The 132,434-nt window shown below is 52.2% G+C and overlaps 3 protein-coding genes across 13 annotated transcripts; 2 read left to right on the top strand and 1 right to left on the bottom strand.

Moving 5' to 3' along the window:
* Positions 1–13,194: 13,194 nt before the first annotated feature.
* On the top strand, positions 13,195–84,694 carry KIAA1549 (KIAA1549 ortholog). Of its 6 annotated transcripts, none has more exons than XM_072144837.1 (20): positions 13,195–13,404; positions 38,943–41,936; positions 42,188–42,276; positions 45,019–45,196; positions 45,284–45,414; positions 53,358–53,541; positions 54,336–54,395; positions 76,148–76,293; positions 77,619–77,796; positions 77,866–78,044; positions 78,185–78,351; positions 78,438–78,559; positions 78,628–78,857; positions 78,951–79,174; positions 80,568–80,712; positions 80,789–81,097; positions 81,235–81,287; positions 83,159–83,304; positions 83,392–83,561; positions 83,656–84,694. In XM_072144837.1, the coding sequence occupies exons 1-20, from the start codon at positions 13,323–13,325 to the stop codon at positions 83,881–83,883; spliced, it is 6,015 nt and encodes a 2,004-aa protein (XP_072000938.1). In that variant the 5' UTR covers positions 13,195–13,322; the 3' UTR covers positions 83,884–84,694. The 6 variants fall into 6 exon arrangements, with proteins under 6 accessions (XP_072000938.1, XP_072000935.1, XP_072000934.1 ...); XM_072144834.1 differs by having other exon boundaries at positions 78,143–78,351; positions 78,652–78,857; XM_072144833.1 differs by having other exon boundaries at positions 78,143–78,351; positions 78,628–78,845.
* A 1,541-nt stretch (positions 84,695–86,235) lies between these two features.
* Positions 86,236–93,649, bottom strand: TMEM213 (transmembrane protein 213). Its single transcript, XM_072144845.1, has 3 exons — positions 93,544–93,649; positions 92,873–92,911; positions 86,236–87,496 (listed from the first exon to the last, which is right to left on the bottom strand). Exons 1-3 carry the CDS (start codon positions 93,605–93,607, stop codon positions 87,324–87,326), a joined length of 276 nt encoding a protein of 91 aa, XP_072000946.1. The 5' UTR covers positions 93,608–93,649; the 3' UTR covers positions 86,236–87,323.
* Positions 87,277–129,176, top strand: ATP6V0A4 (ATPase H+ transporting V0 subunit a4). 6 transcript variants are annotated; one of them, XM_072144841.1, is made up of 22 exons: positions 87,277–87,512; positions 92,857–92,943; positions 101,270–101,394; positions 102,559–102,637; positions 105,129–105,226; positions 106,767–106,892; positions 106,987–107,084; positions 113,963–114,089; positions 115,672–115,754; positions 116,184–116,277; positions 119,336–119,548; positions 119,638–119,788; positions 120,194–120,333; positions 120,416–120,573; positions 120,660–120,753; positions 120,829–120,947; positions 121,598–121,814; positions 123,998–124,105; positions 124,863–124,994; positions 127,083–127,200; positions 128,696–128,867; positions 129,006–129,176. In XM_072144841.1, exons 3-22 carry the CDS (start codon positions 101,278–101,280, stop codon positions 129,097–129,099), a joined length of 2,538 nt encoding a protein of 845 aa, XP_072000942.1. In that variant the 5' UTR covers positions 87,277–87,512; positions 92,857–92,943; positions 101,270–101,277; the 3' UTR covers positions 129,100–129,176. The 6 variants fall into 6 exon arrangements, with proteins under 6 accessions (XP_072000942.1, XP_072000941.1, XP_072000939.1 ...); XM_072144840.1 differs by having other exon boundaries at positions 92,857–92,955; XM_072144838.1 differs by lacking the exons at positions 87,277–87,512; positions 92,857–92,943 and adding an exon at positions 100,030–100,186.
* The last annotated feature ends 3,258 nt before the right edge of the window (positions 129,177–132,434 follow it).

The raw sequence follows: 132,434 nt of genomic DNA, 5'->3' as shown, positions 1-132,434 counted from the left end.
ATATATGTGGTATACATGATCCTGCTATTCTGTGTCTCCGCCCCCGTGGCCCCGCAGCAGACCTCCAGCAGGGGCCCCGTCCGCACAGATTTCAGGGTCGGTTTGCTGCTTCGGACGTGATCTGAATTTTAATGTTTTTTTTTCCTTTGAGCGAAGAGAAGAATCGTCCTGCAGATCATCCATCATCTGTAACCGGCGGAGACCGCAGAACAGCGCAGCCGCGGGGAGCCGACCAATCGCATCACACCGATACACTGTAACAAACCCCCTGCTGCAAAGAGTTTCTATCTCAGGTGCATGGCAGTGAATGGAAGCAAAAAGCGAAATTCTGCCCTGTTCCATCGCTAGCAGCTGTACTCCGCTCCCTGATACACTGTAACGAGCACTGCACCTGTGTAAGCTCCTGTATAAATAATGGATGGTCACGGCTGAGATGAATGACCCGGGTCTCACATTCCTCCAGCCCAGAGATCATTAATAATTCAGACCGCGGTAACATAATATCACCGTATAATGAAACATTAACCGGGGAGGGGGAGGAGCCACCACCACTACAACCGGGGAGGGGGAGGGGAGGAGCCACCACCTGATGACTACTACAACCGGGGAGGGGAGGTGCCACCACCTGATGTCACTACAACCGGGGAGGGGAGGAGCCACCACCTGATGTCACTACAACCGGGGAGGGGGAGGAGCCACCACCTGATGTCACTACAACCGGGGAGGGGGAGGAGCCACCACCTGATGTCACTACAACCGGGGAGGGGGAGGAGCCACCACCTGATGTCACTACAACCGGGGAGGGGGAGGGGAGGTGCCACCACCTGATGACCACTACAACCGGGGAAGGGGGTCAACCTACTTTATGAGTAATAAGCCTGATGTGTAGCGCAGCACAGGAAAAAAATAATACTTACTCTAATGAAGTTACAACACCAGCACCAAGCTTACACCATAAATACAGCACCAAAACCAAGCTTACACCATAAATACAGAACCAGGTCCAGTACATAAATACAGCACCAAAACCCAGCTCAGTAAAGTAATACAGCACCAGAACCAATCTTAGTACTTGAATACAGAAACAGAACCAAGATCAATACTTAAGAAAGCATCAGAACCGAGCTCAGCAAATCCAAACTGCAATAAAACCAAGATAATGGCAGCACCAGTAACAAATACACACTGCACAAAAATACAGCAATGAACCTTAGTTCTCGACATATATGCAGCGCTGAAACCAATACCACTATACATACAGTACCAGAACCAGCCATGTATGGCTGTGTACTGCTGCTGTAGCACCATGTATGGCTGTGTACTGCTCCTGTAGCTCCATGTAAGGCTGTGTACTGTGGCTGTAGCACCTTGTATGGCTGTGTACTGCTCCTGTAGCTCCATGTATGGCTGTGTACTGCTCCTGTAGCTCCATGTAAGGCTGTGTACTGTGGCTGTAGCTCCATGTATGGCTGTGTACTGCTCCTGTAGCTCCATGTATGGCTGTGTACTGCTCCTGTAGCTCCATGTATGGCTGTGTACTGTGGCTGTAGCTCCATGTATGGCTGTGTACTGCTCCTGTAGCTCCATGTATGGCTGTGTACTGCTCCTGTAGCTCCATGTATGGCTGTGTACTGCTCCTGTAGCTCCATGTAAGGCTGTGTACTGTGGCTGTAGCACCTTGTATGGCTGTGTACTGCTCCTGTAGCTCCATGTATGGCTGTGTACTGCTCCTGTAGCTCCATGTAAGGCTGTGTACTGTGGCTGTAGCTCCATGTATGGCTGTGTACTGCTCCTGTAGCTCCATGTAAGGCTGTGTACTGTGGCTGTAGCTCCATGTATGGCTGTGTACTGCTCCTGTAGCTCCATGTATGGCTGTGTACTGCTCCTGTAGCTCCATGTAAGGCTGTGTACTGTGGCTGTAGCTCCATGTATGGCTGTGTACTGTGGCTGTAGCTCCATGTATGGCTGTGTACTGTGGCTGTAGCTCCATGTATGGCTGTATACTGTGGCTGTAGCTCCATGTATGGCTGTGTACTGCGGCTGTAGCTCCATGTATGGCTGTGTACTGCGGCTGTAGCTCCATGTATGGCTGTGTACTGTGGCTGTAGCTCCATGTACGGCTGTGTACTGTGGCTGTAGCTCCATGTATGGCTGTATACTGTGGCTGTAGCTCCATGTATGGCTGTGTACTGCTCATGTAGCTCCATGTATGGCTGTGTACTGTGGCTGTAGCTCCATGTATTGCTGTGTACTGTGGCTGTAGCTCCATGTATGTTTGTGTACTGTGGCTGTAGCTCCATGTATGGCTGTGTACTGCTCCTGTAGCTCCATGTATGGCTGTGTACTGTGGCTGTAGCTCCATGTATGGCTCTGTACTGTGGCTGTAGCTCCATGTATGGCTGTGTACTGTGGCTGTAGCTCCATGTATGGCTGCGTATTGCGGCTGTAGCTCCATGTATGGCTGTGTACTGCTCATGTAGCTCCATGTATTGCTGTGTACTGTGGCTGTAGCTCCATGTATGGCTGTGTACTGTGGCTGTAGCTCTATGTATGGCTGTGTACTGCGACTCTAGCTCCATGTATGGCTGTGTACTGCGACTGTAGCTCCATGTATGGCTGCGTACTGCTCCTGTAGCTCCATGTATGGCTGTGTACTGCGGCTGTAGCTCCATGTATGGCTGTGTACTGCGGCTGTACCTCCATGTATGGCTGTGTACTGCTCCTGTAGCTATGTGTATGGCTGTGTACTGTGGCTGTAGCTCCATGTATGGCTGTGTACTGTGGCTGTAGCTCCATGTATGGCTGTATACTGTGGCTGTAGCTCCATGTATGGCTGTGTACTGTGGCTGTAGCACCTTGTATGGCTGTGTACTGCTCCTGTAGCTCCATGTATGGCTGCGTACTGCTCCTGTAGCTCCAGGTATGGCTGTGTACTGCTCCTGTAGCTCCATGTATGGCTGTGTACTGCTCCTGTAACTCCATGTATGGCTGTGCACTGTGGCTGTAGCTCCATGTATGGCTGTGTGCTGCTCCTGTGGCTCCATGTATGGCTGTGTACTGTGGCTGTAGCACCTTGTATGGCTGTGTACTGCTCCTGTAGCTCCATGTATGGCTGCGTACTGCTCCTGTAGCTCCATGTATGGCTGCGTACTGCTCCTGTAGCTCCAGGTATGGCTGTGTACTGCTCCTGTAGCTCCATGTATGGCTGTGTACTGCTCCTGTAACTCCATGTATGGCTGTGTACTGTGGCTGTAGCTCCATGTATGGCTGTGTGCTGCTCCTGTGGCTCCATGTATGGCTGTGCACTGTGGCTGTAGCTCCATGTATGGCTGTGTACTGTGGCTGTAGCTCCATGTATGGCTGTGTACTGTGGCTGTAGCTCTATGTATGGCTGTGTACTGCGACTCTAGCTCCATGTATGGCTTTGTACTGCTCCTGTAGCTCCATGTATGGCTGTGTACTGTGGCTGTAGCTCCATGTATGGCTGTATACTGTGGCTGTAGCTCCATGTATGGCTGTGTACTGCTCATGTAGCTCCATGTATGGCTGTGTACTGTGGCTGTAGCTCCATGTATGGCTGTATACTGTGGCTGTAGCTCCATGTATGGCTGTGTACTGTGGCTGTAGCTCTATGTATGGCTGTGTACTGCGACTCTAGCTCCATGTATGGCTGTGTACTGCGACTGTAGCTCCATGTACGGCTGTGTACTGTGGCTGTAGCTCCATGTATGGCTGTGCACTGTGGATGTAGCTCCATGTATGGCTGTGTACTGCGGCTGTAGCTCCATGTATGGCTGTGTACTGTGGCTGTAGCTCCATGTATAGCTGTGTACTGTGGCTGTAGCTCCATGTATGGCTGTGTACTGTGGTTGTAGCTCCATGTATGGCTGTGTACTGCGGCTGTAGCTCCATGTATGGCTGTGTACTGTGGCTGTAGCTCCATGTATGGCTGTGTACTGCTCCTGTAGCTATGTGTATGGCTGTGTACTGTGGCTGTAGCTCCATGTATGGCTGCGTACTGCTCCTGTAGCTCCATGTATGGCTGCGTACTGCTCCTGTAGCTCCAGGTATGGCTGTGTACTGTGGCTGTAGCTCCATGTATGGCTGTGTACTGTGGCTGTAGTTCCATGTATGGCTGTGTACTGCTCCTGTAGCTCCATGTATGGCTGTGTACTGCGGCTGTAGCTCCATGTTTGGCTGTGTACTGCGGCTGTAGCTCCATGTATGGCTGCGTATTGCGGCTGTAGCTCCATGTATGGCTGTGTACTGTGGCTGTAGCTCCATGTATGGCTGTGTACTGCGGCTGTAGCTCCATGTATGACTGTGTACTGTGGCTGTAGCTTTATGTATGGCTGTATACTGTGGCTGTAACTTTATGTATGGCTGTATACTGTGGCTGTAGCTTTATGTATGGCTGTGTACTGTGGCTGTAGCTCCATGTATGGTTGTATACTGCTCCTGTAGCTCCATGTATGGCTGTGTACTGTGGCTGTAGCTCCATGTACGGCTGTATACTGTGGCTGTAGCTTTATGTATGGCTGTGTACTGCGGCTGTAGCTCCATGTATGGCTGTGTACTGCTCCTGTAGCTCCATGTATGGCTGTGTACTGTGGCTGTAGCTCCATGTATGGCTGTGTACTGTGGCTGTAGCTCCATGTATGGCTGTGTACTGTGGCTGTAGCTCCATGTATGGCTGTGTACTGCTCCTGTAGCTCCATGTATGGCTGTGTACTGTGGCTGTAGCTCCATGTATGGCTGTGTACTGCTCCTGTAGCTCCATGTATGGCTGTGTACTGTGGCTGTAGCTCCATGTATGGCTGTGTACTGCTCCTGTAGCTCCATGTATGGCTGTGTACTGTGGCTGTAGCTCCATGTATAGCTGTGTACTGTGGCTGTAGCTCCATGTATGGCTGTGTACTGTGGTTGTAGCTCCATGTATGGCTGCGTACTGCTCCTGTAGCTCCATGTATGGCTGTGTACTGCGGCTGTAGCTCCATGTATGGCTGTGTACTGCGGCTGTACCTCCATGTATGGCTGTGTACTGCTCCTGTAGCTATGTGTATGGCTGCGTACTGCTCCTGTAGCTCCAGGTATGGCTGTGTACTGTGGCTGTAGCTCCATGTATGGCTGTGTACTGTGGCTGTAGTTCCATGTATGGCTGTGTACTGCTCCTGTAGCTCCATGTATGGCTGTGTACTGCGGCTGTAGCTCCATGTTTGGCTGTGTACTGCTCCTGTAGCTCCATGTATGGCTGTGTACTGCGGCTGTAGCTCCATGTTTGGCTGTGTACTGTGGCTGTAGCTCCATGTATGGCTGTGTACTGTGGCTGTAGCTCCATGTATGGCTGCGTATTGCGGCTGTAGCTCCATGTATGGCTGTGTACTGTGGCTGTAGCTCCATGTATGGCTGTGTACTGTGGCTGTAGCTCCATGTATGGCTGTGTACTGCGGCTGTAGCTCCATGTATGACTGTGTACTGTGGCTGTAGCTTTATGTATGGCTGTATACTGTGGCTGTAACTTTATGTATGGCTGTATACTGTGGCTGTAGCTTTATGTATGGCTGTGTACTGTGGCTGTAGCTCCATGTATGGTTGTATACTGCTCCTGTAGCTCCATGTATGGCTGTGTACTGTGGCTGTAGCTCCATGTACGGCTGTATACTGTGGCTGTAGCTTTATGTATGGCTGTGTACTGCGGCTGTAGCTCCATGTATGGCTGTGTACTGCTCCTGTAGCTCCATGTATGGCTGTGTACTGTGGCTGTAGCTCCATGTATGGCTGTGTACTGTGGCTGTAGCTCCATGTATGGCTGTGTACTGTGGCTGTAGCTCCATGTATGGCTGTGTACTGTGGATGTAGCTCCATGTATGGCTGTGTACTGCTGTAGCTACATGTATGGGTGTGTACTGTGGCTGTAGCTCCATGTATGGCTGTGTACTGTGGCTGTAGCTCCATGTATGGCTGTGTACTGTGACTGTAGCTCCATGTATGGCTGTGTACTGTGGATGTAGCTCCATGTATGGCTGTGTACTGTGGCTGTAGCTCCATGTATGGCTGTCTGTGGCTGTAGCTCCATGTATGGCTGTATACTGCTGCTGTAGCTCCATGTATGGCTGTAGCTCCAGTACAGGGATAATATACACAGTGATGTCACAGTGCAGGGATAATACACACAGGGATGTCACAGTACAGGGATAATACACACAGTGATGTCACAGTACAGGATAATACACACAGTGATGTCACAGTACAGGGATAATACACACAGTGATGTCACAGTACAGAGATAATACACACAGTGATGTCACAGTACAGGATAATACACACAGTGATGTCACAGTACAGAGATAATACACACAGTGATGTCACAGTACAGAGATAATACACACAGTGATGTCACAGTACAGGGATAATACACACAGTGATGTCACAGTACAGAGATAATACACATAGTGATGTCACAGTACAGGGATAATACACGCAGTGATGTCACAGTACAGGGATAATACACACAGTGATGTCACAGTACAGAGATAATACACACAGTGATGTCACAGTACAGAGATAATACACACAGTGATGTCACAGTACAGGGATAATACACGCAGTGATGTCACAGTACAGGGATAATACACACAGTGATGTCACAGTACAAGGATAATACACACAGCGACGTCACAGTACAGAGATAATACATACAGTGATGTCACAGTACAGGGATAATACACACAGTGATGTCACAGTACAGGGATAATACACACAGTGATGTCACAGTACAGGGATAATACACACAGTGATGCCACAGTACAGGGAGAATACACACAGTGATGTTACAGTACAGGGATAATACACACAGTGATGTCACAGTACAGGGGATAATACACACAGTGATGTCACAGTACAGAGATAATACACACAGTGATGTCACAATACAGGGATAATACACACAGTGATGTCACAGTACAGGGATAATACACACAGTGATGTCACAGATATAATACACACAGTGATGTCACAGTACAGGAATAATACACACAGTGATGTCACAGTACAGGGATAATACACACAGTGATGTCACAGTACAGGGATAATACACACAGTGATGTCACAGTACAGGATAATACACACAGCGATGTCACAGTACAGGGATAATACACACAGTGATGCCACAGTACAGGGAGAATACACACAGTGATGTTACAGTACAGGGATAATACACACAGTGATGTCACAGTACAGGGATAATACACACAGCGATGTCACAGTACAGGGATAATACACACAGCGATGTCACTGTACAGGGATAATACACACAGTGATGTCACAGTACAGGGATAATACACACAGTGATGTCACAGATATAATACACACAGTGATGTCACAGTACAGGAATAATACACACAGTGATGTCACAGTACAGGGATAATACACACAGTGATGTCACAGTACAGGGATAATACACACAGTGATGTCACAGTACAGGGATAATACACACAGTGATGTCACAGTACAGGGATAATACACACAGTGATGTCACAGTACAGGGATAATACACGCAGTGATGTCACAGTACAGGGGATAATACACACAGTGATGTCACAGTACAGGGATAATACACACAGTGATGTCACAGTACAGGGATAATACACACAGTGATGTCACAGTACAGGGGTAATACACACAGCGATGTCACAGTACAGGGATAATACACACAGTGATGTCACAGTACAGGGATAATACACACAGTGATGTCACAGTACAGGGATAATACACACAGCGATGTCACAGTACAGGGATAATACACACAGTGATGTCACAGTACAGGATAATACACACAGTGATGTCACAGTACAGAGATAATACACACAGCGATGTCACAGTGCAGAGATAATACACAGTGATGTCACAGTACAGGGATAATACACAGTGATGTCACAGTACAGGGGATAATACACACAGTGATGTCACAGTACAGGATAATACACACAGCGATGTCACAGTACAGGGATAATACACACAGTGATGTCACAGTACAGGGGATAATACACACAGTGATGTCACAGTACAGGGATAATACACACAGCGATGTCACAGTACAGAGATAATACACACAGTGATGTCACAGTACAGGGAGAATACACACAGTGATGTCACAGTACAGGGATAATACACACAGTGATGTCACAGTACAAGATAATACACACAGTGATGTCACAGTACAGAGATAATACACACAGTGATGTCACAGTACAGGGATAATACACACAGCGATGTCACAGTGCAGGGATAATACACACAGCGATGTCACAGTGCAGGGATAATACACACAGCGATGTCACAGTACAGGGATAATACACACAGCGATGTCACAGTACAGGGATAATACACACAGTGATGTCACAGTACAGGGAGAATACACACAGCGATGTCACAGTACAGGGATAATACACACAGTGATATCACAGTACAGGGATAATACACACAGTGATGTCACAGTACAGGGATAATACACACAGTGATGTCACAGTACAGGGAGAATACACACAGCGATGTCACAGTATAGGGATAATACACACAGTGATGTCACAGTACAGGGATAATACACACAGTGATGTCACAGTACAGGGATAATACACACAGTGATGTCACAGTACAGGGATAATACACACAGTGATGTCACAGTACAGAGATAATACACACAGTGATGTCACAGTACAGGGAGAATACACACAGTGATGTCACAGTACAGGGATAATACACACAGCGATGTCACAGTACAGGGATAATACACACAGCGATGTCACAGTACAGAGATAATACACACAGCGATGTCACAGTACAGAGATAATACACACAGCGATGTCACAGTACAGAGATAACACACACAGCGATGTCACAGTACAGAGATAATACACACAGCGATGTCACAGTACAGGATAATACACACAGTGATGTCACAGTATAGGGGTAATACACACAGTGATGTCACAGTACAGGGATAGTACACAGTGATGTCACAGTACAGGATAATACACACAGTGATGTCACAGTACAGGGGTAATACACACAGTGATGTCACAGTACAGGGGATAATACACACAGTGATGTCACAGTACAGGGATAATACACACAGTGATGTCACAGTACAGGGGATAATACACACAGTGATGTCACAGTACAGGGATAATACACACAGTGATGTCACAGTACAGGGGTAATACACACAGTGATGTCACAGTACAGAGATAATACACACAGTGATGTCACAGTACAGGGGTAATACACACAGTGATGTCACAGTACAGGGATAATACACACAGTGATGTCACAGTACAGAGATAATACACACAGTGATGTCACAGTACAGGGATAATACACACAGCGATGTCACAGTACAGGGATAATACACACAGTGATGTCACAGTACAGGGATAATACACACAGCGATGTCACAGTACAGGGATAATACACACAGCGATGTCACAGTACAGGGATAATACACACAGCGATGTCACAGTACAGGGATAATACACACAGTGATGTCACAGTACAGGGATAATACACACAGCGATGTCACAGTACAGGGATAATACACACAGCGATGTCACAGTACAGGGGATAATACACACAGTGATGTCACAGTACAGGGATAATACACACAGTGATGTCACAGTACAGGGATAATACACACAGCGATGTCACAGTACAGAGATAATACACACAGTGATGTCACAGTACAGGTATAATACACACAGCGATGTCACAGTACAGGATAATACACACAGTGATGTCACAGTACAGGGGTAATACACACAGTGATGTCACAGTACAGGGATAGTACACAGTGATGTCACAGTACAGGATAATACACACAGTGATGTCACAGTACAGGGGTAATACACACAGTGATGTCACAGTACAGGGGATAATACACACAGTGATGTCACAGTACAGGGGTAATACACACAGTGATGTCACAGTACAGGATAATACACACAGTGATGTCACAGTACAGGGGTAATACACACAGTGATGTCACAGTACAGGGGTAATACACACAGTGATGTCACAGTACAGGGATAATACACACAGTGATGTCACAGTACAGGTATAATACACACAGCGATGTCACAGTACAGGATAATACACACAGTGATGTCACAGTACAGGGGTAATACACACAGTGATGTCACAGTACAGGGATAGTACACAGTGATGTCACAGTACAGGATAATACACACAGTGATGTCACAGTACAGGGGTAATACACACAGTGATGTCACAGTACAGGGGATAATACACACAGTGATGTCACAGTACAGGGATAATACACACAGTGATGTCACAGTACAGGGGATAATACACACAGTGATGTCACAGTACAGGGATAATACACACAGTGATGTCACAGTACAGGGGTAATACACACAGTGATGTCACAGTACAGAGATAATACACACAGTGATGTCACAGTACAGAGATAATACACACAGTGATGTCACAGTACAGGGATAATGCACACAGTGATGTCACAGTACAGGGATAATACACACAGTGATGTCACAGTACAGAGATAATACACACACTGATGTCACAGTACAGGGATAATACACACAGTGATGTCACAGTACAGGGGTAATACACACAGTGATGTCACAGTACAGGGATAATACACACAGCGATGTCACAGTACAGGGATAATACACACAGTGATGTCACAGTACAGGGATAATACACACAGCGATGTCACAGTACAGGGATAATACACACAGCGATGTCACAGTACAGGGATAATACACACAGTGATGTCACAGTACAGGGATAATACACACAGCGATGTCACAGTACAGAGATAATACACACAGTGATGTCACAGTACAGGATAATACACACAGTGATGTCACAGTACAGGGATAATACACACAGCGATGTCACAGTACAGGGATAATACACACAGTGATGTCACAGTACAGGGATAATACACACAGCGATGTCACAGTACAGAGATAATACACACAGTGATGTCACAGTACAGAGAGAATACACACAGCGATGTCACAGTACAGGGGATACTACACACAGCGATGTCACAGTACAGGGATAATACACACAGCGATGTCACAGTACAGGGATAATACACACAGCGATGTCACAGTACAGGGATAATACACACAGTGATGTCACAGTACAGGGATAATACACACAGCGATGTCACAGTACAGGGATAATACACACAGTGATGTCACAGTACAGGGATAATACACACAGTGATGTCACAGTACAAGATAATACACACAGTGATGTCACAGTACAGAGATAATACACACAGCGATGTCACAGTACAGGGATAATACACACAGTGATGTCACAGTACAGGGATAATACACACAGCGATGTCACAGTACAGGGATAATACACACAGTGATGTCACAGTACAGGGGATACTACACACAGTGATGTCACAGTACAGGGATAATACACACAGTGATGTCACAGTACAGGGATAATACACACAGTGATGTCACAGTACAGGGATAATACACACAGCGATGTCACAGTACAGGGATAATACACACAGTGATGTCACAGTACAGGGGATACTACACACAGTGATGTCACAGTACAGGGATAATACACACAGTGATGTCACAGTACAGGGGATACTACACACAGTGATGTCACAGTACAGGGATAATACACACAGCGATGTCACAGTACAGGGATAATACACACAGTGATGTCACAGTACAGGGATAATACACACAGCGATGTCACAGTACAGGGATAATACACACAGTGATGTCACAGTACAGGGGATACTACACACAGTGATGTCACAGTACAGGGATAATACACACAGCGATGTCACAGTACAGGGATAATACACACAGTGATGTCACAGCACAGGGATAATACACACAGTGATGTCACAGTACAGGGATAATACACACAGTGATGTCACAGTACAGGGATAATACACACAGTGATGTCACAGTACAGGGATAATACACACAGCGATGTCACAGTACAGGGATAATACACACAGCGATGTCACAGTACAGGGATAATACACACAGTGATGTCACAGTACAGGGGATACTACACACAGTGATGTCACAGTACAGGGATAATACACACAGCGATGTCACAGTACAGGGATAATACACACAGCGATGTCACAGTACAGGGATAATACACACAGCGATGTCACAGTACAGAGATAATACACACAGTGATGTCACAGTACAGGGATAATACACACAGTGATGTCACAGTACAGGGATAATACACACAGCGATGTCACAGTACAGGGATAATACACACAGTGATGTCACAGTACAGGGGATACTACACACAGTGATGTCACAGTACAGGGATAATACACACAGCGATGTCACAGTACAGGGATAATACACACAGCGATGTCACAGTACAGGATAATACCCACAGCGATGTCACAGTACAGAGATAATACACACAGTGATGTCACAGTACAAGATAATACACACAGTGATGTCACAGTACAGGGATAATACACACAGTGATGTCACAGTACAGGGATAATACACACAGTGATGTCACAGTACAAGATAATACACACAGTGATGTCACAGTACAGGGATAATACACACAGTGGTGTCACAGTACAGGGATAATACACACAGTGATGTCACAGTACAGGGATAGTACACAGCGATGTCACAGTACAGGATAATACACACAGTGATGTCACAGTACAGGGGTAATACACACAGTGGTGTCACAGTACAGGGATAATACACACAGTGATGTCACAGTACAGGGATAGTACACAGTGATGTCACAGTACAGGATAATACACACAGTGATGTCACAGTACAGGATAATACACACAGTGATGTCACAGTACAGGGATAATACACACAGCGATGTCACAGTACAGAGATAATACACACAGTGATGTCACAGTACAGATATAATACACACAGTGATGTATAATGTATGGGGGCCGCTCTGCTCACGGTCTCTCCCCTCTCTATGATAGATATATATTTGGATCCGGATCCTCCTGCAGATGTCGTTCCCTTCCTGACCACTAGGTGTCCCCCGTCCTCCTCTCTGAGCTGTCATACCTGTGTTGGCCGCTGGGTGTCCCCTGTGTCCCGGCTTTGTCTCCTCCCCCTGTGCTGCAGTACCGCAGGCGGCCGCCAGGTGTCCTCCTCTGCCCCCGGGCGCTGAGCAGCGGATTGCGGCGGCGGCTCGGGGTGTGCGGTACCGGCAGCGGCAGGAGGAGCAGGGCCCCGGGAGGATGCCGCCCGCTCCGCCCCGGTAACACAGGGGACATGGACCGGAGAGGAGCCCCGGCCGCCTGCACCATCCTCATCCTGGGGATCGGGCTGCAGCTGCACCGGGGGGTGGCGGAAGGTGAGTGCAGGGTGATGGGGGACCCCGATGTCTGCTGAGAGTGGTGTGCCCCTCATACTGCCTGCCTGTACCCCAACACTGCCCCTTTATACCCTAATGCTGCCCCTCATACTGCCCGGCTGTACCCCAATACTGCCCCCTTATACCCCAATACTGCCCCTTACACTGCCCGCCTGTACCCCAATACTGCCCCTCATACTGCCCGCCTGTACCCCAACACTGCCCCCTTATACCCCAATACTGCCCCTTACACTGCCCGCCTGTACCCCAATACTGCCCCTTATGCTGCCCGCCTGTACCCCAATACTGCCCCCTTATACCTCCAACACTGCCCCCTTATACCCCAATACTGCCCCTTATACCCCAATACTGCCCCTCATACTGCCCGCCTGTACCCCAATACTGCCCCTTTATACCCTAATGCTGCCCCTCATACTGCCCGCCTGTACCCCAACACTGCCCCTCATACTGCCCGCCAGTACCCCAACACTGCCCCTCATACTGCCCGCCAGTACCCCAACACTGCCCCTCATACTGCCCACCTGTACCCCAACACTGCCCCTCATACTGCCCGCCTGTACCCCAATACTGCCTGCATGTACTCCTACACTGCCCCTTATACTGCCCCCTATACCCCAATACTGCCCCTCATACTGCCAGCCTGTACCCCAATACTGCCCCTTTATACCCTAATGCTGCCCCTTACACTGCCCACCTGTACCCCAATACTGCCCGCATGTACTCCTACACTGCCCCTATACCCCAATACTGCCCCTATACTGCCCGCATGTACCCCAATACTGCCCCTTTATACCCTAATGCTGCCCTTCATACTGCCCGCCTGTACCCCAACACTGCCCCCTATACCCCAATACTGCCCCTCATACTGCCCCTCATACTGCCCGCCTGTACCCCAACATTGCCCCCTATACCCCAATACTGCCCCTCATACTGCCCGCCTGTACCCCAATACTGCCCCTTATACTGCCCGCCTGTACCCCAATACTGCCCCTTATACTGCCCGCCTGCACCCCAATACTGCCCCTTATACTGCCCGCCTGCACCCCAATACTGCCCCTTATACTGCCCGCCTGTACCCCAATACTGCCCCTTATACTGCCCGCCTGTACCCCAATACTGCCCCTTATACTGCCTGCACCCCAATACTGCCCTTCATACTGCCCACCTGTACCCCAATACTGCCCCCATATACCCCCAGTACTGCCCCTCATACTGCCCCCTTATACTCCCAATACTTCCCCTTATACTGCCCGTCTGTACCCCAATACTGCCCCATATACCCCCAATACTGCCCCTCATACTGCCTGCCTGTACCCCAATCCCGCCTCTTATACTGCCCGCCTGTACCCCAATACTGCCCCTTATACTGCCTGCACCCCAATACTGCCCTTCATACTGCCCACCTGTACCCCAATACTGCCCCCATATACCCCCAGTACTGCCCCTCATACTGCCCCCTTATACTCCCAATACTTCCCCTTATACTGCCCGTCTGTACCCCAATACTGCCCCATATACCCCCAATACTGCCCCTCATACTGCCCGCCTGTACCCCAATACTGCCTGCATGTACCCCAACACTGCCCCTTATACTGCCCCCTTATACCTCAACACTGCCCCTTATACTGCCCGCCTTTACCCCAATACTGCCCCTTATGCTGCCCGCCTGTACCCCAACACTGCTTATACCTCCAACACTGCCTCCTTGTACCCATAATACTGCATTCTCCTGATTCCCTCTCATACCCACAATACTAGGCCCTGACATCCATTATACCCCCCATACTGCCCCTTATACCTCCAATACTTCCCCTGTTACCCCCTATATTGCCCCTCATGCCTATTGTATCCCATGACGTATGTGGCTCCTCCTCAGATTGTGCTGTGCTGTGGCGCATCGGTACAAATTGGTAAAGATGGCCGCCGGTCACATGACTGAGACAGCACCTCCTCCCTTTTGTGTCATGGCCGCCGGTATGATGGTGGGGGGCAGTTCCAGGCCTCATCATGGCTGCTGATATATGGAGAATCACAGACAGAACGGAGAAATTGCTGCAGAAACACAGGGCCTGACTGCCCTATAGGAGCCTGTGTTTATAGATGAGACATGACCCTGCCCTAGAGGAGCTGTGTGTATGGATGAGACCTGACCCTGCCCTAGAGGAGCCTGTGTGTATAGATGAGACCTGACCCTGCCCTAGAGGAGCCTGTGTGTATAGATGAGACTTGACCCTGCCCTAGAGGAGCCTGTGTGTATGGATGAGACCTGACCCTGCCCTAGAGGAGCCTGTGTGTATAGATGAGACCTGACCCTGCCCTAGAGGAGCCTGTGTGTATAGATGAGACCTGACCCTGCCCTAGAGGAGCCTGTGTGTATAGATGAGACCTGACCCTGCCCTAGAGGAGCCTGTGTGTATAGATGAGACCTGACCCTGCCCTAGAGCAGCCTGTGTGTATGGATGAGGCCTGACCCTGTCCTAGAGGAGCCTGTGTGTATAGATGAGACCTGACCCTGCCCTAGAGGAGCCTGTGTGTATGGATGAGGCCTGACCCTGCCCTAGAGGAGCCTGTGTATATACATGAGACCTGGCCCTGCCCTAGAGGAGCCTGTGTGTATAGATGAGACCGGTCCCTGCCCTAGAGGAGCCTGTGTGTATAGATGAGACCGGTCCCTGCCCTAGAGCAGCCTGTGTTTATAGATAAGGCCTGACCCTGCCCTAGAGGAGCATGTGTTTATAGATGAGGCCTGACCCTGCCCTAGAGGAGCCTGTGTGTATAGATGAGACCTGACCCTGCCCTAGAGGAGCCTGTGTGTATAGATGAGACCTGACCCTGCCCTAGAGGAGCCTGTGTGTATAGATGAGACCTGACCCTGCCCTAGAGGAGCCTGTGTGTATAGATGAGACCTGACTCTGCCCTAGAGGAGCCTGTGTGTATAGATGAGACCTGACCCTGCCCTAAAGCAGCCTGTGTGTATAGATGAGACCTGACCCTGCCCTAGAGGAGCCTGTGTGTATCGATGAGACCTGACCCTGCCCTAGAGGAGCCTGTGTGTATAGATGAGACCTGACCCTGTCCTAGAGGAGCCTGTGTGTATAGATGAGACCTGACCCTGTCCTAGAGGAGCCTGTGTGTATAGATGAGACCTGACCCTGCCCTAGAGGAGCCTGTGTGTATGGATGAGGCCTGACCCTGCCCTAGAGGAGCCTGTGTATATACATGAGACCTGGCCCTGCCCTAGAGGAGCCTGTGTGTATAGATGAGACCGGTCCCTGCCCTAGAGGAGCCTGTGTGTATAGATGAGACCGGTCCCTGCCCTAGAGCAGCCTGTGTTTATAGATGAGGCCTGACCCTGCCCTAGAGGAGCATGTGTTTATAGATGAGGCCTGACCCTGCCCTAGAGGAGCCTGTGTGTATAGATGAGACCTGACCCTGCCCTAGAGGAGCCTGTGTGTATAGATGAGACCTGGCCCTGCCCTAGAGGAGCCTGTGTGTATAGATGAGTCCTGACCCTGTCCTAGAGGAGCCTGTGTGTATAGATGAGACCTGACCCTGTCCTAGAGGAGCCTGTGTCTATAGATGAAACCTGACCCTGCCCTAGAGGAGCCCGTGTGTATAGATGAGACCTGACCCTGCCCCAGAGGAGCCTGTGTGTATAGATGAGACCTGACCCTGCCCTAGAGGAGCCTGTGTGTATAGATGAGACCTGACCCTGCCCTAGAGGAGCCTGTGTGTATGGATGAGACTTGACCCTGCCCTAGAGGAGCCTGTGTGTATAGATGAGACTTGACCCTGCCCTAGAGGAGCCTGTGTGTATAGATGAGACTTGACCCTGCCCTAGAGGAGCCTGTGTGTATCGATGAGACTTGACCCTGCCCTAGAGGAGCCTGTGTGTATAGATGAGACCTGACCCTGCCCTAGAGGAGCCTGTGTTTATAGATGAGACCGGAGCCTGTGTGTATAGATGAGACCTGACCCTGCCCTAGAGGAGCCTGTGTGTATCAATGAGACCTGACCCTGCCCTAGAGGAGCCTGTGTGTATCGATGAGACTTGACCCTGCCCTAGAGGAGCCTGTGTGTATCGATGAGACCTGACCCTGCCCTAGAGGAGCCTGTGTGTATCGATGAGACTTGACCCTGCCCTAGAGGAGCCTGTGTGTATAGATGAGACCTGACCCTGTCCTAGAGGAGCCTGTGTGTATAGATGAGACCTGACCCTGTCCTAGAGGAGCCTGTGTGTATGGATGAGACCTGACCCTGCCCTAGAGGAGCCTGTGTGTATAGATGAGACCTGACCCTGCCCTAGAGGAGCCTGTGTGTATAGATGAGACCTGACCCTGCCCTAGAGGAGCCTGTGTGTATAGATGAGACCTGACCCTGCCCTAGAGGAGCCTGTGTGTATAGATAAGACCTGACCCTGCCCTAGAGGAGCCTGTGTGTATAGATGAGACCTGACCCTGCTCTAGAGGAGCCTGTGTGTATAGATGAGACCTGACCCTGCTCTAGAGGAGCCTGTGTGTATAGATGAGACCTGACCCTGCCCTAGAGGAGCCTGTATGTATAGATGAGACCTGACCCTGCCCTAGAGGAGCCTGTGTGTATAGATGAGACCTGACCCTGCCCTAGAGGAGCCTGTGTGTATAGATGAGACCTGACCCTGCCCTAGAGGAGCCTGTGTGTATCAATGAGACCTGACCCTGCCCTAGAGGAGCCTGTGTGTATCAATGAGACCTGACCCTGCCCTAGAGAAGCCTGTGTGTATGGATGAGACCTGACCCTGCTCTAGAGAAGCCTGTGTGTATGGATGAGACCTGACCCTGCCCTAGAGGAGCCTGTGTGTATAGATGAGACCTGACCCTGCCCTATAGGAGCCTGTGTGTATAGATGAGACCGGTCCCTGCCCTAGAGGAGCCTGTGTGTATAGATGAGACCTGACCCTGCCCTATAGGAGCCTGTGTGTATAGCTGAGACCTGACCCTGCCCTAGAGGAGCCTGTGTGTATAGATGAGACCTGACCCTGCCCTAGAGGAGCCTGTGTGTATTGATGAGACCTGACCCTGTAGTAGAGGAGCCTGTGTGTATCGATGAGACCTGACCCTGCCCTAGAGGAGCCTGTGTGTATAGATGAGACCTGACCTTCCCCTAGAGGTGCCTGTGTGTATAGATGAGACCTGACCCTGCCCTAGAGGAGCCTGTGTGTATAGATGAGTCCTGACCCTTCCCTAGAGGAGCCTGTGTGTATACATGAGACCTGACCCTGCCCTAGAGGAGCCTGTGTGTATAGATGAGACCTGACCCTGCCCTAGAGGAGCCTGTGTGTATAGATGAGGCCTGACCCTGCCCTAGAGAAGCCTGTGTGTATAGATGAGACCTGACCCTGCCCTAGAGGAGCCTGTGTGTATAGATGAGACCTGACCCTGCCCTAGAGGAGCCTGTGTGTATAGATGAGACCTGACCCTGCCCTAGAGGAGCCTGTGTGTATAGATGAGACCTGACCCTGCCCTAGAGGAGCCTGTGTGTATAGATGAGACCTGACGCTGCCCTAGAGGAGCCTGTGTGTATAGATGAGACCGGTCCCTGCCCTAGAGGAGCCTGTGTGTATAGATGAGACCGGTCCCTGCCCTAGAGGAGCCTGTGTGTATAGATGAGACCTGACCCTGCCCTAGAGGAGCCTGTGTGTATAGATGAGACCTGAGCCTGCCCTAGAGGAGCCTGTGTGTATAGATGAGACCTGAGCCTGCCCTAGAGGAGCCTGTGTGTATAGATGAGACCTGACCCTGCCCTAGAGGAGCCTGTGTGTATAGATGAGACCTGACCCTGCCCTAGAGGAGCCTGTGTGTATCGATGAGACCTGACCCTGCCCTAGAGGAGCCTGTGTGTATAGATGAGACCTGACCCTGCCCTAGAGGAGCCTGTGTGTATAGATGAGACCTGACCCTGCCCTAGAGGAGCTGTGTGTATAGATGAGACCTGACCCTGCCCTAGAGGAGCCTGTGTGTATGGATGAGGCCTGACCCTGCCCTAGAGGAGCCTGTGTGTATACATGAGACCTGGCCCTGCCCTAGAGGAGCCTGTGTGTATAGATGAGACCGGTCCCTGCCCTAGAGGATCCTGTGTGTATAGATGAGACCTGACCCTTCCCTAGAGGAGCCTGTGGGTATACATGAGACCTGACCCTGCCCTAGAGGAGCCTGTGTGTATAGATGAGACCTGACCCTGCCCTAGAGGAGCCTGTGTGTATAGATGAGGCCTGACCCTGCCCTAGAGGAGCCTGTGTGTATAGGTGAGACCTGACCCTGCCCTAGAGGAGCCTGTGTGTATAGATGAGACCTGACTCTGCCCTAGATGACCCTGTGTGTATCTATGAGACCTGACCCTGCCCTAGAGCAGCCTGTGTGTATAGATGAGACCTGACCCTGCCCTAGAGGAGCCTGTGTGTATAGATGAGGCCTGACTCTGCCCTAGAGGAGCCTGTGTGTATAGATGAGACCTGACCCTGCCCTAGAGGAGCCTGTGTGTATAGATGAGGCCTGACCCTGCCCTAGAGGAGCCTGTGTGTATAGATGAGACCTGACCCTGCCCTAGAGGAGCCTGTGTGTATAGATAAGACCTGACCCTGCCCTAGAGGAGCCTGTGTGTATAGATGAAACCTGACCCTGCCCTAGAGGAGCCTGTTTGTATGGATGAGGCCTGACCCTGCCCTAGAGGAGCCTGTGTGTATAGATGAGACCTGACCCTGCCCTAGAGGAGCCTGTGTGTATAGATGAGACCTGACCCTGCCCTAGAGGTGCCTGTGTGTATAGATGAGACCTGACCCTGCCCTAGAGGAGCCTGTGTGTATAGATGAGTCCTGACCCTGCCCTAGAGGAGCCTGTGTGTATAGATGAGTCCTGACCCTTCCCTAGAGGAGCCTGTGTGTATACATGAGACCTGACCCTGCCCTAGAGGAGCCTGTGTGTATAGATGAGACCTGACCCTGCCCTAGAGGAGCCTGTGTGTATAGATGAGGCCTGACCCTGCCCTAGAGGAGCCTGTGTGTATAGATGAGACCTGACCCTGCCCTAGAGGAGCCTGTGTGTATAGATGAGACCTGACCCTGCCCTAGAGGAGCCTGTGTGTATAGATGAGACCTGACCCTGCCCTAGAGGAGCCTGTGTGTATAGATGAGACCTGACGCTGCCCTAGAGGAGCCTGTGTGTATAGATGAGACCTGACCCTGCCCTAGAGGAGCCTGTGTGTATAGATGAGACCTGACCCTGCCCTAGAGGAGCCTGTGTGTATAGATGAGACCTGACCCTGCCCTAGAGGAGCCTGTGTGTATAGATGAGACCTGACCCTGCCCTAGAGGAGCCTGTGTGTATCGATGAGACCTGACCCTGCTCTAGAGGAGCCTGTGTGTATAGATGAGACCTGACCCTGCCCTAGAGGAGCTGTGTGTATAGATGAGACCTGACCCTGCCCTAGAGGAGCCTGTGTGTATAGATGAGACCTGACCCTGCCCTAGAGGAGCTGTGTGTATAGATGAGACCTGACCCTGCCCTAGAGGAGCCTGTGTGTATGGATGAGGCCTGACCCTACCCTCGAGGAGCCTGTGTGTATACATGAGACCTGGCCCTGCCCTAGAGGAGCCTGTGTGTATAGATGAGACCGGTCCCTGCCCTAGAGCAGCCTGTGTTTATAGATGAGACTTGGCCCTGCCCTAGAGGAGCCTGTGTGTATAGATGAGACCTGACCCTGCCCTAGATGACCCTGTGTGTATCTATGAGACCTGACCCTGCCCTAGAGCAGCCTGTGTGTATAGATGAGACCTGACCCTGCCCTAGAGCAGCCTGTGTTTATAGATGAGGCCTGACCCTGCCCTAGAGGAGCCTGTGTGTATAGATGAGACCTGGCCCTGCCCTAGAGGAGCCTGTGTGTATAGATGAGACCTGACCCTGCCCTAGATGACCCTGTGTGTATCTATGAGACCTGACCCTGCCCTAGAGCAGCCTGTGTGTATAGATGAGACCTGACCCTGCCCTAGAGGAGCCTGTGTGTATAGATGAGACCTGACCCTGCCCTAGAGGAGCTGTGTGTATAGATGAGACCTGACCCTGCCCTAGAGGAGCCTGTGTGTATGGATGAGGCCTGAGCCTGTGTGTATGGATGAGGCCTGACCCTGCCCTAGAGGAGCCTGTGTGTATACATGAGACCTGGCCCTGCCCTAGAGGAGCCTGTGTGTATAGATGAGACCTGACCTTGCCCTAGAGGAGCCTGTGTGTATAGATGAGGCCTGACCCTGCCCTAGAGGAGCCTGTGTGTATAGATGAGACCTGACCCTGCCCTAGAGGAGCCTGTGTGTATAGATGAGACCTGACCCTGCCCTAGAGGAGCCTGTGTGTATAGATGAGGCCTGACCCTGCCCTAGAGGAGCCTGTGTGTATAGATGAGACCTGACCCTGCCCTAGAGGAGCCTGTTTGTATGGATGAGGCCTGACCCTGCCCTAGAGGAGCCTGTGTGTATAGATGAGACCTGACCCTGCCCTAGAGGAGCCTGTGTGTATAGATGAGACCTGACCCTGCCCTAGAGCAGCCTGTGTGTATAGATGAGACCTGACCCTGCCCTAGAGGAGCCTGTGTGTATAGATGAGACCTGACCCTGCCCTAGAGGAGCCTGTGTGTATAGATGAGACCTGACCCTGCCCTAGAGGAGCCTGTGTGTATCAATGAGACCTGACCCTGCCCTAGAGGAGCCTGTGTGTATCAATGAGACCTGACCCTGCCCTAGAGAAGCCTGTGTGTATGGATGAGACCTGACCCTGCCCTAGAGGAGCCTGTATGTATAGATGAGACCTGACCCTGCCCTAGAGGAGCCTGTGTGTATAGATGAGACCTGACCCTGCCCTATAGGAGCCTGTGTGTATAGATGAGACCGGTCCCTGCCCTAGAGGAGCCTGTGTGTATACATGAGACCTGGCCCTGCCCTAGAGGAGCCTGTGTGTATAGATGAGACCGGTCCCTGCCCTAGAGCAGCCTGTGTTTATAGATGAGGCCTGACCCTGCCCTAGAGGAGCCTGTGTGTATAGATGAGACCTGACCCTGCCCTAGAGGAGCCTGTGTGTATAGATGAGACCTGGCCCTGCCCTAGAGGAGCCTGTGTGTATAGATGAGACCTGACCCTGCCCTAGAGGAGCCTGTGTGTATAGATGAGACCTGACCTTCCCCTAGAGGTGCCTGTGTGTATAGATGAGACCTGACCCTGCCCTTGAGGAGCCTGTGTGTATAGATGAGTCCTGACCCTGCCCTAGAGGAGCCTGTGTGTATAGATGAGTCCTGACCCTTCCCTAGAGGAGCCTGTGTGTATACATGAGACCTGACCCTGCCCTAGAGGAGCCTGTGTGTATAGATGAGACCTGACCCTGCCCTAGAGGAGCCTGTGTGTATAGATGAGACCTGACCCTGCCCTAGAGGAGCCTGTGTGTATAGATGAGACCTGACCCTGCCCTAGAGGAGCCTGTGTGTATAAATGAGACCTGACCCTGCCCTAGAGGAGCCTGTGTGTATAGCTGAGACCTGACCCTGCCCTAGAGGAGCCTGTGTGTATAGATGAGACCTGACCCTGCCCTAGAGGAGCCTGTGTGTATAGATGAGACCTGACGCTGCCCTAGAGGAGCCTGTGTGTATAGATGAGACCGGTCCCTGCCCTAGAGGAGCCTGTGTGTATAGATGAGACCTGAGCCTGCCCTAGAGGAGCCTGTGTGTATAGATGAGACCTGAGCCTGCCCTAGAGGAGCCTGTGTGTATAGATGAGACCTGACCCTGCCCTAGAGGAGCCTGTGTGTATAGATGAGACCTGACCCTGCCCTAGAGGAGCCTGTGTGTATCGATGAGACCTGACCCTGCTCTAGAGGAGCCTGTGTTTATAGATGAGGCCTGACCCTGCCCTAGAGGAGCCTGTGTGTATAGATGAGACCTGACCCTGCCCTAGAGGAGCCTGTGTGTATAGATGAGACCTGGCCCTGCCCTAGAGGAGCCTGTGTGTATAGATGAGACCTGACCCTGCCCTAGATGACCCTGTGTGTATCTATGAGACCTGACCCTGCCCTAGAGCAGCCTGTGTGTATAGATGAGACCTGGCCCTGCCCTAGAGGAGCCTGTGTGTATAGATGAGACCTGACCCTGCCCTAGATGACCCTGTGTGTATCTATGAGACCTGACCCTGCCCTAGAGCAGCCTGTGTGTATAGATGAGACCTGACCCTGCCCTAGAGGAGCCTGAGTGTATAGATGAGACCTGACCCTGCCCTAGAGGAGCTGTGTGTATAGATGAGACCTGACCCTGCCCTAGAGGAGCCTGTGTGTATGGATGAGGCCTGAGCCTGTGTGTATGGATGAGGCCTGACCCTGCCCTAGAGGAGCCTGTGTGTATACATGAGACCTGGCCCTGCCCTAGAGGAGCCTGTGTGTATAGATGAGACCTGACCCTGCCCTAGAGGAGCCTGTGTGTATAGATGAGGCCTGACCCTGCCCTAGAGGAGCCTGTGTGTATAGATGAGACCTGACCCTGCCCTAGAGGAGCCTGTGTGTATAGATGAGAACTGACCCTGCCCTAGAGGAGCCTGTGTGTATAGATGAAACCTGACCCTGCCCTAGAGGAGCCTGTTTGTATGGATGAGGCCTGACCCTGCCCTAGAGGAGCCTGTGTGTATAGATGAGACCTGACCCTGCCCTAGAGCAGCCTGTGTGTATAGATGAGACCTGACCCTGCCCTAGAGCAGCCTGTGTGTATAGATGAGACCTGACCCTGCCCTAGAGGAGCCTGTGTGTATAGATGAGACCTGACCCTGCCCTAGAGGAGCCTGTGTGTATAGATGAGACCTGACCCTGCCCTAGAGGAGCCTGTGTGTATAGATGAGACCTGACCCTGCCCTAGAGGAGCCTGTGTGTATAGATGAGACATTACCCTGCCCTAGAGGAGCCTGTGTGTATCGATGAGACCTGACCCTGCTCTAGAGGAGCCTGTGTGTATAGATGAGTCCTGACCCTGCCCTAGAGGAGCTGTGTGTATAGATGAGACCTGACCCTGCCCTAGAGGAGCCTGTGTGTATAGATGAGACCGGTCCCTGCCCTAGAGCAGCCTGTGTTTATAGATGAGGCCTGACCCTGCCCTAGAGGAGCCTGTATGTATAGATGAGGCCTGACCCTGCCCTAGAGGAGCCTGTGTGTATAGATGAGACCTGACCCTGCCCTAGAGCAGCCTGTGTGTATAGATGAGACCTGACCCTGCCCTAGAGCAGCCTGTGTGTATAGATGAGACCTGACCCTGCCCTAGAGGAGCCTGTGTGTATAGATGAGACCTGACCCTGCCCTAGAGGAGCCTGTGTGTATAGATGAGACCTGACCCTGCCCTAGAGGAGCCTGTGTGTATAGATGAGACCTGACCCTGCCCTAGAGGAGCCTGTGTGTATAGATGAGACATTACCCTGCCCTAGAGGAGCCTGTGTGTATCGATGAGACCTGACCCTGCTCTAGAGGAGCCTGTGTGTATAGATGAGTCCTGACCCTGCCCTAGAGGAGCTGTGTGTATAGATGAGACCTGACCCTGCCCTAGAGGAGCCTGTGTGTATAGATGAGACCGGTCCCTGCCCTAGAGCAGCCTGTGTTTATAGATGAGGCCTGACCCTGCCCTAGAGGAGCCTGTATGTATAGATGAGACCTGACCCTGCCCTAGAGGAGCCTGTGTGTATAGATGAGACCTGGCCCTGCCCTAGAGGAGCCTGTGTGTATAGATGAGACCTGACCCTGCCCTAGATGACCCTGTGTGTATCTATGAGACGTGACCCTGCCCTAGAGCAGCCTGTGTGTATAGATGAGACCTGACCCTGCCCTAGAGGAGCCTGTGTGTATAGATGAGACCTGACCCTGCCCTAGAGGAGCTGTGTGTATAGATGAGACCTGACCCTGCCCTAGAGGAGCCTGTGTGTATGGATGAGGCCTGAGCCTGTGTGTATGGATGAGGCCTGACCCTGCCCTAGAGGAGCCTGTGTGTATACATGAGACCTGACCCTGCCCTAGAGGAGCCTGTTTGTATGGATGAGGCCTGACCCTGCCCTAGAGGAGCCTGTGTGTATAGATGAGACCTGACCCTGCCGTAGAGGAGCCTGTGTGTATCGATGAGACCTGACCCTGCCCTAGAGGAGCCTGTGTGTATAGATGAGACCTGACCCTGCCCTAGAGCAGCCTGTGTGTATAGATGAGACCTGACCCTGCCCTAGAGCAGCCTGTGTGTATAGATGAGACCTGACCCTGCCCTAGAGGAGCTGTGTGTATAGATGAGACCTGACCCTGTCCTAGAGGAGCCTGTGTGTATAGATGAGACCTGACCCTGCCGTAGAGGAGCCTGTGTGTATCGATGAGACCTGACCCTGCCGTAGAGGAGCCTGTGTGTATCGATGAGACCTGACCCTGCCCTAGAGGAGCCTGTGTGTATAGATGAGACTTGACCCTGCCCTAGAGGAGCCTGTGTGTATAGATGAGACCTGACCCTGCCCTAGAGGAGCCTGTGTGTATAGATGAGACCTGACCCTGCCCTAGAGGAGCCTGTGTGTATAGATGAGACCTGGCCCTGCCCTAGAGGAGCCTGTGTGTATAGATGAGACCTGACCCTGCCCTAGATGACCCTGTGTGTATCTATGAGACCTGACCCTGCCCTAGATGACCCTGTGTGTATCTATGAGACCTGACCCTGCCCTAGAGGAGCCTGTGTGTATCGATGAGACCTGACCCTGCCCTAGAGGAGCCTGTGTGTATAGATGAGACCTGACCCTGCCCTAGAGGAGCCTGTGTGTATAGATGAGACCTGACCCTGCCCTAGAGGAGCCTGTGTGTATAGATGAGACCTGACCCTGCCCTAGAGGAGCCTGTGTGTATAGATGAGACCTGACCCTGCCCTAGAGGAGCCTGTGTGTATAGATGAGACCTGACCCTGCCCTAGATGACCCTGTGTGCATCGATGAGACCTGACCCTGCCCTAGAGGATCCTGTGTGTATGGATGAGACCTGACCCTGCCCTATAGGAGCCTGTGTGTATAGATGAGACCTGACCCTGCCATAGAGGAGCTGGTGTGTATCAATGAGACCTGACTCTGCCCTAGAGGATCCTGTGTGTATAGATGAGACCGGTCCCTGCCCTAGAGGAGCCTGTGTGTATAGATGAGACCTGACCCTGCCCTAGAGGAGCCTGTGTGTATAGATGAGACCTGACCCTGCCATAGAGGAGCTGGTGTGTATCAATGAGACCTGACTCTGCCCTAGAGGATCCTGTGTGTATAGATGAGACCGGTCCCTGCCCTAGAGGAGCCTGTGTGTATAGATGAGACCTGACCCTGCTCTAGAGGAGCCTGTGTGTATAGATGAGACCTGACCCTGCCCTAGAGGAGCCTGTGTGTATAGATGAGACCTGACCCTGCCCTAGAGGAGCCTGTGTGTATAGATGAGACCTGACCCTGCCCTAGAGGAGCCTGTGTGTATAGATGAGACCTGACCCTGCCCTAGAGGAGCCTGTGTGTATAGATGAGACCTGACCCTGCCCTAGAGGATTCTGTGTGTATAGATGAGGCCTGACCCTGCCCTAGAGGAGCCTGTGTGTATAGATGAGACCTGACCCTGCCCTAGAGGAGCCTGTGTGTATAGATGAGACCTGACCCTGCCCTAGAGGAGCCTGTGTGTATAGATGAGACCTGACCCTGCCCTAGAGGAGCCTGTGTGTATAGATGAGACCTGACCCTGCCCTAGAGGAGCCTGTGTGTATAGATGAGACCTGACCCTGCCCTAGAGGAGCCTGTGTGTATAGATGAGACCTGACCCTGCCCTAGAGGAGCCTGTGTGTATGGATGAGACCTGACCCTGCCCTAGAGGAGCCTGTGTGTATGGATGAGACCTGACCCTGCCCTAGAGGAGCCTGTGTGTATGGATGAGACCTGACCCCGCCCTAGAGGAGCTTAGGTAATATATAAGACCTGACCCCAGTGTAGCCCTCACAGTGGATCCCTTATTGTGTGTCGGTGGTAACTGTTGTGGTGTCATTGTATTCTGGGCCAGAGGTTCTGGAGGCTCCATGTTACTGTGCGCTATTATTATCTGCTGTCAGTTTTCTCAATCCTATAACTTTACTTGGTGGAACATGTGAGGGTGTGATGCTCTGCAGGCTGCCCTCAATGCCCCATTCGTGACTGCAGAGCGTTGCTCCTCTTTCACTGTCTCTTGTGTGTGAAGTGATGTGCAGCCGCTCGCAGAGCGATGTCCCCGGGGGCCGGAGGCTATTACTGGCTATTTACCAACACGACGCTGACGATGCTTCGTAATTAGTGTTCTATGTGCTGCGCCAGGGGAGCCCCGGGGTGAGGAGCCGCAACATGGGGCCCCGGGGTCAGGAACCGCAACATACACCCCCAAATACCGCCTCCTGTGTGTAACTAGTGCTGTGACATCTACAGACCTCTGCCATTTACTGCCATGAACAGCCCCGCCCCCTGCCTGTGTATCCTGTGTGAGAGGTAGTCACAGCCCCGCCCCCTGCCTGTGTATCCTGTGTGAGAGGTAGTCACAGCCCCGCCCCCTGCCTGTATATCCTGTGTGAGAGGTAGTCACAGCCCCGCCCCCTGCCTGTATATCCTGTGTGAGAGGAAGTCACAGCCCCGCCCCCTGCCTGTATATCCTGTGTGAGAGGTAGTCACAGCCCCGCCCCCTGCCTGTATATCCTGTGTGAGAGGTAGTCACAGCCCCGCCCCCTGCCTGTGTATCCTGTGTGAGGTGGTCACAGCCCCGCCCCCTGCCTGTATATCCTGTGTGAGAGGTAGTCACAGCCCCGCCCCCTGCCTGTATATCCTGTGTGATAGTAGTCACAGCCCCGCCCCCCGCCTGTATATCCTGTATGAGAGGTAGTCACAGCCCCGCCCCCTGCCTGTATATCCTGTGTGATGCCCCGCCCCCTGCCTGTATATCCTGTGTTTTGTCCCGCCCCCTGCCTGTATATCCTGTGTGATGCCCCGCCCCCTGCCTGTATATCCTGTGTGATGCCCCGCCCCCTGCCTGTATATCCTGTGTGATGCCCCGCCACCTGCCTGTATATCCTGTGTGAGAGGTAGTCACAGCCCCGCCCCCTGCCTGTATATCCTGTGTGAGGGGTAGTCACAGCCCCGCCCCCTGCCTGTATATCCTGTGTGAGAGGTAGTCACAGCCCCGCCCCCTGCCTGTATATCCTGTGTGAGAGGTAGTCACAGCCCCGCCCCCTGCCTGTATATCCTGTGTGAGAGGTAGTCACAGCCCCGCCCCCTGCCTGTATATCCTGTGTGAGGGGTAGTCACAGCCCCGCCCCCTGCCTGTATATCCTGTGTGAGAGGTAGTCACAGCCCCGCCCCCTGCCTGTATATCCTGTGTGAGAGGTAGTCACAGCCCCGCCCCCTGCCTGTATATCCTGTGTGAGAGGTAGTCACAGCCCCGCCCCCTGCGGATGACATCACACATACTTCTACCCTTATTTGTTCTGTAATCTGTGTTACATGCAGCGGCCGCTCTCTGGTTACTATTCACTGCTGTGTCTGCTCCGAGTGATTTATTGTATGATACTGCAGAGCTGCACTCACTGTTCTGCTGGAGGAGGCCTCTCACAGGCTTTGCTTTCTATCTGGTACATAGAGGTGAATCCACTGCTGCTCTATAACATCCCAGAGCATCTAGAAATAAGAGAATGAACTGTCATGAGTGTCATAGCACAGGCCCCGCACACAACCGCCATACCACTGACTACCACTATGTGGCAGTATAGCAATATAATACCATGAAATGGCTGATAACAGAGAGTACTGTCCTACTGTTATATGTGAAATAGGAGAAGTAGTACTGTGCACTGTATATATATACAGGAGAAGTAGTACTGTGCACTGTATATACAGGAGAAGTAGTACTGTGCACTGCCCATATATACAGGAGAAGTAGTACTGTGCACTGTATATATATACAGGAGAAGTAGTACTGTGCACTGTATATATATACAGGAGAAGTAGTACTGTGCACTGCCCATATATACAGGAGAAGTAGTACTGTGCACTGTATATATATACAGGAGAAGTAGTACTGTGCACTGTATATATATACAGGAGAAGTAGTACTGTGCACTGTATATACAGGAGAAGTAGTACTGTGCACTGCCCATATATACAGGAGAAGTAGTACTGTGCACTGTATATATACAGGAGAAGTAGTACTGTGCACTGTATATATACAGGAGAAGTAGTACTGTGCACTGTATATATACAGGAGAAGTAGTACTGTGCACTGTATATATACAGGAGAAGTAGTACTGTGCACTGTATATATACAGGAGAAGTAGTACTGTGCACTGTATATATACAGGAGAAGTAGTACTGTGCACTGTATATATACAGGAGAAGTAGTACTGTGCACTGTATATATACAGGAGAAGTAGTACTGTGCACTGTATATATATACAGGAGAAGTAGTACTGTGCACTGTATATATATACAGGAGAAGTAGTACTGTGCACTGTATATATATACAGGAGAAGTAGTACTGTGCACTGTATATATATACAGGAGAAGTAGTACTGTGCACTGTATATATATACAGGAGAAGCAGTACTGTGCACTGTGTATATATACAGGAGAAGTAGTACTGTGCACTGTATATATATACAGGAGAAGTAGTACTGTGCACTGTATATATATACAGGAGAAGTAGTACTGTGCACTGTATATATATACAGGAGAAGTAGTACTGTGCACTGTATATATATACAGGAGAAGTAGTACTGTGCACTGTATATATATACAGGAGAAGTAGTACAGTGCACTGTATATATATACAGGAGAAGTAGTACAGTGCACTGTATATATATACAGGAGAAGTAGTACTGTGCACTGTATATATATACAGGAGAAGTAGTACTGTGCACTGTATATATATACAGGAGAAGCAGTACTGTGCACTGTATATATATACAGGAGAAGCAGTACTGTGCACTGTATATATACAGGAGAAGTAGTACTGTGCACTGTATATATACAGGAGAAGTATTACTGTGCACTGTCTATATATATATATACAGGAGAAGTAGTACTGTGCACTGTATATATATACAGGAGAAGTAGTACTATGCACTGTATATATATACAGGAGAAGTAGTACTGTGCACTGTATATATATACAGGAGAAGTAGTACTGTGCACTGTATATATACAGGAGAAGTAGTACTGTGCACTGTATATATATACAGGAGAAGTAGTACTGTGCACTGTATATATATACAGGAGAAGTAGTACTGTGCACTGTATATATATACAGGAGAAGTAGTACTGTGCACTGTATATATATATACAGGAGAAGTAGTACTGTGCACTGTATATATATATACAGGAGAAGTAGTACTGTGCACTGTATATATATATACAGGAGAAGTAGTACTGTGCACTGTATATATATACAGGAGAAGTAGTACTGTGCACTGTATATATACAGGAGAAGTAGTACTGTGCACTGTATCTATACAGGAGAAGTAGTACTGTGCACTGTATATATACAGGAGAAGAAGTACTGTGCACTGTATATATATACAGGAGAAGTAGTACTGTGCACTGTATATATATACAGGAGAAGTAGTACTGTGCACTGTATATATATACAGGAGAAGTAGTACTGTGCACTGTATATATATACAGGAGAAGTAGTACTGTGCACTGTATATATATATACAGGAGAAGTAGTACTGTGCACTGTATATATACAGGAGAAGTAGTACTGTGCACTGTATATATACAGGAGAAGTAGTACTGTGCACTGTATATACACAGGAGAAGTAGTACTGTGCACTGTATATATATACAGGAGAAGTAGTACTGTGCACTGTATATACACAGGAGAAGTAGTACTGTGCACTGTATATATATACAGGAGAAGTAGTACTGTGCACTGTATATATATACAGGAGAAGTAGTACTGTGCACTGTATATATATACAGGAGAAGTAGTACTGTGCACTGTATATATATACAGGAGAAGTAGTACTGTGCACTGTATATATATACAGGAGAAGTAGTACTGTGCACTGTATATATACAAGAGAAGTAGTACTGTGCACTGTATATATATACAGGAGAAGTAGTACTGTGCACTGTATATATACAGGAGAAGTAGTACTGTGCACTGTATATACAGGAGAAGTAGTACTGTGCACTGTATATATATATATATATATATATACAGGAGAAGTAGTACTGTGCACTGTATATATACAGGAGAAGTAGTACTGTGCACTGTATATATATACAGGAGAAGTAGTACTGTGCACTGCCCATATATACAGGAGAAGTAGTACTGTGCACTGTATATATACAGGAGAAGTAGTACTGTGCTCTGTATATATACAGGAGAAGTAGTACTGTGCACTGTATATATACAGGAGAAGTAGTACTGTGCACTGTATATATACAGGAGAAGTAGTACTGTGCACTGTATATATACAGGAGAAGTAGTACTGTGCACTGTATATATATACAGGAGAAGTAGTACTGTGCACTGTATATATACAGGAGAAGTAGTACTGTGCACTGTATATATATACAGGAGAAGTAGTACTGTGCACTGTATATATATACAGGAGAAGTAGTACTGTGCACTGTATATATATACAGGAGAAGTAGTACTGTGCACTGTATATATATACAGGAGAAGTAGTACTGTGCACTGTATATATATACAGGAGAAGTAGTACTGTGCACTGTATATATACAGGAGAAGTAGTACTGTGCACTGTATATATATACAGGAGAAGTAGTACTGTGCACTGTTTATATATACAGGAGAAGTAGTACTGTGCACTGTATATATACAGAAGAAGTAGTACTGTGCACTGTATATATATACAGGAGAAGTAGTACTGTGCACTGTATATATACAGGAGAAGTAGTACTGTGCACTGTATATATACAGGAGAAGTAGTACTGTGCACTGTATTTATATACAGGAGAAGTAGTACTGTGCACTGTATATATATACAGGAGAAGTAGTACTGTGCACTGTATATATATACAGGAGAAGTAGTACTGTGCACTGTATATATATATACAGGAGAAGTAGGACAGTGCACTGTATATATATATACAGGAGAAGTAGGACAGTGCACTGTATATATATATATATATATATATACAGGAGAAGTAGTACTGTGCACTGTATATATATACAGGAGAAGTAGTACTGTGCACTGTATATATACAGGAGAAGTAGTACTGTGCACTGTATATATACAGGAGAAGTAGTACTGTGCACTGTATATATATATACAGGAGAAGTAGTACTGTGCACTGTATATACATACAGGAGAAGTAGTACTGTGCACTGTATATATACAGGAGAAGTAGTACTGTGCACTGTATATATACAGGAGAAGTAGTACTGTGCACTGTATATATATATACAGGAGAAGTAGTACTGTGCACTGTGTATATATATATATATATATATACAGGAGAAGTAGTACTGTGCACTGTATATATATACAGGAGAAGTAGTACTGTGCACTGTATGTATACAGGAGAAGTAGTACTGTGCACTGTATATATACAGGAGAAGTAGTACTGTGCACTGTATATATATACAGGAGAAGTAGTACTGTGCACTGTATATATATACAGGAGAAGTAGTACTGTGCACTGTATATATACAGGAGAAGTAGTACTGTGCACTGTATATATACAGGAGAAGTAGTACTGTGCACTGTATATATATACAGGAGAAGTAGTACTGTGCACTGTATATATATACAGGAGAAGTAGTACTGTGCACTGTATATATATATACAGGAGAAGTAGTACTGTGCACTGTATATATATATACAGGAGAAGTAGTACTGTGCACTGTATATATATATACAGGAGAAGTAGTACTGTGCACTGTATATATATATACAGAATAAGTAGTACTGTGCACTGTATATATATATACAGAAGAAGTAGTACTGTGCACTGTATATATATACAGGAGAAGTAGTACTGTGCACTGTATATATATACAGGAGAAGTAGTACTGTGCACTGTATATATACAGGAGAAGTAGTACTGTGCACTGTATATATACAGGAGAAGTAGTACTGTGCACTATATATATACAGGAGAAGTAGTACTGTGCACTATATATATACAGGAGAGGTAGTACTGTGCACTGTATATATACAGGAGAAGTAGTACTGTGCACTGTATATATACAGGAGAAGTAGTACTGTGCACTGTATATATACAGGAGAAGTAGTACTGTGCACTGTATATATACAGGAGAAGTAGTACTGTGCACTGTATATATACAGGAGAAGTAGTACTGTGCACTGTATATATACAGGAGAAGTAGTACTGTGCACTGTATATATACAGGAGAAGTAGTACTGTGCACTGTATATATACAGGAGAAGTAGTACTGTGCACTGTATATATACACAGGAGAAGTAGTACTGTGCACTGTATATATATACAGGAGAAGTAGTACTGTGCACTGTATATATATACAGGAGAAGTAGTACTGTGCACTGTATATATATACAGGAGAAGTAGTACTGTGCACTGTATATATATACAGGAGAAGTAGTACTGTGCACTGTATATATATACAGGAGAAGTAGTACTGTGCACTGTATATATATATACAGGAGAAGTAGTACTGTGCACTGTATATATATATACAGGAGAAGTAGTACTGTGCACTGTATATATATACAGGAGAAGTAGTACTGTGCACTGTATATATACAGGAGAAGTAGTACTGTGCACTGTATATATACAGGAGAAGTAGTACTGTGCACTGTATATATATACAGGAGAAGTAGTACTGTGCACTGTATATATATATACAGGAGAAGTAGTACTGTGCACTGTATATATACAGGAGAAGTAGTACTGTGCACTGTATATATACAGGAGAAGTAGTACTGTGCACTGTATATATACAGGAGAAGTAGTACTGTGCACTGTATATATATACAGGAGAAGTAGTACTGTGCACTGTGTATATACAGGAGAAGTAGTACTGTGCACTGTATATATATACAGGAGAAGTAGTACTGTGCACTGTATATATATACAGGAGAAGTAGTACTGTGCACTGTATATATACAGGAGAAGTAGTACTGTGCACTATATATATATATATATATATATATATATATATATATATATATATAGGAGAAGTAGTACTGTGCACTGTATATATACAGGAGAAGTAGTACTGTGCACTGTATATATACAGGAGAAGTAGTACTGTGCACTGTATATATACAGGAGAAGTAGTACTGTGCACTGTATATATACAGGAGAAGTAGTACTGTGCACTGTATATATACAGGAGAAGTAGTACTGTGCACTGTATATATACAGGAGAAGTAGTACTGTGCACTGTATATATACAGGAGAAGTAGTACTGTGCACTGTATATATACAGGAGAAGTAGTACTGTGCACTGTATATATACAGGAGAAGTAGTACTGTGCACTGTATATATACAGGAGAAGTAGTACTGTGCACTGTATATATATATACAGGAGAAGTAGTACTGTGCACTGTATATATATATACAGGAGAAGTAGTACTGTGCACTGTATATATACAGGAGAAGTAGTACTGTGCACTGTATATATATACAGGAGAAGTAGTACTGTGCACTGTATATATATACAGGAGAAGTAGTACTGTGCACTGTATATATACAGGAGAAGTAGTACTGTGCCCTGTGTATATATACAGGAGAAGTAGTACTGTGCACTGTATATATATACAGGAGAAGTAGTACTGTGCACTGTCCATATAGAATAATTTTAGTGTTTTCTGTGTGTAGTGTTATGTATTGGGGGTCTTCTGAGGGTCTCTGGTCCCACTGCCTTTGTGCGGTTCTGATCCGCGTGTCTTGGTGCACGTGCGGGTGGATTTTATGTACATGCACTTTACGTTGGCCCAGGGGAATCCGACCTAATGGATAGCGTGGGGCTGTTCTCTCCGCTCGGTGACCCATCATACAAACCGGATGAGACAGTGCGATGAGCTGCAGGGGCCTCCCCTCCCCCGATCTCTATATGGCGGTCGGGGGCTCTTGTTCTGATGAATTGAGTCACAAATTCTTTAGAAACGTCCTTTATTCTTGATACAAGGAGCAGAAAATGCAACAAAATGCAGTACCCTGCGGGGTGTACCGTGCGGAGCGCATTGGGGGTGGGGGTGCGTTCAGCTAGCGGGAGATGCATTCTGGGAAGTGCGGGCACTGTGTAGTCAGCTGACGGTGGAGCAGAACTATGAGCGCAGCTCTGCAGATTCACATAGGTCATAGGTGATAGAGGTCGTATGTTGTCAATGATGCCGTATCGGGTTGTACTGCGCCTTTAAGACATGACAGTCTCTGCTCTCGGTCCATCACATAAATCCGGGCCGTGACATTTCCGCGTTGCGCTGCCGCCATCAGCTTCAATCAGTTTTGCATTGCTCTGACGCCCAAGCGCCGGCCGCTGCCGAGACTGAAATTAAAATCAGGGGAGCAGTGAAGCGGCGAAGGCGGCGGCTCCTCCACCTTGTAAAATGAAGACGTTGCCTCGTAAATAATCAGATTCTCGTGAAGACGTTGCGAATCTCATCTGTCCATGAAGCCGTTATCAATGTCGGTAGACTAGATGCGGATTTAAAGGGACGGTTGCTCCGAATTGTTTTGTCATTTGTATCAGACGCCGGCGGTCCGATTGGGGGCAGATCTTGTCGTCTGTGATGGACTGCAGGATTTCGTCCTGGTGCCCCCCCCCCATCCCCCTTTCTCCCCCTCCTCAAGGGGGTCTTTGTTGTAGAAACAATACTCAGCCTTTTCTGTGTTGTGTCCCTAGAGGATAGGAAATCGGATTGGGGACGGCAATCCTCTCACCTGCCACCTGTCGCAGCTGGTAATGTAATATCCCCCAGAAAACGGCGCGGCTGGAAATGGCCTCCGCTGTAATAAGAGAGGACGCCAGGGCTGGCAGCACGAGGGTTAATCATCTCGATGTAATTATATAGGGTAGCGGTCTGAAAAACGGTCACCGCCATCTTGTGTGTTTTATCAAACCAAAAAGTTGTGGTTTTTACCTCAGTTAAATGTAAAATCGCATTTGGCGTCAGCATTGTGGGGTTGTGAGGGTGCCCCTTGGTTGCTTGGTTGTAGGCTCTGAATATGAGGTCACAGTGATTATACATTGGGGGTTATACTGTCCCTTGTGTTATGGTGGACTTGCTAAGATTTAGGGATTTTAATAATTTTCAACCGCTAAATGTGGAGGAGCATAGCAACCAATCAGAGCCCACGTTTCATTTGTGCAGTGAAGGTTATTCAGTCAATGCTGTCCTATGATAGGGCACTAAAGACCAATCAGAATTCAGCTTTAACATCCAATTGGCATCAGTCATGTATTCTTATAGTGCTGGTTAGTAAATGTAAGCTGATTCCTGATTGGTTGCTGTGGAGTGTAGTTAGATAATGTTATGATTCTCATAGCAACCGGCCAAAACTTAGGCCTTTAGGCCTTGCTACGGTTCCTGCTGATAAATTTGACAGAAATGTTGGGCACTTTGCTCATTTTAAGGCCTCTTCATGACCGTTTTTTGTAATCACAGAGTTCTGACTTAAAATATAGAAATATTTGAAGCTAATTTCACATAAACTTGCAGTAAAGCATAAAAAAATGTCCGATTAGTGATGTATATGGCAATTTTCTATGAGATTCTGGCACATTACCCCCAAGCGTTCGCTTCCGTAGAATTTCGTTCATGTCTCCTGTGAAATATGCTGAGGTTTGGTGGATTCCTTGTCAGGATTTTCTTCCCAGCTCAAGGTGACGCTGCACTCGCTGTTTCTGCGGATGCGGCCTCCGGGGGGATTGCGGTCTCCAGGAAACGCCATGAATGAATATCAATGACATCTTCTCCTGCGCGTTAGCCCTGAAGTCTCTGAGCAATTCCCAAAAATAGTGAAAAGCTCAGATGTTCACAAATGGTATAGTGGCGGCTGTGGCGTACAGCTGTTCTGGTGGATATATCCCAGGAATGTAGACTATACAGATGGGGGGACACCTGCTGCACCCACAGAATATCCCACATTCACTGGTCTAAAATTAACAACTTTATGTCGTCCGGAATACAGACCCATGGGATGGAGAGACACCCGTGGATATAATATCTAAATACGACCATATATGATAATAATAATCTTTATTTATTTAGCGCCATCAAATTGCGTAGCTTTACATATGGGACGTATACAAATATAATATTACATTACACGGTACAAATAGTCATATGGAACATTAGGAGTGAGGGCCCTGATCACAAGAGCTTACAGTCTATGAGGATGAGGGCGACACGAGCTTACAGTCTATGAGGATGAGGGTGTGACACACGAGCTTACAGTCTATGAGGATGAGAGGGGGGACACAAGAGCTTACAGTCTATGAGGATGAGAGGGGGGACACAAGAGCTTACAGTCTATGAGGATGAGGGTGTGACACAAGAGCTTACAGTCTATGACAGTGATGGCAAACCTTTTAGACACCGAGTGCCCAAACTTCAACCAAAATCCACATATTTTTCGCAAAGTGCCAATGCGACAATTTAAGCAGTAACTTATTTCTCCCTGCTCTTTCACAGGTATAAATTGTATAGGCACCTGAGGACACCAATACAGAAAGAAGGAGAAGAAGTTTGGATTATCATTGCAGCTTCCTTCTAGGGTCCTGGGCTGACTGGGACTGCAAGAGGTCTTGAGTCCTGTTTGGCAAACTCTACCCTAGAGTGATGGCATGGGTGCCCATATAGAGGTCTCTGAGTGCCACCTCTGGCATCCGTGCCATAGGTTCGCCACCACTGGTCTATGAGGATGAGGGGTGACACAAGAGCTTACAGTCTATGAGGATGAGGGTGTGACACAAGAGCTTACAGTCTATGAGGATGAGGGGGGGACACAAGAGCTTACAGTCTATGAGGATGAGGGGGGGACACAAGAGCTTACAGTCTATGAGGATGAGGGGGGGACACAAGAGCATACAGTCTATGAGGATGAGAGGGGGGACACAAGAGCTTACAGTCTATGAGGATGAGGGGGGGACACAAGACCTTACAGTCTATGAGGATGAGGGGGGACACAAGAGCTTACAGACTATGAGGATGAGGGGCGGACATAAGAGCTTACAGTCTATGAGGATAAGGGGGGTGACACAAGAGCTTACAGTCTATGAGGATGAGGGGGTTGACACAAGAGGTAAAAGAACTTGTAGAATGGTCCAGCCATTATCATCCTCGTTATCATGGATCTTGGATGAAGGATGATGAAACTTGGGATATCACATGCTCCTCTATATGACATCCGGCAAAGTATTAGTTATGTGATTGTTATTACCTTACTGATTATTCATCAGATGTATTATGACTATGATTTCTTAATTATAGTATTCATTGTATTTTCTTTTTCTCGCAGTTGTACATTTTGGTCCTCTGTTCCTCAAAGTGAAGGAGAACTCAAACTTAACCAAAACAGTCTCTGAAAACGTCTTTCCAGTAACCATTTCCTCGGAAGAACCGTCTCCTTTGGAAACCACCGCCTTTCAGCTCTCAGACCTAGCACTCTCCATAGAACCTACAGAGACCACTGAGGCCCCCCTACAAGATGATGCTTATGGAATCCCTAGTCTCTCCACCCCAACGTCTTCATTGTTCTCCATCACTGGAGCTAAGCAAGTTGACATATTGACTGATCATCCTGAGTTGTATGACGCCCGCTCTGATGTCATTGAGTCGTCTCCTGTTCCCCTGATAACCGCCGTTGAGGAACCATCTTCACAGTTTCATGGTGTTGAGGAGGAAACCATGACTGTTCCACTGCTGGAGTCTTTCAGTACCATCAGCCAAATGTCACGGACTACAGAAACGTTCCAATTGTCCAGTGACCATGGAGATGTTGCCACCCCAAGTCTTAGCATTGAGAGCACTAAATCTGAACAGGTCTCTACAAGTTCTTACACTGAGTCTTTAATAGAAGGTTCAGTGGTGGCATCTAGTATATCGGAGACCTCTCCCACTCGCTGGCCAGAGACCTCTCCCACTCGCTGGCCAGAGACCTCTCCCACTCGCTGGCCGGAGACCTCTCCCACTCGCTGGCCGGAGACCTCTCCCACTCGCTGGCCGGAGACCTCTCCCACTCGCTGGCCAGAGACCTCTCCCACTCGCTGGCCAGAGACCTCTCCCACTCGCTGGCCAGAGACCTCTCCCACTCGCTGGCCAGAGACCTCTCCCACTCGCTGGCCAGAGACCTCTCCCACTCGCTGGCCAGAGACCTCTCCCACTCGCTGGCCAGAGACCTCTCCCACTCGCTGGCCAGAGACCTCTCCCACTCGCTGGCCAGAGACCTCTCCCACTCGCTGGCCAGTTACTCCTGTAGATGGTACATCAGAAGACTCTACCCCTCACTGGTCAGTGACCCCTGTAGATATAACACCAGTGATCTCCCCCACTTCCTGGCCAGATAACCCTGAAGATAGCACGCCTGGGACCTCTATGTATAGAACGCTAGAGTCCTCTACCACGCACTGGCCACAAACTTCTATGGAGGCCTCACCCAGTCTCTGGCCAGCTACCCCTGTAGACAGCCCATACATACCAAGTATGACCATCACACAGGAGGCGACCAGATATCCTTTGTATAGTATCTTCTCAAATCTAGGGTTTTTAACTGCGCAGGACTCCACCACCAGACCAACTGAGACTTTACCTCTTACATTTCAACCATACGAGACCTCCTATATTCCAGATGATGCCAAAAGCCCGGTAAAGTCAGTCCCGGAAAGCACTCCAAGTTTACTGCAAAGTTCAGTGCCTTCTGCCATTACTGAGCCATCGTACACCATGACTCCTGAGGTCATGTCTACTCAGTGGTGGTCGGAGGATTATATGGAAACCGTCACCATTAAAACCTCAGACTTTCCTGGAGATGTTCCTCCCGGTGTCATCAGCGCGGTAGAGTCTTCTACGGTAGAAGTTGTTGACTCTGTTTGGTCTTCTCTTCTAATGCCCTCTGTATCTTCGCCTTATGCTGAACCTAAGGGTTCTTCAGTGGATTTCACTGACGTCATTGACTCTTCTGTGACTGAAGTCCTGGTGACCTCCAGGTCCTCTGTGCAGAGTTCAGAGATGGAGATCTCTTCTCTGATGCCTTCACTACTCGTCTCATCTATTCCCGCCTCCATTGATCTTGAGATGACTTTTTCGACAATAGCAATATCCACCCCTTTTCTTCTTGAGAGTTCAGTTTACGAGTCCATGAACACGGCTGAAGCCCCTGCGTTTGTCCCGATTGACTCTGGCATGTACTTCACTCCGACCATGTCACCTCCTGAGGAGTCCATGGAGACATCTCTTGCCGATTCCGCTTACTTTACCAAGAAGCCTGACGTTCTCTTTTCTTCATTGGTAGAAGAAGTTTCCTCCTCAGCATTGTTAGTATCCAGTCATGTCTCTTCATCCCAACCTCAGGACTCCTCCACTTTGATTACAATATCTGAGTCCATATTCAGCAGTTCCTTTTTGGAGATTTACTCTACATCCATGCTGGAAACCATCAGCGTGGAGGCCTGGGACACCTTGAATCCAACTGCACAATCTTCCTTCACTCCACCTTCGAGCGTTCCTTGGACTGATCTCAGCTCATACATCTCATCTGAGTTTCCGGAGATGTTGGAGTCCACCATCATGCCATCGAGCATCCTCTATGCCTCAAGTACTGGTGCTACCTCTCTGCTGCCTTCACCGTGGTCTCCTGCACTGAATGCCACCACGTCTGCCTTGCCCAGCTCTTCCTTTGATTTTGATCATGCCAGCAGTGCTTTGGTTGAGGAAGTTTTCCCGACCTCTACCTTGGTTCCCATGATGACATTACCCCCCGAGTCCTCACATGCCTCGGGGCTCTATACCTCATTGTTTTCAATTTCGACTATGACGCCCCCAACAGTTAGTTTTACACCTTCCCTCTCCACCCCACCCATCTCCACCATCAGTTTACCATCCACCGGAAGCCTAGAATCTACAATAAACATTGAAACCACATCCATGACCCCAACGTCTACAGTAAACCTGACACTTCCTCCTAGTCCTCAGCCGACCACAAGTCCGGCGTTCCTTCCGACTACTCCAGACGTTCCACCACCCTCTTCCTCACCTCCACCCATCACTGCTGTAGGTACAACCCCCGTGGCAAGTTCTTCCACACCAGTGGCTGTCACCCATAACACAAGAGATACAACCACTCTGAAGGTGACAACAACCAATATCGCAACTCCCCAATCCACGACGGCGACACCGACCTCATCTGGTCCGCTCACCCCTCCATCTGGACTCACTGCTACTACGACTGTGACCACCACTAGGCCGAGCTACGAGTGTGATGTTTCTAATCCAGAACCTTATCTGGTCACTGTTGGTGAGTAGTTGATGATTTGATATATTATACTTTTTCTTCAGAGCTGCAATCACAATTCTGCTGAATGATTTTTTAGAGTTTGCAGATTTTCAATAACGCTTAGGAGCATGTTGTAAACTTGTGGTGTCTCCACCCAGAACTAGGTCTCAGCTCGGGAGAGGTCACACCATGTCCTGAGGTGTGGGGATCATTTAGGTTCTCACCTGTCCAGGGTCCTGCAATATTCATCTTCCTGTTCTCATCCATTTCAGTTCTGTCCCGAGGATCAAGTGTCGAGAACATCACTGAAGTCATCAAGAAAACACTGACCATGAATTTTAGACGATTAGTGGAACTGGAGGTGAGTGATCAAATGTGATGGAGCTGAACAACTGCAGACTAGGGGCCACCAGCAGCAGAATAGTGAGTGCAGCTCTGGAGTACAATACAGGATGTAACTCAGGATCAGTACAGGATAAGTAATGTCATGTATGTACACAGTGACTGCACCAGCAGCAGAATAGTGAGTGCAGCTCTGGGGTATAATACAGGATGTAACTCAGGATCAGTACAGGATAAGTAATGTCATGTATGTACACAGTGACTGCACCAGCAGCAGAATAGCGAGTGCAGCTCTGGGGTATAATACAGGATGTAACTCAGGATCAGTACAGGATAAGTAATGTCATGTATGTACACAGTGACTGCACCAGCAGCAGAATAGTGAGTGCAGCTCTGGAGTATAATACAGGATGTAACTCAGGATCAGTACAGGGTAAGTAATGTCATGTATGTACACAGTGACTGCACCAGCAGCAGAATAGTGAGTGCAGCTCTGGGGTATAATACAGGATGTAACTCAGGATCAGTACAGGATAAGTAATGTCATGTATGTACACAGTGACTGCACCAGCAGCAGAATAGTGAGTGCAGCTCTGGAGTATAATACAGGATGTAACTCAGGATCAGTACAGGATAAGTAATGTCATGTATGTACACAGTGACTGCACCAGCAGCAGAATAGTGAGTGCAGCTCTGGGGTATAATACAGGATGTAACTCAGGATCAGTACAGGATAAGTAATGTCATGTATGTACACAGTGACTGCACCAGCAGCACAATAGTGAGTGCAGCTCTGGGGTATAATACAGGATGTAACTCAGGATCAGTACAGGATAAGTAATGTCATGTATGTACACAGTGACTGCACCAGCAGCAGAATAGTGAGTGCAGCTCTGGGGTATAATACAGGATGTAACTCAGGATCAGTACAGGATAAGTAATGTCATGTATGTACAGTGACTGCACCAGCAGCAGAATAGTGAGTGCAGCTCTGGAGTATAATACAGGATGTAACTCAGGATCAGTACAGGATAAGTAATGTCATGTATGTACACAGTGACTGCACCAGCAGCAGAATAGTGAGTGCAGCTCTGGTGTATAATACAGGATGTAACTCAGGATCAGTACAGGATAAGTAATGTCATGTATGTACACAGTGACTGCACCAGCAGCAGAATAGTGAGTGCAGCTCTGGGGTATAATACAGGATGTAACTCAGGGTCAGTACAGGATAAGTAATGTCATGTATGTACACAGTGACTGCACCAGCAGCAGAATAGTGAGTGCAGCTCTGGGGTATAATACAGGATGTAACTCAGGATCAGTACAGGGTAAGTAATGTCATGTATGTACACAGTGACTGCACCAGCAGCAGAATAGTGAGTGCAGCTCTGGAGTATAATACAGGATGTAACTCAGGATCAGTACAGGGTAAGTAATGTCATGTATGTACACAGTGACTGCACCAGCAGCAGAATAGTGAGTGCAGCTCTGGAGTATAATACAGGATGTAACTCAGGATCAGTACAGGATAAGTAATGTCATGTATGTACACAGTGACTGCACCAGCAGCAGAATAGTGAGTGCAGCTCTGGGGTATAATACAAGATGTAGCTCTCTGTATATTCGCACCTCGCCGCGTCCTCCTCCCGTGTTTTGTGCGTCACATCATGTGGTTTCTATTTGCAGTCTCGGCCCCAGGTCACATCTTCTGATACAGAATAAAATCTTCATGTTATACGTGTTAAACAGCTGAGGGTTCTGTGCAGTGTATCAGTGCAGTCCCGTCCTTGTAGATCACTGGGGGTCCCCGCGTCTCCCCCTCACATATACCGGTATTATTAATCCAGAGACAAATATAGAAGCCGTCAGATACATTATAAATACGATCCTGGACGGCCATTGCTGACCCGTCACAGCAGCACAGAGGGTGTCAGGAGCGTGCAGAGCAGCAGCACAGAGGGTGTCAGGAGCGTACAGAGCAGCAGCACAGAGGGTATCAGGAGCGTGCAGAGCAGCAGCGCAGAGGATGTCAGGAGCGTGCAGAGCAGCAGCACAGAGGGTGTCAGGAGCGTGCAGAGCAGCAGCACAGAGAGTGTCAGGAGCGTGCAGAGCAGCAGCACAGAGGGTGTCAGGAGCGTGCAGAGCAGCAGCGCAGAGGATGTCAGGAGCGTGCAGAGCAGCAGCACAGAGGGTGTCAGGAGCGTGCAGAGCAGCGGCACAGAGGATGTCAGGAGCGTGCAGGGCAGCAGCACAGAGGATGTCAGGAGCGTGCAGAGCAGCAGCACAGAGGATGTCAGGAGCGTGCAGAGCAGCAGCACAGAGGATGTCAGGAGCGTGCAGAGCAGCAGCACAGAGGATGTCAGGAGCGTGCAGAGCAGCAGCACAGAGGATGTCAGGAGCGTGCAGAGCAGCAGCACAAAGGATGTCAGGAGCGTGCAGGGCAGCGGCACAGAGGGTGTCAGGAGCGTGCAGAGCAGCAGCACAGAGGATGTCAGGACGGCTTGTTGCGTGATTGCTGGGAGTCAGGTGAGTTGTGGCGCCCCCTGGGTCTTCTGGTCGTCACAATAGAGACACAAATATAAACCCTGGTCCTCCATCCCAGCAGTAAAAACACGGAGCCTCCGGAGTGAGGATGCAGGAGCCCCCATGTGTCAGCACAGGGCATAGCGCTTCATAATACTGACACCTGCTGGTGGTCACTGGTACTGTACTAATGTAAAGTAAGTGCCCCCCTGACCTGTTCTCCTCCCCCTCGCAGGTCTTCTCCCTGTCGGACAGCTACTCGTTCATGGTGACGTCCGGCCCCGTGGTCTTCACGGCCGTCGCTGTCGCCCACGTCTTGGCTCAGAGCCCCCTGGTCACCGGCAGAGCCCCCCCGATCCTCTCCCTGCAGACTGCGACTACAGGGGTCGATCCGAGGTTCCACGTCCAGACAGGTGAGATGCTCTGCAGCAGTCCGGCCACGGTAAGACTACAACTCCCAGCATTGCCTAAGTCTATGGCTCACATCCATCTCTCCATAGTGCTGCAGTTTGTGCCACAGTCGGTGGACATCAGGCTCTGCACGTTCAGCGAGCGTCTGCAGAAGGGGTTAACGCAGGCCTTGTACGAAGTGCGGAGACTGCGACACGAGAGCGAGAACTTCACCGTCCAGGTAACGATGGAGACCTCCCTGCTTTACACTGCAGCATCGCTCTATAGTCCTCCATGCTTTACACTGCAGCATCGCTCTATAGTCCTCCATGCTTTACACTGCAGCATCGCTCTATAGTCCTCCATGCTTTACACTGTAGCATCGCTCTATAGTCCTCCATGCTTTACACTGCAGCATCGCTCTATAGTCCTCCATGCTTTACACTGCAGCATCGCTCTATAGTCCTCCATGCTGTACACTGCAGCATCGCTCTGTAGTCCTCCATGCTTTACACTGCAGCATCGCTCTATAGTCCTCCCTGCTTTACACTGCAGCATCGCTCTATAGTCCTCCCTGCTTTACACTGTAGCATCGCTCTATAGTCCTCCATGCTTTACACTGTAGCATCGCTCTATAGTCCTCCATGCTTTACACTGCAGCATCGCTCTATAGTCCTCCATGCTTTACACTGCAGCATCGCTCTATAGTCCTCCCTGCTTTACACTGTAGCATCGCTCTATAGTCCTCCATGCTTTACACTGTAGCATCGCTCTATAGTCCTCCATGCTTTACACTGCAGCATCGCTCTATAGTCCTCCATGCTTTACACTGCAGCATCGCTCTATAGTCCTCCATGCTTTACACTGCAGCATCGCTCTATAGTCCTCCATGCTTTACACTGCAGCATCGCTCTATAGTCCTCCATGCCTTACACTGTAGCATCGCTCTATAGTCCTCCATGCTTTACACTGCAGCATCGCTCTATAGTCCTCCATGCTTTACACTGCAGCATCGCTCTATAGTCCTCCATGCCTTACACTGCAGCATCGCTCTGTAGTCCTCCATGCTTTACACTGCAGCATCGCTCTATAGTCCTCCATGCTTTACACTGCAGCATCGCTCTATAGTCCTCCATGCTTTACACTGCAGCATCGCTCTATAGTCCTCCATGCTTTACACTGCAGCATCGCTCTATAGTCCTCCATGCTTTACACTGCAGCATCGCTCTATAGTCCTCCATGCTTTACACTGCAGCATCGCTCTATAGTCCTCCATGCCTTACACTGCAGCATCGCTCTATAGACCTCCATGCTTTACACTGCAGCATCGCTCTATAGTCCTCCATGCTTTACACTGCAGCATCGCTCTATAGCCCTCCATGCTTTACACTGCAGCATCGCTCTATAGTCCTCCATGCTTTACACTGCAGCATCGCTCTATAGTCCTCCATGCCTTACACTGCAGCATCGCTCTATAGTCCTCCATGCTTTACACTGCAGCATCGCTCTATAGTCCTCCATGCTTTACACTGCAGCATCGCTCTATAGTCCTCCATGCTTTACACTGCAGCATCGCTCTATAGTCCTCCATGCTTTACACTGCAGCACCGCTCTATAGTCCTCCATGCTTTACACTGCAGCATCGCTCTATAGTCCTCCATGCTTTACACTGCAGCACCGCTCTATAGTCCTCCATGCTTTACACTGCAGCACCGCTCTATAGTCCTCCATGCTTTACACTGCAGCATCGCTCTGTAGTCCTCCATGCTTTACACTGTAGCACCGCTCTATAGTCCTCCATGCTTTACACTGCAGCATCGCTCTATAGTCCTCCATGCTTTACACTGCAGCATCGCTCTATAGTCCTCCATGCTTTACTCTGCAGCATCGCTCTATAGTCCTCCCTGCTTTACACTGTAGCATCGCTCTATAGTCCTCCATGCTTTACACTGTAGCATCGCTCTATAGTCCTCCATGCTTTACACTGCAGCATCGCTCTATAGTCCTCCATGCTTTACACTGCAGCATCGCTCTATAGTCCTCCATGCTTTACACTGCAGCATCGCTCTATAGTCCTCCATGCTTTACACTGCAGCATCGCTCTATAGTCCTCCATGCTTTACACTGCAGCATCGCTCTATAGTCCTCCCTGCTTTACACTGTAGCATCGCTCTATAGTCCTCCCTGCTTTACACTGCAGCATCGCTCTATAGTCCTCCATGCTTTACACTGCAGCATCGCTCTATAGTCCTCCCTGCTTTACACTGCAGCATCGCTCTATAGTCCTCCATGCTTTACACTGCAGCATCGCTCTATAGTCCTCCCTGCTTTACACTGCAGCATCGCTCTATAGTCCTCCATGCTTTACACTGCAGCATCGCTCTATAGTCCTCCATGCTTTACACTGCAGCATCGCTCTATAGTCCTCCATGCTTTACACTGTAGCATCGCTCTATAGTCCTCCATGCTTTACACTGCAGCATCGCTCTATAGTCCTCCATGCTTTACACTGCAGCATCGCTCTATAGTCCTCCATGCTTTACACTGCAGCATCGCTCTATAGTCCTCCATGCTTTACACTGCAGCATCGCTCTATTGTCCTCCATGCTTTACACTGCAGCATCGCTCTATAGTCCTCCATGCTTTACACTGCAGCATCGCTCTATAGTCCTCCATGCTTTACACTGCAGCATCGCTCTATAGTCCTCCATGCTTTACACTGCAGCATCGCTCTATAGTCCTCCATGCTTTACACTGCAGCATCGCTCTATAGTCCTCCATGCTTTACACTGCAGCATCGCTCTATAGTCCTCCATGCTTTACACTGCAGCATCGCTCTATAGTCCTCCATGCTTTACACTGCAGCATCGCTCTATAGTCCTCCATGCTTTACACTGCAGCATCGCTCTATAGTCCTCCATGCTTTACACTGCAGCATCGCTCTATAGTCCTCCATGCTTTACACTGCAGCATCGCTCTATTGTCCTCCATGCTTTACACTGCAGCATCGCTCTATAGTCCTCCATGCTTTACACTGCAGCATCGCTCTATAGTCCTCCATGCTTTACACTGCAGCATCGCTCTATAGTCCTCCATGCTTTACACTGTAGCATCGCTCTATAGTCCTCCCTGCTTTACACTGTAGCATCGCTCTATAGTCCTCCCTGCTTTACACTGTAGCATCGCTCTGTAGTCCTCCATGCTTTACACTGCAGCATCGCTCTGTAGTCCTCCATGCTTTACACTGCAGCATCCCTCTATAGTCCTCCATGCTTTACACTGTAGCATCGCTCTATAGTCCTCCATGCTTTACACTGCAGCATCGCTCTATAGTCCTCCATGCTTCACACTGCAGCATCGCTCTATAGTCCTCCATGCTTCACACTGCAGCATCGCTCTATAGTCCTCCATGCTTTACACTGCAGCATCCCTCTATAGTCCTCCATGCTTTACACTGTAGCATCGCTCTATAGTCCTCCATGCTGTACACTGCAGCATCGCTCTATAGTCCTCCATGCTTCACACTGCAGCATCGCTCTATAGTCCTCCATGCTTTACACTGCAGCATCGCTCTATAGTCCTCCATGCTTCACACTGCAGCATCGCTCTATAGTCCTCCATGCTTTACACTGTAGCATCGCTCTATAGTCCTCCATGCTTTACACTGCAGCATCGCTCTATAGTCCTCCATGCTTTACACTGCAGCATCGCTCTATAGTCCTCCATGCTTTACACTGCAGCATCGCTCTATAGTCCTCCATGCTTTACACTGTAGCATCGCTCTATAGTCCTCCATGCCTTACACTGCAGCATCGCTCTATAGTCCTCCATGCTTTACACTGCAGCATCGCTCTATAGTCCTCCATGCTTTACACTGTAGCATCGCTCTATAGTCCTCCATGCCTTACACTGCAGCATCGCTCTATAGTCCTCCATGCTTTACACTGTAGCATCGCTCTATAGTCCTCCATGCTTTACACTGCAGCATCGCTCTATAGTCCTCCATGCTTTACACTGCAGCATCGCTCTATAGTCCTCCATGCTTTACACTGTAGCATCGCTCTATAGTCCTCCATGCTTTACACTGTAGCATCGCTCTATAGTCCTCCATGCTTTACACTGCAGCATCGCTCTATAGTCCTCCATGCTTTACACTGCAGCATCGCTCTATAGTCCTCCATGCTTTACACTGCAGCATCGCTCTATTGTCCTCCATGCTTTACACTGCAGCATCGCTCTATAGTCCTCCATGCTTTACACTGCAGCATCGCTCTATAGTCCTCCATGCTTTACACTGCAGCATCGCTCTATAGTCCTCCATGCTTTACACTGCAGCATCGCTCTATAGTCCTCCATGCTTTACACTGCAGCATCGCTCTATAGTCCTCCATGCTTTACACTGCAGCATCGCTCTATAGTCCTCCATGCTTTACACTGCAGCATCGCTCTATAGTCCTCCATGCTTTACACTGCAGCATCGCTCTATAGTCCTCCATGCTTTACACTGCAGCATCGCTCTATTGTCCTCCATGCTTTACACTGCAGCATCGCTCTATAGTCCTCCATGCTTTACACTGCAGCATCGCTCTATAGTCCTCCATGCTTTACACTGCAGCATCGCTCTATAGTCCTCCATGCTTTACACTGTAGCATCGCTCTATAGTCCTCCCTGCTTTACACTGTAGCATCGCTCTATAGTCCTCCCTGCTTTACACTGTAGCATCGCTCTATAGTCCTCCATGCTTTACACTGCAGCATCGCTCTATAGTCCTCCATGCTTTACACTGCAGCATCGCTCTATAGTCCTCCCTGCTTTACACTGTAGCATCGCTCTATAGTCCTCCATGCTTTACACTGCAGCATCGCTCTATAGTCCTCCATGCTTTACACTGCAGCATCGCTCTATAGTCCTCCATGCTTTACACTGCAGCATCGCTCTATAGTCCTCCCTGCTTTACACTGTAGCATCGCTCTATAGTCCTCCCTGCTTTACACTGCAGCATCGCTCTATAGTCCTCCATGCTTTACACTGCAGCATCGCTCTATAGTCCTCCCTGCTTTACACTGTAGCATCGCTCTATAGTCCTCCCTGCTTTACACTGCAGCATCGCTCTGTAGTCCTCCCTGCTTTACACTGTAGCATCGCTCTGTAGTCCTCCATGCTTTACACTGCAGCATCGCTCTATAGTCCTCCATGCCTTACACTGTAGCATCGCTCTATAGTCCTCCATGCTTTACACTGCAGCATCGCTCTATAGTCCTCCATGCTTTACACTGCAGCATCGCTCTATAGTCCTCCATGCTTTACTCTGCAGCATCGCTCTATAGTCCTCCCTGCTTTACACTGTAGCATCGCTCTATAGTCCTCCCTGCTTTACACTGTAGCATCGCTCTATAGTCCTCCATGCTTTACACTGCAGCATCCCTCTATAGTCCTCCATGCTTTACACTGTAGCATCGCTCTATAGTCCTCCATGCTTTACACTGCAGCATCGCTCTATAGTCCTCCATGCTTCACACTGCAGCATCGCTCTATAGTCCTCCATGCTTTACACTGCAGCATCGCTCTATAGTCCTCCATGCTTTACACTGCAGCATCGCTCTATAGTCCTCCATGCTTTACACTGTAGCATCGCTCTATAGTCCTCCATGCTTTACACTGCAGCATCGCTCTATAGTCCTCCATGCCTTACACTGTAGCATCGCTCTATAGTCCTCCATGCTTTACACTGCAGCATCGCTCTATAGTCCTCCATGCTTTACACTGCAGCATCGCTCTATAGTCCTCCCTGCTTTACACTGTAGCATCGCTCTATAGTCCTCCATGCTTTACACTGCAGCATCGCTCTATAGTCCTCCATGCTTTACACTGCAGCATCGCTCTATAGTCCTCCATGCTTTACACTGCAGCATCGCTCTATAGTCCTCCCTGCTTTACACTGTAGCATCGCTCTATAGTCCTCCCTGCTTTACACTGCAGCATCGCTCTATAGTCCTCCATGCTTTACACTGCAGCATCGCTCTATAGTCCTCCCTGCTTTACACTGTAGCATCGCTCTATAGTCCTCCCTGCTTTACACTGCAGCATCGCTCTATAGTCCTCCATGCTTTACACTGCAGCATCGCTCTATAGTCCTCCATGCTTTACACTGTAGCATCGCTCTATAGTCCTCCATGCTTTACACTGCAGCATCGCTCTATAGTCCTCCATGCTTTACACTGCAGCATCGCTCTATAGTCCTCCATGCTTTACACTGCAGCATCGCTCTATAGTCCTCCATGCTTTACACTGCAGCATCGCTCTATAGTCCTCCATGCTTTACACTGCAGCATCGCTCTATAGTCCTCCATGCTTTACACTGCAGCATCGCTCTATAGTCCTCCATGCTTTACACTGCAGCATCGCTCTATTGTCCTCCATGCTTTACACTGCAGCATCGCTCTATAGTCCTCCATGCTTTACACTGCAGCATCGCTCTATAGTCCTCCATGCTTTACACTGCAGCATCGCTCTATAGTCCTCCATGCTTTACACTGTAGCATCGCTCTATAGTCCTCCCTGCTTTACACTGTAGCATCGCTCTATAGTCCTCCCTGCTTTACACTGTAGCATCGCTCTATAGTCCTCCATGCTTTACACTGCAGCATCGCTCTATAGTCCTCCATGCTTTACACTGCAGCATCCCTCTATAGTCCTCCATGCTTTACACTGTAGCATCGCTCTATAGTCCTCCATGCTTTACACTGCAGCATCGCTCTATAGTCCTCCATGCTTCACACTGCAGCATCGCTCTATAGTCCTCCATGCTTTACACTGCAGCATCGCTCTATAGTCCTCCATGCTTCACACTGCAGCATCGCTCTATAGTCCTCCATGCTTTACACTGCAGCATCGCTCTATAGTTCTCCATGCTTTACACTGTAGCATCGCTCTGTAGTCCTCCATGCCTTACACTGCAGCATCGCTCTATAGTCCTCCATGCTTTACACTGTAGCATCGCTCTATAGTCCTCCATGCTTTACACTGCAGCATCGCTCTATAGTCCTCCATGCTTTACACTGCAGCATCGCTCTATAGTCCTCCATGCTTTACACTGCAGCATCGCTCTATTGTCCTCCATGCTTTACACTGCAGCATCGCTCTATAGTCCTCCATGCCTTACACTGCAGCATCGCTCTATAGTCCTCCATGCTTTACACTGTAGCATCGCTCTATAGTCCTCCATGCCTTACACTGTAGCATCGCTCTATAGTCCTCCATGCTTTACACTGCAGCATCGCTCTATAGTCCTCCATGCTTTACACTGCAGCATCGCTCTATAGTCCTCCATGCTTTACTCTGCAGCATCGCTCTATAGTCCTCCCTGCTTTACACTGTAGCATCGCTCTATAGTCCTCCCTGCTTTACACTGTAGCATCGCTCTATAGTCCTCCATGCTTTACACTGCAGCATCCCTCTATAGTCCTCCATGCTTTACACTGTAGCATCGCTCTATATTCCTCCATGCTTTACACTGCAGCATCGCTCTATAGTCCTCCATGCTTCACACTGCAGCATCGCTCTATAGTCCTCCATGCTTTACACTGCAGCATCGCTCTATAGTCCTCCATGCTTTACACTGCAGCATCGCTCTATAGTCCTCCATGCTTTACACTGCAGCATCGCTCTATAGTCCTCCATGCTTTACACTGCAGCATTGCTCTATAGTCCTCCATGCTTTACACTGCAGCATCGCTCTATAGTCCTCCATGCTTTACACTGCAGCATCGCTCTATAGTCCTCCATGCTTTACACTGCAGCATCGCTATATAGTCCTCCATGTCTTACACTGCAGCATCGCTCTATAGTCCTCCCTGCTTTACACTGCAGCTCAGCTCTATAGTCCTCCCTGCTTTACACTGCAGCATCGCTCTATAGTCCTCCATGCTTTACACTGCAGCATCGCTCTATAGTCCTCCATGCTTTACACTGCAGCATCGCTCTATAGTCCTCCCTGCTTTACACTGTAGCATCGCTCTGTAGTCCTCCATGCTTTACACTGCAGCATCGCTCTATAGTCCTCCATGCCTTACACTGCAGCATCGCTCTATAGTCCTCCATGCCTTACACTGCAGCATCACTCTATAGTCCTCCTGCTTTATACTACATAAGTCATGACCGCTGCAGACTATCTCTTCCCGCAGATCGTGAATATCAGCTCCTCTGCTTCGCTGCTCGGGTACTGGAAGGCTCCGGTCACGGTCTCTTACGCCGTCCGGGAACGCAGCGGCTTCCTGAACGGATCGGAGGTCAGCGATCACCTGCGGAATCTCAGTCTGGTGGAGTTCAGCTTCTTCCTGGGATTCCCCGTCAAGCAAATCGCAGAGCGTGAGTGCAGAAAGTTACTACTGAAGCTGCGGGGCTGATTGTGTGGTGACTAGAGAGGGGGGAAGAGCTGCAGACACTGTGTAACATCATGTCTTATCCTCCAGTCACATCCAGAGCTGCAGTCACCATCCTGTTGTGTCATTATCTCTTGTACTCCAGTCACATCCACAGCTGCAGTCTCAGTTGGTCTGTGACATTATGTCTTATCCTACATTCAGAGTCTGACGTGTTGTAACAGTAGAATTGTAAACGCAGCTCTGGATGTGACTGGAGTGCAGGACGCATTATAACTGCTGATCTGTTACATTTTTGGTTGTGAGTAAAGGAGTAAAGGACATGGTGTATTTGCAGCTCTGGTTGTGACTGGAGGATTAGACATGGCTGATGTAATCCCCCGGGGGTCTCGCCCCCCTCAGTGTCTGATGTCATTGAGTGCGGAGACAAAGGCCCGGACCCTCAGAATAACATCAGCCCAGACATTCCCACAATCCTGGGAGCCGAGAGGAAAACACCGGAGGTGGCGGCTCCCCCAGAACTGGCCCCGCCGACCCCTGCCCTGCTCTTAAAGGGATCTTCGGTCTTGGGATTAATGGGGCCCCTGGGGATCTGACAATCCCTTTAAGACATTACTTCATGCTCAGTCATGTGACTGCAGCGGATCAGTTCCCTTTATGGAGTTTTCTAGGAAAAATCATTAAAAAATCAATCTAATCTTACACCAGGGGGCGGGGCTGACTACCACATTCCTTGTAGTCAGAGTGTCATGTGACCCTGGTTCTTTTCTCTCTCTCCAGCGTCCAGCTACCCTCAGCTCAACATCTCCCCGATCCTCAAAGATTCCTGGCTCCAGACAAGTGAGTGACATTTCCTGAAAGCCTCTGTGCTGCTGGGGCTGCACCTCTATATAACTCTCCCCCCTCCTCTCCTGAAATCCTCTGTACTGCTGGGGCTGCACCTCTATATAACTCTCCCCCTCCTCTCCTGACATCCTCTGTGCTGCTGGGGCTGCACCTCTATATAACTCTCCCCCTCCTCTCCTGACATCCTCTGTGCTGCTGGGGCTGCTCCTCTATGTAACTCTCCCCCTCCTCTCCTGACATCCTCTGTGCTGCTGGGGCTGCACCTCTATATAACTCTCCCCCTCCTCTCCTGACATCCTCTGTGCTGCTGGGGCTGCACCTCTATATAACTCTCCTCCTCCTCTCCTGACATCCTCTGTGCTGCTGGGGCTGCTCCTCTATATAACTCTCCCCTCCTCTCCTGACATCCTCTGTGCTGCTGGGGCTGCACTTCTATATAACTCTCCCCCTCCTCTCCTGACATCCTCTGTGCTGCTGGGGCTGCACTTCTATATAACTCTCCCCCTCCTCTCCTGACATCCTCTGTGCTGCTGGGGCTGCTCCTCTATATAACTCTCACCCTCCTCTCCTGACATCCTCTGTGCTGCTGGGGCTGCTCCTCTATATAACTCTCCCCCTCCTCTCCTGACATCCTCTGTGCTGCTGGGGCTGCTCCTCTATATAACTCTCCCCCTCCTCTCCTGACATCCTCTGTGCTGCTGGGGGCTGCTCCTCTATATAACTCTCCCCCTCCTCTCCTGACATCCTCTGTGCTGCTGGGGCTGCACCTCTATATAACTCTCCCCCTCCTCTCCTGACATCCTCTGTGCTGCTGGGGGCTGCACCTCTATATAACTCTCCCCCTCCTCTCCTGACATCCTCTGTGCTGCTGGGGGCTGCACCTCTATATAACTCTCCCCCTCCTCTCCTGACATCCTCTGTGCTGCTGGGGGCTGCACCTCTATATAACTCTCCCCCTCCTCTCCTGACATCCTCTGTGCTGCTGGGGGCTGCTCCTCTATATAACTCTCCCCCTCCTCTCCTGACATCCTCTGTGCTGCTGGGGCTGCACCTCTATATAACTCTCCCCCTCCTCTCCTGACATCCTCTGTGCTGCTGGGGGCTGCTCCTCTATATAACTCTCCCCCTCCTCTCCTGACATCCTCTGTGCTGCTGGGGCTGCTCCTCTATATAACTCTCCCCCTCCTCTCCTGACATCCTCTGTGCTGCTGGGGCTGCACCTCTATATAACTCTCCCCCTCCTCTCCTGAAATCCTCTGTGCTGCTGGGGCTGCTCCTCTATATAACTCTCACCCTCCCCTCCTGACATCCTCTGTGCTGCTGGGGGCTGCTCCTCTATATAACTCTCCCCCTCCTCTCCTGACATCCTCTGTGCTGCTGGGGCTGCACCTCTATATAACTCTCCCCCTCCCCTCCTGACATCCTCTGTGCTGCTGGGGCTGCACCTCTATATAACTCTCCCCCTCCTCTCCTGACATCCTCTGTGCTGCTGGGGCTGCTGCTCTATATAACTCTCCCCCTCCCCTCCTGACATCCTCTGTGCTGCTGGGGGCTGCACCTCTATATATCTCTCCCCCTCCTCTCCTGACATCCTCTGTGCTTCTGGGGGCTGCACCTCTATATATCTCTCCCCCTCCTCTCCTGACATCCTCTGTGCTGCTGGGGGCTGCACCTCTATATAACTCTCCCTCCTCTCCTGACATCCTCTGTGCTGCTGGGGCTGCTCCTCTATATAACTCTCCCCCTCCTCTCCTGACATCCTCTGTGCTGCTGGGGGCTGCTCCTCTATATAACTCTCCCCCTCCTCTCCTGACATCCTCTGTGCTGCTGGGGCTGCACCTCTATATAACTCTCCCCCTCCCCTCTTGACATCCTCTGTGCTGCTGGGGCTGCACCTCTATATATCTCTCCCCCTCCTCTCCTGACATCCTCTGTGCTGCTGGGGCTGCTCCTCTATATAACTCTCCCCCTCCTCTCCTGACATCCTCTGTGCTGCTGGGGCTGCTCCTCTATATAACTCTCCCCTCCTCTCCTGACATCCTCTGTGCTGCTGGGACCTGCTCCTCCACTATGTAACTCTCACCCTCCCCTCCTGACATCCTCTGTGCTGCTGGGGGCTCCTCCTCTATATAACTCTCCCCCTCCTCTCCTGACATCCTCTGTGCTGCTGGGGCTGCACCTCTATATATCTCTCCCCCTCCTCTCCTGACATCCTCTGTGCTGCTGGGGCTGCACCTCTATATAACTCTCCCCCTCCCCTCCTGACATCCTCTGTGCTGCTGGGGCTGCACCTCTATATATCTCTCCCCCTCCTCTCCTGACATCCTCTGTGCTGCTGGGGGCTGCACCTCTATATATATCTCCCCCTCCTCTCCTGACATCCTCTGTGCTGCTGGGGGCTGCTCCTCTATATAACTCTCCCCCTCCCCTCCTGACATCCTCTGTGCTGCTGGGGCTGCTCCTCTATGTAACTCTCCCCCTCCTCTCCTGACATCCTCTGTGCTGCTGGGGCTGCTCCTCTATGTAACTCTCCCCCTCCTCTCCTGACATCCTCTGTGCTGCTGGGGCTGCTCCTCTATATAACTCTCCCCTCCTCTCCTGACATCCTCTGTGCTGCTGGGGCTGCTCCTCTATGTAACTCTCCCCCTCCTCTCCTGACATCCTCTGTGCTGCTGGGGCTGCACCTCTATATAACTCTCCCCCTCCTCTCCTGACATCCTCTGTGCTGCTGGGGCTGCACCTCTATATAACTCTCCCCCTCCTCTCCTGACATCCTCTGTGCTGCTGGGGCTGCTCCACTATATAACTCTCCCCCTCCTCTCCTGACATCCTCTGTGCTGCTGGGGCTGCTCCTCTATATAACTCTCCCCCTCCTCTCCTGAAATCCTCTGTGCTGCTGGGGGCTGCTCCTCTATATAACTCTCCCCCTCCTCTCCTGACATCCTCTGTGCTGCTGGGGCTGCTCCTCTATATAACTCTCCCCCTCCCCTCCTGACATCCTCTGTGCTGCTGGGGCTGCTCCTCTATATAACTCTCCCCCTCCCCTCCTGACATCCTCTGTGCTGCTGGGGCTGCTCCTCTATATAACTCTCCCCCTCCTCTCCTGACCTCCTCTGTGCTGCTGGGGGCTGCACCTCTATATAACTCTCCCCCTCCTCTCCTGACATCCTCTGTGCTGCTGGGGGCTGCTCCTCTATATAACTCTCCCCCTCCTCTCCTGACATCCTCTGTGCTGCTGGGGCTGCACCTCTATATAACTCTCCCCCTCCTCTCCTGACATCCTCTGTGCTGCTGGGGCTGCTCCTCTATATAACTCTCACCCTCCCCTCCTGACATCCTCTGTGCTGCTGGGGGCTGCTCCTCTATATAACTCTCCCCCTCCTCTCCTGACATCCTCTGTGCTGCTGGGGCTGCACCTCTATATAACTCTCCCCCTCCTCTCCTGACATCCTCTGTGCTGCTGGGGCTGCTCCTCTATATAACTCTCCCCCTCCTCTCCTGACATCCTCTGTGCTGCTGGGGCTGCACCTCTATATAACTCTCCCCCTCCTCTCCTGACATCCTCTGTGCTGCTGGGGCTGCACCTCTATATAACTCTCCCCCTCCTCTCCTGACATCCTCTGTGCTGCTGGGGGCTGCACCTCTATATAACTCTCCCCCTCCTCTCCTGACATCCTCTGTGCTGCTGGGGCTGCTCCTCTATATAACTCTCCCCCTCCTCTCCTGACATCCTCTGTGCTGCTGGGGCTGCTCCTCTATATAACTCTCCCCTCCTCTCCTGACATCCTCTGTGCTGCTGGGGCTGCACCTCTATATAACTCTCCCCCTCCTCTCCTGACATCCTCTGTGCTGCTGGGGCTGCACCTCTATATAACTCTCCCCCTCCTCTCCTGACATCCTCTGTGCTGCTGGGGCTGCTCCACTATATAACTCTCCCCCTCCTCTCCTGACATCCTCTGTGCTGCTGGGGCTGCTCCTCTATATAACTCTCCCCCTCCCCTCCTGACATCCTCTGTGCTGCTGGGGCTGCTCCACTATATAACTCTCACCCTCCTCTCCTGACATCCTCTGTGCTGCTGGGGCTGCTCCTCTATATAACTCTCCCCCTCCTCTCCTGACATCCTCTGTGCTGCTGGGGCTGCTCCACTATATAACTCTCACCCTCCTCTCCTGACATCCTCTGTGCTGCTGGGGCTGCACCTCTATATAACTCTCACCCTCCTCTCCTGACATCCTCTGTGCTGCTGGGGCTGCTCCTCTATATAACTCTCCCCCTCCCCTCCTGACATCCTCTGTGCTGCTGGGGGCTGCTCCTCTATATAACTCTCCCCCTCCTCTCCTGAAATCCTCTGTGCTGCTGGGGGCTGCACCTCTATATAACTCTCCCCTCCTCTCCTGACATCCTCTGTGCTGCTGGGGCTGCTCCTCTATATAACTCTCCCCCTCCTCTCCTGACATCCTCTGTGCTGCTGGGGCTGCTCCTCTATATAACTCTCCCCTCCCCTCCTGACATCCTCTGTGCTGCTGGGGCTGCACCTCTATATAACTCTCCCCCTCCTCTCCTGACATCCTCTGTGCTGCTGGGACCCGCTCCTCCACTATGTAACTCTCCCCCTCCCCTCCTGACATCCTCTGTGCTGCTGGGGCTGCACCTCTATATAACTCTCCCCCTCCCCTCCTGACATCCTCTGTGCTGCTGGGGCTGCTCCTCTATATAACTCTCCCCCTCCTCTCCTGACATCCTCTGTGCTGCTGGGGCTGCTCCTCTATATAACTCCCCCCCTCCTCTCCTGACATCCTCTGTGCTGCTGGGGCTGCTCCTCTATATAACTCTGCCCCTCCTCTCCTGACATCCTCTGTGCTGCTGGGGCTGCACCTCTATATAACTCTCCCCCTCCTCTCCTGACATCCTCTGTGCTGCTGGGGCTGCTGCTCTATATAACTCTCCCCCTCCCCTCCTGACATCCTCTGTGCTGCTGGGGCTGCTCCTCTATATAACTCTCCCCCTCCTCTCCTGACATCCTCTGTGCTGCTGGGGCTGCTCCTCTATGTAACTCTCCCCCTCCTCTCCTGACATCCTCTGTGCTGCTGGGGCTGCTCCTCTATATAACTCTCCCCCTCCTCTCCTGACATCCTCTGTGCTGCTGGGGCTGCTCCTCTATATAACTCTCCCCCTCCTCTCCTGACATCCTCTGTGCTGCTGGGGCTGCTCCTCTATATAACTCTCCTCTCCTCTCCTGACATCCTCTGTGCTGCTGGGGCTGCTCCTCTATATAACTCTCCCCCTCCTCTCCTGACATCCTCTGTGCTGCTGGGGCTGCTCCTCTATGTAACTCTCCCCCTCCTCTCCTGACATCCTCTGTGCTGCTGGGGCTGCTCCTCTATATAACTCTCCCCCTCCTCTCCTGACATCCTCTGTGCTGCTGGGGCTGCTCCTCTATATAACTCTCCCCCTCCTCTCCTGACATCCTCTGTGCTGCTGGGGCTGCTCCTCTATATAACTCTCCCCCTCCTCTCCTGATGCTGGGGGCTGCTCCTCTATATAACTCTCCCCCTCCTCTCCTGACATCCTCTGTGCTGCTGGGGCTGCACCTCTATATAACTCTCCCCCTCCCCTCCTGACATCCTCATCACGTGTGTGATATCTGCTGGGGCTGCACCTCTATATAACTCTCCCCCTCCTCTCCTGACATCCTCTGTGCTGCTGGGGCTGCTCCTGTATATAACTCTCCCCCTCCCCTCCTGACATCCTCTGTGCTGCTGGGGGCTGCCTCCTCTATATAACTCTCCCCCTCCTCTCCTGACATCCTCTGTGCTGCTGGGGCTGCACCTCTATATAACTCTCCCCCTCCTCTCCTGACATCCTCTGTGCTGCTGGGGCTGCTCCTCTATATAACTCTCCCCCTCCTCTCCTGACATCCTCTGTGCTGCTGGGGGCTGCTCCTCTATATAACTCTCCCCCTCCCCTCCTGACATCCTCTGTGCTGCTGGGGCTGCACCTCTATATAACTCTCCCCCTCCTCTCCTGACATCCTCTGTGCTGCTGGGGCTGCTCCTCTATATAACTCTCCCCTCCCCTCCTGACATCCTCTGTGCTGCTGGGGCTGCACCTCTATATAACTCTCCCCCTCCTCTCCTGACATCCTCTGTGCTGCTGGGGCTGCACCTCTATATAACTCTCCCCCTCCTCTCCTGAAATCCTCTGTGCTGCTGGGGCTGCACCTCTATATAACTCTCCCCTCCTCTCCTGACATCCTCTGTGCTGCTGGGGCTGCACCTCTATATAACTCTCCCCTCCTCTCCTGACATCCTCTGTGCTGCTGGGGCTGCACCTCTATATAACTCTCCCCCTCCTCTCCTGACATCCTCTGTGCTGCTGGGGCTGCTCCTCTATATAACTCTCCCCCTCCTCTCCTGACATCCTCTGTGCTGCTGGGGCTGCACCTCTATATAACTCTCCCCCTCCCCTCCTGACATCCTCTGTGCTGCTGGGGCTGCTCCTGTATATAACTCTCCCCCTCCTCTCCTGACATCCTCTGTGCTGCTGGGGCTGCACCTCTATATAACTCTCCCCCTCCCCTCCTGACATCCTCTGTGCTGCTGGGGCTGCTCCTCTATATAACTCTCCCCCTCCCCTCCTGACATCCTCTGTGCTGCTGGGGCTGCACCTCTATATAACTCTCCCCCTCCTCTCCTGACATCCTCTGTGCTGCTGGGGCTGCACCTCTATATAACTCTCCCCCTCCTCTCCTGACATCCTCTGTGCTGCTGGGGCTGCACCTCTATATAACTCTCCCCCTCCTCTCCTGACATCCTCTGTGCTGCTGGGGCTGCTCCTCTATATAACTCTCCCCCTCCCCTCCTGACATCCTCTGTGCTGCTGGGGCTGCTCCTCTATATAACTCTCCCCCTCCTCTCCTGACATCCTCTGTGCTGCTGGGGCTGCTCCTCTATGTAACTCTCCCCCTCCTCTCCTGACATCCTCTGTGCTGCTTGGGCTGCTCCTCTATATAACTCTCCCCCTCCTCTCCTGACATCCTCTGTGCTGCTGGGGGCTGCTCCTCTATATAACTCTCCCCCTCCTCTCCTGACATCCTCTGTGCTGCTGGGGGCTGCACCTCTATATATCTCTCCCCCTCCTCTCCTGACATCCTCTGTGCTGCTGGGGCTGCTCCTCTATATAACTCTCCCCCTCCCCTCCTGACATCCTCTGTGCTGCTGGGGCTGCACCTCTATATAACTCTCCCCCTCCCCTCCTGACATCCTCTGTGCTGCTGGGGGCTGCTCCTCTATATAACTCTCCCCTCCTCTCCTGACATCCTCTGTGCTGCTGGGGCTGCTCCTCTATGTAACTCTCCCCCTCCTCTCCTGACATCCTCTGTGCTGCTGGGGCTGCACCTCTATATAACTCTCCCCCTCCTCTCCTGACATCCTCTGTGCTGCTGGGGCTGCACCTCTATATAACTCTCCCCCTCCTCTCCTGACATCCTCTGTGCTGCTGGGGGCTGCACCTCTATATAACTCTCCCCTCCCCTCCTGACATCCTCTGTGCTGCTGGGGCTGCACCTCTATATAACTCTCCCCCTCCTCTCCTGACATCCTCTGTGCTGCTGGGGCTGCACCTCTATATAACTCTCCCCCTCCCCTCCTGACATCCTCTGTGCTACTGGGACCCGCTCCTCCTCTATATAACTCTCCCCCTCCTCTCCTGACATCCTCTGTGCTGCTGGGGCTGCACCTCTATATAACTCTCCCCCTCCCCTCCTGACATCCTCTGTGCTGCTGGGGCTGCACCTCTATATAACTCTCCCCTCCTCTCCTGACATCCTCTGTGCTGCTAGGGCTGCACCTCTATATAACTCTGCCCCTCCTCTCCTGACATCCTCTGTGCTGCTGGGGCTGCACCTCTATATAACTCTCCCCCTCCCCTCCTGACATCCTCTGTGCTACTGGGACCCGCTGCTCCTCTATATAACTCTCCCCCTCCTCTCCTGACATCCTCTGTGCTGCTGGGGCTGCACCTCTATATAACTCTCCCCCTCCTCTCCTGACATCCTCTGTGCTGCTGGGGCTGCCCTCTATATAACTCTCCCCTCCTCTCCTGACATCCTCTGTGCTGCTGGGGGCTGCTCCTCTATATAACTCTCCCCCTCCTCTCCTGACATCCTCTGTGCTGCTGGGGCTGCACCTCTATATAACTCTCCCCCCTCCTCCTGACATCCTCTGTGCTGCTGGGGCTGCTCCTCTATATAACTCTCCCCCTCCTCTCCTGACATCCTCTGTGCTGCTGGGGCTGCTCCTCTATATAACTCTCCCCCTCCTCTCCTGACATCCTCTGTGCTGCTGGGGCTGCACCTCTATATAACTCTCCCCCTCCTCTCCTGACATCCTCTGTGCTGCTGGGGCTGCTCCTCTATATAACTCTCCCCCTCCTCTCCTGACATCCTCTGTGCTGCTGGGGCTGCACCTCTATATAACTCTCCCCCTCCTCTCCTGACATCCTCTGTGCTGCTGGGGCTGCACCTCTATATAACTCTCCCCCTCCTCTCCTGACATCCTCTGTGCTGCTGGGGCTGCACCTCTATATAACTCTCCCCCTCCTCTCCTGACATCCTCTGTGCTGCTGGGGCTGCACCTCTATATAACTCTCCCCCTCCTCTCCTGACATCCTCTGTGCTGCTGGGGCTGCTCCTCTATATAACTCTCCCCCTCCTCTCCTGACATCCTCTGTGCTGCTGGGGCTGCACCTCTATATAACTCTCCCCCTCCTCTCCTGACATCCTCTGTGCTGCTGGGGCTGCTCCTCTATATAACTCTCCCCCTCCTCTCCTGACATCCTCTGTGCTGCTGGGGCTGCTCCTCTATATAACTCTCCCCCTCCCTCTCCTGACATCCTCTGTGCTGCTGGGGCTGCTCCTCTATATAACTCTCCCCCTCCCTCTCCTGACATCCTCTGTGCTGCTGGGGCTGCACCTCTATATAACTCTCCCCCTCCTCTCCTGACATCCTCTGTGCTGCTGGGGCTGCTCCTCTATATAACTCTCCCCTCCTCTCCTGACATCCTCTGTGCTGCTGGGGCTGCACCTCTATATAACTCTCCCCCTCCTCTCCTGACATCCTCTGTGCTGCTGGGGCTGCTCCTCTATATAACTCTCCCCCTCCTCTCCTGACATCCTCTGTGCTGCTGGGGCTGCACCTCTATATAACTCTCCCCCTCCTCTCCTGACATCCTCTGTGCTGCTGGGGCTGCTCCTCTATATAACTCTCCCCCTCCTCTCCTGACATCCTCTGTGCTGCTGGGGCTGCTCCTCTATATAACTCTCCCCCTCCTCTCCTGACATCCTCTGTGCTGCTGGGGCTGCTCCTCTATATAACTCTCACCCTCCTCTCCTGACATCCTCTGTGCTGCTGGGGCTGCTCCTCTATATAACTCTCCCCCTCCTCTCCTGACATCCTCTGTGCTGCTGGGGCTGCTCCTCTATATAACTCTCCCCCTCCTCTCCTGACATCCTCTGTGCTGCTGGGGCTGCACCTCTATATAACTCTCCCCCTCCTCTCCTGACATCCTCTGTGCTGCTGGGGCTGCTCCTCTATGTAACTCTCCCCCTCCTCTCCTGACATCCTCTGTGCTGCTGGGGCTGCTCCTCTATATAACTCTCCCCCTCCTCTCCTGACATCCTCTGTGCTGCTGGGGCTGCTCCTCTATATAACTCTCCCCCTCCTCTCCTGACATCCTCTGTGCTGCTGGGGCTGCACCTCTATATAACTCTCCCCCTCCTCTCCTGACATCCTCTGTGCTGCTGGGGCTGCACCTCTATATAACTCTCCCCCTCCTCTCCTGACATCCTCTGTGCTGCTGGGGGCTGCACCTCTATATAACTCTCCCCCTCCTCTCCTGACATCCTCTGTGCTGCTGGGGCTGCTCCTCTATATAACTCTCCCCCTCCTCTCCTGACATCCTCTGTGCTACTGGGGGCTGCTCCTCTATATAACTCTCCCCCTCCCCTCCTGACATCCTCTGTGCTGCTGGGGCTGCTCCTCTATATAACTCTCCCCCTCCTCCTGACATCCTCTGTGCTGCTGGGGCTGCTCCTCTATGTAACTCTCCCCCTCCTCTCCTGACATCCTCTGTGCTGCTGGGGCTGCTCCTCTATATAACTCTCCCCCTCCTCTCCTGACATCCTCTGTGCTGCTGGGGCTGCTCCTCTATATAACTCTCCCCCTCCTCTCCTGACATCCTCTGTGCTGCTGGGGCTGCACCTCTATATAACTCTCCCCCTCCTCTCCTGACATCCTCTGTGCTGCTGGGGCTGCTCCTCTATATAACTCTCCCCCTCCTCTCCTGACATCCTCTGTGCTGCTGGGGCTGCACCTCTATATAACTCTCCCCCTCCCTCCCTGACATCCTCTGTGCTGCTGGGGCTGCACCTCTATATAACTCTCTCCCTCCCCTCCTGACATCCTCTGTGCTGCTGGGGCTGCTCCTCTATATAACTCTCCCCCTCCTCTCCTGACATCCTCTGTGCTGCTGGGGCTGCTCCTGTTGCTCCTGTATATAACTCTCCCCCTCCTCTCCTGACATCCTCTGTGCTGCTGGGGCTGCACCTCTATATAACTCTCCCCCTCCTCTCCTGACATCCTCTGTGCTGCTGGGGCTGCTCCTCTATATAACTCTCCCCCTCCTCTCCTGACATCCTCTGTGCTGCTGGGGGCTGCTCTATATAACTCTCCCCCTCCTCTCCTGACATCCTCTGTGCTGCTGGGGCTGCACCTCTATATAACTCTCCCCCTCCTCTCCTGACATCCTCTGTGCTGCTGGGGCTGCACCTCTATATAACTCTCCCCCTCCTCTCCTGACATCCTCTGTGCTGCTGGGGCTGCTCCTCTATATAACTCTCCCCCTCCTCTCCTGACATCCTCTGTGCTGCTGGGGCTGCTCCTCTATATAACTCTCCCCCTCCTCTCCTGACATCCTCTGTGCTGCTGGGGCTGCTCCTCTATATAACTCTCCCCCTCCTCTCCTGACATCCTCTGTGCTGCTGGGGGCTGCTCCTCTATATAACTCTCCCCCTCCTCTCCTGACATCCTCTGTGCTGCTGGGGCTGCTCCTCTATATAACTCTCCCCCTCCTCTCCTGACATCCTCTGTGCTGCTGGGGCTGCTCCTCTATATAACTCTCCCCCTCCCCTCCTGACATCCTCTGTGCTGCTGGGGCTGCTCCTCTATATAACTCTCCCCCTCCCCTCCTGACATCCTCTGTGCTGCTGGGGCTGCACCTCTATATATCTCTCCCCCTTCTCTCCTGACATCCTCTGTGCTGCTGGGGCTGCTCCTCTATATAACTCTCCCCCTCCTCTCCTGACATCCTCTGTGCTGCTGGGGGCTGCACCTCTATATAACTCTCCCTCCTCTCCTGACATCCTCTGTGCTGCTGGGGGCTGCACCTCTATATAACTCTCCCCCTCCTCTCCTGACATCCTCTGTGCTGCTGGGGCTGCTCCTCTATATAACTCTCCCCCTCCTCTCCTGTTTTCCTCTGTGCTGCTGGGGCTGCACCTCTATATAACTCTCCCCCCTCCTCTCCTGAAATCCTCTGTACTGCTGGGGCTGCACCTCTATATAACTCTCCCCCTCCTCTCCTGACATCCTCTGTGCTGCTGGGGCTGCTCCTCTATATAACTCTCCCCTCCCCTCCTGACATCCTCTGTGCTGCTGGGGCTGCTCCTCTATATAACTCTCCCCTCCCCTCCTGACATCCTCTGTGCTGCTGGGGGCTGCTCCTCTATATAACTCTCCCCCTCCTCTCCTGACATCCTCTGTGCTGCTGGGGCTGCTCCTCTATATAACTCTCCCCCTCCCCTCCTGACATCCTCTGTGCTGCTGGGGCTGCACCTCTATATAACTCTCCCCTCCTCTCCTGACATCCTCTGTGCTGCTGGGGCTGCTCCTCTATGTAACTCTCCCCCTCCTCTCCTGACATCCTCTGTGCTGCTGGGGCTGCACCTCTATATAACTCTCCCCCTCCTCTCCTGACATCCTCTGTGCTGCTGGGGGCTGCTCCTCTATATAACTCTCCCCCTCCTCTCCTGACATCCTCTGTGCTGCTGGGGGCTGCTCCTCTATATAACTCTCCCCCTCCTCTCCTGACATCCTCTGTGCTGCTGGGGGCTGCTCCTCTATATAACTCTCCCCCTCCCCTCCTGACATCCTCTGTGCTGCTGGGGCTGCACCTCTATATAACTCTCCCCCTCCTCTCCTGACATCCTCTGTGCTGCTGGGGGCTGCTCCTCTATATAACTCTCCCCCTCCTCTCCTGACATCCTCTGTGCTGCTGGGGGCTGCTCCTCTATATAACTCTCCCCCTCCCCTCCTGACATCCTCTGTGCTGCTGGGGCTGCTCCTCTATATAACTCTCCCCCTCCTCTCCTGACATCCTCTGTGCTGCTGGGGGCTGCACCTCTATATAACTCTCCCCCTCCTCTCCTGACATCCTCTGTGCTGCTGGGGCTGCTCCTCTATATAACTCTCCCCCTCCTCTCCTGACATCCTCTGTGCTGCTGGGGCTGCACCTCTATATAACTCTCCCCCTCCTCTCCTGACATCCTCTGTGCTGCTGGGGCTGCTCCTCTATATAACTCTCCCCCTCCTCTCCTGACATCCTCTGTGCTGCTGGGGCTGCTCCTCTATATAACTCTCCCCCTTCCCTCCTGACATCCTCTGTGCTGCTGGGGCTGCACCTCTATATAACTCTCCCCCTCCTCTCCTGACATCCTCTGTGCTGCTGGGGCTGCACCTCTATATAACTCTCCCCCTCCTCTCCTGACATCCTCTGTGCTGCTGGGGCTGCTCCTCTATATAACTCTCCCCCTCCTCTCCTGACATCCTCTGTGCTGCTGGGGCTGCTCCTCTATATAACTCTCCCCCTCGCCTCCTGACATCCTCTGTGCTGCTGGGGCTGCTCCTCTATATAACTCTCCCCCTCCTCTCCTGACATCCTCTGTGCTGCTGGGGCTGCACCTCTATATAACTCTCCCCCTCCTCTCCTGACATCCTCTGTGCTGCTGGGGCTGCACCTCTATATAACTCTCCCCCTCCTCTCCTGACATCCTCTGTGCTGCTGGGGCTGCACCTCTATATAACTCTCCCCCTCCTCTCCTGACATCCTCTGTGCTGCTGGGGCTGCACCTCTATATAACTCTCCCCCTCCTCTCCTGACATCCTCTGTGCTGCTGGGGCTGCACCTCTATATAACTCTCCCCCTCCTCTCCTGACATCCTCTGTGCTGCTGGGGCTGCACCTCTATATAACTCTCCCCCTCCTCTCCTGACATCCTCTGTGCTGCTGGGGCTGCTCCTCTATATAACTCTCCCCCTCCTCTCCTGACATCCTCTGTGCTGCTGGGGCTGCTCCTCTATGTAACTCTCCCCCTCCTCTCCTGACATCCTCTGTGCTGCTGGGGGCTGCTCCTCTATATAACTCTCCCCCTCCCCTCCTGACATCCTCTGTGCTGCTGGGGCTGCACCTCTATATAACTCTCCCCCTCCTCTCCTGACATCCTCTGTGCTGCTGGGGCTGCACCTCTATATAACTCTCCCCCTCCTCTCCTGACATCCTCTGTGCTGCTGGGGCTGCTCCTCTATATAACTCTCCCCCTCCTCTCCTGACATCCTCTGTGCTGCTGGGGCTGCTCCTCTATATAACTCTCCCCCTCCCCTCCTGACATCCTCTGTGCTGCTGGGGCTGCTCCTCTATATAACTCTCCCCCTCCTCTCCTGACATCCTCTGTGCTGCTGGGGCTGCACCTCTATATAACTCTCCCCCTCCTCTCCTGACATCCTCTGTGCTGCTGGGGGCTGCTCCTCTATATAACTCTCCCCCTCCTCTCCTGACATCCTCTGTGCTGCTGGGGGCTGCACCACTATATAACTCTCCCCCTCCTCTCCTGACATCCTCTGTGCTGCTGGGGCTGCTCCTCTATATAACTCTCCCCCTCCTCTCCTGACATCCTCTGTGCTGCTGGGGCTGCACCTCTATATAACTCTCCCCCTCCTCTCCTGACATCCTCTGTGCTGCTGGGGCTGCTCCTCTATATAACTCTCCCCCTCCTCTCCTGACATCCTCTGTGCTGCTGGGGGCTGCTCCTCTATGTAACTCTCCCCCTCCTCTCCTGACATCCTCTGTGCTGCTGGGGCTGCTCCTCTATATAACTCTCCCCCTCCTCTCCTGACATCCTCTGTGCTGCTGGGGCTGCACCTCTATATAACTCTCCCCCTCCCCTCCTGACATCCTCTGTGCTGCTGGGGCTGCACCTCTATATAACTCTCCCCCTCCCCTCCTGACATCCTCTGTGCTGCTGGGGCTGCTCCTGTTGCTCCTGTATATAACTCTCCCCCTCCCCTCCTGACATCCTCTGTGCTGCTGGGGCTGCACCTCTATATAACTCTCCCCCTCCTCTCCTGACATCCTCTGTGCTGCTGGGGCTGCTCCTCTATATAACTCTCCCCCTCCTCTCCTGACATCCTCTGTGCTGCTGGGGCTGCACTTCTATATAACTCTCCCCCTCCCCTCCTGACATCCTCTGTCCTGCTGGGGCTGCACCTCTATATAACTCTCCCCCTCCTCTCCTGACATCCTCTGTGCTGCTGGGGCTGCTCCTCTATATAACTCTCCCCCTCCTCTCCTGACATCCTCTGTGCTGCTGGGGCTGCTCCTCTATATAACTCTCCCCCTCCTCTCCTGACATCCTCTGTGCTGCTGGGGCTGCTCCTCTATATAACTCTCCCCTCCCCTCCTGACATCCTCTGTGCTGCTGGGGCTGCTCCTCTATATAACTCTCCCCTCCCCTCCTGACATCCTCTGTGCTGCTGGGGCTGCTCCTCTATATAACTCTCCCCTCCCCTCCTGACATCCTCTGTGCTGCTGGGGCTGCACCTCTATATAACTCTCCCCCTCCTCTCCTGACATCCTCTGTGCTGCTGGGGCTGCACCTCTATATAACTCTCCCCCTCCTCTCCTGACATCCTCTGTGCTGCTGGGGCTGCACCTCTATATATCTCTCCCCCTCCTCTCCTGACATCCTCTGTGCTGCTGGGGCTGCACCTCTATATAACTCTCCCCCTCCTCTCCTGACATCCTCTGTGCTGCTGGGGCTGCACCTCTATATAACTCTCCCCTCCTCTCCTGACATCCTCTGTGCTGCTGGGGCTGCTCCTCTATATAACTCTCCCCCTCCTCTCCTGACATCCTCTGTGCTGCTGGGGGCTGCTCCTCTATATAACTCTCCCCCTCCTCTCCTGACATCCTCTGTGCTGCTGGGGGCTGCTCCTCTATATAACTCTCCCCCTTCCCTCCTGACATCCTCTGTGCTGCTGGGGCTGCACCTCTATATAACTCTCCCCCTCCCCTCCTGACATCCTCTGTGCTGCTGGGGCTGCTCCTCTATATAACTCTCCCCCTCCCCTCCTGACATCCTCTGTGCTGCTGGGGCTGCTCCTCTATATAACTCTCCCCCTCCCCTCCTGACATCCTCTGTGCTGCTGGGGCTGCTCCTCTATATAACTCTCCCCCTCCTCTCCTGACATCCTCTGTGCTGCTGGGGCTGCTCCTCTATATAACTCTCCCCCTCCTCTCCTGACATCCTCTGTGCTGCTGGGGGCTGCTCCTCTATATAACTCTCCCCCTCCTCTCCTGACATCCTCTGTGCTGCTGGGGGCTGCACCTCTATATAACTCTCCCCCTCCTCTCCTGACATCCTCTGTGCTGCTGGGGCTGCTCCTCTATATAACTCTCCCCCTCCTCTCCTGACATCCTCTGTGCTGCTGGGGCTGCACCTCTATATAACTCTCCCCCTCCTCTCCTGACATCCTCTGTGCTGCTGGGGCTGCTCCTCTATATAACTCTCCCCCTCCCCTCCTGACATCCTCTGTGCTGCTGGGGCTGCACCTCTATATAACTCTCCCCCTCCTCTCCTGACATCCTCTGTGCTGCTGGGGCTGCACCTCTATATAACTCTCACCCTCCTCTCCTGACATCCTCTGTGCTGCTGGGGCTACACCTCTATATAACTCTCCCCCTCCTCTCCTGACATCCTCTGTGCTGCTGGGGCTGCTCCTCTATATAACTCTCCCCCTCCTCTCCTGACATCCTCTGTGCTGCTGGGGCTGCACCTCTATATAACTCTCCCCCTCCTCTCCTGACATCCTCTGTGCTGCTGGGGCTGCACCTCTATATAACTCTCCCCCTCCTCTCCTGACATCCTCTGTGCTGCTGGGGCTGCACCTCTATATAACTCTCCCCCTCCTCTCCTGACATCCTCTGTGCTGCTGGGGCTGCTCCTCTATATAACTCTCCCCCTCCTCTCCTGACATCCTCTGTGCTGCTGGGGCTGCACCTCTATATAACTCTCCCCCTCCCCTCCTGACATCCTCTGTGCTGCTGGGGCTGCACCTCTATATAACTCTCTCCCTCCCCTCCTGACATCCTCTGTGCTGCTGGGGCTGCTCCTGTTGCTCCTGTATATAACTCTCCCCCTCCTCTCCTGACATCCTCTGTGCTGCTGGGGCTGCACCTCTATATAACTCTCCCCCTCCTCTCCTGACATCCTCTGTGCTGCTGGGGCTGCTCCTCTATATAACTCTCCCCCTCCTCTCCTGACATCCTCTGTGCTGCTGGGGCTGCTGCTCTATATAACTCTCCCCCTCCTCTCCTGACATCCTCTGTGCTGCTGGGGCTGCACCTCTATATAACTCTCCCCCTCCTCTCCTGACATCCTCTGTGCTGCTGGGGCTGCACCTCTATATAACTCTCCCCCTCCTCTCCTGACATCCTCTGTGCTGCTGGGGCTGCACCTCTATATAACTCTCACTCTCCCCTCCTGACATCCTCTGTGCTGCTGGGGCTGCTCCTCTATATAACTCTCCCCCTCCTCTCCTGACATCCTCTGTGCTGCTGGGGCTGCTCCTCTATATAACTCTCCCCCTCCTCTCCTGACATCCTCTGTGCTGCTGGGGCTGCTCCTCTATATAACTCTCCCCCTCCTCTCCTGACATCCTCTGTGCTGCTGGGGCTGCTCCTCTATATAACTCTCCCCCTCCTCTCCTGACATCCTCTGTGCTGCTGGGGGCTGCTCCTCTATATAACTCTCCCCCTCCCCTCCTGACATCCTCTGTGCTGCTGGGGCTGCTCCTCTATATAACTCTCCCCCTCCCCTCCTGACATCCTCTGTGCTGCTGGGGCTGCACCTCTATATATCTCTCCCCCTTCTCTCCTGAAATCCTCTGTACTGCTGGGGCTGCACCTCTATATAACTCTCCCCCTCCTCTCCTGACATCCTCTGTGCTGCTGGGGCTGCTCCTCTATATAACTCTCCCCTCCCCTCCTGACATCCTCTGTGCTGCTGGGGCTGCACCTCTATATAACTCTCCCCCTCCTCTCCTGACATCCTCTGTGCTGCTGGGGGCTGCTCCTCTATATAACTCTCCCCCTCCTCTCCTGACATCCTCTGTGCTGCTGGGGCTGCTCCTCTATATAACTCTCCCCTCCCCTCCTGACATCCTCTGTGCTGCTGGGGCTGCTCCTCTATATAACTCTCCCCTCCCCTCCTGACATCCTCTGTGCTGCTGGGGGCTGCTCCTCTATATAACTCTCCCCTCCCCTCCTGACATCCTCTGTGCTGCTGGGGGCTGCTCCTCTATATAACTCTCCCCCTCCTCTCCTGACATCCTCTGTGCTGCTGGGGGCTGCTCCTCTATATAACTCTCCCCCTCCTCTCCTGACATCCTCTGTGCTGCTGGGGCTGCACCACTATATATCTCTCCCCCTCCTCTCCTGACATCCTCTGTGCTGCTGGGGCTGCTCCTCTATATAACTCTCCCCCTCCTCTCCTGACATCCTCTGTGCTGCTGGGGCTGCTCCTCTATATATCTCTCCCCCTCCTCTCCTGACATCCTCTGTGCTGCTGGGGCTGCACCACTATATATCTCTCCCCCTCCTCTCCTGACATCCTCTGTGCTGCTGGGGGCTCCTCCTCTATATAACTCTCCCCTCCCCTCCTGACATCCTCTGTGCTGCTGGGGCTGCACCTCTATATAACTCTCCCCCTCCTCTCCTGACATCCTCTGTGCTGCTGGGGGCTGCTCCTCTATATAACTCTCCCCTCCTCTCCTGACATCCTCTGTGCTGCTGGGGCTGCTCCTCTATATAACTCTCCCCCTCCTCTCCTGACATCCTCTGTGCTGCTGGGGGCTGCTCCTCTATATAACTCTCCCCCTCCTCTCCTGACATCCTCTGTGCTGCTGGGGGCTGCTCCTCTATATAACTCTCCCCCTCCCCTCCTGACATCCTCTGTGCTGCTGGGGCTGCACCTCTATATAACTCTCCCCCTCCTCTCCTGACATCCTCTGTGCTGCTGGGGCTGCACCTCTATATAACTCTCCCCCTCCTCTCCTGACATCCTCTGTGCTGCTGGGGGCTGCTCCTCTATATAACTCTCCCCCTCCTCTCCTGACATCCTCTGTGCTGCTGGGGGCTGCTCCTCTATATAACTCTCCCCCTCCCCTCCTGACATCCTCTGTGCTGCTGGGGCTGCTCCTCTATATAACTCTCCCCCTCCTCTCCTGACATCCTCTGTGCTGCTGGGGGCTGCACCTCTATATAACTCTCCCCCTCCTCTCCTGACATCCTCTGTGCTGCTGGGGCTGCTCCTCTATATAACTCTCCCCCTCCTCTCCTGACATCCTCTGTGCTGCTGGGGCTGCACCTCTATATAACTCTCCCCCTTCCCTCCTGACATCCTCTGTGCTGCTGGGGGCTGCACCTCTATATAACTCTCCCCCTCCTCTCCTGACATCCTCTGTGCTGCTGGGGGCTGCACCTCTATATAACTCTCCCCCTCCTCTCCTGACATCCTCTGTGCTGCTGGGGCTGCTCCTCTATATAACTCTCCCCCTCCCCTCCTGACATCCTCTGTGCTGCTGGGGGCTGCTCCTCTATATAACTCTCCCCCTCCTCTCCTGACATCCTCTGTGCTGCTGGGGGCTGCACCTCTATATAACTCTCCCCCTCCTCTCCTGACATCCTCTGTGCTGCTGGGGCTGCACCTCTATATAACTCTCCCCCTCCTCTCCTGACATCCTCTGTGCTGCTGGGGGCTGCACCTCTATATAACTCTCCCCCTCCTCTCCTGACATCCTCTGTGCTGCTGGGGGCTGCACCTCTATATAACTCTCCCCCTCCTCTCCTGACATCCTCTGTGCTGCTGGGGCTGCTCCTCTATATAACTCTCCCCCTCCTCTCCTGACATCCTCTGTGCTGCTGGGGCTGCTCCTCTATATAACTCTCCCCCTCCTCTCCTGACATCCTCTGTGCTGCTGGGGCTGCTCCTCTATATAACTCTCCCCCTCCCCTCCTGACATCCTCTGTGCTGCTGGGGCTGCTCCTCTATATAACTCTCCCCCTCCCCTCCTGACATCCTCTGTGCTGCTGGGGCTGCTCCTCTATATAACTCTCCCCCTCCTCTCCTGACATCCTCTGTGCTGCTGGGGCTGCACCTCTATATAACTCTCCCCCTCCCCTCCTGACATCCTCTGTGCTGCTGGGGCTGCTCCTCTATATAACTCTCCCCTCCCCTCCTGACATCCTCTGTGCTGCTGGGGCTGCTCCTCTATATAACTCTCCCCCTCCTCTCCTGACATCCTCTGTGCTGCTGGGGCTGCTCCTCTATATAACTCTCCCCCTCCCCTCCTGACATCCTCTGTGCTGCTGGGGCTGCTCCTCTATATAACTCTCCCCCTCCTCTCCTGACATCCTCTGTGCTGCTGGGGCTGCTCCTCTATATAACTCTCCCCCTCCCCTCCTGACATCCTCTGTGCTGCTGGGGCTGCACCTCTATATAACTCTCCCCCTCCTCTCCTGACATCCTCTGTGCTGCTGGGGCTGCACCTCTATATAACTCTCCCCCTCCTCTCCTGACATCCTCTGTGCTGCTGGGGCTGCACCTGTATATAACTCTCCCCCTCCTCTCCTGACATCCTCTGTGCTGCTGGGGCTGCTCCTCTATATAACTCTCCCCCTCCTCTCCTGACATCCTCTGTGCTGCTGGGGCTGCTCCTCTATATAACTCTCCCCCTCCTCTCCTGACATCCTCTGTGCTGCTGGGGCTGCACCTCTATATAACTCTCCCCCTCGCCTCCTGACATCCTCTGTGCTGCTGGGGGCTCCTCCTCTATATAACTCTCCCCCTCCTCTCCTGACATCCTCTGTGCTGCTGGGGCTGCTGCTCTATATAACTCTCCCCCTCCTCTCCTGACATCCTCTGTGCTGCTGGGGCTGCTCCTCTATGTAACTCTCCCCCTCCTCTCCTGACATCCTCTGTGCTGCTGGGGCTGCACCTCTATATAACTCTCCCCCTCCTCTCCTGACATCCTCTGTGCTGCTGGGGCTGCACCTCTATATAACTCTCCCCCTCCTCTCCTGACATCCTCTGTGCTGCTGGGGGCTGCTCCTCTATATAACTCTCCCCCTCCTCTCCTGACATCCTCTGTGCTGCTGGGGCTGCTCCTCTATATAACTCTCCCCCTCCTCTCCTGACATCCTCTGTGCTGCTGGGGCTGCTCCTCTATATAACTCTCCCCCTCCTCTCCTGACATCCTCTGTGCTGCTGGGGCTGCTCCTCTATATAACTCTCCCCCTCCTCTCCTGACATCCTCTGTGCTGCTGGGGCTGCTCCTCTATATAACTCTCCCCCTCCTCTCCTGACATCCTCTGTGCTGCTGGGGCTGCACCTCTATATAACTCTCCCCCTCCTCTCCTGACATCCTCTGTGCTGCTGGGGCTGCACCTCTATATACCTCTCCCCCTCCTCTCCTGACATCCTCTGTGCTGCTGGGGGCTGCTCCTCTATATATCTCTCACCCTCCCCTCCTGACATCCTCTGTGCTGCTGGGGCTGCTCCTCTATATAACTCTCCCCCTCCTCTCCTGACATCCTCTGTGCTGCTGGGGCTGCTCCTCTATATAACTCTCCCCCTCCTCTCCTGACATCCTCTGTGCTGCTGGGGCTGCTCCTCTATATAACTCTCCCCCCTCCTCTCCTGACATCCTCTGTGCTGCTGGGGCTGCACCTCTATATAACTCTCCCCCTCCCCTCCTGACATCCTCTGTGCTGCTGGGGCTGCACCTCTATATAACTCTGCCCCTCCTCTCCTGACATCCTCTGTGCTGCTGGGGCTGCTCCTCTATATAACTCTCCCCCTCCCCTCCTGACATCCTCTGTGCTGCTGGGGCTGCACCTCTATATAACTCTCCCCCTCCTCTCCTGACATCCTCTGTGCTGCTGGGGCTGCACCTCTATATAACTCTCCCCCTCCTCTCCTGACATCCTCTGTGCTGCTGGGGCTGCACCTCTATATAACTCTCCCCCTCCTCTCCTGACATCCTCTGTGCTGCTGGGGCTGCACCTCTATATAACTCTCCCCCTCCTCTCCTGACATCCTCTGTGCTGCTGGGGCTGCTCCTCTATATAACTCTCCCCCTCCCCTCCTGACATCCTCTGTGCTGCTGGGGCTGCACCTCTATATAACTCTCCCCCTCCTCTCCTGACATCCTCTGTGCTGCTGGGGCTGCACCTCTATATAACTCTCCCCCTCCCCTCCTGACATCCTCTGTGCTGCTGGGGCTGCTCCTCTATATAACTCTCACCCCCGGGGCCCCTTGCTCTCCGCTCCTGCTGATCCTCTGTCCCTCTGACAGTTCTTCTGGGCGTCCAGGAGCAGCATCTGAGGGACGAAGCTTTCCAGATGGAGATGGAGCGGAAACTGGCGCAGATCATCAGCGAAGCCACAGCACAGAAACGCCGCTGGAAGAGAGCGAGCTACAGCGGGAGCAACGCAGTGCAGGTGATGTCATCAGCAGGGGGCGGGGCTGTGACTACCATCACACAGGATATACAGGCAGGGGGCGGGCTGTGACTACCATCACACAGGATATACAGGCAGGGGGCAGGGCTGTGACTACCTCTCACACAGGATATACAGGCAGGGGGCGGGGCTGTGACTACCTCTCACACAGGATATACAGGCAGGGGGCGGGGCTGTGACTACCATCACACAGGATATACAGGCAGGGGCGGGGCTGTGACTACCTCTCACACAGGATATACAGGCAGGGGGCGGGGCTGTGACTACCATCACACAGGATATACAGGCAGGGGGCGGGGCTGTGACTACCTCTCACACAGGATATACAGGCAGGGGGCGGGGCTGTGACTACCATCACACAGGATATACAGGCAGGGGGCGGGGCTGGGACTACCTCTCACACAGGATATACAGGCAGGGGGCGGGGCTGTGACTACCTCTCACACAGGATATACAGGCAGGGGGCGGGGCTGTGACTACCTCTCACACAGGATATACAGGCAGGGGGCGGGGCTGCGACTACCTCTCACACAGGATATACAGGCAGGGGGCGGGGCCGTGACTAGCTCTCACACAGGATATACAGGCAGGGGGCGGGGCTGTGACCACCTCTCACACAGGATATACAGGCAGGGGGCGGGGCTGTGACTACCTCTCACACAGGATATACAGGCAGGGGGAGGGGCTGTGACTACCTCTCACACAGGATATACAGGCAGGGGGCGGGGCTGTGACCACCTCTCACACAGGATATACAGGCAGGGGGCGGGGCTGTGACTACCTCTCACACAGGATATACAGGCAGGGGGCAGGGCTGTGACTACCTCTCACACGGGATATACAGGCAGGGGGCGGGGCTGTGACTACCTCTCACACAGGATATACAGGCAGGAGGCGGGGCTGTGACTACCCCTCACACAGGATATACAGGCAGGGGGCGGGGCTGTGACTACCTCTCACACAGGATATACAGGCAGGGGGCGGGGCTGTGACTACCTCTCACACAGGATATACAGGCAGGGGGCGGGGCTGTGACCACCTCTCACACAGGATATACAGGCAGGGGGCTGTGCTGTGACTACCTCTCACACAGGATATACAGGCAGGGGGCGGGGCTGTGACTACCATCACACAGGATATACAGGCAGGGGGCGGGGCTGTGACTACCATCACACAGGATATACAGGCAGGGGGCGGGGCTGTGACTACCATCACACAGGATATACAGGCAGGGGGCGGGGCTGTGACTACCATCACACAGGATATACAGGCAGGGGCGGGGCTGATGCGTTGTCTCTCCTCAGATGGTGAATATCTCTCGCCTGGATGGACAGGATGACCCGGTGCAGCTGGTGTATTTTATCGAGGATCAGTACGGGGGGCGTCTGGCTGCAGACAAGGCCTCGAGTCTGATCAATGAGGTGAACATCCAGCGGGCGGCCATCATCCTGGGGTATCGCCTGCAGGGGGCGGTGGCACAACGTAAGTAATGTTTCTGGTAGCATTTGGCGCCTCCTGGGCCGGCTCTGACCTCCCTCCTTGTCTCTGCAGCTCTTAACCAGCCCTCAGAGTCGGACCGCCAGGCGCAGAACCTTTGGATCATTGTGGGCGTGGCGGTGCCGGTGCTGGTGGTGACGGTCATCATCGTCATCCTGTACTGGAAGCTTTGCCGGACGGATAAATTAGACTTCCAGCCGGATACGATCAGTAACCTGCAGCAGAGGCAGAAGGTGAGGAACCGCTGGGGCGGGCATTAGTATAGAGCCACACCCCCATATTCTGGTCATGTGATCTGGTGAGGTGATCATGTGACCTCTCTTTCCTGCAGCTCCAGGCTCCTAATGTTAAAGGCTTTGATTTTGCCAAGCAGCACCTGGGGCAGCACAACAAGGACGAGGTCCTGGTGGTCCACGAGCCCCCGCCTCCTGTGCTGCACGGACCCCTCAAAGACTCCACCCCCTCCGAAAATGGTGACATCCCAACACCAAAGTCCAAGGGTTCTACTAAACCTCACAAGATTGGGCGCCACCGCAGCAGGTGAGGAGTGCGTTCTGATAATCCAGCATGGCCGCTGCGCCAGATTATCAGACGTTTGATGTGTTTTTGTCTCCGCCCCCACGCAGCCGGGTCACGCCCTCTGATGCCGGATCCACCACCAGCGAACCCTCCAGCGGGAAGGAGTCAGGAGAGGAGGAGTCTCCGAGACCCTCAGCGCCACCGCGGGAGACCAAGCTGAGGCCGACAGGTGAGTCACGGGTCATGTGACCGCTCCCCTGTCATGTGACCGCACCCGCTGACCGTTATAATGTACAGGACGTTATATGTTGTTCTCGGCAGAGATCCCGGTGCTGAGCAGCGGAGCCCAACAACATAACTCCGCCTCCATCTTTGAACACGTGGATCGGATGTCGCGCTCCTCAGAGGTGAGCCGGCGGCTGCCCAGCAAGATCCAGCTAATCGCTATGCAACCCATGGCGGCCCCGCCCCTGCACGGCCACAACCCCGCGGAGCGCCAAGTGGAGGCTAATAAGGTAAACAGAGAGGTATGTACCAGGAGACTGGGCGCCACCCCATAGCAGGTAGACCAGGTGATTGGTTAAATGACCAGCTGTGCCCCGCCTCTCTGCCCCGCCCAGATCCAGACCACGCTGCGGCACAAGTCCGAGATCGAGCATCACCGCAACAAGATCCGCCTGCGCGCCAAGAGGAAGGGCCACTACGAGTTCCCCCTGGTGGATGTGGTGGGAATGACGGACACCAAGGAGCGGCAGCGCATGTACCGCCGGGCGCAGATGCAATTCGATAAGATCCTGGACCCCGTCATGGGCGTCCCCACCGTATTCATAGAGCCGCGCAAGAGGTGAGGCGCTGCAGAGCAGAACTACACGGGGATGCGGGGCTGCTACAGGGTCATCCGGTCAGGGGGTCCCACCTTGTGGAAACTCCTCCCCTGTCCCTCCCCTCTCATTGTAAGCTCCTCCCTTGCTACTTCCCTTCATGGAAGCTCCACCTCTGCAACTTACTGCTGATTGAAGCCCCTCCTCTGCCACTTTCCCCTCATTGAGACTCCTCCCCCTTGTATTCCAGTCATGGAAGCTCCTCCCCTGCATCCCGCCCATTAAGACTCCTCCCCTGCTTCCCACTCATTTAGACTCCTCCCCTGGTACGCCTCTCATGGAAGCTCCTCCCCTGCTTCTTCCCGCTCATTGAGTCTCCTCCCCTGGTATGCCAGTCTTGGAAGCTCTTCCCCTACATCCCGCCCATTGAGACTCCTCCCCTGGTATGCCTCTTATGGAAGCCCCTCCCCTGCTTTTTTCCCGCTCATTGAGTCTCCTCCCCTTGTATGCCACTCTTGGAAGCTCTTCCCCTACATCCCGCCCATTGAGACTCCTCCCTTGGTATGCCCCTCATGGAAGCTCCTCCCCTGTGTCTTCCTGCTTACTTATTGAGGTTACTCCCCTGGTACACCTTTCATGGAAGCTCCTCCCCTGTGTCTCCCTGCTACTTATTGGTGCCCCTCCCCTGCTTCCCGCTCATTGAGACTCCTCCCCTGGTACACCTTTCATGGAAGCCCCTCCCCTGCTTCCCCCTCATTGAGGCTCCTCCCCTGGTACGCCTCTCATGGAAACCCCTTCCCTGCTTCCCCCTCATTGAGACTCCTCCCCTGATACGCCTCTCATGGAAACCCCTTCCCTGCTTCCCCCTCATTGAGACTCCTCCCCTGGTACGCCTCTCATGGAAACCCCTCCCCTGCTTCCCCCTCATTGAGACTCCTCCCCTGGTACGCCTCTCATGGAAGCTCCTCCCCGGTGTCTCCCTGCTTACTTATTGAGACTCCTCCCCTGGTGCACCTTTCATGGAAGCTCCTCCCCTGTGTCTCCCTGCTACTTATTGGTGACCCTCCCCTGCTTCCCGCTCATTGAGACTCCTCCCCTGGTACACCTTTCATGGAAGCCCCTCCCCTGCTTCCCCCTCATTGAGACTCCTCCCCTGGTACACCTTTCATGGAAGCCCCTCCCCTGCTTCCCCCTCATTGAGGCTCCTCCCCTGGTACGCCTCTCATGGAAGCTTCTCGCCCTGTGTCTCCCTGCTACTTATTGAGGCTCCTCCCCTGAGTAAGGCTGAGGGCGGGGCCTGTGTGCAGGGCGGAGCAGTCGGGGAGCACTGGCTTAGCAGTTACACAGTGGAGCAGAGCTGCGGTGTGCAGCATGGCGGAGGACGTTGTTATCCAGTTTTGTAATGTTTCTCCTCAGTTCCCGCTCCCGGCGTTCCCCAAAGCAGCGACGCAAGCAGCAGGGGTCCTCCAGCCCCCCGGACGCGGACTGTGACCGTCTAATCACCACGGACAGCGAGGGAACCTACAAGAGACCCCCAGGCGTCAGTAACTCCGCCTACGTGGTGCGTAATCCGGCAGTGCCGTCACTGTTCTCTGTTATCAGCCCAGACACTCAGTGATACATTGTGTTTCTTACAGTCTGACCCCGATCTGCCCTCCGACAACCCGACCCCGGTGTCAGACCTGGGCAAGTACCCCGGCTCACCCCCGCGCCTCCCCCCCGCACAGTACGTGGCCCCCCAGCCCTCCATAGAGGAGGTGCGCCAGACAATGCAGTCCCTGCTGGATGACGCCTTCGCACTAGTGGCCCCCGGCACCCAGGGGCCCGGAGCCTTGACGTCAGGGGGCACCGGACAGAACACCGGGAACAACAACTCAGCCCGGACCACTCAGGGGTCCGCACCGTGGCGGGGGCAGTATACCTCACACCAGGCCGCACACTACAATGTGAGTCACCACAGCAGGATTGTGAGTGCAGCTCTGCATTAGACTGGAAACATGATATAAGACGTGATGAGAATTGTAAATGCAGCTTTGGGTGGTACTAGAGGACTTTGCTGATCTGTTGTTTCCTTCCTCTTCAGAGACTTGTGGATTTCGGGGCGCCGCAGACCTCTGCACCCAGTCTCATGACAAGGTAACTGCTGCTGTAGCATATACTGGTCAGCTGGAGGCATCGCAGAGCTGTGAGGGTACAGGCAGCAGAGTTCTTAGTTACTTTGTACTCCCGCTTGCTGTCAGTGAATGGAATCCATCCTTGCTTATATTTAGAAGTTTTAAATCCGTTCTACTTGAACAGCTGAAGACTTGTTACAGTGTATCAGAGTGTGTAGGCCCTTCTGCGCTGTACATATGTCTCCCCTGCACTGATACATTGTAACAAACCCTCTGTGGAAGGACAGTGATCGTCCTATAGAGGGCGGCAGCAGAGACCTCCCTGGTGTGGGTTCAGTAGCTGGAAATTTCCTTCATGTTCCCAGTGTGGGATTAATGGTCTGGAGCCGCGTTCAAGGTCCATTGACTCCGGAGCCGGAGAGATGGAACCAGAGATTGAGCACAGACTGTTTCCATCACATCGTGTGCAGCCTCCCCTCCCCCACCCCGAAATATAGCGCTACCCAATGTGTGAGGACACTCAGATCCCCGGGCGGGATAAGATAGGCGTGCAGAGCCCCGGGGGGTATCCCTTAGGCGTGCAGAGCTCCCAGCGGTATACAGTAGGTGGGCAGGGCCCCAGGCAGTATCCAGTAGGCGTGCAGGGCCCCAGGCAGTATATAGTAGGCACACAGGGCCTCTGGCAGTATATAGTAGGCACACAGGGCCCCAGGCAGTATCCAGTAGGCACACAGGGCCTCTGGCAGTATATAGTAGGCACACAGGGCCTCTGGCAGTATATAGTAGGCACACAGGGCCTCTGGCAGTATATAGTAGGCACACAGGGCCTCTGGCAGTATATAGTAGGCACACAGGGCCTCTGGCAGTATATAGTAGGCACACAGGGCCTCTGGCAGTATATAGTAGGCACACAGGGCCTCTGGCAGTATATAGTAGGCACACAGGGCCCCAGGCAGTATCCAGTAGGCACACAGGGCCCCAGGCAGTATCCGGTAGGAGCGCAGGGCCCCAGGCAGTATCCAGTAGGAGCGCAGGGCCCCAGGCAGTATCCGGTAGGAGCGCAGGGCCCCAGGCAGTATCCGGTAGGAGCGCAGGGCCCCAGGCAGTATCCGGTAGGAGCGCAGGGCCCCAGGCAGTATCCGGTAGGAGCGCAGGGCCCCAGGCAGTATCCGGTAGGAGCGCAGGGCCCCAGGCAGTATCCGGTAGGCATGTAGGGCCCCAGGCAGTACGCGGTAGGCATGTAGGGCCCCAGGCAGTACGCGGTAGGCATGTAGGGCCCCAGGCAGTACGCGGTAGGCATGTAGGGCCCCAGGCAGTACGCGGTAGGCATGTAGGGCCCCAGGCAGTATCCGGTAGGCATGTAGGGCCCCAGGCAGTACGCGGTAGGCATGTAGGGCCCCAGGCAGTACGCGGTAGGCATGTAGGGCCCCAGGCAGTATCCGGTAGGAGCGCAGGGCCCCAGGCAGTACGCGGTAGGCATGTAGGACCCCAGGCAGTATGCGGTAGGCATGTAGGACCCCAGGCAGTACGCGGTAGGCATGTAGGACCCCAGGCAGTACGCGGTAGGCATGTAGAACCCCAGGCAGTACGCGGTAGGCATGTAGGACCCCAGGCAGTATGCGGTAGGCATGTAGGACCCCAGGCAGTACGCGGTAGGCATGTAGGACCCCAGGCAGTACGCGGTAGGCATGTAGAACCCCAGGCAGTACGCGGTAGGCATGTTGGACCACGGGCGGTAAACAGTTTTGTGTACAGGGTCCCTACATCAGGGCTGTTTTGGCAAATGTCTGGTGACCTGAGGTCACCTGGGGAACGAGCAGGGGTCTGGTGTTTCATGTTGTGCCATCATTGCTGTAGTGTGAACACGTACGTGACGCCATCTTCTCCTCGTAGAAGTCCAGGGTTCGGCTCCGGTTTCCTGCTCCCCGCTGAACCGGCCACAACTGAGTCTCAGCAGGCGGAAGGTCAGTATCCCGGCCACATGTTCCCCGAGGACCTCCCCTCTGTAGCCAGACCGCGGCCCCTCGGGAGCACCTCCGGTGAGTCACCTCTTCTGGCATTATACAAGCTACCGCTCTCTGTTATCAGCCATACAACCTGTTTCCTTTGGTTATAATCCTATTCAGGCTCCGCCCAGATCCATCAGCTGACACAGGTTGGCATTGCGAGTCGTATGGGGGCACCGTCCACGGAGTTGGCACCGAGTAGATCTGTACAAGCGTCTTCTGGCCCCGGCTGGCCCTCCTACTACAGTCACGAAGATGAGACGCCGAGAAATGTGGCGCACAGAGAAGCCGTAAGTTCTCTATAGCAACAGCCAATTTATCTGGCAGCCGTAATGGTTGTCACCCATGACCCTAAACCTCTCTCTTGCACTTTCTGTTTTGAAGGGTCACTCACACGGGTGCCAGGACTACAGTGGCCCCCAGATGTACTCAGTAAACAGGGGCCCCAATCGCCAGCCCAGCTCACATCTGCCCCCTTCCATCTGTTACCCCTCCAGTTCCGCTGAGGACATCCACCCAGGTCACTCCTCCGCCTCCCTCATCAAGGCCATCCGGGAAGAACTGCTACGACTCTCCCAAAAACAGGCAGTGGCCCCCACCTACCACAGCTGATAGGGGCTGCACCACCACCACCACTTTAGTGTCCGCTTCCCGTGGAAGCCAGAGAGGAGGGAGGATGGTCTGTACAAGGCGTAACTGGAAATCATATCTGGATGGGTCGGCAACACAGGTTGGAAAGGTAGTCGTAGTCAGTAGGGAAGGGGTTACCGCTTACGTAGGGCCTGCTGCCTGGTGGTCAGGCAAACTGATGAAGGACAGTGAAGCCAGAGAAGAGGTTGGTGAAAGAGACAGATCTAATTAATATGAAAGTCAAAATCGGACATCATTGTATTAGGATGGGTTGTAGTCGTAGTCAGCAGGGGAGGGGTCTGCTATTATATAAAGGTTGGCAGATGAACAGACCGGTGCATGTCTGTGATACCAGAGAGGATGTTGGTGAAAGAAACGGTTAATGAACAGGAAAGACATAACCGGACATCATTGCATCAGGGTGGGTTGGTAGTCGTAGTCAGTAGGGGAGGGGGTCTTCTATCATGTAGGATTCCGTTGTCTGGTAGAAGATCTGGGGAAATATGGATTATCCTGCAGGAAATGGTCAGTGGAGGTGAGATGAGTGACATAGTCCTTGGAGTTGAAGTGATCCAGCAGGTACAGGTTGGACCAGGGCAGATTGTGCCGGAGCGGGAGGGACGTGTTTGTGGTTGGGATCTGTAAATCTGCTGTGTAATCAGAGGAAGGATTGAGGCTTCTCACGTGGCTTTGAGGGGAAACAGGTGTAGTAACTACTTACTACCTGTAGGTGGGTTTTAGGATGTGGGATGTAGTTCCTATGTCCTGCCTGTAGGTGACCAAGAGCACGTTTTATTGGATGTAGGACCTTCTTGTGGGAGGCTCAAGGGAGGAAATTGGAGGTTACTTACCTTACTGACCCGTAGTTGGGTTATAGTGCAAGTCATGGGATGTAGTATCTACCTAATACCTGTAGGTGACTCATTGTACACAATATGAGATGAATTACTCTGTGCCTAAAGGTAAGTTATGTATGTGACCCTAAGAGAAAGTTATGGGGTGTAGTATCTACTTACTGCCTGTAGGTGCCCTGTAGTACAAGTCAGGGGGTGCAGTACCTACTTACTGCCTATACGTGCCCTATAGTACAAGTTATGGGGTGTAGTACCTACTTACTGCCTGTAGGTGCCCTGTAGTACAAATCATGGGGTGCAGTACCTACTTACTGCCTATACGTGCCCTATAGTACAAGTCATGGGGTGCAGTACCTACTTCCTGCCTGTAGGTGCCCTATAGTACACGGCATGGGGTGCAGTACCTACTTACTGCCTATACGTGCCCTAAAGTACAAGTCATGGGGTGCAGTACCTACATACTGCCTGTAGGTGCCCTGTAGTACAAGTCAGGGGATGCAGTGCCTACATACTGCCTGTAGGTGCCCTGTAGTACAATCCATGGGGTGCAGTACCTACTTACTGCCTGTAGGTGCCCTATAGTACAAGTCATGGGGTGCAGTACCTACTTACTGCCTGTAGGGGGCTCCACACTACATTCCTGGGGTGCAGTTTACATGATTGGGGTGATTTATTACTACCTACCACATGGAGCCCCTATTATTTCTTTCTTATTGCTGCTGTGGGTGGCGAGGGAGCCATTTACCACGTGGCATTATGGGTAATCTAGTCACATGACCTCCCCAGTCCTGATGTTGCTGACCCATTCAGTAGTGTAGGAGTTAATTTACGGTGCTAATTCAATGCAGCAATACTCACAGCGGCTCGGAGCGTGGATCGACGCTTCACTGGAAAAAGTTTCCAGGATTTTGAGGAAAATCTCTCTAAACTTTTAGCAAAATCGGAAAAATAAGAAAATCTGGAAAATTGCAATGGACGATGAACCAAACGTAGGAACATGGATAATCCCTGCACCGTTTCATGTCGTTCCCCTTTAAACTGTTCACCCTTGGCAGCCCGGTGGGCGGGTCTCCCAGGCCGTGATGGGGTTAATGCGTGGACTGTTGTGTGTCGGGGGCCCCCGGGGGTGTTTGTGTGATGTCGCCGGCCTCTGTATTCCCATAAACACGGCTGTATATACACATCCCGGATCCTCTGCCGTCTTTGTTTTGATTTTTGGAGGGGGGGGGGAGGGGCTGGCTGGACCAGTCCGTGCAGGGGAGGGGGGATTTGCTGTGACCTCAGTTTTTTTTTTTTTTTTTTAGAATTTTTTTGAGACTTTTTTTTTAATTTTGATTTTGTATTGTTAGTTTTATTTTGTTTTTTTTTAATTCTGTGCACGTAGTGTTGGGGGGTCCGTAGCGTTGGGGGGGAGGGGCTCGTGGCCGGTATGTGGTGGTTGTGTTACTGGTGCATGTTATAAACCAATAAAGTCATGAAATGATGGCAACTTTCGGCTTTATTTGTTTTACTTTGTACCAGAAGGTGAAAAAAAAGTCAAAAGTGGCGGCAAAATCGAGAAGAAAGGTCATGGGGGCGGCAGAAGCGTGAAAAACGGTGGCGTAATTATTAAAAAAGGTCCAAGATAGATAGTAAAAACATGAAAAAGGTGAAAGATGGCGCAAAAATCATGGAAAAGGGTCACGGCAGACGGCAAAATTGTGTTGACAGTGTGATGACAGTAAGCTCATGAAGAAGGTCGAAGATGGCGACAAAATCGTAAAAAATACACGATAGGTGGCATCAAAATCATGAAAAGGATGAAAGATGGCGCCAAAATTGTGAAACAAGGTCATAGGCGGCGGCAAAATCGCGAAAAAGGGCAGCGGGGGGCAAAATATTGTAAAAAATAGTGGAAAAATCGGGAATAAAGGTCAAAGGTGGTGGAAAAATTGAAAAGATTGCAGCAAAACTGTAAAATATGGTAATGATGTGGGCGGGGCTTCCAGATTTTCATAAACTGACATTATATTTGACACATGACCCCAAATTTTTTGCAAAAATCCAGTGAATTTGGCTCCCCTTGACCTGAAAACGGGTCAGGCTTCAAGTGACCCAATATTTATGAACACAAAAACTTAGTAAAAATCTTAGATTTCAGATTTTATTAACAAAAAAAAAAAATTAAATTAAATTGGGGCGCTGATTGGTTTTTACAGTCTTTCTATAGTGACCAATCAGATTGTAGCTTCTATTTTGTATCCTGCAGTTGGTAAATGAAAGCTTGAAACTGATTGGTCGCTATGGGCTGCACATTTTACAAGTATTATTCTGTCCATAGCAACCAATGAAGTGACTGTTTATTTTCTAAAACCTACAGTGGAGAAATGAAAGCCGGGATCTGATTGGTCATTATGTCCTCCTTCTCTCAGACATGAGGCCTAGTATTAGGAGAGACCTAAGGGGCGGCCATGTTTGTTTTCAGGTTCATCAGTAAAGTCTATGACAGGAATAGTCACATGACCGTAGCGTCTTCTGCTATATTCGTGGCGCGGTGGCGATGTTGTGTATTTCGGATGTCTCTTGGTTTCAGGCCTCCATGTATTTGGGCTCGTTGGGTCTCAGGCTCATGACTTTCAGGATGCACATGAGGATAAGCGTGAAAACCCACAGGCTCCAGCCCACGGCGGCGGCGATCCATCCATAGCTGTCCATCCCCGCCATACAGCACTGACTCGCCACATCGCAGTAATTGACAGTGTCTGTCCGGGGAACAATGTAAGAAGAACACATTATCCATAGCGAATTATAACTTAAAGGCGTGCTCCAGTAACGGATTAGTTGGATTATGACTCCCACCATCCGCAGCGTTATCTCTATGAAGAGACTGCAGTGTTTGGGCACAGCACCGTATATGGTATAGTGACAGGACACTAGGAGGAGCTCACTTCAAACAGATTATACACCACCACTAGGGGGAGATCACTACATACACATTATACACCACCACTAGGAGGAGATCACTACATACAGATTATACACCACCACTAGGAGGAGATCACTACATACAGATTATACACCACCACTAGGGGGAGATCACTACATACAGATTATACACCACCACTAGGGGGAGATCACTACATACACATTATACACCACCACTAGGGGGAGATCACTACATACAGATTATACACCACCACTAGGAGGAGCTCACTACATACACATTATACACCACCACTAGGGGGAGATCACTACATACACATTATACACCACCACTAGGAGGAGATCACTACATACACATTATACACCACCACTAGGAGGAGCTCACTACATACACATTATACACCACCACTAGGGGGAGATCACTACATACACATTATACACCACCACTAGGGGGAGATCACTACATACACATTATACACCACCACTAGGAGGAGATCACTACATACACATTATACACCACCACTAGGGGGAGATCACTACATACACATTATACACCACCACTAGGAGGAGATCACTACATACACATTATACACCACCACTAGGAGGAGGTCACTACATACACATTATACACCACCACTAGGGGGAGCTCACTACATACACATTATACACCACCACTAGGGGGAGCTCACTACATACACATTATACACCACCACTAGGAGGAGATCACTACATACACATTATACACCACCACTAGGAGGAGATCACTACATACAGACTATACACCACCACTAGGGGGAGATCACTACATACACATTATACACCACCACTAGGGGGAGATCACTACATACACATTATACACCACCACTAGGAGGAGATCACTACATACACATTATACACCACCACTAGGAGGAGATCACTACATACACATTATACACCACCACTAGGGGGAGATCACTACATACACATTATACACCACCACTAGGAGGAGATCACTACATACACATTATACACCACCACTAGGAGGAGATCACTACATACACATTATACACCACCACTAGGGGGAGATCACTACATACACATTATACACCACCACTAGGAGGAGATCACTACATACACATTATACACCACCACTAGGAGGAGATCACTACATACACATTATACACCACCACTAGGGGGAGATCACTACATACACATTATACACCACCACTAGGGGGAGATCACTACATACAGATTATACACCACCACTAGGGGGAGATCACTACATACACATTATACACCACCACTAGGGGGAGATCACTACATACACATTATACACCACCACTAGGGGGAGATCACTACATACACATTATACACCACCACTAGGGGGAGCTCACTACATACACATTATACACCACCACTAGGAGGAGATCACTACATAATAATAATAATAATAATCTTTATTTATATAGCGCCATCAAATTCCGTAGCGCTTTACAAATCATAGGGGACACATACAACTATATTACATTACAAAGAACAAACAGTCATATGGAACAATAGGAGTGATGGCCCTGCTCACAAGAGCTTACAGACTATGAATACACATTATACACCACCACTAGGGGGAGATCACTACATACAGATTATACACCACCACTAGGAGGAGATCACTACATACACATTATACACCACCACTAGGGGGAGATCACTACATACACATTATACACCACCACTAGGGGGAGATCACTACATACACATTATACACCACCACTAGGGGGAGATCACTACATACACATTATACACCACCACTAGGAGGAGATCACTACATACACATTATACACCACCACTAGGGGGAGATCACTACATACACATTATACACCACCACTAGGGGGAGATCACTACATACACATTATACACCACCACTAGGAGGAGATCACTACATACAGATTATACACCACCACTAGGGGGAGATCACTACATACACATTATATACCACCACTAGGGGGAGATCACTACATACACATTATACACCACCACTAGGGGGAGATCACTACATACACATTATACACCACCACTAGGGGGAGCTCACTACATACACATTATACACCACCACTAGGAGGAGATCACTACATACACATTATACACCACCACTAGGAGGTGATCACTACATACAGATTATACACCACCACTAGGAGGAGATCACTACATACAGATTATACACCACCACTAGGGGGAGATCACTACATACAGATTATACACCACCACTAGGGGGAGATCACTACATACACATTATACACCACCACTAGGGGGAGATCACTACATACACATTATACACCACCACTAGGAGGAGATCACTACATACAGATTATACACCACCACTAGGAGGAGATCACTACATACAGATTATACACCACCACTAGGGGGAGATCACTACATACAGATTATACACCACCACTAGGAGGAGATCACTACATACACATTATACACCACCACTAGGGGGAGATCACTACATACAGATTATACACCACCACTAGGAGGAGATCACTACATACACATTATACACCACCACTAGGGGGAGATCACTACATACACATTATACACCACCACTAGGAGGAGATCACTACATACAGATTATACACCACCACTAGGAGGAGATCACTACATACAGATTATACACCACCACTAGGGGGAGATCACTACATACACATTATACACCACCACTAGGGGGAGATCACTACATACACATTATACACCACCACTAGGAGGAGATCACTACATACACATTATACACCACCACTAGGGGGAGATCACTACATACACATTATACACCACCACTAGGGGGAGATCACTACATACACATTATACACCACCACTAGGAGGAGATCACTACATACACATTATACACCACCACTAGGGGGAGATCACTACATACACATTATACACCACCACTAGGGGGAGATCACTACATACACATTATACACCACCACTAGGAGGAGATCACTACATACAGATTATACACCACCACTAGGAGGAGATCACTACATACACATTATACACCACCACTAGGGGAAGATCACTACATACAGATTATACACCACCACTAGGGGGAGATCACTACATACACATTATACACCACCACTAGGGGGAGATCACTACATACACATTATACACCACCACTAGGAGGAGATCACTACATACAGATTATACACCACCACTAGGAGGAGATCACTACATACAGATTATACACCACCACTAGGAGGAGATCACTACATACAGATTATACACCACCACTAGGGGGAGATCACTACATACAGATTATACACCACCACTAGGAGGAGATCACTACATACACATTATACACCACCACTAGGGGGAGATCACTACATACAGATTATACACCACCACTAGGAGGAGATCACTACATACACATTATACACCACCACTAGGGGGAGATCACTACATACACATTATACACCACCACTAGGAGGAGATCACTACATACAGATTATACACCACCACTAGGAGGAGATCACTACATACAGATTATACACCACCACTAGGGGGAGATCACTACATACACATTTTACACCACCACTAGGGGGAGATCACTACATACACATTATACACCACCACTAGGAGGAGATCACTACATACACATTATACACCACCACTAGGGGGAGATCACTACATACACATTATACACCACCACTAGGGGGAGATCACTACATACACATTATACACCACCACTAGGAGGAGATCACTACATACACATTATACACCACCACTAGGGGGAGATCACTACATACACATTATACACCACCACTAGGGGGAGATCACTACATACACATTATACACCACCACTAGGAGGAGATCACTACATACAGATTATACACCACCACTAGGAGGAGATCACTACATACACATTATACACCACCACTAGGGGGAGATCACTACATACACATTATACACCACCACTAGGGGGAGATCACTACATACACATTATACACCACCACTAGGAGGAGATCACTACATACACATTATACACCACCACTAGGGGGAGATCACTACATACAGATTATACACCACCACTAGGGGGAGATCACTACATACACATTATACACCACCACTAGGGGGAGATCACTACATACACATTATACACCACCACTAGGAGGAGATCACTACATACACATTATACACCACCACTAGGGGGAGATCACTACATACACATTATACACCACCACTAGGGGGAGATCACTACATACACATTATACACCACCACTAGGGGGAGATCACTACATACACATTATACACCACCACTAGGAGGAGATCACTACATACACATTATACACCACCACTAGGAGGAGATCACTACATACACATTATACACCACCACTAGGGGGAGATCACTACATACATATTATACACCGCCACTAGGAGGAGATCACTACATACAGATTATACACCACCACTAGGAGGAGATCACTACATACAGATTATACACCACCACTAGGGGGAGATCACTACATACACATTATACACCACCACTAGGGGGAGATCACTACATACACATTATACACCACCACTAGGAGGAGATCACTACATACACATTATACACCACCACTAGGGGGAGATCACTACATACACATTATACACCACCACTAGGGGGAGATCACTACATACACATTATACACCACCACTAGGAGGAGATCACTACATACACATTATACACCACCACTAGGGGGAGATCACTACATACACATTATACACCACCACTAGGGGGAGATCACTACATACACATTATACACCACCACTAGGAGGAGATCACTACATACAGATTATACACCACCACTAGGAGGAGATCACTACATACACATTATACACCACCACTAGGGGGAGCTCACTACATACACATTATACACCACCACTAGGAGGAGATCACTACATACACATTATACACCACCACTAGGGGGAGCTCACTACATACACATTATACACCACCACTAGGAGGAGATCACTACATACAGATTATGCATAAGACTCCATAAGTATGTATGGAGCCCCTGTAGTGGAGGCTTATCAGAGGATAAGATGATTTGTATTCAAATATTTGGATTCCTGACCCTATAGTTAGCATTTTTTGCATTTAATCATTATTGTGTGTCAGTCCTTTCCTTATGATTTATTTTTTTCTGTTGATTAGGAAGACCCCCGCTCACCTGGACACTGCAGCAAACTCTGCACCGTGTGGTTGGAGGCTGAAACGAGAAGAAGGCAAACGTTTCCACAGGTAGTGAAAGAGGTAGGTACTAGATACATTGTATCAGAGGGGCCAGACAATTTATGATGGATACATTACATTAAACCAAACACCTGTGTGACATCAGAGACATAGCGGAGACCCCCCTATACACCTGTGTGATAAAGTGGAGACCCCCTGTACACCTGTGTGATAAAGTGGAGACCCCCCTGTACATCTGTGTGATATAGCAGAGACCCCCCCCCCCCTATACACCTGTGTGATAAAGCGGAGACCCCCTGTACACCTGTGTGATATAGTGGAGACCCCCTTTACACCTGTGTGATATAGTGGAGACCCCCCTATACACCTGTGTGATAAAGCGGAGACCCCCCCTTTACACCTGTGTGATATAGTGGAGACCCCCTGTACACCTGTGTGATAAAGCGGAGACCCCCCCTTTACACCTGTGTGATATAGTGGAGACCCCCTGTACACCTGTGTGATAAAGCTGAGACCCCCCCCCCCCTATACACCTGTGTGATAAAGTGGAGACCCCCTGTACACCTGTGTGATAAAGCGGAGACCCCCCTATACACCTGTGTGATAAAGCGGAGACCCCCCTATGTTGTCGGGGATTTATGATCTCACCTGCCCCGGACACCTGGATGTAGCAGAGCTGGAGGAGCAGGAGGAGGAGGATGAGGTTCTTCATTCTTTGCTTCTTCCTTGCACTGACTCTGATGTGACTGCGGATCAGAAGCTGCTGAAGCAGGGGGAGGGGCTACCTGTACATAGCTCCGCCTCCAGCCTCACCTGGGTACCTGCAGCAATGTCATGTCCCGATTCCCTGCGTCACATAAAGTTCTACTTCTTTGTAATCTAATTTCTCACCATATTGAAGAGTTTGCTGTCAGTGAATGGAAACATTTGGTTTCTTGTTTGTTACAGTTGCGCCTGTTCTTTGCACTGATACATTGTAACAATCTGGATAGGAAAGATATTTGTGCTGTGTGCACTGATACATTGTAACAAATCTCACTATGAAAATGGTGAGAACTGAACCAGAGATGCAGTGACACTGGGAGCGCTGGTGACACTGGGAGCACTGGTGACACTGGGGGTGCTGGTGACACTGGGAGCGCTGGGGACACTGGGAGCGCTGGTGACGCTGGGGACACTGGGGGAGCGCTGGTGACACTGGGAGCGCTGGTGACACTGGGAGCGCTGGTGACACTGGGAGCGCTGGGGACACTGGGAGCGCTGGTGACACTGGGAGCGCTGGTGACACTGGGAGCATTGGTGACGCTGGGGACACTGGGGGAGCGCTGGGAGCGCTGGGGACACTGGGAGCGCTGGTGACACTGGGAGCGCTGGTGACACTGGGAGCGCTGGTGACACTGGGAGCGCTGGTGACACTGGGAGCGCTGGTGACACTGGGAGCGCTGGTGACACTGGGAGCATTGGGGACACTGGGAGCGCTGGGGACACTGGGAGCATTGGTGACGCTGGGAGCATTGGTGACACTGGGAGCGCTGGTGACACTGGGAGCGCTGGTGACACTGGGAGCGCTGGTGACACTGGGAGCATTGGGGACGCTGGGAGCGCTGGTGACACTGGGAGCATTGGGGACACTGGGTGCATTGGGGACACTGGGAGCATTGGGGACACTGGGAGCACTGGAGACACTGGGAGCACTGGAGACACTGGGAGCGCTGGGGACACTGGGAGCACTGGAGACACTGGGAGCGCTGGGGACACTGGGAGCGCTGGTGACACTGGGAGCGCTGGTGACACTGGGAGCATTGGGGACACTGGGAGCGCTGGGGGCACTGGGGACACTGGGAGCATTGGGGACACTGGGAGCGCTGGGGACGCTGGGAGCACTGGAGACGCTGGGAGCGCTGGGGACACTGGGAGCATTGGTGACACTGGGAGCGCTGGGGACACTGGGAGCATTGGGGGCACTGGAGACACTGGGAGCACTGGTGACACTGGGAGCGCTGGTGACACTGGGAGCGCTGGTGACACTGGGAGCATTGGGGGCACTGGGAGCACTGGTGACACTGGGAGCATTGGGGGCACTGGTGACACTGGGAGCACTGGTGACACTGGGAGCGCTGGGGACCCTGGGAACATTGGGGACACTGAGAGCATTGGGATCGCTGGGAGCATTGGTGACACTGGGAGCGCTGGAGACGCTGGGAGCATTGGTGACACTGGGGACACTGGGAGTGCTGGAGTCGCTGGGGACACTGGGAGCATTGGTGACACTGGGGACACTGGGAGTGCTGGAGACGCTGGGGACACTGGGAGCGCTGGGGACACTGGGAGCGCTGGGGACGCTGGGAGCGCTGGGGACGCTGGGAGCGCTGGAGACGCTGGGAGCGCTGGGGACACTGGTAGCGCTGGGGACACTAGGAGCGCTGTAGACGCTGGGAGCATTGGTGACACTGGGGACACTGGGAGCGCTGGGGACACTGGGAGCGCTGGAGACACTGGGAGCATTGGGGACACTGGGAGCGCTGGGGACACTAGGAGCGCTGGAGACGCTGGGAGCATTGGTGACACTGGGGACACTGGGAGCGCTGGGGACACTGGGAGCGCTGGGGACACTGGGAGCGCTGGGGACACTAGGAGCGCTGGAGACGCTGGGAGCATTGGTGACACTGGGGACACTGGGAGCGCTGGGGACACTGGGAGCGCTGGGGACACTGGGAGCATTGGGGACACTGGGAGCGCTGGGGACACTAGGAGCGCTGGAGACGCTGGGAGCATTGGTGACACTGGGGACACTGGGAGCGCTGGGGACACTGGGAGCGCTGGGGACACTGGGAGCATTGGGGACACTGGGAGCGCTGGAGACGCTGGGAGCATTGGTGACACTGGGGACACTGGGAGCGCTGGGGACACTGGGAGCGCTGGGGACACTGGGAGCGCTGGGGACACTGGGAGCATTGGAAACACTGGGAGCATTGGGGACACTGGGAGCGCTGGGGACACTGGGAGCGCTGGGGACACTGGGAGCGCTGGGGACACTGGGAGCACTGGGAGCATTGGGGACACTGGGAGCATTGGGGACACTGGGAGCGCTGGGGACACGGAGCATTGGGGACACTGGGGACACTGGGAGCATTGGGGACACTGGGAGCGCTGGGGACACTGGGAGCATTGGTGACACTGGGGACACTGGGAGCGCTGGGGACACTGGGAGCGCTGGGGACACTGGGAGCGCTGGGGACACTGGGAGCGCTGGGGACACTGGGAGCGCTGGAGACGCTGGGAGCATTGGGGACACTGGGAGCGCTGGGGACACTGGGAGCGCTGGGGACACTGGGAGCGCTGGGAGCATTGGGGACACTGGGAGCGCTGGGGACACTGGGAGCGCTGGGGACACTGGGAGCATTGGGGACACTGGGAGCATTGGGGACACGGAGCATTGGGGACACTGGGGACACTGGGAGCATTGGGGACACTGGGAGCGCTGGTGACACTGGGAGCGCTGGTGACACTGGGAGCATTGGGGACACTGGGAGCATTGGTGACACTGGGAGCATTGGGGACACTGGGAGCACTGGAGACACTGGGAGCGCTGGGGACACTGGGAGCGCTGGGGACACTGGGAGCGCTGGGGACACTGGGAGCGCTGGGGACACTGGGAGCATTGGGGACACTGGGAGCATTGGTGACACTGGGAGCGCTGGGGACACTGGGAGCGCTGGAGACACTGGGAGCGCTGGAGACGCTGGGGACACTGGGGGCGCTGGGGACACTGGGAGAGCTGGGGACACTGGGAGCATTGGTGACACTAGGGACACTGGGAGCGCTGGGGACACTGGGTGCACTGGGAGCGCTGGGGACACTGGGAGCGCTGGGGACACTGGGAGCGCTGGGGACACTGGGAGCGCTGGGGACACTGGAGGGGCTGGTGACACTGGGGACACTGGGAGCATTGGGGACACTGGGATCGCTGGGGACACTAGGAGCGCTGGAGACGCTGGGAGCATTGGTGACACTGGGGACACTGGGAGCGCTGGGGACACTGGGAGCATTGGGGACACTGGGAGCGCTGGAGACGCTGGGAGCATTGGTGACACTGGGGACACTGGGAGCGCTGGGGACACTGGGAGCGCTGGGGACACTGGGAGCGCTGGGGACACTGGGAGCACTGGGAGCATTGGGGACACTGGGAGCATTGGGGACACGGAGCATTGGGGACACGGAGCATTGGGGACACTGGGAGCGCTGGGGACACTGGGAGCATTGGGGACACTGGGAGCATTGGTGACACTGGGAGCATTGGTGACACGGAGCGCTGGTGACACTGGGAGCATTGGGGACACTGGGAGCGCTGGGGACACTGGGAGCATTGGGGACACTGGGAGCACTGAAGACACTGGGAGCATTGGTGACACTGGGAGCGCTGGAGACACTGGGAGCATTGGTGACACTGGGAGCATTGGTGACACTGGGAGCATTGGGGACACTGGGAGCGCTGGTGACACTGGGAGCTTTGGTGACACTGGGAGCATTGGTGACACGGAGCGCTGGTGACACTGGGAGCTTTGGTGACACTGGGAGCGCTGGGGACACTGGGAGCATTGGGGACACTGGGAGCGCTGGGGACACTGGGTGCATTGGGGACACTGGGAACGCTGGGGACACTGGGAGCGCTGGGGACACTGGGAGCGCTGGGGACGCTGGGGACACTGGGAGCGCTGGGGACACTGGGAGCGCTGGGGACACTGGGAGCGCTGGGGACACTGGGAGCGCTGGGGACACTGGGTGCACTGGGGACACTGGGAGCGCTGGAGACACTGGGAGCGCTGGGGACACTGGGAGCGCTGGGGACACTGGTTACACTGGGGACACTGGGAGCATTGGGGACACTGGGAGCATTGGGGACACTGGGAGCATTGGGGACACTGGGAGCATTGGGGACACGGGGACACTGGGAGCATTGGGGACACTGGGAGCATTGGGGACACTGGGAGCGCTGGAGACACTGGGAGCACTGGTTACACTGGGGACACTGGGAGCGCTGGGGACACTGGGTGCATTGGGGACACTGGGAGCGCTGGAGACACTGGGAGCGCTGGGGACACTGGGAGCGCTGGGGACACTGGGTGCATTGGGGACGCTGGGAGCGCTGGGGACACTGGGAGCATTGGGGACGCTGGGAGCGCTGGGGACACTTGGAGCGCTGGGAACGCTGGTGACACTGGGGACACTGGGAGCGCTGGGAACGCTGGTGACACTGGGGACACTGGGAGCATTGGGGACACTGGTGATGCTGGGAGCGCTGGGGACACTGGTTACCCTGTGAACATTGGGGACACTGGGGACACTGGGAGAGCTGGTTACACTGGGGACACTGGGAGCATTGGGGACACTGGGAGCATTGGGCCACTGGGAGCGCTGGGGACACTGGGAGCATTGGGGACACTGGGGACACTGGGAGAGCTGGTTACACTGGGAGCATTGGGGACACTGGGAGCATTGGGCCACTGGGAGCGCTGGTGACACTGGGGACACTGGGAGCATTGGGGACACTGGGAGCACTGGTGACACTGGGGACACTGGGAGCATTGGGGACACTGGGAGCATTGGGGACACTGGGAGCATTGGGCCACTGGGAGCGCTGGTGACACTGGGGACACTGGGAGCATTGGGGACACTGGGAGCATTGGGGACACTGGGAGCGCTGGTGACACTGGGGACACTGGGAGCATTGGGGACACTGGGAGCGCTGGTGACACTGGGGACACTGGGAGCATTGGGGACACTGGGAGCATTGGGCCACTGGGAGCGCTGGTGACACTGGGGACACTGGGAGCATTGGGGACACTGGGAGCGCTGGGGACACTGGGAGCATTGGGGACACTGGGAGCGCTGGTTACACTGGGGACACTGGGAGCGCTGGTGACACTGGGGACACTGGTACAGTCACCCTGGAGCCAGCTGGAGGGGCCCGGGGCCACCACTCACCAGTTCTCTGTTTCCATAACATGAGAAGGTGACCCCCTGCTGTGTACACAACACCAGGGAGTGTTATAAGTTATTACAGAGCGGGGGCGGGGCCTGGAGGAGCCTACACTGACTCACAGGATGCTGGGGGTTGTAGTCTCAGCTCATACTCATATATTTAACCCCTTGACTCCAGTGTCCAGCTCTAGTGTGTGTATATGTAGCCGCTGCATTAAAGGGCCGTTTATTTATTGATCGCTATGGGATGGGTGATTTATATCCTATGTTGGGGGTCCCCCACGTTCTGTGACCCCTGCTCCCACTTCCCAAGCTGGTGACGTCACATGATCTACATCTCTTAAAGGGACATTCCTGTACTCATCAGTAGCATGTTATTAGGGTCCAGACACCTATGACCCGAAAGCTGATCATTTCCATGACACATGATGTACATCACTTCACCGATACTAATCTATTGTTAGGAGCAATCAGACCCCCCGAGGTTACTTGTCTAGAAATACAGTAAACCAAAAATGTCAGACAGTTTAAATAGTTCCAAATGTTGTGTAATAAATTACACAATATTTGGACCCTTTTTCCAGCTTTCTGGTGCACATCATATTACGTACTTAAAGGGGTTGTCCAGAGGTTTAAAAAACATGGCTGCCTCTCTCTCCTCATCATCGGTGGTATTAAGCTCCAATCATCACTGTACATCTGAGCTGCAGTACCGGCACAGACCATGGCTCAGGGGTGGCGCTGTTTTTGGTAGAAAGCGACCATGTTTTTTTAACCTCTGAACATCCCCTTTAAGCACCCATACAGATGCATACACACAGGGGAGCAAAAACCTGAAAAACATGAATCAAAAAGGACAAAAGGGGTTAAGTGAATGTGCACGTCCTATGGGGCTATGAGACCCCTGTGCTTATTGGTCGGGACCCCCACTCAACAAATATTGATTCTGGAATTCCCCTTTAAGGGGGCGGCGCTGCTTTATCATCACTTCCATTTTTTGTTTCTGTTGCTGATTTTTATTTTAAAAAAAAATCCGGAAATCCCCAGAAAATAATACGGAAACGTACAAAGTGTTAAGTTATTTTGGGTTTGTGGTCCCCGAGGGGTTAAGTGGCGTCCGGGCGGCTCCGCATACCTGCCATGTTATTACCTATAACTCTGCTGTGCTGCCACAACACACTCAGCTCTGCAGAGCCGGAGCCGGACCGATGCTGCTCAGTGCAGATCCCAGGGGGAGGCGGCATCAACACACAGCACCAAAACCTCTGCACTGGACAGGTGACCCCAGAGAGAAGAGGAGCCACAACAGGTGAGGTCACAGCTCAGGAAGCAAGTAACAAACACACAGCACCAAAACCTCTGCACTGGACAGGTGACCCCAGAGAGAAGAGGAGCCGCATCAGGTGAGTCCACAGCTCAGGAAGCAAGTAACAAACACACAGCACCAAAACCTCTGCACTGGACAGGTGACCCCAGAGAGAAGAGGAGCCACAACAGGTGAGTCCACAGCTCAGGAAGCAAGTAACAAACACACAGCACCAAAACCTCTGCACTAGACAGGTGACCCCAGAGAGAAGAGGAGCCGCAACAGGTGAGGTCACAGCTCAGGAAGCAAGTAACAAACACACAGCACCAAAACCTCTGCACTAGACAGGTGACCCCAGAGAGAAGAGGAGCCGCAACAGGTGAGGTCACAGCTCAGGAAGCAAGTACATCTCACAGCTGAGGGTTTGTTACAGCCACAAAGTTACTTTCTACCTGATGCATGTTACCTTCACTGACACATTGTAACAGGACAGGAGGAGAATTTGTGTTGTAGATACATTTAGCTCACAGAGAATTGTCTGAACTGATACACTGGAGCAAACCGTCAGCTGTGTGAGGTCTCCTAGCAGGTGAATCTGATTGCTACAGTCTTCTTATAGATTTCACTGTGTATTCCGCCTCTCTGATTGCTGTCAGTGAATGGTGAATCTGCCCAGTCTCGCAGCTGACAATTTGGTACAGTAGCATGTAATGTAGGCTGATACAGTGTAACAAACTATCAGCGCTGAAGAGACAGTGTGCTCCTGTTTGTCAAGACTGCTACATAGGAGCAAAGCTTCAGCTGTGTAAGTTGAATTGGTTAAAGACAGATGAGTTTGTTAGCGCCGCTGCTGTGGTTTGTTCACAGAGGATGGACTAGACTGATACATTGGAGCAGACCCTCAGCTGTATGAGCTGGATGAGGTCAGGACAGATTACCCGCACTGATACATTGTAACAAACTCTCCGGACAAGAAGGAGATTTGTGCCTCTTCTGTGTTTATTTCACTGAGGATTGATCCACTGAAACAGACCCTCAGCTGTACAAGTGTGATGGATTCAGGATAACCCCCATCATCTCTTGCAGGTCGCAGGATGGGGTCGCTATTCCGCAGCGAGGAGATGTGCCTGACGCAGCTGATCCTGCAGGTGGAGGCCGGGTACAGCTGCATCGCCGAGCTCGGGGAGCTGGGACTGGTGCAATTCAGAGATGTGAGTGCCGGAGCAATAGTCTGCAGGGAGGAGAGGGAGCAATAGTCTGCATGTCATAGAAGAGTCGGGGGAAAATAATCTGCAGGGGTGGAGAGGAAGCAATAGTCTGCAGGGTGGGGAGGGAGCAATAGTCTGCATGTCATAGAGGAGGCAGGGGAAATAATCTGCAGGGTGGAGAGGGAGCAATAGTCTGCATGTCATAGAGGAGTCAGGGGAAAATAATCTGCAGGGGTGGAGAGGAAGCAATAGTCTGCAGGGTGGGGAGGGAGCAATAGTCTGCATGTCATAGAAGAGGCAGGGGAAATAATCTGCAGGGTGGAGAGGAAGCAATAGTCTGCAGGGTGGGGAGGGAGCAATAGTCTGCAGGGTGGAGAGGGAGCAATAGTCTGCATGTCATAGAGGAGTCAGGGGAAATAATCTGCAGGGATGGAGAGGGAGCAATAGTCTGCAGGGTGGAGAGGGAGCAATAGTCTGCAGGGTGGAGAGGGAGCAATAGTCTGCAGGGTGGAGAGGGAGCAATAGTCTGCATGTCATAGAGGAGTCAGGGGAAATAATCTGCAGGGATGGAGAGGGAGCAATAGTCTGCAGGGTGGAGAGGGAGTAATAGTCTGCATGTCATATAGGAGTCAGGGGAAATAATCTGAAGGGATGGAGAGGGAGCAATAGTCTGCAGGGTGGAGAGGGAGCAATAGTCTGCAGGGTGGAGAGGGAGCAATAGTCTGCATGTCATAGAAGAGTCAGGGGAAATAACCTGCAGGGGTGGAGAGGGAGCAATAGTCTGCATGTCATAGAAGAGTCAGGGGAAATAATCTGCAGGGATATCACTAAGCATTGGTCAGGAGGTAAGGTGTGATGTTCTGCTGAGTGGTCAGAGATGTAAGAGCAATGCTCTGCAGATCAAAGGCACTGTAGTAATGTTCTGCAGAGAAGTCTGTGATGTAATAATCTGCATGGTATAAGTCCGTATGTTTATGTTAGGAGGTAGCGGTGCAATGTTCTGCAGAGAGGGCAGTGGTGTAATAATCTGCAGATGTTTCAGGAGCGAAGATCTGTAATAAGCTGCGGGGTATATCACTTTGTATCTTACAGGAGGGAGCGATGTTCTGCAGATATGATGTATAATAATGTTATTACATGATTAACCCTTTCCCATCTGTATTGCAGCTGAATTTGAATGTGAATAATTTCCAACGGAGGTTCGTTAACGAGGTCCGGCGCTGCGAGGGGATGGAGCGGATCCTGCGTGAGTACCGGGCCAGGACTAACATAGCAAGGGGGAGGTGCCAGTCCTCACACTGCTGTGCTCTGTGCTCTCTGCAGCCAGTGTTATGTATTGTCCCTGGAGAGATGTGTAATCAGACCTCACACTGCTGTGCTCTGTGCCCTCTGCAGCCAGTGTTATGTATTGTGCCTGGAGAGATGTGTAATCAGACCTCACACTGCTGTGCTCTGTGCTCTCTGCAGCCAGTGTTATGTATTGTCCCTGGAGAGATGTGTAATCATACCTCACACTGCTGTGCTCTGTGCTCTCTGCAGCCAGTGTCATGTACTGTCCCTGGAGAGATGTGTAATCAGACCTCACACTGCTGTGCTCTGTGCTCTCTGCAGCCAGTGTTATGTACTGTCCCTGGAGAGATGTGTAATCAGACCTCACACTGCTGTGCTCTGTGCTCTCTGCAGCCAGTGTCATGTACTGTCCCTGGAGAGATGTGTAATCAGACCTCACACTGCTGTGCTCTGTGCTCTCTGCAGCCAGTGTTATGTATTGTCCCTGGAGAGATGTGTAATCATACATCACACTGCTGTGCTCTGTGCCCTCTGCAGCCAGTGTTATGTACTGTCCCTGGAGAGATGTGTAATCAGACCTCACACTGCTGTGCTCTGTGCTCTCTGCAGCCAGTGTTATGTACTGTCCCTGGAGAGATGTGTAATCAGACCTCACACTGCTGTGCTCTGTGCTCTCTGCAGCCAGTGTTATGTATTGTCCCTGGAGAGATGTGTAATCAGACCTCACACTGCTGTGCTCTGTGCTCTCTGCAGCCAGTGTTATGTACTGTCCCTGGAGAGATGTGTAATCAGACATCACACTGCTGTGCTCTCTGCTCTCTGCAGCCAGTGTTATGTATTGTCCCTGGAAAGATGTGTAATCAGACCTCACACTGCTGTGCTCTGTGCTCTCTGCAGCCAGTGTTATGTATTGTCCTGGAAAGATGTGTAATCCTACCTCACACTGCTGTGCTCTGTGCTCTCTGCAGCCAGTGTTATGTACTGTCCCTGGAGAGATGTGTAATCAGACCTCACACTGCTGTGCTCTGTGCTCTCTGCAGCCAGTGTTATGTACTGTCCCTGGAGAGATGTGTAATCAGACCTCACACTGCTGTGCTCTGTGCTCTCTGCAGCCAGTGTTATGTATTGTCCCTGGGGAGATGTGTAATCAGACCTCACACTGCTGTGCTCTGTGCTCTCTGCAGCCAGTGTTATGTATTGTCCCTGGAGAGATGTGTAATCAGACCTCACACTGCTGTGCTCTGTGCTCTCTGCAGCCAGTGTTATGTATTGTCCCTGGAGAGATGTGTAATCAGACCTCACACTGCTGTGCTCTGTGCTCTTTGCAGCCAGTGTTATGTATTGTCCCTGGAGAGATGTGTAATCAGACCTCACACTGCTGTGCTCTGTGCTCTCTGCAGCCAGTGTTATGTATTGTCCCTGGAGAGATGTGTAATCAGACCTCACACTGCTGTGCTCTGTGCTCTCTGCAGCCAGTGTTATGTATTGTCCCTGGAGAGATGTGTAATCAGACCTCACACTGCTGTGCTCTGTGCTCTCTGCAGCCAGTGTTATGTATTGTCCCTGGAGAGATGTGTAATCAGACCTCACACTGCTGTGCTCTGTGCTCTCTGCAGCCAGTGTTATGTATTGTACCTGGAGAGATGTGTAATCAGACCTCACACTGCTGTGCTCTCTGCAGCCAGTGTTATGTATTATCCCTGGAGAGATGTGTAATCAGACCTCACACTGCTGTGCTCTGTGCTCTCTGCAGCCAGTGTTATGTATTGTCCCTGGAGAGATGTGTAATCAGACCTCACACTGCTGGGCTCTGTGCTCTCTGCAGCCAGTGTTATGTATTGTCCCTGGAGAGATGTGTAATCAGACCTCACACTGCTGTGCTCTGTGCTCTCTGCAGCCAGTGTTATGTATTGTCCCTGGAGAGATGTGTAATCAGACCTCACACTGCTGTACTCTGTGCTCTCTGCAGCCAGTGTTATGTATTGTCCCTGGAGAGATGTGTAATCAGACCTCACACTGCTGTGCTCTGTGCTCTCTGCAGCCAGTGTTATGTATTGTCCCTGGAGAGATGTGTAATCAGACCTCACACTGCTGTGCTCTGTGCTCTCTGCAGCCAGTGTTATGTATTGTCCCTGGAGAGATGTGTAATCAGACCTCACACTGCTGTGCTCTGTGCTCTCTGCAGCCAGTGTTATGTATTGTCCCTGGAGAGATGTGTAATCAGACCTCACACTGCTGTGCTCTGTGCTCTCTGCAGCCAGTGTTATGTACTGTCCCTGGAGAGATGTGTAATCAGACCTCACACTGCTGTGCTCTGTGCTCTCTGCAGCCAGTGTTATGTATTGTCCCTGGAGAGATGTGTAATCAGACCTCACACTGCTGTGCTCTGTGCTCTCTGCAGCCAGTGTTCTGTATGTATGAGGAAAAGATCTTCTCTTGTTTCTTAGGATTTTTGGAGTGTGAAATGCAGAACGACAAGATAATAGTGAGAAACCCCGAGAAATCCCCCCAAACACCACTGCCCCGAGAGATGATAGACCTGGAGGTAAGTACAGCATAGAGGGGCGGGGCTGACCACCTCTCACACAGGATATACAGGCAGGGGGCGGGGCTGACCACCTCTCACACAGGATATACAGGCAGGGGGCGGGGCTGTGACTACCTCTCACACAGGATATACAGGCAGGGGGCGGGGCTGTGACTACCTCTCACACAGGATATACAGGCAGGGGGCGGGGCTGTGACTACCTCTCACACAGGATATACAGGCAGGGGGCGGGGCTGTGACTACCTCTCACACAGGATATACAGACAGGGGGCGGGGCTGTGACTACTATCACACAGGATATACAGGCAGGGGGCGGGGCTGTGACTACCTCTCACACAGGATATACAGACAGGGGGCGGGGCTGTGACTACTATCACACAGGATATAGAGGCAGGGGGCGGGGCTGTGACTACCTCTCACACAGGATATACAGGCAGTGGGCGGGGCTGTGACTACTATCACACAGGATATACAGGCAGGGGGCGGGGCTGTGACTACCTCTCACACAGGATATACAGACAGGGGGCGGGGCTGTGACTACTATCACACAGGATATAGAGGCAGGGGGCGGGGCTGTGACTACCTATCACACAGGATATACAGGCAGGGGGCGGGGCTGTGACTACTATCACACAGGATATACAGACAGGGGGAGGGGCTGTGACTACCATCACACAGGATGTACAGGCAGGGGGCGGGGATGTGACTACCATCACACAGGATATACAGGCAGGGGGCGGGGCTGTGACTACCTCTCACACAGGATATACAGGCAGGGGGCGGGGCTGTGACTACCTCTCACACAGGATATACAGGCAGGGGGCAGGGCTGTGACTACCTCTCACACAGGATATACAGGCAGGGGGCGGGGCTGTGACTACCTCTCACACAGGATATACAGACAGGGGGCGGGGCTGTGACTACCTCTCACACAGGATATACAGGCAGGGGGCGGGGCTGTGACTACCTCTCACAGGATATACAGGCAGGGGGCGGGGCTGTGACTACCTCTCACACAGGATATACAGGCAGGGGGCGGGCTGTGACTACCTCTCACATAGGATATACAGGCAGGGGGCGGGGCTGTGACTACCTCTCACACAGGATATACAGGCAGGGGGCGGGGCTGTGACTACCTCTCACACAGGATATACAGGCAGGGGGCGGTGCTGTTACTACCTCTCACACAGGATATACAGGCAGGGGGCGGGGCTGTGACTACCTCTCACAGGATATACAGGCAGGGGGCGGGGCTGTGACTACCTCTCACACAGGATATACAGGCAGGGGGCGGGGCTGTGACTACCTCTCACACTGGATATACAGGCAGGGGGCGGGGCTGTGACTACCTCTCACAGGATATACAGGCAGGGGGCGGGGCTGTGACTACCTCTCACACAGGATACACAGGCAGGGGGCGGGGCTGTGACTACCTCTCACACAGGATATACAGGCAGGGGGCGGGGCTGTGACTACCTCTCACACAGGATACACAGGCAGGGGGCGGGGCTGTGACTCCCTCTCTTCCGTGTTACAGACGGGGCTGGAGAAGCTGGAGGGGGAGCTGCAGGAGGTGAATGGGAACCAGCAGACGCTGAAGCAGAACTTCCTGGAGCTGACCGAGCTCAAGCATCTCCTGAAGAAGACCCAGGATTTCTTTGAGGTTTGTTGTGGGAGGGGGCGTGGCCTCTGTGGTCACATGACCTCATTTCTTGCAGTTTTCTCCGTATTTTGATGATTTTGCTCCTTTCCCTCAGGCGGAAGCGAATCTCCCGGATGAATTCTTCAATGAAGACACAAGCAGCCTCCTGGAGCTCCGCACCGTGCCCACCGCCGCCGCCGCAGGGAAGCTGGGGTACTGCACGTCTCTAGTCACCTCCAGAGCTGCAGTTACATCTCATACTCCAGTCACCTCCAGGGCTGCAGTTACATCTCATACTCTAGTCACATCTCATACTCCAGTCACATCCAGAGCTGCAGTTACATCTCATACTCTAGTCACATGTCATACTCCAGTCACATCCAGAGCTGCAGTTACATCTCATACTCTAGTCACATCTCATACTCCAGTCACATCCAGAGGTGCAGTTACATCTCATACTCTAGTCACATCTCATACTCTAGTCACATCTCATACTCCAGTCACTTCTCATACTCTAGTCACATCTCATACTCTAGTCACATCTCATACTCCAGTCACATCCAGAGCTACAGTTACATCTCATACTCCAGTCACTTCTCATACTCCAGTCACATCCACAGCTGCAGTTACATCTCATACTCCAGTCACATCCAGAGCTACAGTTACATCTCATACTCCAGTCACATCTCATACTCCAGTCACATCCAGAGCTGCAGTTACATCTCATACTCTAGTCACATCTCATACTCCAGTCACATCTCATACTCCAGTCACATCCAGAGCTGCAGTTACATCTCATACTCCAGTCACATCCAGAGCTGCAGTTACATCTCATACTCTAGTCACATCTCATACTCCAGTCACATCCAGAGCTGCAGTTACATCTCATACTCTAGTCACATCTCATACTCCAGTCACATCCAGAGCTGCAGTTACATCTCATACTCTAGTCACATCTCATAGTCCAGTCACATCCAGAGCTGCAGTTACATCTCATACTCCAGTCACCTCCAGAGCTGCAGTTACATCTCATACTCCAGTCACATCTCATACTCCAGTCACATCTCATACTCCAGTCACATCCAGAGCTACAGTTACATCTCATACTCCAGTCACATCTCATACTCCAGTCACATCTCATAGTCCAGTCACATCCAGAGCTGCAGTTACATCTCATACTCCAGTCACCTCCAGAGCTGCAGTTACATCTCATACTCCAGTCACATCTCATACTCCAGTCACATCTCATACTCCAGTCACATCCAGAGCTGCAGTTACATCTCATACTCTAGTCACATCTCATACTCCAGTCACCTCCAGAGCTGCAGTTACATCTCATACTCTAGTCACATCTCATACTCCAGTCACATCCAGAGCTGCAGTTACATCTCATACTCCAGTCACATCTCATACTCCAGTCACATCCAGAGCTGCAGTTACATCTCATACTCTAGTCACATCTCATACTCCAGTCACATCCAGAGCTGCAGTTACATCTCATATTCTAGTCACATCTCATACTCCAGTCACATCCAGAGGTGCAGTTACATCTCATACTCTAGTCACATCTCATACTCCAGTCACATCCAGAGCTACAGTTACATCTCATACTCTAGTCACATCCAGAGGTGCAGTTACATCTCATACTCCAGTCACATCTCATACTCCAGTCACATCCAGAGCTATAGTTACATCTCATACTCCAGTCACATCCAGAGGTGCAGTTACATCTCATACTCCAGTCACATCTCATACTCCAGTCACATCCAGAGCTACAGTTACATCTCATACTCCAGTCACATCTCATACTCCAGTCACATCCAGAGCTGCAGTTACATCTCATACTCCAGTCACATCCAGAGCTGCAGTTACATCTCATACTCTAGTCACATCTCATACTCCAGTCACATCCAGAGCTACAGTTACATCTCATACTCCAGTCACATCTCATACTCCAGTCACATCCAGAGCTGCAGTTACATCTCATACTCTAGTCACATCTCATACTCCAGTCACATCCAGAGCTGCAGTTACATCTCATACTCTAGTCACATCTCATACTCCAGTCACATCCAGAGCTGCAGTTACATCTCATACTCCAGTCACATCTCATACTCCAGTCACATCCAGAGCTGCAGTTACATCTCATACTCTAGTCACATCTCATAGTCCAGTCACATCCAGAGCTGCAGTTACATCTCATACTCTAGTCACATCTCATACTCCAGTCACATCCAGAGCTGCAGTTACATCTCATACTCTAGTCACATCTCATACTCCAGTCACATCCAGAGCTACAGTTACATCTCATACTCCAGTCACATCTCATACTCCAGTCACATCCAGAGCTACAGTTACATCTCATACTCCAGTCACATCCAGAGCTACAGTTACATCTCATTCTCCAGTCACATCTCATACTCCAGTCACATCCAGAGCTGCAGTTACATCTCATATTCTAGTCACATCTCATACTCCAGTCACATCCAGAGCTGCAGTTACATCTCATACTCTAGTCACATCTCATACTCCAGTCACATCCAGAGCTGCAGTTACATCTCATACTCCAGTCACATCTCATACTCCAGTCACATCCAGAGCTGCAGTTACATCTCATACTCTAGTCACATCTCATACTCCAGTCACATCCAGAGCTACAGTTACATCTCATACTCCAGTCACATCTCATACTCCAGTCACATCCAGAGCTGCAGTTACATCTCATACTCTAGTCACATCTCATACTCCAGTCACATCCAGAGCTATAGTTACATCTCATACTCCAGTCACATCTCATACTCCAGTCACATCCAGAGCTGCAGTTACATCTCATACTCTAGTCACATCTCATACTCCAGTCACATCTCATACTCCAGTCACATCTCATACTCCAGTCACATCTCATACTCCAGTCACATCCAGAGCTGCAGTTACAACTCATACTCTAGTCACATCTCATACTCCAGTCACATCCAGAGCTGCAGTTACATCTCATACTCTAGTCACATGTCATACTCCAGTCACATCCAGAGCTGCAGTCACATCTCATACTCCAGTCACATCTCATACTCCAGTCACATCTCATACTCCAGTCACATCTCATACTCTAGTCACATCTCATACTCCAGTCACATCCAGAGGTGCAGTTACATCTCATACTCCAGTCACATCTCATACTCCAGTCACCTCCAGAGCTGCAGTTACATCTCATACTCCAGTCACATCCAGAGCTACAGTTACATCTCATACTCCAGTCACATCTCATACTCCAGTCACATCCAGAGCTGCAGTTACATCTCATACTCTAGTCACATCTCATACTCCAGTCACATCCAGAGCTGCAGTTACATCTCATACTCTAGTCACATGTCATACTCCAGTCACCTCCAGAGCTGCAGTTACATCTCATACTCCAGTCACCTCCAGAGCTGCAGTTACATCTCATACTCCAGTCACCTCCAGGGCTGCAGTTACATCTCATACTCCAGTCACCTCCAGGGCTGCAGTTACATCTCCTGCTCCAGTCACCTCCAGAGCTGCAGTTACATCTCATACTCCAGTCACCTCCAGAGCTGCAGTTACATCTCATACTCCAGTTACATCTCATACTCCAGTCACCTCCAGAGCTGCAGTTAGATCTCATACTCCAGTCACCTCCAGAGCTGCAGTTACATCTCATACTCCAGTCACCTCCAGAGCTGCAGTTACATCTCATACTCTAGTCACATCTCATACTCCAGTCACCTCCAGAGCTGCAGTTACATCTCATACTCCAGTCACCTCCAGAGCTGCAGTTACATCTCATACTCCAGTCACCTCCAGAGCTGCAGTTACATCTCATACTCCAGTCACCTCCAGAGCTGCAGTTACATCTCATACTCCAGTCACCTCCAGAGCTGCAGTTACATCTCATACTCCAGTCACCTCCAGAGCTGCAGTTACATCTCATACTCCAGTCACCTCCAGAGCTGCAGTTACATCTCATACTCCAGTCACCTCCAGAGCTGCAGTTACATCTCATACTCCAGTCACCTCCAGAGCTGCAGTTACATCTCATACTCTAGTCACATCTCATACTCCAGTCACCTCCAGAGCTGCAGTTACATCTCATACTCCAGTCACCTCCAGAGCTGCAGTTACATCTCATACTCCAGTCACATCCAGAGCTGCAGTTACATCTCATACTCCAGACACCTCCAGAGCTGCAGTTACATCTCATACTCCAGACACCTGCAGAGCTGCAGTTACATCTCATACTCCAGTCACCTCCAGAGCTGCAGTTACATCTCATACTCCAGTTACATCTCATACTCCAGTCACCTCCAGAGCTCCAGTCACATCTCATACTCCAGTCACCTCCAGAGCTCCAGTCACATCTCATACTCCAGTCACCTCCAGAGCTCCAGTCACATCTCATACTCCAGTCACCTCCAGAGCTCCAGTCACATCTCATACTCCAGTCACCCCCAGAGCTCCAGTCACATCTCATACTCCAGTCACCTCCAGAGCTGCAGTTACATCTCATACTCCAGTCACATCCAGAGCTGCAGTTACATCTCATACTCCAGACACCTCCAGAGCTGCAGTTACATCTCATACTCCAGACACCTGCAGAGCTGCAGTTACATCTCATACTCTAGACACCTCCAGAGCTGCAGTTACATCTCATACTCCAGTCACCTCCAGAGCTGCAGTTACATCTCATACTCCAGTCACCTCCAGAGCTGCAGTTACATCTCATACTCCAGTCACCTCCAGAGCTGCAGTTACATCTCATACTCCAGTCACCTCCAGAGCTGCAGTTACATCTCATACTCTAGTCACATCTCATACTCCAGTCACCTCCAGAGCTGCAGTTACATCTCATACTCCAGTCACCTCCAGAGCTGCAGTTACATCTCATACTCCAGTCACATCCAGAGCTGCAGTTACATCTCATACTCCAGACACCTCCAGAGCTGCAGTTACATCTCATACTCCAGACACCTGCAGAGCTGCAGTTACATCTCATACTCCAGTCACCTCCAGAGCTGCAGTTACATCTCATACTCCAGTTACATCTCATACTCCAGTCACCTCCAGAGCTCCAGTCACATCTCATACTCCAGTCACCTCCAGAGCTCCAGTCACATCTCATACTCCAGTCACCTCCAGAGCTGCAGTTACATCTCATACTCCAGTCACATCCAGAGCTGCAGTTACATCTCATACTCCAGACACCTCCAGAGCTGCAGTTACATCTCATACTCCAGACACCTGCAGAGTTGCAGTTACATCTCATACTCCAGTCACCTCCAGAGCTGCAGTTACATCTCATACTCCAGTCACCTCCAGAGCTGCAGTCACATCTCATACTCCAGTCACCTCCAGAGCTGCAGTTACATCTCCTGCTCCAGTCACATCCCATACTCCAGTCACCTCCAGAGCTGCAGTTACATCTCATACTCCAGTCACCTCCAGAGCTGCAGTTACATCTCATTCTCCAGTCACCTCCAGAGCTGCAGTTACATCTCATACTCCAGTCACCTCCAGAGCTGCAGTTACAACTCATACTCCAGTCACCTCCAGAGCTGCAGTTACATCTCATACTCCAGTCACCTCCAGAGCTGCAGTTACATCTCATACTCCAGTCACGTCCAGAGCTGCAGTTACATCTCATACTCAGTCACCTCCAGAGCTGCAGTTACATCTCATACTCCAGTCACCTCCAGAGCTGCAATTACATCTCATACTCCAGACACCTCCAGAGCTGCAGTTACATCTCATACTCCAGACACCTGCAGAGCTGCAGTTACATCTCATACTCCAGTCACCTCCAGAGCTGCAGTTACATCTCGTACTCCAGTCACCCCCAGAGCTGCAGTCCCCAGTTACATCTCATACTCCAGTCACATCTAGAGCTGCAGTCCCCAGTTACATCTTGAACTCCAGTCACATCCAGAGCTGCAGTCCCCAGTTACATCTCGTACTCCAGTCACCCCCAGAGCTACAGTCCCCAGTTACATCTCATACTCCAGTCACATCTAGAGCTGCAGTCCCCAGTTACATCTTGTACTCTAGTCACATCTAGAGCTGCAGTCCCCAGTTACATCTCGTACTCTAGTCACATCTAGAGCTGCAGTCCCCAGTTACATCTTGTACTCTAGTCACCCCCAGAGCTGCAGTCCCCAGTTACATCTCATACTCCAGTCACCCCCTGAGCTGCAGTCCCCAGTTACATCTTGTACTCCAGTCACCCCCAGAGCTGCAGTCCCCAGTTACATCTCGTACTCCAGTCACCCCCAGAGCTGCAGTCCCCAGTTACATCTTGTACTCCAGTCACCCCCAGAGCTGCAGTCCCCAGTTACATCTCATACTCCAGTCACATCCAGAGCTGCAGTCCCCAGTTACATCTTGTACTCCAGTCACATCCAGAGCTGCAGTCCCCAGTTACATCTCGTACTCCAGTCACCCCCAGAGCTGCAGTCCCCAGTTACATCTTGTACTCCAGTCATATCCAGAGCTGCAGTCCCCAGTTACATCTCGTACTCCAGTCACCCCCAGAGCTGCAGTCCCCAATTACATCTCATACTCCAGTCACATCTAGAGCTGCAGTCCCCAGTTACATCTTGTACTCCAGTCACATCCAGAGCTGCAGTCCCCAGTTACATCTCGTACTCCAGTCACCCCCAGAGCTGCAGTCCCCAGTTACATCTTGTACTCCAGTCACCCCCAGAGCTGCAGTCCCCAGTTACATCTCATACTCCAGTCACATCTAGAGCTGCAGTCCCCAGTTACATCTTGTACTCTAGTCACATCTAGAGCTGCAGTCCCCAGTTACATCTTGTACTCTAGTCACATCTAGAGCTGCAGTCCCCAGTTACATCTCGTACTCTAGTCACATCTAGAGCTGCAGTCCCCAGTTACATCTTGTACTCTAGTCACCCCCAGAGCTGCAATCCCCAGTTACATCTTGTACTCCAGTCACCCCCAGAGCTGCAGTCCCGTTACATCTTGTACTCCAGTCACCCCCAGAGCTGCAGTCCCCAGTTACATCTTGTACTCCAGTCACCCCCAGAGCTGCAGTCCCCTGACCTCCTGTCTCTCCGCAGGTTCACGGCCGGGGTGATCGGGAGGGAGCGGATGGCGTCATTCGAGCGGCTGCTGTGGAGGGTCTGCAGGGGGAACATCTACCTGAAGTACAGCGAGCTCGACACCTCCCTGGAGGACCCCGTCACGGTGAGACCTCGTGTCTGCTGCGGCACTACTGACCCGTCATGTCTGCTGCGGCACTACTGACCCCTCATGTCTGCTGCGGCACTACTGACCCGTCATGTCTGCTGCGGCACTACTGACCCGTCATGTCTGCTGCGGCACTACTGACCCGTCATGTCTGCTGCGGCACTACTGACCCGTCATGTCTGCTGCGGCACTACTGACCCCTCATGTCTGCTGCTGCGGCACTACTGACCCCTCATGTCTGCTGCGGCACTACTGACCCCTCATGTCTGCTGCGGCACTACTGACCCCTCATGTCTGCTGCTGCGGCACTACTGACCCCTCATGTCTGCTGCTGCGGCACTACTGACCCCTCATGTCTGCTGCTGCGGCACTACTGACCCCTCATGTCTGCTGCTGCTGCACTACTGACCCCTCATGTCTGCTGCTGCTGCACTACTGACCCCTCATGTCTGCTGCTGCGGCACTACTGACCCCTCATGTCTGCTGCTGCTGCACTACTGACCCCTCATGTCTGCTGCTGCGGCACTACTGACCCCTCATGTCTGCTGCTGCGGCACTACTGACCCCTCATGTCTGCTGCTGCGGCACTACTGACCCCTCATGTCTGCTGCTGCTGCACTACTGACCCCTCATGTCTGCTGCTGCTGCACTACTGACCCCTCATGTCTGCTGCTGCGGCACTACTGACCCCTCATGTCTGCTGCTGCTGCACTACTGACCCCTCATGTCTGCTGCTGCGGCACTACTGACCCCTCATGTCTGCTGCTGCTGCGGCACTACTGACCCCTCATGTCTGCTGCTGCTGCGGCACTACTGACCCCTCATGTCTGCTGCTGCTGCGGCACTACTGACCCCTCATGGCTGCTGCTGCTGCGGCACTACTGACCCCTCATGTCTGCTGCTGCTGCGGCACTACTGACCCCTCATGTCTGCTGCAGCGGCACTACTGACCCCTCATGTCTGCTGCAGCGGCACTACTGATCCCTCATGTCTGCTGCAGCGGCACTACTGATCCCTCATGTCTGCTGCTGCAGCACTACTCACCCCTCATGTCTGCTGCTGCACTACTCACCCCTCATGTCTGCTGCAGCACTACTGACCCCTCATGTCTGCTGCTGCGGCGCTACTGACCCCTCATGTCTGCTGCTGCAGCACTACTCACCCCTCACGTCTGCTGCTGCACTACTGACCCCTCACGTCTGCTGCAGCACTACTCACCCCTCACGTCTGCTGCAGCACTACTCACCCCTCACGTCTGCTGCAGCACTACTGACCCCTCACGTCTGCTGCTGCTGCTGCACTACTGACCCCTCATGTCTGCTGCTGCTGCACTACTGACCACTCATGTCTGCTGCAGCAGCACTACTGACCCCTCATGTCTGCTGCAGCAGCACTACTCACCCCTCATGTCTGCTGCTGCTGCACTACTGACCCCTCACGTCTGCTGCAGCACTGCTGCAGACTCGTGATGGCTGCTGCGGTGTCTGCAGACTCGTGATGGCTGCTGCGGTGTCTGCAGACTCTTGATTGCTGCTGCGGTGTCTGAGTGGTCACATGACTCTTCTCCCTTCTCCCGCAGAAAGAAGAAGTGAAGAAGAACGTGTTCATCATCTTCTACCAGGGGGATCAGCTCAAGCAGAAGATCAAGAAGATCTGTGAGGGGTGCGCTGCCGCCCCCTAGTGCTCACCCCTGTGTACTGCAGGCGCAATACAACCGCTTCATGGCAGGAAACTGGATGGAGTCTATCTAGTTCTTACAGCTGAGGTTCTGTTACAGTGTGTCAGCTCAGCTATTCATCTATCTATGTAAAGGTGAAGAAGGTGTAGGCAGCACTCCAAAAAAATTCCAACGGGTGAAGTGTATTGAAATAGTAGCGTGGTCTCCGCTGTGTCAATAAACTTCACCCTTTGGAATTTGGGATTTGTGGAGAGCTGCCGGCACCTTCCTCACATTCACTACTGGAGGATCTGACCCCCCGCCCCCCCCCCCCCCCCCCCCCCGTGCCTGCTGTATACAGGGAGTATATACCATAAAGTATATGATACATTCCGGGGTATTAACCCTCCGATGACTGATCTCCCATCTCTCAGGTTTAAAGCCACAGTCTATCCGTGTCCGGAGTCGGCAGCGGAGCGCAGGGACATGGCGGCCGATGTCAACACCAGGATCGAGGACCTGAATGCGGTGAGAAGGGGAGGGGCGGCCCCCCAATATCTAACCAGTCACCCCCAATACTACATAATCTGAGGTGGAAATTATTGTCCTCATACTGCGATTTCTTTTCTGCAGCTGTTATTATATTCAGGAATCAGACCTCACACTGCTGCGCTCTGTGCTCTCTGCAGCCAGTGTTATGTACTATCCCTGGAGAGATGTGTAATCAGACCTCACACTGCTGTGCTCTGTGCTCTCTGCAGCCAGTGTTATGTACTATCCCTGGAGAGATGTGTAATCAGACCTCACACTGCTGTGCTCTGTGCTCTCTACAGCCAGTGTTATGTATTGTCCCTGGAGAGATGTGTAATCAGACCTCACACTGCTGTGCTCTGTGCTCTCTGCAGCCAGTGTTATGTATTGTCCCTGGAGAGATGTGTAATCATACCTCACACTGCTGTGCTCTGTGCTCTCTGCAGCCAGTGTTATGTATTGTCCCTGGAGAGATGTGTAATCAGACCTCACACTGCTGTGCTCTGTGCTCTCTGCAGCCAGTGTTATGTATTGTCCCTGGAGAGATGTGTAATCAGACCTCACACTGCTGTACTCTGTGCTCTCTGCAGCCAGTGTTATGTATTGTCCCTGGAGAGATGTGTAATCAGACCTCACACTGCTGTGCTCTGTGCTCTCTGCAGCCAGTGTTATGTATTGTCCCTGGAGAGATGTGTAATCAGACCTCACACTGCTGTGCTCTGTGCTCTCTGCAGCCAGTGTTATGTACTGTCCCTGGAGAGATGTGTAATCAGACCTCACACTGCTGTGCTCTGTGCTCTCTGCAGCCAGTGTTATGTACTGTCCCTGGAGAGATGTGTAATCAGACCTCACACTGCTGTGCTCTGTGCTCTCTGCAGCCAGTGTTATGTATTGTCCCTGGAGAGATGTGTAATCAGACCTCACACTGCTGTGCTCTGTGCTCTCTGCAGCCAGTGTTATGTACTGTCCCTGGAGAGATGTGTAATCAGACCTCACACTGCTGTGCTCTGTGCTCTCTGCAGCCAGTGTTATGTACTGTCCCTGGAGAGATGTGTAATCAGACCTCACACTGCTGTGCTCTGTGCCCTCTGCAGCCAGTGTTATGTACTGTCCCTGGAGAGATGTGTAATCATACCTCACACTGCTGTGCTCTGTGCCCTCTGCACCCAGTGTTATGTATTGTCCCTGGAGAGATGTGTAATCAGACCTCACACTGCTGTGCTCTGTGCTCTCTGCAGCCAGTGTTATGTACTGTCCCTGGAGAGATGTGTAATCAGACCTCACACTGCTGTGCTCTGTGCTCTCTGCAGCCAGTGTTATGTATTGTCCCTGGAGAGATGTGTAATCAGACCTCACACTGCTGTGCTCTGTGCTCTCTGCAGCCAGTGTTATGTATTGTCCCTGGGGAGATGTGTAATCAGACCTCACACTGCTGTGCTCTGTGCTCTCTGCAGCCAGTGTTATGTATTGTCCCTGGAGAGATGTGTAATCATACCTCACACTGCTGTGCTCTGTGCTCTGTGCAGCCAGTGTTATGTATTGTCCCTGGAGAGATGTGTAATCAGACCTCACACTGCTGTGCTCTGTGCTCTCTGCAGATAGTGTTATGTATTGTCCCTGGAGAGATGTGTAATCAGACCTCACACTGCTGTGCTCTGTGCTCTCTGCAGCCAGTGTTATGTACTGTCCCTGGAGAGATGTGTAATCAGACCTCACACTGCTGTGCTCTGTGCCCTCTGCAGCCAGTGTTATGTACTGTCCCTGGAGAGATGTGTAATCAGACCTCACACTGCTGTGCTCTGTGCTCTCTGCAGCCAGTGTTATGTATTGTCCCTGGAGAGATGTGTAATCAGACCTCACACTGCTGTGCTCTGTGCTCTCTGCAGCCAGTGTTATGTATTATCCCTGGAGAGATGTGTAATCAGACCTCACACTGCTGTGCTCTGTGCTCTCTGCAGCCAGTGTTATGTATTGTCCCTGGGGAGATGTGTAATCAGACCTCACACTGCTGTGCTCTGTGCTCTCTGCAGCCAGTGTTATGTATTGTCCCTGGAGAGATGTGTAATCAGACCTCACACTGCTGTGCTCTGTGCTCTCTGCAGCCAGTGTTATGTACTGTCCCTGGAGAGATGTGTAATCAGACCTCACACTGCTGTGCTCTGTGCTCTCTGCAGTCAGTGTTATGTATAGTCCCTGGAGAGATGTGTAATCAGACCTCACACTGCTGTGCTCTGTGCTCTCTGCAGCCAGTGTTATGTACTGTCCCTGGAGAGATGTGTAATCAGACCTCACACTGCTGTGCTCTGTGCTCTCTGCAGCCAGTGTTATGTATTGTCCCTGGAGAGATGTGTAATCAGACCTCACACTGCTGTGCTCTGTGCTCTCTGCAGCCAGTGTTATGTATTGTCCCTGGGGAGATGTGTAATCAGACCTCACACTGCTGTGCTCTGTGCTCTCTGCAGCCAGTGTTATGTATTGTCCCTGGAGAGATGTGTAATCAGACCTCACACTGCTGTGCTCTGTGCTCTCTGCAGCCAGTGTTAGGTATTGTCCCTGGAGAGATGTGTAATCAGACCTCACACTGCTGTGCTCTGTGCTCTCTGCAGATAGTGTTATGTATTGTCCCTGGAGAGATGTGTAATCAGACCTCACACTGCTGTGCTCTGTGCTCTCTGCAGCCAGTGTTATGTACTGTCCCTGGAGAGATGTGTAATCAGACCTCACACTGCTGTGCTCTGTGCTCTCTGCAGCCAGTGTTATGTATTGTCCCTGGAGAGATGTGTAATCAGACCTCACACTGCTGTGCTCTGTGCTCTCTGCAGCCAGTGTTATGTATTGTCCCTGGAGAGATGTGTAATCAGACCTCACACTGCTGTGCTCTGTGCTCTCTGCAGCCAGTGTTATGTATTGTCCCTGGAGAGATGTGTAATCAGACCTCACACTGCTGTGCTCTGTGCTCTCTGCAGCCAGTGTTATGTATTGTCCCTGGGGAGATGTGTAATCAGACCTCACACTGCTGTGCTCTGTGCTCTGATGGTTTTGCTGTTACTCTCAGGTGATCACACAGACAGAGTCTCACCGTCAGCGCGTGCTGCTGGAGGCGGCTCAGAATCTTCCCTCCTGGATGATAAAGGTGAAGAAGATGAAGGCCGTGTACCATGTGCTGAACCTGTGCAACATCGATGTCACGCAGCAGTGTGTGATCGCCGAGATCTGGTGCCCGGTGGACGACAAGGAGCGGATCAAGCGTGCGCTGCAGCGGGGGATGGTGAGTGCAGGCGGCAGAGGGGCCCTAAACCCCTGAGGGGCCCGGATCCCCCGTGATACCAGATAACAGCAGCATCTCTCACCCTGCAGGAGCGCAGCGGCTCCATCATCGCCCCCATCCTGACCGACATCCCAACCAAGATGGAGCCGCCCACCTTCAACCGGACCAACAAGTTCACTTCCGGCTTCCAGAACATCATCGACGCCTACGGAGTGGGGAACTACCGGGAGATGAACCCAAGTAAGTGTCTCCCCACCAGAACCGGGCTGGTAACTCCTCCCTCTGAGGGCAGGCAGGGCTGGTGGATGGTAGTAGTACCTCAGCCCGGACCAGTACCGGTTCTGCTGCATCAGCCGCATGCTATCTCCAGACAGAGAGTCCAGGTCTAAAAATCCAGAACTCCAGACTGGACCTGTATGAATAAACTTCCCCCATGTCTGGAATGTTCTGAGGGAGAAGCCGATTTGCCTGCCACACCTCAGGAAAGTTACATGCATCTCATTATAATTACGATTAATACACAATGGGGACAGTGACTCTTAAAGGGGTGAGCCTGCCTTAAAGGTGGCATGGAGTGCAGATTGTAGTAAGGAGCAGTCCATGGGGACGTTACACATGACCCTGACCCCTCCACGTCTTCTCCAGCCCCTTACACCATCGTCACCTTCCCCTTCCTCTTCGCGGTGATGTTCGGGGATTGCGGACACGGCGCCGTCATGTTGGGCTTCGCGGCCTGGATGCTCCTGAACGAGAAGACGCTACTGACGTCCAAGTCTGACAATGAGGTGAGAGGAGAGGGCCCGTGTATCTCCCTGGGGCCCTGAATGACCCCCCTGACCTCTGCTGACCTTTCCTCTCCCACCGCAGATCTGGAACACGTTCTTCGGGGGGCGCTACCTCATCTTCCTGATGGGAATCTTCTCCATCTACACCGGATTCATCTACAACGACTGCTTCTCCAAGTCATTCAACATCTTCGGCTCCTCCTGGAGGGTCCGGCCCATGTTCACCCAGGGTGACTGGAAGTATGTGCCCCCCGTCCTGGCATTTGGGGGGGTTCTGTGATTGGATACATTGTAGACATCTCCTGATACGTCTCGTTTCCTCTCAGTGATGAGTTACTGCACCAGGGAGTGGACCTGCAGCTCAATCCCACCGTCCCCGGGGTCTACTCCGGGAATCCCTATCCGTTTGGGATCGACCCGGTGAGTGTCCCGCGCTCCTGCCCTGTTCCTGAGAGTCTGAGGGATCAGACCCCAATAATTTCCTCTTTCCCCCAGATCTGGAACATCGCCAAGAACAAGCTGACCTTCCTGAACTCCTACAAGATGAAGATGTCCGTGGTGCTGGGGATCACACAGATGGTGTTTGGGGTCATCCTCGGCCTCATCAACCACATGTAAGTGCAGGGAGGATTATAGATCTATAGGATCTCTATGGATGGGATCTATCAGATCTTTATGGGATCTATAGGATCTGAGATAGGGATGGGATCTATAGGATCTATATGGTTGGGATCAACAGGATCTCTGTGTGACGGGATCTATAGGATCTCTATTGGATGGAATCTATATGATCTGTATGGGATGGGATCTATCAGATCTTTATGGGATCTATAGGATCTGAGATAGGGATGGGATCTATAGGATCTCTATGGTTGGGATCTATCAGATCTTTATGGGATCTATAGGATCTGAGATAGGGTTGGGATCTATGGGATCTGTGTGAGGGGATCTGTAGGATCTGTATGGGATGGGATCTATGGGATCTGTGTGAGGGGATCTGTAGGATCTGTATGGGATGGGATCTATGGGATCTGTGTGAGGGGATCTGTAGGATCTTCATGGGATCTATGGGATCTGTGTGAGGGGATCTGTAGGATCTGTTTGGGATGGGATCTATAGGATCTTTATTGGATGGGATCTATAGGATCTGAGATAGGGTTGGGATCTATGGGATCTGTGTGAGGGGATCTGTAGGATCTGTATGGGATCTATGGGATCTGTGTGAGGGGATCTGTAGGATTCCTTATTTCTTTCTGTCCCCCAGAAATTTCCGGCGACACATTAACATCATCCTGCAGTTTATCCCGGAGATGATCTTCATCCTGTGTCTCTTCGGTTACTTGGTCTTCATGATCATCTTCAAGTGGTGCGTGTACAATGCGTCCAACTCCCAGGAGGCCCCCAGCATCCTCATCCACTTCATCAACATGTTCCTGTTCAACTACAACGACCCGACCAATGGTCCACTCTACCAGCACCAGGTAACGCTCCAGCAGCACAGGGGGTAATGCCATAGAGCAGCAGAGGGGGTAATGCTATAGAGCAGCAGAGGGGGTAATGCTATAGAGCAGCACAGGGGGTAATGCTACGGAGCAGGGGAGGTAATGCTACGGGGCAGAGGGGGTAATGCTATAGAGCAGCAGAGGGGGTAATGCTATAGAGCAGCACAGGGGGTAATGCTACGGAGCAGGGGAGGTAATGCTACGGGGCAGAGGGGGTAATGCTATAGAGCAGCAGAGGGGGTAATGCTGTGGGGCAGAGGGGGTAATGCTGTGGGGCAGAGGGGGTAATGCTACGGGGCAGAGGGGGTAATGCTACGGGGCACAGGGGGTAATGCTACGGGGCACAGGGGGTAATGCTACGGGGCACAGGGGGTAATGCTACGGGGCACAGGGGGTAATGCTACGGGGCAGAGGGGGTAATGCTACGGGGCACAGGGGGTAATGCTACGGGGCAGAGGGGGTAATGCTACGGAGCAGGGGAGGTAATGCTACCGGGCAGAGGGGGTAATGCTACGGAGCAGGGGAGGTAATGCTACGGGGCAGAGGGGGTAATGCTACGGGGCAGAGGGGGTAATGCTACGGGGCAGAGGGGGTAATGCTACGGGGCAGAGGGGGTAATGCTACGGGGCAGAGGGGGTAATGCTACGGGGCAGAGGGGGTAATGCTACGGGGCACAGGGGGTAATGCTACGGAGCAGAGGGGGTAATGCTACGGGGCAGAGGGGGTAATGCTACGGAGCAGGGGAGGTAATGCTACCGGGCAGAGGGGGTAATGCTACGGGGCAGAGGGGGTAATGCTACGGGGCAGAGGGGGTAATGCTACGGAGCAGAGGGGGTAATGCTACGGGGCACAGGGGGTAATGCTACGGGGCAGAGGGGGTAATGCTACGGGGCACAGGGGAGGTAATGCTACGGGGCAGAGGGGGTAATGCTACGGGGCAGAAGGGGTAATGCTACGGGGCACAGGGGGTAATGCTACGGAGCAGGGGAGGTAATGCTACGGAGCAGAGGAGGTAATGCTACGGGGCAGAGGGGGTAATGCTACGGAGCAGGGGAGGTAATGCTACGGGGCAGAGGGGGTAATGCTACGGAGCAGAGGGGGTAATGCTACGGAGCAGAGGGGGTAATGCTACGGAGCAGAGGGGGTAATGCTACGGAGCAGGGGAGGTAATGCTACGGAGCAGAGGGGGTAATGCTACGGGGCAGAGGGGGTAATGCTACGGGGCAGAGGGGGTAATGCTACGGGGCAGAGGGGGTAATGCTACGGGGCAGAGGGGGTAATGCTACGGGGCAGAGGGGGTAATGCAACGGGGCAGAGGAGGTAAAGCTACGGAGCAGGGGAGATAATGCTACGGGGCAGAGGGGGTAATGCTACGGGGCAGAGGGGGTAATGCTACGGGGCAGAGGGGGTAATGCTACGGAGCAGAGGGGGTAATGCTACGGAGCAGAGGGGGTAATGCTACGGAGCAGAGGGGGTAATGCTACGGGGCAGAGGGGGTAATGCAACGGGGCAGAGGGGGTAATGCAACGGGGCAGAGGGGGTAATGCAACGGGGCAGAGGGGGTAATGCAACGGGGCAGAGGGGGTAATGCAACGGGACAGAGGGGGTAATGCTACGGGGCAGAGGGGGTAATGCAACGGGGCAGAGGGGGTAATGCAACGGGGCAGAGGGGGTAATGCAACGGGGCAGAGGGGGTAATGCAACGGGGCAGAGGGGGTAATGCTACGGGGCAGAGGGGGTAATGCAACGGGGCAGAGGGGGTAATGCTACGGGGCAGAGGGGGTAATGCAACGGGGCAGAGGGGGTAATGCAACGGGGCAGAGGGGGTAATGCAACGGGGCAGAGGGGGTAATGCAACGGGGCAGAGGGGGTAATGCCAGGGGGCAGAGGGGAATAATGCTATAGAGGAGGGGAATAATGCTACGTAGCAGGGGGGTAATTCTGTAGATCAGAAGGGTAATATTACAGAGTGGAGCTGTAGTACCAGTCCTTGCAGGCAGGTGGCAGCAGAGTTCTGGCACTTGAACCATTATTGTGCATGCAGTGTAACGTCACCTTGTGTCCAGCAGAGGGCGGCCTCTCACCCCTGATCCCTGGAGTTACTCTTTAACCCCTGCAGCGCCTCTTCCCTGCTGATAATGATGTTGTGTCTCTGGTTGTAGAAAGAAGTGCAGAGTTTCCTGGTGATCTTCGCTCTCATCGCCGTCCCCTGGATGTTACTGATCAAACCCTTCATCCTGCGAGCGCGGCACCTCAAGGCACAGCGCATGGTATGTGGGGGTCCGGTGCATCATGGTGTGTGGGGGTCCGGTGCATCATGGTATGTGGGGCCCGATGCATCATGGTATGTGGGGCCCGATGCATCATGGTATGTGGGGCCCGATGCATCATGGTATGTGGGGCCCGATGCATCATGGTATGTGGGGCCCGATGCATCATGGTATGTGGGGCCCGATGCATCATGGTATGTGGGGCCCGATGCATCATGGTATGTGGGGCCCGATGCATCATGGTATGTGGGGCCCGATGCATCATGGTATGTGGGGCCCGATGCATCATGGTATGTGGGGCCCGATGCATCATGGTATGTGGGGGTGCGGTGCATCATGGTATGTGGGGGTGCGGTGCACCATGGTATGTGGGGCCCGATGCATCATGGTATGTGGGGCCCGATGCAGCATGGTATGTGGGGCCCGATGCATCATGGTATGTGGGGCCCGATGCATCATGGTATGTGGGGGTGCGGTGCATCATGGTATGTGGGGGTGCGGTGCATCATGGTATGTGGGGCCCGATGCATCATGGTATGTGGGGGTCTGGTGCATCATGGTATGTGGGGGTTTGATGGACGGTCTGTGGGGGTCCGGGGCATCATGGTATGTGGTGGTCCGGTGCAGGGTGGATTTTCAGACCCTGTATAAAGAGATCATGTTTATGGCGCCTCCTGCTGATTGGATTTATAGTTAGTATCTAAAGTGGCTGATACCAGGGAGCAGTAGATTGACCTTCTCACCTGTGTCTCTGCAGCTGCACTCATCTTCCTTGCCTGAAGAACACATCGAGATCACAGACGTGGAAAACGCACAATCCAATCACTCCAAAAAGGAGGAGAAGAAGGAGGAGCACGGACATGGAGGACACGGAGACCACGATGGAGAAGTAAGGAAACCTGCTCCTCGGGGGCGGGGCCATGTGCAGATTATCCAATGACAAAAACTGTATTATACCACAAAGAGCTGTAGTACCAGTCCTAGCAGGCAGGGGGCGGCAGAGCTGTAGTACCAGTCCTGGCAGGCAGGGGGCGGCACAGCTGTAGTACCAGTCCTAGCAGGCAGGGGGCAGCAGAGCTGTAGTACCAGTCCTAGCAGGCAGGGGGCAGCAGAGCTGTAGTACCAGTCCTGGCAGGCAGGGGGCAGCAGAGCTGTAGTACCACTCCTAGCAGGCAGGGGGCGGCAGAGCTGTAGTACCAGTCCTGGCAGGCAGGGGGCGGCACAGCTGTAGTACCAGTCCTGGCAGGCAGGGGGCGGCAGAGCTGTAGTACCAGTCCTAGCAGGCAGGGGGCGGCAGAGCTGTAGTACCAGTCCTGGCAGGCAGGGGGCAGCAGAGCTGTAGTACCAGTCCTGGCAGGCAGGGGGCGGCAGAGCTGTAGTACCAGTCCTGGCAGGCAGGGGGCGGCACAGCTGTAGTACCAGTCCTGGCAGGCAGGGGGCAGCAGAGCTGTAGTACCACTCCTAGCAGGCAGGGGGCGGCAGAGCTGTAGTACCAGTCCTGGCAGGCAGGGGACGGCAGAGCTGTAGTACCAGTCCTGGCAGGCAGGGGGCGGCAGAGCTGTAGTACCAGTCCTAGCAGGCAGGGGGCGGCAGAGCTGTAGTACCAGTCCTAGCAGGCAGGGGGCGGCAGAGCTGTAGTACCAGTCCTGGCAGGCAGGGGGCAGCAGAGCTGTAGTACCAGTCCTGGCAGGCAGGGGGCGGCACAGCTGTAGTACCAGTCCTGGCAGGCAGGGGGCAGCAGAGCTGTAGTACCAGTCCTGGCAGGCAGGGGGCAGCAGAGCTGTAGTACCAGTCCTAGCAGGCAGGGGGCGGCAGAGCTGTAGTACCAGTCCTGGCAGGCAGGGGGCAGCAGAGCTGTAGTACCAGTCCTGGCAGGCAGGGGGCGGCAGAGCTGTAGTACCAGTCCTGGCAGGCAGGGGGCAGCAGAGCTGTAGTACCAGTCCTGGCAGGCAGGGGGCGGCAGAGCTGTAGTACCAGTCCTGGCAGGCAGGGGGCGGCACAGCTGTAGTACCAGTCCTGGCAGGCAGGGGGCAGCAGAGCTGTAGTACCAGTCCTGGCAGGCAGGGGGCAGCAGAGCTGTAGTACCAGTCCTAGCAGGCAGGGGGCGGCAGAGCTGTAGTACCAGTCCTGGCAGGCAGGGGGCAGCAGAGCTGTAGTACCAGTCCTGGCAGGCAGGGGGCGGCAGAGCTGTAGTACCAGTCCTGGCAGGCAGGGGGCAGCAGAGCTGTAGTACCAGTCCTAGCAGGCAGGGGGCGGCAGAGCTGTAGTACCAGTCCTGGCAGGCAGGGGGCAGCAGAGCTGTAGTACCAGTCCTGGCAGGCAGGGGGCGGCAGAGCTGTAGTACCAGTCCTGGCAGGCAGGGGGCGGCACAGCTGTAGTACCAGTCCTGGCAGGCAGGGGGCAGCAGAGCTGTAGTACCAGTCCTGGCAGGCAGGAGGCGGCAGAGCTGTAGTACCAGTCCTGGCAGGCAGGGGGCAGCAGAGCTGTAGTACCAGTCCTGGCAGGCAGGGGGCAGCAGAGCTGTAGTACCAGACCTAGCAGACAGGGGGCAGCAGAGCTGTAGTACCAGACCTAGCAGGCAGGAGGCAGCAGAGCTGTAGTACCAGTCCTAGCAGGCAGGGGGCAGCAGAGCTGTAGTACCATTCCTTGCAGGCAGGGGGCAGCAGAGCTGTAGTACCAGTCCTAGCAGGCAGGGGGCAGCAGAGCTGTAGTACCAGTCCTAGCAGGCAGGGGGCGGCAGAGCTGTAGTACCAGTCCTAGCAGACAGGGGGCAGCAGAGCTGGTACATGTGCAGTTCTAGTGCTGTAGATGCCTCCGGAGCTCCTGCCGCCTCTGTGCCGCCCCTTTAAGAAGGTGTCATGGTGTTAGCGGAGGTCGTGAGAAGTGATTACGGGTGAAATCCAAGGAGCCGCTGAATAATAAGATTGTAATTGCACAATATTCGGAGTCTCCTTCTCATGTTCCTCCCTCTTTGCAGTTTGATTTTGGGGACATCTTTGTGCACCAGGCGATCCACACCATCGAGTACTGCCTGGGCTGCATCTCTAACACCGCCTCCTACCTGCGCCTCTGGGCCCTGAGCCTGGCACATGCACGTAAGGACCTTCCCCCTGTGTGTTACATGTCATCCCTGCTCCTCTGGGGCGTGTCCCAACCCCTGTGTGTTACATGTCATCCGTGCTCCTCTGGGGCGTGTCCCAACCCCTGTGTGTTACATGTCATCCGTGCTCCTCTGGGGCGTGTCCCTCCCCCTGTGTGTTATGTCATCCCTGCTCCTCTGGGGCGTGTCCCTCCCCCTGTGTGTTATGTCATCCCTGCTCCTCTGGGTCGTGTCCCAACCCCTGTGTGTTACATGTCATCCCTGCTCCTCTGGGGCGTGTCCCTCCTGTGTGTTACATGTCATCCCTGCTCCTCTGGGGCGTGTCCCTCCTGTGTGTTATATGTCATCCCTGCTCCTCTGGGGCATGTCCCTCCTGTGTGTTATATGTCATCCCTGCTCCTCTGGGGAGTGTCCCTCCTGTGTGTTATGTCATCCCTGTTCCTCTGGGGCGTGTCCTAACCCCTGTGTGTTACATTTCATCCCTGCTCCTCTGGGGCGTGTCCCTCCTGTGTGTTACATGTCATCCCTGCTCCTCTGGGGCGTGTCCCTCCTGTGTGTTATATGTCATCCCTGCTCCTCTGGGGCATGTCCCTCCTGTGTGTTATATGTCATCCCTGCTCCTCTGGGGAGTGTCCCTCCTGTGTGTTATATGTCATCCCTGCTCCTCTGGGGAGTGTCCCTCCTGTGTGTTATATGTCATCCCTGTTCCTCTGGGGCGTGTCCCAACCCCTGTGTGTTACATGTCATCCCTGCTCCTCTGGGGCGTGTCCCTCCCCCTGTGTGTTACATGTCATCCCTGCTCCTCTGGGGCGTGTCCCTCCCCCTGTGTGTTACATGTCATCCCTGCTCCTCTGGGGCGTGTCCCTCCTGTGTGTTATATGTCATCCCTGCTCCTCTGGGGAGTGTCCCTCCTGTGTGTTATATGTCATCCCTGCTCCTCTGGGGAGTGTCCCTCCTGTGTGTTATATGTCATCCCTGCTCCTCTGGGGAGTGTCCCTCCTGTGTGTTATATGTCATCCCTGCTCCTCTGGGGCGTGTCCCAACCCCTGTGTGTTACATGTCATCCCTGCTCCTCTGGGGCGTGTCCCTCCCCCTGTGTGTTACATGTCATCCCTGCTCCTCTGGGGCGTGTCCCTCCCCCTGTGTGTTACATGTCATCCCTGCTCCTCTGAGGCGTGTCCCAACCCCTGTGTGTTACATGTCATCCCTGCTCTTCTGAAGCGTGTCCCAACCCCTGTGTGTTATATATCATCCCTGCTCCTCTGAGGCGTGTCCCAACCCTTGTGTGTTATATGTCATCCGTGCTCCTCTGGGGCGTGTCCCAACCACTGTGTGTTACATGTCATCCCTGCTCCTCTGGGGCGTGTCCCAACCCCTGTGTGTTACATGTCATCCCTGCTCCTCTGGGGCGTGTCCCAACCCCTGTGTGTTACATGTCATCCCTTCTCATTGGCTACTGCACTGACCCGCCTTGTGTTCCTCCCCTGCAGAGCTCTCTGAGGTCCTGTGGTCCATGGTGATGCACATCGGCCTCTCCAGCGCCGGTTGGGGCGGGCTCATTGGTGTTTTTATCATTTTCGCCGTCTTTGCGGTCCTCACAATCGCCATCTTGTTGGTTATGGAGGGTCTCTCCGCCTTCCTGCACGCTCTGCGTCTCCACTGGTGAGTGCGATGCGATGGGTTACCCCAGATTTATCATGGACCTCCATAAAGTCTCCTCGGGGGCGGGGCTTGTATTCCTCATGGGACGGACACACGATAACAATGACTACAGAACCTTTCCTTGTGTTCCCTCCTCAGGGTGGAGTTCCAGAACAAGTTCTACTCCGGGACGGGTCACATGTTCAGCCCGTTCTCCTTCCAGCGCATCCTGGACGGGACAACGGATGAATAGAAGATCCCCGAGTGAGACGCTGCCGAAAAATCATCCAGAAATCCTCCACGTTGTATAATAAAACATCAGCATTTTTATTGAGTTGTTTTTTCTGACCCAAAATTATCCTAAGGGGGAGGAGCACAAGCTAAGCATAAATTATGTAGCAGATTCATAAGTGCAGCTCTGGATGTGACTGGAGCACAGCGGAGGTTATGGAGCACAGCGGAGGTTATTGAGTGCAGCTCTGGATGTGACTGGAGCACAGCAGAGGATATAGAGTGCAGCTCTGGATGTGACTGGAGCACAGCAGAGGATATAGAGTGCAGCTCTGGATGTGACTGGAGCACAGCAGAGGATATAGAGTGCAGCTCTGGATGTGACTGGTGCACAGCAGAGGATACAGAGTGCAGCTCTGGATGTGACTGGAGCACAGCAGAGGTTACAGAGTGCAGCTCTGGATGTGACTGGTGCACAGCAGAGGATATAGAGTGCAGCTCTGGATGTGACTGGTGCACAGCAGAGGATACAGAGTGCAGCTCTGGATGTGACTGGAGCACAGCAGAGGTTACAGAGTGCAGCTCTGGATGTGACTGGAGCACAGCGGAGGATATAGAGTGCAGCTCTGGATGTGATTGGAGCACAGCAGAGGTTATTGAGTGCAGCTCTGGATGTGACTGGAGCACAGCGTATAGCGTATACACACATACATCTAACAATATATAGGGACTTACTTGCTGTGCAGTGAGGTAGGTCGGTTGGGAGGCTGTGGCATGGTGCTGGTGGGCCTATGCGGATGGAGTGGGCGGAGCCGGCTATGCAGCCGCTGTTGGAGCAGTTAGGGCGGTCAGCGGCAAATGAAGTGGGCGGGGCTGAGTGGCCTCCAATGAAGAGGCGGAGTCAGGTGACCGCAGATAAGGTGAGCGGACAGGGACAAAAGGACGGCACAGGGGCCCCTATTCCTGTACCAGGGTGGCCCCAGCACACAGGAGGGCGGGAGAAAACAGCATCTATATATATCCTCTTGTCTGTTCATCCCGGGCCCCTGTGCCCCCCGGGCCCCGTAGCAGCCGGAGCTGTTACCCCCCTGATATAGAGCGCAGCTCTGGAGGTGGTGGCAGTGTGTCAGTGAATGCTGTCAGACAATGCACTTCCTGTGACCTCCGCAGGACGGGGAAGTAAATGTCCCCCAATGTATCCGCCTCTGCTGTGGGGCTCACAGAGCATTGTCCAGACTGGATACAAATGTAACAAACCTTCAGCTGTACACAGGACTCAGTGTACACAATTAACCCTGAATATTGGAGGCTTCATAGGTCAGAGGGCGACTCACATCATCCTCCTGTGAACTCAGTGCTGAAAAGAGGGAAACTCCCTAATCCGCGTTATATAAATGTCCTGTAACGTAATAACAGCAATTATCTGCAGATTAACATAAAAAATCTCCTGTGATAAATCTCCCTATTACTAAGCACCAGGATACAGACTGCGACCAAGATCTGTGCCGATCATGTGATCCTCTGTGTGTGAGCTCCCCCTAGTGGTGGTGTATAATCTGTATGTAGTGATCTCCCCCTAGTGGTGGTGTATAATCTGTATGTAGTGATCTCCCCCTAGTGGTGGTGTATAATGTGTATGTAGTGATCTCCTCCTAGTGGTGGTGTATAATCTGTATGCAGTGATCTCCCCCTAGTGGTGGTGTATAATCTGTATGTAGTGATCTCCCCCTAGTGGTGGTGTATAATGTGTATGTAGTGATCTCCTCCTAGTGGTGGTGTATAATGTGTATGTAGTGATCTCCCCCTAGTGGTGGTGTATAATGTGTATGTAGTGAGCTCCCCCTAGTGGTGGTGTATAATGTGTATGTAGTGATCTCCCCCTAGTGGTGGTGTATAATCTGTATGTAGTGATCTCCCCCTAGTGGTGGTGTATAATGTGTATGTAGTGATCTCCCCCTAGTGGTGGTGTATAATCTGTATGTAGTGATCTCCTCCTAGTGGTGGTGTATAATGTGTATGTAGTGATCTCCCCCTAGTGGTGGTGTATAATGTGTATGTAGTGATCTCCCCCTAGTGGTGGTGTATAATGTGTATGTAGTGATCTCCCCCTAGTGGTGGTGTATAATGTGTATGTAGTGATCTCCTCCTAGTGGTGGTGTATAATGTGTATGTAGTGATCTCCCCCTAGTGGTGGTGTATAATCTGTATGTAGTGATCTCCCCCTAGTGGTGGTGTATAATGTGTATGTAGTGATCTCCCCCTAGTGGTGGTGTATAATGTGTATGTAGTGATCCCCCCTAGTGGTGGTGTATAATGTGTATGTAGTGATCTCCTCCTAGTGGTGGTGTATAATGTGTATGTAGTGATCTCCCCCTAGTGGTGGTGTATAATGTGTATGTAGTGATCTCCCCCTAGTGGTGGTGTATAATGTGTATGTAGTGATCTCCTAGTGGTGGTGTATAATCTGTATGTAGTGATCTCCCCCTAGTGGTGGTGTATAATGTGTATGTAGTGATCTCCTCCTAGTGGTGGTGTATAATGTGTATGTAGTGATCTCCCCCTAGTGGTGGTGTATAATGTGTATGTAGTGATCTCCTCCTAGTGGTGGTGTATAATGTGTATGTAGTGATCTCCCTCTAGTGGTGGTGTATAATGTGTATGTAGTGATCTCCTCCTAGTGGTGGTGTATAATCTGTATGTAGTGATCTCCTCCTAGTGGTGGTGTATAATGTGTATGTAGTGATCTCCCCCTAGTGGTGGTGTATAATGTGTATGTAGTGAGCTCCTCCTAGTGGTGGTGTATAATGTGTATGTAGTGATCTCCCCCTAGTGGTGGTGTATAATGTGTATGTAGTGATCTCCCCCTAGTGGTGGTGTATAATGTGTATGTAGTGATCTCCTCCTAGTGGTGGTGTATAATGTGTATGTAGTGATCTCCTCCTAGTGGTGGTGTATAATGTGTATGTAGTGAGCTCCCCCTAGTGGTGGTGTATAATGTGTATGTAGTGATCTCCTCCTAGTGGTGGTGTATAATGTGTATGTAGTGATCTCCTCCTAGTGGTGGTGTATAATGTGTATGTAGTGATCTCCCCCTAGTGGTGGTGTATAATGTGTATGTAGTGATCTCCTCCTAGTGGTGGTGTATAATGTGTATGTAGTGATCTCCTCCTAGTGGTGGTGTATAATGTGTATGTAGTGATCTCCCCCTAGTGGTGGTGTATAATGTGTATGTAGTGATCTCCCCCTAGTGGTGGTGTATAATGTGTATGTAGTGATCTCCCCCTAGTGGTGGTGTATAATGTGTATGTAGTGATCTCCCCCTAGTGGTGGTGTATAATGTGTATGTAGTGATCTCCT

This window comes from Engystomops pustulosus, chromosome 4 (genome assembly GCF_040894005.1).
Source record: "Engystomops pustulosus chromosome 4, aEngPut4.maternal, whole genome shotgun sequence".
Taxonomy (NCBI): domain Eukaryota; kingdom Metazoa; phylum Chordata; class Amphibia; order Anura; family Leptodactylidae; genus Engystomops; species Engystomops pustulosus.
This window is presented reverse-complemented; position numbering and strand designations above follow the sequence as displayed.

Coding starts and splice junctions, on each gene's coding strand:
- KIAA1549 (XM_072144832.1), top strand. CDS start 13,323: ATGGACCGGAGAGGAGCCCCGGCCGCCTGCACCATCCTCATCCTGGGG. Junction 41,937..42,187: donor ACCTTATCTGGTCACTGTTG/GTGAGTAGTTGA, acceptor CATCCATTTCAG/TTCTGTCCCGAGGATCAAGT. Junction 53,542..54,335: donor CGTCAAGCAAATCGCAGAGC/GTGAGTGCAGAA, acceptor CTCTCTCTCCAG/CGTCCAGCTACCCTCAGCTC.
- TMEM213 (XM_072144845.1), bottom strand. CDS start 93,607: ATGAAGAACCTCATCCTCCTCCTCCTGCTCCTCCAGCTCTGCTACATC. Junction 92,912..93,543: donor CATCCAGGTGTCCGGGGCAG/GTGAGATCATAA, acceptor TTCTCGTTTCAG/CCTCCAACCACACGGTGCAG. Junction 87,497..92,872: donor GAGTTTGCTGCAGTGTCCAG/GTGAGCGGGGGT, acceptor TTCCCCGGACAG/ACACTGTCAATTACTGCGAT.
- ATP6V0A4 (XM_072144841.1), top strand. CDS start 101,278: ATGGGGTCGCTATTCCGCAGCGAGGAGATGTGCCTGACGCAGCTGATC. Junction 119,549..119,637: donor GTGCGCTGCAGCGGGGGATG/GTGAGTGCAGGC, acceptor CTCACCCTGCAG/GAGCGCAGCGGCTCCATCAT. Junction 127,201..128,695: donor CCTGAGCCTGGCACATGCAC/GTAAGGACCTTC, acceptor CCTCCCCTGCAG/AGCTCTCTGAGGTCCTGTGG.